We start from the raw sequence: 144,179 nt of genomic DNA on the forward strand, positions 1-144,179 counted from the left end.
TACGTATCATAAGATCGTGGTCGTATTGATCTCGTATATCGGGCTCGGTTTGAAGACCAATACCGACTAAAAAACCGCCTCTTCTTCTATCTACCTAGTCTCCATGGAATCGCCGCTAGGCATTTCTTCACGGGGGGAGAATTAGCTTTTGCTACCTCCAACTAAACAAACTTTAAGTTTACTGCAGCGGCTTTTCTTGCCCTCTCTAACCTACGCAAATCTTTTAATATTTCTGCAGCGTATGCACTGGTTGCATTCCAGGCTACTACAGAAGTAAGCATTATGCTGATAAGGTTATCAGGTGTAATGCTTGTACCTAGTGTCTTCTCCCATTTGTCCCGAGCGGTTATGTATCGATGGCATTTAAAAAATACATGATTCGCAACTTCAGGTGCGTCTGTGCAGTTTGGGCAATCTGGGGAGTCCTCGTGCTTAAATCTGTGGAGGTACTGTCTATAACATCCGTGGCCAGAGATCATCTGGGTCAGGTAATAGATAACCTCCCCATGCTTGCGGTTAACCCATGGTGCAATTTAGGGTATCAGCGGGTAGGTCCAACGTCCCTTACTCGAAGCACTCCAGCGTTCTTGCCATCGTTGCAAACTCCTCTGTTTTTGTTTGCTTTTGAGTTCAGCTGGCGACATTGAGGTTTCCGTCTTCCTTTGATAAAACATCGCTCTACGTTCTTCAGCCAGTATGTCTGGAGGTAGGGTTCCAGCTATGACAAATGCAGCTTCACCCGAGACTGTACGGAAAGCGCTCGCTACGCGGAGAGCACTCAGTCTGTAAACTGGTGTTATTTTGCGTTGTACCTCTTGTTTTGCTAGTCCTTATGACCAGGTGGCTACTCCGTACATCAGTATTGACGTGACAACCGATGCACCCTTCGAATAACCCTTCTTCTTTTTTGTTTTGGACCTCCTACATTTGGCATGAGCCTGGCTAGTTTTGGCACCACCGCAGTCGCTTTGTCTGCAGCATACTCCGCCTGCTACTTATAATTTAGATGTGTGTCTATCATCAACCCGAGGTATCGTATGAAAGGTTGAGAGGTGATCTCGTGGTTTCCTACTTTTAACGATACTGTTTCTATCCTTTTCCTGCTGGTGATGAGGACGGCTTCAGTTTTGTGCTCTGCGAGTTTAAGGCCTACTTTGTCCATCCATCTACGCACTACAGCAAAGGTCTCATCAAATCTCCAATTAATTTCTTCAATGTATTTTGATACGATGACAATTGCCAAGTCATCTTCAAAGGCAACAAGTTCTGTACCGAGTGGAAGATCCTGTTTTAATAGCCTATCGTACATGATGTTCCAAAAGAGCGGGCCCAACACAGAGCCTTGGGGGACACCATTTGTCATGGAGGAATGTAAGCCTTTTATAAGTATTGAACGGCTCGACCGATTTCATTACGGTTGGCGCCATTCGGAAGGGCTTGACTAAACTTAGATTTTGAATTCAATTCAAACTGATTCGGACCCGTAGATTTTAAGAAATCTCAAAATACAACCTGATCTACTGAAACAAAAATAAAATAATATAGTAAATACCGAATAAGTAACGTACTGCCTTTACTCTTTAGTAACTTCACTGTTTTGAGTACACTAAGCATTATTTTAATAGCTAATATTACTGTGTTATTGTTCTCATAACTGGGATTCTGATTTCGAGTAAAGGGCTTCAATTAATGTGTTTAGAACGGTAAGTATAAAATGCTAATAATTCGCAGACAGATAGAAGGTTCCATATTAAAGAGTGATTGTGCAATATACAAGTTAAGTACTATTTGATCCGCGGTTGAACAACCATCATGAATAAGTCATTAAACATATTGATGTGCTGAACCCGCGACCTATGTCTTCACAGCGCACTTGCCAATACAATACTATCGGTACCCGATGCATGGGGGGCTATTCTCAAAATTCAGTTATTGTAAAACTGATTGTTATACCATTATGGTAATAGTAATCAACATTCTCTCTTCAATTTTTTTTACTACATTCAAGTTCATTTTAATAAAAATAGTATAATATTATAAAATAATATAAAAATATATAGATATTGTCACCATTCAATTCCTAAGTAAGCACTTTTATTCATTTTTATATTCAGTTATTTCATTTTCACTCCTTTTAAAATGAAAATAACCTTAAAAAAATTAAATTACTTAAGTTGATCTCATAACCATTATTGTTATTTAGTTATATGTTTTTGGAATTAGTTTTTACTTATGAACCAAACTGAGTGATTATAGTCATGTGTATCAGTATTTGTTCTTTTATAAAGTGAGACTCATTGTTTGTTAAATATAACATGATGTTGATGTTCCATAATAAAAATAATAATAAATAATACAATAAAATCTTTTAATTTTATTTAAAAGTTAATAATACTTTTTAAATAAATATATGAGTAGTAGACATTATTTTCTTCTATTTTACGCGTGATTTTCAGTTTTAAAAACTGTTATATTTTTGAATAATAAAATAACATCAAATGTACTAAATGACTATAGAACTCTCTTCTTCTATTGTAAGCTTCTATGATTACATTTAATTAAAACAATCATACGGGGAAGTGTACCAAAAATACTGGCTGCATTTCCGTGTTCGATAGCTATGCTGATCCGTAGACTGAAATAGCTATATGGCAGCTGCCAGCGCTTAGGTTTACAGTAGCCCTATCGAGGCGCGTAGTACTTTGTACCTTTTTACGCGCCTCTGGGCCCCACGGACCATGTCACAAAACGGTACAAAGATGTAAGACTCACTGAGATCTACATATAAGTGACGTTTGCTGTCCTCGCTATTCAAAGCAGCAGCCCCTGCACCAACTGAAGTAGCTTGGACATTAGAAGGAGTCACAATGTCGATGCAATTCGCATCCCACAACAGCAGATTCATTTTGTTTTCAGTGAAACCGCGAAAGATTAATGTAATTCAATATTATCGTGGCAAAGTTTCCGCGACGGTCTGCATAATGTTATTTGATAGATTATCAACAACCTACAATAATGGTATGTAATAAAATGAAAAAATAACTGTTCAAATATACAGTTCGATAAATTATTGTAAATTTATCAATAGAACTATGGTCTAAGCCATATGAATATGATTTTATAACATTTAAACTGTTTTAACGCTATTTATTATCATAAACTTAACACCATCGTTGATAGTATCGATAAAGAAAGAACATTATCTCATTTTAATAATAAAACAATATATAAACAAGAATTTAAGATTAATGCCTTCTACAGACTCGTAGCATAAAAATAGTAAAGGCTAACACTAGAAATGGTCTTACAAAAAATATGTGTAAGACACCGAATAGTAAGTGATACAATCTGTCCATCATAGTGCGGTTCTGCACAGGATACTTGACAACCCATATTTACATAAGCCCACATACACTAACAATATATAAAATCATATGTAAAGTTCTGCCCAGTCATTTATTTCACTAGCTACGGGACCCTTCAGTAATAGAATGAGTGCCTCCGCACTACTGCTTAGCGAAGAAACGGACATGGCTAACAATAAAATATAAAGTCAGGGTACTATCCGTCTATTAACACCTTGTAATCAATCCTTGGAACGAGATGTCTCTGACAATGATGTGACTCTACAATGGAATAAGATACAGAGTAGTTCATATGGTAACCCTGCGGCGGATGAACTGGTAAGGTGAAGCTAAGTGACTAAGGCTCTATGCCACTCATGCCACTGCCCTACAGCCAAATTCATGTATTCGCTCCTAACGAACAAACTATAGATTGCCCGAAAATCTCAGAAACTGGACTGGAACATTGACTCGTCAGATATTCATACGTATTACGGAGGGGAAATACACCAGGACACAATATACCACCAAGCATACCCTTAGGGATAGCCCTAAGTGCAAAGGATGTCTGTCAAAATTAAAAGGTTCCTCATGTAATCCTATCCTAGAATATACAGGAGCCATCTAATACCCTCTATAATATAGTTCTGAACTTCTGGAAGGAGCTGATTGTGGAGGCCTATATACCAACCAAATCAAAATCACCTTATTTATTAAGGTCCAGGAAATGACAGTTATGAAAGTATTTTTTGTCACTTGTCGTCAGAAAGATACTTCTGTCGCGATAGCTATTTCCTTCGTTCCCCGTTCTTATCTTCAACGCAAGATTGGAAATTAACGAAATATCGGTATAGTTATTTTTTTTATTTTATTTATTGTTCAAAATGTACGAGAAACAAACTACTAAATAATTTAAGCCATCCTCATGAAACTTAAGTGTTTATGGGAGGAATAGCGAGTTAACTTATTCAAAACTTAAAATATTTAAATAGTCTGCTAACTTTTTAGCATTGCTAATTCTCACTCTGTCTTCTTCTATTGACCTAAGTCAGAATGAGAAAAAACACTCCTTAGCGGCTGTTTTAAGTTAGCGGACCATAATGAATAAGGTGGTAAATAGTTATCATTCTAAAAATATCCAATTAAAGTCGAAAATAAAATAAAACCTATAGTAAATTTATAATTTTTAAATTACGACATAATGTTGAATTTCTGTTACTGCGAAGGGGCACGGATGATAGAAATGACATCTTATTGATGCGTTTCGAGATTTTTACAGTAGTTTGAGAATAAGCGCCTTGCTCTATAATATCGTTAACCTGTTCATGATCTTTTAGGATGGCACATTAGGTCGTAGGTTGCCATAATAGGTACAGAGCACAGGCACAGGGGGGAATGGTAGTGGGACCCTCTAACCGGAGCAGAACTTCGTGCACGCTCCATTGTCGCAACGATCAATAATTCCTGTTTCACTGTTATTGCTTACATCGACTGATGCTGTTTAGACATTATCAGTGCTAGTCATGCATCATAAGTAGCTTATATTTTTAAATTCCTTAAAATATAAGGCCATAAATTCTGTTCAAATGAAAAACGTGACGTAATGTTATCTTAATAAACTTGTATATATATTTCTTTATTGAAGATCTACACACAGTTGCTATGAAATATTTAAACAGTGCTTGTTCTAGAGACTTCTTAAGCGACTCGATTTCGGCGTGTCACGTAGAGTAGACCATTTCTTCTAAGACTCAACATATATTGTAGTCCATGGGGCTCAGACCTGGTCTAGACGGGGCTTAGTCTTCAGCTTTGATAAAGTCCACAACTTTAACTTCCAGCTCGAGCTTCGTTGAAATCATTCTCTACCTGAGTTTCAAGAAACATTTGTATGTCATTACAAAAATCATATTAATTCTGTTGATAATCATAATATTTCCCAAAGCTGACACTTATTATTTATTTGCTCACAAATGGTATTTATATTCCATCCTCATGAAGCTTAACTTAGAAATTCCACTGGGCATCTATTCTATCCGAGCATCAAAAATTTTTATCAAGATCAGATTACCGTTGAAACTAATTTATACAACTTATATAGGGTAAGATCAAGATTATCATCATGAAAACGGAGGTGGCAGGTAAACGGAGTTACTTTTTATTAATTACTGTTTATTGATATTAATTAAATTTAATGATAGTTGTTAATTTATATCTACTTTGATGATTCCTGGGATATAAATAATTTCACTAATTTAATGAATTTGTTTCTATTCCGTATTTCTGCCATGAAGCAGTAATGTGTAAACATTATTGTGTTTCGATCTGAAGTTCGCCGTAGCTTGTGAAATTACTGGGCAAATGAGACTTAACATCTTATGTCTCAAGGTGACGAGCGCAATTGTAGCGCCGCTCCAAATTTTTGGGGTTTTTCAAGAATCGTGAGCGGCACTGCATTGTAATGGGCAGGGCCTACCAATTACCATCAGCTGAACATCCTGCTCGTCTAGTACATTATTTTCATAAAAAAATACCAAATTAATTTTTATAAATTATTACTTAAAAGATGTTCTAACAATGATTTCACCGAAGCTTAGCTGGAAGTTCCGGACTTTATCAGAACTGAAGACTGAGCTCCGTCTAGACCAGGTCTGAACCCCATGGGCTACAAACTAAGAGAGAGTAACTAGAGTCTTAGAAGAAATGGTTTGCTTTACGTGACACGTCGAAATCGAGTCGCTTAAGAAGTTTCTAGAACAAGCACTTTTTAAATATTTCATATCAACTGTGTGTAGATCTTCAATAAAGAAATATATACAAGTTTATTAAGATTACATTGCGTCACGTATTTTATTTGTAACAGAATTTATGAAATATTATAGAAAATATTATAGAAAACAGTAGCTATATAATAAATATTATTCCAGACATATAAGTGAAAACTTCAATAAGCGAGCTCCAAGTCTCCTTTAGTCCACTCGAGCCTATATTAGCCGAACGACCGTCATATATCCGAGCTGCTGGCCAAAGGCCACTCCCAAAATCTCTCGATGATCGGTCCTGCGCTGCCCTCATCCAACCTATTTGACCAGATCGTCGGTCCATCTTGTGAGAGGCCTAACAACACTGCGTCTTCCGGTACGTGGTTTTCATTCGAGGACTTTACTGCCCCAACGGCCATCTCTCCGTCGAGCTATGTGCCCTGCCCACTGCCACTTAAGTTTCGCAATCATCTGGGCTGGGTCGCACAAACTCCGAGCATAACCCTCTCCAATGCCCTCTGAGGGACCATGAGCTTCCTCATAAGTCCCATAGTGAGCCACTACTTCTGCGTTCCGTATGTAATCTAGTAACAAACCAGTGTGGTAAAAACTTTTATCTTCAGACATTGTGGTATTTGGGATGAGAAGATTTTAGGGAGGTTATCGAACGAACGCTCAGTAACAGCTCAGTCTCGTTCAGGGCTCACAAAATGAAATGCCCAACACACCCAAATAATTTTTCAATTATGTTAAAAAGTGTTTGTCCCAACACACCCAAATAATTTTTCAATTATGTTAAAAAGTGTTTGTCAGCTACGCGAAACGGTCAACCAATGTTAATTACCAACTAGGAGGCTTTCTTATATTATTGATTATTAAGTTGTATTTTTTTTTATTTCACATGATATAGAAGCTTAGTAAAAATTTAGTTTTTATTATTTATTACCACATTCTGTTCATTGAAATGTCAACTGTTGTTTGCTTAATCGAAGAACAACGAATCGCATCAAAAATCCCGTTTATTATTAAAGAATCATAAAACGCTTTATCGACAAACGGCATAAAATCAAAACCGTAAAAACAGGTCCGAGTGAATGAATGAAACACAAACTCGCGACCGATGACTAATACTACAAATAAAAATATTTTTTTATAATTTATTGCCGAGATAACGGAAGATTAAACCGACGGTGTTCGATTCGTAAAGTCACCAATTAACAATAATAACGCACGGATAATGTTCCGGCCGGTTTTATTTGAATAATTTGGAAAGTGTATCAGGTAACGTGACACGCGGCCATTTTGTGAAATGATAATGACACTAACTGCTGACTGGCAATAATATTTATTAATAATGGCGCAGTGGACGATAATCTTAGCACTTGTTTAAGTTCTTGATGGGTTTTTATCTTTGTAATGACATTAACTTAATTTATTTAATGTTTACATTGGAATACATTTCAGTGCATATATGAAATTTTTTTGCTGATTATTATTAAATAAATTAGAATATTTATACGTCTAGATAGACTATTAGGTAACACATGACAACAGGCCAGGTTTATTACTTTAGTATGTATGATATTTTACAATTAGTCACTTTGTTTTGGTGTGCGTGCGTAGCTGATAATAGAGGCTTACAGTTTGCCTTTTTTTTCGACGTATCCTTCATACTACTCAGTGAGATGTATTGCTAAAGAAAGATGTCACACATATCATAGTCCAGCAGGGGACAAAAAAAATCAACGCTAACTTGATTCAACGCTCAACAAATTCATCTCCACTCATCCCCGAGAGGATCTTGACGGACAGACCGACACCAAAGTGATCCTATAAAACTTCTCTTTCTCAGGAGATATATCTCTGAAATATACGTATATATACTAAACTTGTCACTATTTTGGTCTAAACAGGAATTTTCATTGTTACGACACTAGAAACTATCTTGTTACTATCACAATAATTATATAGTAGCCATTAACGTAAACAGTTAATGTTAATAATACTATTATAAAATAGCATTGTGAACTGAATCCCTCAGACCTGAGATGATCGGATGCAAGAAACTTAGCGTTCTTCTTGTTTTTGATAAAATAAATATTTTTTTAAAGCCTGACTGCGGCCGCTCCTTTTCCAATCTGTGGTATCATTAAGAATGTAATTTATGTTATATTCATAACCTTTGCCACATGAACGTCTTTTAACAATCACTTAATTAATCAAGGTCAAGGAAATGATATATATATTCTTTTCTTCTTTAAAATAACCTATTAAAGCAAATATTGTTTAACTTTGATAAAATCATGTTTATTTACTCGGCTGGGCTTGCCTGGGCAGCCAAATGACCATTAAGTTGTCTATAAAAAGATTCATGTCACCAGAACCGTTGTACTAATTATCATATTAATAATGTGCTAATTTTATGTCTATCGATTATATTTTAATTCATTTAAATAATTGATGGATAGCGATCGCCAGTTAACATGTGGTAACAATAAAGAATACAAATTTATTTAGTTTTTCTTTTACAAAGTATAAATATTTATTAATTTAAACATTTTTATTATAAATATTTTTATTAATTCAACAAAACGTTCATTATACGTGTTAAATACATAATAATAAAAATATAACTATTACGCAAAAACATAATGTAATGCAATAATGTAAGTATACAGCTACAAATACACGCGTTTTAATCCTTTGAACAGTACCAGTCTTATCGTAAGGATTTTTTATAAAAAAAAAGAAGAAGCCCGCTTGGTTTGTTATACCTTTCTTTTATGATAATAAGGGACGAGACGAGCATGACGTTCATCTGATGGTAATTGATACGCCATTACAATGCAGTGCCGCTCAGGATTCTCAAAAAACCCAAAAATTCTGAGCGGCACTACAATTGCGCTCGTCACCTTGAGACATAAAATGTTAAGCCTCATTTGCCCAGTAATTTCACTAGCCATGGCGCCCTTCAGACCGAAACACAGTAATGCTTACACATTACTGCTTCACGGCAGAAATAGGCGCCGTTGTGGTACCCATAATCTAGCCGGCTTCCTGTGCAAAGGAGCCTCCCACTGGTTTGTTATACCTGTTCTTCTCGGGTCTAAGGCGTCAAATCCTATTTTGTAATCCAAGTTCAAATCCTATCTTGAATAAAACAATTTGAATTTGAATTAGCCCTATGAAAAATATCCATATTACCTCCATATTAAAATAGTTTGATGTCATTATAAGAACTCATTAGTCTGTTTAAACGAAAGTTTTTAATATGTGATTGTTGTTAGGTTAGGTTAGGATACAACAATCGTGCATTGATGATTGATTGAAAGAGCTTTAGAATGCTGTGTTTTCTTTTAAAAGTAAACAAGTGGGACTTCTAAGATTTCTCCTTGTATTATGATTTTGATTTGATAGCTAACAATTTCAACCAGCAATAGCTAATAATCTCAACCAGCAATAGCTAAAAATCTCAACCAGATATAGCTAACATCTCAACCAGCAATAGCTTTCTTTTAAAAGTAAACAAGTGTGACTTCTAAGATGTCTTCTTGTGTTATGATTTTGATTTGATAGCTAACAATTTCAACCAGCAATAGCTAATAATCTCAACCAGCAATAGCTAAAAATCTCAACCAGATATAGCTAACAATCTCACACCGCAATATCTAACAATGTCAACTAGAAATAGCTAACATCTCAACCAGCAATAGCTTTCTTTTAAAAGTAAACAAGTGTGACTTCTAAGATGTCTCCTTGTGTTATGATTTTGATTTGTTTTTTTGATTTCACATTAATGATTATAAAATAAATGGAAAGAACAATTTAGAATTTTTCTTTCACTCGCACAAGCAACTCTCGTTCATGTGCATGACGCACGGACCAGTCATCGTTTCGTACGCTATATTTTAGGGACGAAAACGACCTGCCCCATACCCTACTCTAAGCAATGCCACTTAAGCGCTTTTCCTACAAAATGTTCCTATTTAAAACTTGAAAGCCCGTATAGTTTTTATAAGGTTAGACTAAGAAACTGAATGCTGTATAATAAGTTGTAAATTTTGCCTTAAAGTAAGTACCTATATAACCTGCTCTTGATATTTTGGGTCTTGACAAACAGACCCACATGATATTAATCAGTATAGGATTTTATTTTTAGGATGCTCTACCTGACGACAAGTTAACCCCTAACCACCCTTTTCTTAAAGCCCGTTATTTAGAATCTAAATAAATTATACCAATTTTCTCATTACATCACTATCTTTTGTTTCTTCTACAAAAATATCTAAAAAGCACGCAGTGTTATCTCTCTATGTCTATGGAAACCTTTCACATGCGACTCGCAATTAACCATAGAATGGGTAAAACGAAACCCTTCAAAGAAGAAGAAGTTTTCTATGAAGACAATCACCGTACGGTCCAATATATTAATCGCTGCCCAAGATATAACTGAGCCTCTACCATAAGGGGTTATTTCTTGAAAGCAAACTTATTATACAGGCTGGACGGCGACTGCATATATACTCCTCCTGACAATCCGTAAACTTGTTTGTACACCTCTTACCTCCTCTAGTGTCTTTTTGAGGTCGACATAAGAAGATATCTTTTATTAGCATATCGTTCTATCAACCATTTTAGAGAACGCTAAATATTGGTATCAAGACTTATAAGTATCAAGGAAATAGGACTATCCGACAATAATTATCTAAAAATGATTTAGAGTTAATACAAACTATCAATGATTCTTGCCACGATACGCAATTTAAATTTGGAATATTTTTTATGCACCACAACAGTTCATAAATGTGTCAGTATAATTCTCAAATCATTAAAATCTCTTTTGGTATTGTATTTTCTAAAAAATTAAAACCCCCCATTTTTTTTGCAAATGAGTTTATATATGATGGTAAATTATATAAAATATCTAATGCAGTAGCTATCGCTTCGTTGTGAGCAGAAGTTGTTGTCTGGCATCATGCTTATCAGTTCTCAATATCTTCAAATGAAACATAAACTATAATTTAATTGAAAGAATATGATACTGTGAACAACTGTTGTGTTTGCACACTCCGGCCACCCCACGATGCGTGAAGATATACTATTTCATTTATCTATGTATATAACATATATTATGATTGTTATCATAAAAATGTCGCGATTATAAATGTGCCGCGAATATGAACCAGCTAAACAGGCAGCCATTATCCTTGCAGCAAGTAAAACCTTTTTACACTAATATATATCAACTTTTTGCGGCAATATTGCTGTTATAAGTGCGCTATGTTTTAAAAATAATGAGTGCGTCCTGCGCGTGCGCAGCGGGGGTCTGAATTATGTTGACGTCGCGCGTACATCATGCCGCGAAATTGTGCTTAGTTTTCCACAGTCTGAATTTAAGGATAGCGGGGCTGCATCTATTCCCTTAAGGGGAACACGGTACATTATTACTGCGTTAATCTTTGCAAAAAATATATTTTGTATTCGTAGTGCTACACTCATGATGTAGTAGTCGTTGTCGTTACTTCCTGCCTTACAATTCTTCGCCACTTTTCGCATACCGCTGCTTTCCTAGTACATACACATTAGTATAGTGGTTCGCCCAATACTGTTTTGACTTGGTCAAATTTTCTCATGGGTAATGTGCTTGCTGATAGTGCGCCGTCCACGCTTCCGTATACTACAAGGCATTGGATGGATATTTCTTCATGACATCAAACGTACCCAAAAAATTTGAGGTTACGAAACAATACAGTGGATGACAAACGCTGCTTGATAACGAGTTCTAAGAGTTCGAGCCGATACGGAACTAATCAAACTCATTGCTTTCTCGTATATTCTAGGTCCCTACGGCGTATAGGATCAAATATTTTGAATTACAAATGAATGGAAATTTTTAATGTTTGAGAAACGGAGATGCTTCTACTTTTTATGTTTTATTATAGTACACTACCATTAAATGTTATTGGGCTACTATTTATTTCATTTTATAAAATAACTAACGGCTAGTTTTGCTGGGCAAATTTTAAAAGGAAATAAAATAAATTTTATTCATCTTATTACAAATACAATAAAAATTTAAGTAGCCGTCAACCATTTAGGATAAATTTCACATCGGATGGTGGTAGTTTCATGTCGATACGATCAGTGGTTTAGACTCGAAAGAGCCTCAAATAAAAACCATTTTCATTATATATTTACACACACACACACACACACACACACACACACACACACACACACAAAGGAACCTTCCCAAGAACATGGAAAGCACAAAGACTAGTGCTTCTCTATAAAAGACACAAGCCAAAAATTGAGCCATCATCATACCGGCCACTATGCATGCTAGATACCGCCGGAAAAGTACTGGAGCGTATCATACAAAGACGCATAGAAAGCGCTGTAGAACCGCAACTTGCTGAGAACTAGTATGGATTCCGAAAGGGCCGATCTACCCTAGATGCAATAGACCTGGTGATCAGTACTGCACAGCGGTCTATTTCTGGAGCCAGATGGAAAAGAGGCACAAAAGAGTACTGTCTGGTTGCAACGCTAGATATCAAAAATGCCTTCAATTCAGCCAAATGGGATGTGATTATGGAAGCATTAGCCCAGTTCAATGTACCTACCTATCTGCGGAATATAGTAGCGAGCTACTTCTCGGACTGCGTTCTTAAGTATGACACTGACATTGGACCTAAAGAGTACAGAGTAAATGGAGGCGTACCGCAAGAGTCAGTGTTGGGCCCTCTGCTTTGGAACATCATGTATGACGCATTACTGAAACAAGACTTTCCAGCCAAAACACGACTTGTTGCTATCGCGGACGATGTGGCTATCGTAATAGTTGCTAAATACATCGATCAGATCAACTGGGCTTTCGACCAAACATATGAAGTCATTAGAAACTGGATGCAGCAGGTCGGGCTACACCTTGCAGATCACAAAACGGAAGCCGTCCTCATCACAAGCAGGAAACAGACAGAAACAATGCTACTCAGAGTCGGAAATATTACACTTACGACACAGCCTTTTATTAGGTATCTTGGAGTACTGATTGACGCCCGTCTTAATTTCAAGAAACATGTTGAAAGCATAACAACAAAGTCAACAGCAGTGGTGGCCAATCTGTCACGACTAATGCCAAATGTCGGAGGACCAAAACAGAAAAGGCGACTCTTGCTGACCTCAGAAGCTACATCAGTGCTGATGTATGGCGCTCCTATCTGGTCAAATGCACTAACTAATCAGGAATCTCGGCGTAAAGCTGCATCTGTGTACAGACTAAGTGCATTGCGGGTAGCAAGTGCGTTCCGAACTGTCTCCGAGGACGCAGTGTGTATCATCGCTGGTATGTTACCTCTACAAATACTCGCCGAAGAACGAAGGTCTCTTTGCTACCTCAGAAGAGATACCTCAGTTCGGTTGGAAAGAAAAATTAGCCTGGATCATTGGCAGGCTCACTGGGACGCCTCAAGTAAAGGTAGATGGACTCATCGGCTCATACCAAAAGTAGAAGTATGGTTAAACCGCAAACACGGAGAAGTTGGGTACTATCTCACACAAATGCTTTCAGGACATGGTTGCTTTCGCGAATACCTCTACGGTTTAAGCATGACGACTCTCCGGAATGCCCTACGTGCACTGGGACCAATGAAAACGCGGAGCACGTATTCTTTGTCTGTCCACGATTTGAAGCTGCCCGAAGTAAATGGGAAGAGGCGATAAAAAGCACAATCAGGATTCAGCCAGAAAATATTTTAACCATGCTGCTGGAATCACAGGAAGCTTGGGATGCTACAAACGGCTATGCAACCGAAGTGCTAGAGGAGCTACGCACCCAAGAGAGGGAAAGGTCCCAAATAAGTCAAGCATCGAGTGGAAGTAGCTGCTAACAGCTAAGTCCCTCCCCGTGAAGAAATGCTTGACGGCAATCCCGCGGGGAACAACGAGGTCGGTATAGGTCACCAGACCGAGTCCGACATAAGGGGTCCCTGGCATCCTGACCCCACGATACGTAATAGTATTTTTCCCCTCAGAAAAAAAAAAAACATACACACACACACTTCCATTCGAACATAAAATACAAAAAAGTGGCTGTGACAGACAGAGAGACAGACATAACGAATCTATAAGGGTATCTATTTTTTGCCATTTGGCTACGGAAACCTAAAAACATCCCTTACGTCATATAAATGGCAATAATATTTTTTGTTTAGCTAACAAAATTTGGCTTTAGAATTATTTGAAATTTTTTTATGTGGCATCTCTAATGAAACGTCAAGGACAATTTGACAAACAAGATGGTGACTATTTTGTGCTTTGTTGTGATTTATTTTCGGGTTTGCGATCTTATCTAAAAATTAATTAATCTTAAAGAATGGCGTTTTGCATGATTGAAAAGGTCAAAAAAGTAGCCGTTATCCTCTTCCTATCCTAATGCCCTGTTTATCAACACTTACACGCTTTCTATAGTCGGAAATATAATTCGAGATCAAAAATGTAAACAATGGTGTTGCCAACAATAAATAATAAAAATTTTAAATGAGCGTGTTGAAATATAATAAAATATCATTTTAAAATTATAAGTGTAGTCTATGTACATATATATAATTAAATATTGCACAACGCTTTCTATTTGTAATATATTTATTATGTAATATATATATATACATATATATATATTATATATATATTATATATATATATATATTATATATATTAATAGCATAAAATTTATCCAACAATTAAAATGTAAATTTATTGTGCAAACTTTGCTTTGACACTGGCAATAAGATAGAAGCTCTAAACATTTGGCTCATCTACAGAAGAAATACGTTAGTAATGTTACAAAAAATCTTGGTCGTAGAGACAGGTATGCCTGGTTGCCATATTGTTTTGTTCATTCGGTTTCTGGCGATCATCGGGAATTTTACTCTTCCTGCTTTTCGTTTCTATATTAAAGTATATTTAATATGTTTATATAATAAATATGGGTCAATGAAGGTGTGTTTTAATAAGGTATACCTATACTTTATACATGTTTATGTAGCGGTATATTTGCAAAAAAGTGGAAAGTGAATATTTTGCTTTCATACAATATAAAGATTTATTATTAAAGTTAATAATAGTAAATACTTTAACAGGTCACGCAACATTGAAAATGTGGTTAGATACTTAAATTAAAACTCCTAAATAAGCCTTCTTACCACAGAGGACGGTTTTGTAGATGGAGCATTATTAATGTTCGAATCTCATTATAAAAAGTGGTTAAAGGACAAACTGCCAAAGTTAAAAACTAATTCGGTATTTGATTTTATTGATCCTTACCACTCCCGAAGGTAAGAATCGAACCCCACAACTGCCTGACGGAAAAGGCAAATTATTGAATAGCTCATATCCAAAAATATATATAATGAAAAAAATATGATAAAAGCTCAGTTACTTACGTTATAGTTAATCGAAAAAAGAGAAAAATTTTACTATTCTTTTGCTGGGGACAAGTTGGCTGCGGAAAATAAAATTTATAATAAAAGTAACCAATTCCGATTCGTTGACATCAAGCTTTTCAGAACCCGAATCAAAGAGCGAATATGGAAATAATTTATTTTATGTTTGTTAACCTTTATCAAATAAAGACATTTGTAAATATTTTATATAATATATACTAGCTGACCCAGCAAACGATGTATTGCCGATATTAAAATCGCGATATAAAAGTAACTGTTGATTGTAGATGGTTGAAAATTTGAAGTTGTATATATTTTTTAATGTTGACTCATAATCAAATAAATTAAAAAAAATGTCAAAAAATAAAAAAATAAAATCGTGTGGACCACCCTTAACATTTAGGGGGATGAAACATAGATGTTGTCCGATTCTCAGACCTACCCAATATGCACTTAAAATTTCATGAGAATCGGTCTACCCGTTTCGGAGGAGTTCAAAGTTTGACACCATGACACGAGAATTTTATATATTAAGGTTTATGTATTATTTATCAAAGTAAGTTTATTATTAAACTACCTAGAAAAATGTTGATAATCTCTGAATTGTCATTTTGACAATGACATTTCTTTGTAATTTAAAAAAAAATACTTTTATAAATATGTTTTTATCAAAACTACACCTGTAAATGATGAGAGCGTCATTATTTATTTCACAAGTATATTTTGACACTTGTATTTTATGATTATTGTCCAGTAAATTTTTTTTGTGTGGACAACTGACTCAAGCGATGATGAAAATATTAGAATAATGGAACCAAGAATTGACTATGGTCATATCGAGACGACCTACGAATTTAACGGCTGCAAACTGTAAAATTGGAACAATTAATTAACATAGCCATTTAGAATAAAATACAAAAACAACCCACACATCTCAACTTAATCAATAACATTATATAAAGAATAATAAATTAGATTATTAGCAATTATTTTTTTACTTTTTAGTGCATATTATATTTATTTTTTTAAGCTTAACAACCATCCGAGCAAGCAAACTATTTATAATATTGTTACTAACTACTGATTAACTAAAACTTACATTTAACATTCAAATATATTTATATAATTTACTATCAAGCTTAGATCATTTATAAGTCTAGATAGACTTTGACAGCTGTGAGTACGTCGAAAAAAAATAAGTTTAGAACTATCCTCTATTTTGAGCAATGCACTAACACAAAGTGTCATAAAAATACCGATTGTAAAACGTAGCTTGGCACGCCCACTAAACTAATAGTACTGGCCTGTTTTAATCGGTTGTCCAACAGCAAGTTACTTTATCTAGATGTATAATTTATATAAGCTATCAAGTTAGTGTTGCTACACTAGCAATATTTAAATTTGCCGCCCTTTTTCAGTGCTTACTTTAGCAGCCAGAACGTCTGAAAAGGCTGATACAAAAAAAATATTAGAGGGATTTCAACTTTACTAAACACTGGTAGAATGAAAAGTCTGTGTCGAGTCCCGTATTTGCATGGCACAATTAGCAAGTAATTTAATTTGCAATTCAGATTTGACTTCTATAAGTATATTTTATAAATAAGTCTACAATAGTAGACTATTAAGCGGGCAATAGCCCGCTTATAATTAATAAAGCCTTGTGGAGGCTCCCTTGCATAGGATGCCGGCAAGATTGTGGGTACCACAATGGTGCCTATTTCTGCTGTGAAGCATTAATGTATAAACATTATGTAATGTATAAACATTATTGTATTTCAGTCTGAAGGGCGCCGTAGCTAACTGAAATTACTGAGCAAATGAGACATAGCATCTTATGTCTCAATGAGACGAGCGCAATTGTAGTGCCGGTCAGAATTTTTGGGGTTTTTCAAGTATGTTTATTAAGAGTATCAATTGAACATCATCAGCTGAACGTCCTACACGTTTCGTCCCTTATTTTCATTAAAAAAGCCTGTGTTGAATGAGGACTTGATGGAACGGATCTAAATAGTAAAATTTGAATTGACACGAATGTAACATAAGCTGTTGTTGAATACGGAAAAGATTAATAGTGTTTGAGTTAGAGTATCGTCATTCAATTAAGTTCTATTAAGGTCAAGCCGTTATTATTTATTACATGCTATCAAACAGATAATGCAAATAATTTGTGGGCCTATACGGCAATATAAGACGAGTAGGGGGGTTGGGTGGAGGGTGAGGGGGGAGGGTTGGTCTCCTAATTACGTATTCAATACAAAATGACCTATAACATGGCACTGTTGTTGTGACTTTACTACTGTTACACAATTCGCTTTAGCTTGTGGTATATTGCTACGTAGATGTAAATTCACTGAATGTGGCTTGTGACACAATTCTACGAGTCGTACCGCAAAATACATTCTTTATTATTTTTGTAACGAAAAATGTTAACTTATGAAACAGAGAATAAATATGAAAAATATTTTGACTTATTATTTCTCAAAATTAATATTTCTGGCAAGATTAAAAAAATTGCTACCACTTCAAATCGATAAAAATCGAAGAAATAATAAGCTATCTCAGATGAAACTAGAGACTAGCATTGTTTTTTGTAAATGAAAATGGCTACTGCTTTTTCAAAATACCTACATTCTAACTTATACTTGAGTACTATATTTTTTGGCTTACACAAATATACTGGATGGTTTGCACACTCGAGAGTATGTTACGTACAATTTTTTTGTTAATTATTTATAATTATATAAATTTGATAATTAGTTAAGAGATTTCAAAGAATAACATAAATCAATAATAAACATTTACAAGTCAACATATACGTTTAATGACCACTTTCGCCTTACATAAATATTGATAAAATTATAATAGGTCTTTTGTTGATGATCATATTGGCAAAAGCGCTTTACACACCCCGTGTTATATGTTTATTTGAGGCTTGACAGTAAATTTTAGTAATTTCAATGTCGATTGATAGTGTAACTTGATCTCTAGGAGATATGAGATGGAGCTATTAAGAAAGCGACTTTAATATATGAAACTACGAAACTTTTGATGAGTACTAACTCTGCAACTCTGCACAATAAGCGTATCTCTCAAATTTCGTAACTTTTCAATTTAATTTACTTTCGTTTTTGTTTTCTTTCCCAACAAACTAAAATTAATCAAAATGGAGTTGGTGAGAATAAGCTTGTTACATAAAATAAAATTAGTGTTAAATGGCGAACACTTCCAGTATTTTTATTCAATGTTTGAAGACGTTTCAAGTCGGGTCAAGGTGCGGCCGCTCACAAGCACACTCTCGGTAAATGCATGCACTGCCTATTATTTCGACAACACTACAAAAAAATTTGGAAGGACATGAGCTAACCTTAAATGAAAAATAAAAACGACGTGTGCTGAATGTGGCCGTAGCCCGAAGTGAAAACTTCATCAAAAGATGCTTTTTAATACATAATGCAACTATCATTTTGTGCTGTATTCATTAATAAATAACAATTTATATAATTATAATTGCTTTTTCTCTGGCTCATCGCACCTGAGTCGACTTTATTCGAACACGCGTTACAAAGTCCAGCGTGACAGCATAATCTCATTCAATAAAGAAGTTAACACTTAAAAATCACTCCAATGAAATAGGTACCGTGCTACGTTCTTAAATACACAATATATGCAAGACCACGCTTTCCCTGGTGCCTTTTATCTATTAGCCTGGGGCCATTGATAATAAGTAATAACTTACTTACTTTTGGGCGACCCGAATTGGCACTTGGCCTCCGACATGAGAATCATCCAATTATTTCGGTTCTGTGCGGTTTTACGCCAATTTGTGACTTTCATCTCGCACACGTCAGCGTACACCCGGCTGGGTGAAAGGTGAAAAGGCTTTTTCACCTGTACCTAAAGCGACCTGCTGGGCATCGGCATCTATCCGCGATCCTCTCCCATGCGTTCTACGTGGCCGAGATAGCTAAGACGGTGGGCCTAACTTATCCAATAATCTTGGGCTCAACCACGCGGTCTTAATCTACCGAGATTCTTGCGGACTCTCCATTCCGAATTTTTCAGACAGGGTGGGGCCCGGGATCTAGCTAGCTCTACTCCTTTTGCGTAAGTGTCCAGGCTTCAAAACCATAGATTAATGTTGGTCTTATGATGGTTTTATAGATTCGGTTTCTTGTCATTCTACTGAGGTGCAATCTAGGTATTTAAATTTGGATACCTCTTTGTAGTTTGTGTCACACACATGTAGATACCCACAAGTACGCAACGCGATTATTCTTGTATCGTTTCATGTGGAGATACTTGGTTTTATCCTGGTTAATCTTGAGTTCCACCTTCTCTGCTTCCTTCTTAACGATTCTAGCGGCTTCAACGACTTCTTCTCTATTTTCCCCTAATACAGACAGTTCATCTTCATACCCGACCTAATGCTTTCCACTAATCTCTAATCCTGAGTCCAGTGCCATTACTTTTTTTAACACATGCTCCAGTACTCGATTGAACTAGACTGACATCATCCTGCTTCGGTCCGGTAATCATCATCTTAACATCAAAGTCATTGGTTAGATCGCCGTCAACTCGAAAAAGCATCTTACTGACTCCAGTGGCCACCTCAATCATATTAACAAGTTTATCCGGGATCGAAAGCCCTCTTAGAAACGTTTAAAAGGCCCCCATATCTATGCTATCATATGCTTTTTGAAAATCGACAAAAAGGGCGTGGCGGTTCTGCGCGTACGTTAAACGGTTGCCTCCCAACTTTCAATATATCTGTAATGAACTCGTAAAGCTTACGTTGAACCCGTTCTCCACCGTTTTTCCACAGCTCTGATATATTCCAACAATGTCCAGAGCTTTAATGTTTTTGAGTGTTCTAATAGCTTTTTTGTACTCCTTCGAAATTGGGCATAGATTCCTTTTTATTCCTGATATTATTTAATTAATGCCATCTTTTACGTAGAACAACGATTAAGTATCACATTTTTTACCCTAAACAAAAACTTTATACCAAAAAAAATAAAACCGTCGCAAAAAACTGAAAAGTAAAAAAATATTAACTCTTTTTATTTAATCTTAATAACAAAGATCTTAACACTAATGTAAGTATTACGTAAATTAGTAAGTATTTACGTCATTAATTAATTTGCTTGTATGGCTTCAACTAAAAACAACTTAGGAATTAGTTTAAGAAGTTAATGAAATGAAATATGAAATATATCTTTATTGCACACCACAAAATAATTAAACAAAACATAAATCGAGACTACAAAAAATAATACGCGGCCTTATCGCTTAAGAGCGATTTCTACCAGGCAATCTGTAATGAAAAGTCGAAAAGATAACAGAAGGTGGTGTTATCAGAAGTTAGTTAATAAAGTTAAATAAAAGAAGTTTATTATTTTTTGCTTTTCAGTTTTCAGCTCAAAAAGAAGACTTATTATAGACAGGTAATTTTGTAATACCATACTTTTGTAATTTATAAAAAAATTCAAAAATGTCGTCCACGCCTAATAAAATAAGTAAAGTTACAATCCAGTAAATATAATATTTGAAAAGTTACATTTGAGCTTAAATTTCAGATCATTTGAATTTCAAACGTTGCACGACTCGGCTTTGAACTTGGGACCTCTACGTCGAGAGGTGTTATAAATGGACTACAAGAATGTTTTACCTAGAGCCAATATTGTTGGAAACGGACCTGCTTCTGGTCGTGGTTCAAGTCGTGAATTCGATTCACATTTCGTATTTAAAATCATAATAAAAAATAGAGAATTTCTTTTAAAAAAGTTAAAAATTTTATTTGAAAAATACTAGCTGTAAAATATAGCTAGTAGTACAGTATTATGGATAAAAGCCACGTTGCAATGAAAATCTTCTCTTTATTCTAATAATAGTAATATTCACAAGAGAATCTTTATGAGATATGAAGAAATTTAGAAGACTAAAATACACTCAAGCAGTTCGGAATTGGATCCTCCACGGACCTTCGCGAACCACCTTTCATTAGCATAGAGACAATTTTCAATTACGGTCGAGAAATTATAGAAAATGATTGAATTTGTGTTATTTTGCGGATATACATTATTATCCAAAAGTAATAACATAACCAATTAATGTTTCGCCTCTACACGAGGTATCAAGGTTTATAACAATGTATTATGGCCAATGGAGATATTTTTGAATAAGTTTTTTGTACGAAAATAAGGGACGAGACCAGCCGGTCATTCAGCTGATGGTAATCGATACGCCCTGCCCGTTCTAATGCAGTGCCGCTCAGGATCCTTGAAATACCCTAAATAATCTAAACGGCACTATAACTGCGCTTGTCACCTTGAGTCATAAGATATTAAACATTTGCCCAGTAATTTCACTAGCTTCGGCGCCCATCAGATTAAAACACATTACTGCTTCACGGCAAAAATAGGCGCCTTTGTGGTACCCATAATCTAGCTGGCATCCTGTGCAGAGAAGTCTCCCATTGATAAAAGAATTGCGTGGCACTCAATAGATTTTATCTTCCCAAGATTGCTTAGCGGCCGTGTAAATCGCGTGTATGTGTGCGTGCGACGATTCCGGCTCTCTAGTATGAAGTTAAAGTACCTACTGTTCTATTACTGTGTTGTGCTTTGAAGGTGGAGGAATAGTTATGAGTAATGACCACATATTATCAGCTTCACAAGATTGCCCTCTTAACTTCACATTTATATACTTAGTCTGGCCATAATCACTGTTACAATTGAAAATAAACAAAATATTACATTTGAATTTGGAATCTGTCATTTTTATATGATTGTTCATTGATTATTCTCATTTTGGCGCCAATACATTATACAATATTTTGCGATTTTAACTGACTGACTAACTGAGCCATACTTCTGTGAAAAAGGTATCAAACATCGGCACCTGTGTATCAAGATACCATTCTTGAAAAGGTAGTGAAGCCCCTTAATAACACCACGTTCAATAACCAAGAATGGTACTTCCAGCAAAACTCGGCGCCGGGTCATAAAGCTCGGTCTACGCAGTCTTGGTTGGAAACGAACGTTTCGAACTTCATCAGAGCTGAAGACTGGCCGTCGTCTAGTCCCGATCTTAATCCGCTGGATTATGATTTATGGTCAGTCTTAGAGAGTACGGCTTGCTCTAAAAGCCATGATAACAATAAAAATGGAGTAACTAAAACAATCCGTACGATTGGCAGTGAAGATTTTCCCTTGAAAAGAGTGCGTGCTTCTATTGATAACTGGCCCAACGTTTAAAGGACTGGACACTTCGAATAAACTTTTTATATTTTAAATTGTTTTTATTTATGTATTAAATTAACACACTGGAAAAGTAATATATGTTATTTGCAAAGAAAATTTCTTTTTCTTTGTTTCAACAAAATAATATGATTGATAAAAGCCTGGGTAGCAATTTTTGGACCAAAAACTCTTAAGGCGAGCTGAGTATAGTAAGCGCGAGCTGACTAAGATAATTCGAGACGTGTCTACTTCTGCCAATTATTTTATCATTTTAAGATTTTTAGTAAGGTGGCCGTACTACCGATACTCGGTTGCATGATAAACATGACAGTGTTAATAGTGTATCTATATGGAGTGTTCCGAAGAGCTGTTTCATCTGATTCCTGCCACCGAATTCCACTTTCACACGACACGCCACAAATTAGCATATCATCCCACCATTAAGTCAGGGAGGATGTCTGTTCTCGACGCCTGAGTTTTCTTGAAGGACAGGACCTATCCACTATCTGGCTGCGTGTAGACTGCGATGACCATCCGCAAATCTACGCATGCCTGTATAGGTCCCATAGCGGTAACGCAGAGACTGACCGGCTGCTCGAACACATCCAAATGGCTACAGATTCCGTGTTGGAGCAGATCCCCACTGCAGAGATCGTGTTTCTTGGCGATTTTAACTCCCACCACGCCGAAGGCTAGGCTTACGTACCACCGATCATGCAGGGAGATCTGTTCACGACTTCGCCTTAGCATATGGTCTGACGCAACTAGTTTTTGCGCCAACGCGAATCCCAGATGTGGAAGATCATACACGTTCACGCGGATGTGACGCATGTACACACAGTGCGGTTTTCAAGTAACATTCTTCCATGTACAACAAAGCTGTGGAATTATAATATTGTAAAATATGTGTAAAACTTTAGGATTTTTAATACGATGTTTATTCACACACTTTTGCACAAATCATCTTGCCCCAAACTAGGCTTAGCCTGTGCTATGGATTGGAAGACAATGATAATATATTTATTAAGTTATTCAAATTAATTACTTCAAAAAAGTGCTTACACCTTCCTTAAAGGCCGGCAACGCTACTAAGATTCCTCCGGTGTTTCGAGAGTATGTGGGCGGCGGTAATCACTTAACATCAGATACCCGTACGGTAGTTTATCCTCCTTTTCCATCAAAAAAAGGCGATACCCTTGACTAGCAATTTAAGTATATTACTTATTAATAATAATTTAATTGACAACCCAAATGCACAAGATAAAGTCCAGTGGTTAGTGACCCTGTATACTGAGCTAGAGGTCCCGGGTTCGAATCCCGGTAGGTGCCAACTTTTATATGATGAATATGGTTGTTTCCGAGTCAAGGATGTTTATTTGTATTTATGTAACAGATAACTTCCCCGTAACGATAGTTTTATTTTAATGTAATCATAGTATTGTAAATATAGTTATAAGATTTCTTTGACCAGATATTGAATTATATTTATGAATATATATCTTAATAAATATATCATCGTCTTCCAATCCATAGCACAGGCTAAGCCTAGTTAGGGGCAAGATGATTTGTGCAAAAGTGTGTGAATAAACATCGTATTAAAAATCCTAAAGTTTTACACATATTTTACAATATAGTATTTCTTATGAAAATTTTTATGAAAATAAGGGACGAGACGAGCAGGACGTTCAGCTGATGGTAATTGATACGCCATGCCCAATACAGTGTTGCTCAAGATTATTGAAAAACTCAAAAATTCTGAGCGGCACTAAACTGCGCTCGTCACCTTGAGACATAAGATGTTTAGTCTCGTTTGCCCAGTAATTTCACTAGCTACGGCGCCCTTCAGACCGAAACACGGTAATGCTTACATATTACTGCTTCACGGCAGAAATAGGCGCCGTTGTGGTACCCATAACCTAGCTGGCATCCTGTGCCATTCGTATAGTATTTTATTTTTGTTTTAAGTTTTCACTTCTAAGTATAGGCAGTCGCTCTTGTAATTTCATTGATTTTGTTTGAAATTTTTTTTAATGTTCTTAAACCATTAATTGTATAGTATTCAAATAAAACAATAAAATCGAGTGCAAGATCATTTTATTTTGTACGTTCTCTGTATTAATTACTCCTAACTACAATATTTACAAAAACCTTTAAAAATACACGAAACTATGAGTATGTGCGCCTGTGACTACCTCACATCTGAGTAAATAGAAAACAATGATGCTTTGAGCAAATACATAGCAATGCTACCTTTACGAATCAACGTAGCAATAACTAAACAAGCTTGGTACATGGACTTACAATATACTAGCCTATAGACAAAGAACTCGTGAAGAGAAGAAGCTCTTTAATGGAGATACAGGAGGAAAAGAGAATATATTGTTGCTGTAACTGATTTGATTAACAAGTCCTAAGAAAATTTATACGTCTAGATAGAGTCTTTTGCTGTTAGACAATTGTGCGTGACAAGCTACGTCTTACAATTTGTGTGACACTTTGTGTTAGTGTTCCAAATAGAGGTTAACTCAATTTCTTTCGACGTTTTCACAGCTGTTATAGTCTATCTAGACGTATTAATGATGTAAGAACAAGTCTTAAGTCGTCTGCCACTCTTGGCATAAGCTTCGTAGTATATTGAATTTTAAACTAGCTAACACACACATTGGCAAATCAAAATTTGTCACACATTATTGGGCTTTCAGGTCGTCTTTACGCTAGTATATATTTAATATTTTCTAAGTCTATGCTTGCCACTATAACAAAATACAAATCAAAGCACCCGACACTGGTTAATTTGTCGACAATTCGATTCTACTAAATGTAATAAATAATTTCGATACAAAACAATAAGGTTCAAATACAATACGGAATGTTGCTACAATTAGAACTGGCTAACTACACTAATACTTATAATACAATAATTTATTATTTACACACAATTTGTACATCCTTTACCGGGTCATTACCAATATTGATTTCAACTAAACTACTTAAGTTACGTATTTGGATAGACTCTTAAATCAATCGATAACAATTCAAACAAAACTTATCCGCGACTAATCTTGTCCTACTTATATTAATCACAATCCGATTTACTGGCCTTCAGCGTTTCGCAAAGTCTATAGAAAGAGCGCTCGGGAAGTCCGCTGGGTTAGGACTCACAAATGATAGAATTTTCTAAATATTTTCCTATGCCTCGATCAAGACAATTTAGTTCAAAAATAAAATGATATAGTTCACATTTATTGTAATGCACTATTTACTAACAAAAAAGTGAGCGAAATAAATATTTTAAATATTTATGCAACATTTCATCGACATCAAACTAAACACGCATGAATTTGAAAAAGTACATGTACAACAAATTCTAAGAATGGCAGTACCTTTACACACGTTGATTGTTTCAAATTGTTGAATTGAATTCATGGAAAATTTATCGAAAACTTTATGTTAACTGACCCTAATTGTCATGCGACGACGACACTGCTATTGAAGTCGCACTGATAGCACTTAAATTTGAGAAAAACTTCATCCTCACTAGTTTTCTTTTCGTGGCCTTCAGCGCCGTTCCACAGAATTTATGGAAACTGCACCTGGTGTTGATAAATATGGCGTCACACTTTGGTTGTTAAGTCAAGCGGGTGAAGCTTGATCCGCTTTATTTGGGAGTATGAGATGTCTTCTTCTTCGCTGACAGATACTCGGTCGCTCGCTGATTCCGGATCGTCATTATCCGGAGTAATCACTTCACTATCCTCGGACCGCCGTCGGGCAGAACTCGATCTACCATCTGATTTTACAGACAAGTCCATTGGGTTTTCTTGCAGAGGTGACTCAGAAGTTCTTCTTTCGGCTGGAGGTGTTGGCACAAACTCAGCTTCAGGTATGGCTTCTTCCTGTACTGGTGGAGCAGAACGCTGCTGCTTGAGTATTTCATCCAAGAAGAATCGTTTTGATGTCTCCGTATTATGGTCATCTATCCTAACGTCGTTGTTATTCTCAGCGGCTTGCCTCATTGCCGCGTGGTCTAACAAATGTCGGGAATATATCGGATGAAAACCCGGTGGAAATAGCAGTGGATGGTTTGGTGCAAAAGGGCTAAAAGGTGGTGGCGGTAGAAATGGCGAATGGTGAAAATGATGCAAAGGCATATTGGCTAGGGGGAGATGAACAAATGTATCTCTAGGCGGAGTGAGTGGTCTATCCATTTGGCGGGAGTGCGTGATTCGTGCTTTCTCGTCCAGTTTTGGAGACGAATCACTGCGGTGAGAATCCGGTGAGCCGGAGCAAGGCTTATAGTCGTCCAGCCCCAACAGAGTCAGTTCTTCTTTAGTTCGAGGTCTTCCCAATCCAGGAAATAGGTGAGGGGGAAAAGGCGATGCTAACGGATGTGATGATGGTGGAACTCTCGGTGGTGACTGCGATTGAGCAGCTTGTTGCTGCTCTTGGAGTAAACAGTGGATTTTGAACCAGTTAGATCTTCGGCCATATCTTGAGCCAGATTTGGACATTCCGACCATCAGACATTTACGTAGACGGCATGCCTTGCACGCCGTTCTGTTCTTCTTATTAATAACGCATTCGCCATTATTCTTGCATTCCGTGATGGAGTTCAGATTATTGTAGGATCGGCCGAAGAAAGACTGAAACAGAAAGAAAAGCTACCATTAGATACGACTAGAACATAACACTAAAAACGCTATAGTTGAAATATAATCCGTAAAAATGTTAATAATACTAATAAAATTAATGAATTAACTGCATTTAATATGCCCGTCTTTGATTAAGCACTCGATGTTGTTATAATAAATTCTATTTCGTGTTTGCCTTGTAAATAGATAAGCGTTTAATTGTATATAATTATACGTTTATGTTAAGCTGCGTTTACACGGGCGGCTGCGCACGCGCCGAGTGAGTCTGAAAGTGAAAACCCTGCCTTAGTAATGCCTTGTTTATGGTTGTAGACGTCATTTCCTTTGGATATAGGCCACAGGTTCAGTTCCAGTCGGTTACGCTCGTTTATACACGGTTTCGTTTTTTCGACCTTGACTTTTCGTTTTATTATGTAAGGTTCCATTGTTCAACTTTTGGATTAGTGGAAATAATTTCAGCTTTTGAAATAACTTTGAAACCTAAATAAGTAACTATACTTATTAACTTATAGCAGGTACTAACCAGTGGGAGGCTCTTTTGCACAGGATGCCGGCTAGATTATGGGTACCACAACGGCGCCTATTTCTGCCGTGAAGCAGTAATGTGTAAGCATTACTGTGTTTCGGTCTGAAGGGCGCCGTAGCTAGTGAAATTTCGGACTTTCGAATTCAATAGGTAAAACCAATGACTCTCACCACAATGCCCCCGGTTTTCAAATTCCTATGTAAGTTTATTCGACGCTTTATAAGGTCTTGTGATTCCGCTGGTGTTACAAGAGAGTAAAGACCGTGTCTTGACTCACAAGAGACTCATAAGGTAACCCATGTGCTCGTTTCTTCCATAAAAAAACAGAAGTTGGCTGGCGATCTTTCAGTTGTACGAGGGATTTGTAAGTGATGAAATAAATGGAAGATATCTACATTCAAAGTTGAAAAGGAAAAGGCATTTAAGTAAAGAAATACTGCTTGGTGCTATGACTGTTGAAAGCATAGTCTTTTACCTTTTCCTGAAGAACTGATTCTATACAAATGAGATCGCATTTCGATATAAATAGCTTCGACTGCCGAAAACAGCAAGCGTCGCAAATATGTCGGTCTTAGATAGTCATACATCTTTTTGCCGTTTGGTGTTGAGACACTTGACCCGTGGGCCCCAGAGGCGCGGAAAATGTTCAAAGTACTATCTTCACGCCTCAATAAGGCTTCCGGACACCCAAGCGAAGGCAGCTATTTCGGTCAACGGATGAGCCTTGCTATCCAACGCGGTAATGCTGCCAGTATTCTTGGTACGCTTCCACGTAATGATAGTTTTAATTTTATGTAGTCGTAGTATTGTAAATATAAGTATAAGATTTGTTTTGTTTGAATAAATATAATAAGTGAATATAAGGACATTTATTGGAACACTGCGGTAGGTAGGTAGGGTGCGCTATACGCGGGGTGTCGTAACATTTTATAGTTTACGATAAACTAATGGTGTTTCAGAATTTACTCACATTTATGATGCCTTACATTGTTGTATTTATGCGAGTTTTAATGACCAGTACTGGTACTCTATGTACAATTATTTATCAGCTGAATGATATACGTCATTCCGGTTTGCTTGTAAATTGGGTGATAAACTGTTACTTAACAGAGGCTTAGCCGCCGTAAATTGTTATGGATGGCTCATTGCTTTCATCTCGCCCGACCTGAAAGGAGTGGTACCCGCTTGAAATACGTTAAGAAAATAAAACATAGATGATTTTGGATATTTTGTTTTCAATCACGAAAGAAACTGAAAATAGTAAACTTGTATAATTACCAATTTAGACTTTTAATAAGTCTGAATGCTAAAGACTTGAATGCTAAAGTCTTTACAGATAAGTATCTTCTCCTACTCTACAATAATTAAAACATGTTGTGTCAAATAAATGAATTCACTGAACGCACGTCAGAGAACATGGGTATTCCATATAATAACAAAATATTTAATAAAGAATACAATACCACCATATTTGAGACACTTAAAACAATACAAGTTTTAATTATTCTAAGAGTTATTAAAAGTGTCTTATGATGCAAGTGAGTAAATATATAGTTTTTATGTGATTTATATCTCATTCATTTTCTTCTAAGTAATCGAAGTAAAAATCTGATTTATTTATTTATTTTTAATGAGTTATTAACGCTTTGTTACAATATGTTTGTTTTGCTAAGAATTATGGATTATTTACTCGTAAAGAATCAGTACCTATGTGACACAACGACGATGAAGCGAAGAACAACATTCCAAATCATAAAATATAAAGCCATTATATTGCAGTAATTATTGGTACTGGCTGTTTGAGATAAAACAAACTAGATGGCGCTGCTTTGTTTTATAACAGTTTTACAGTATACAGAATTAAGTTGTAATATCAAGTCATCTTAAAACCTTCCTGATCATCCTTCCTATGTCCTAATCATATAGCAGCTTCAGTATAATATCCCAGTGGACCCTCCTAAGGGAGTGCCGCTTGCGCCTCTCTCTCCCCAAGAGGAAGAGAGGTTGCCGCAGATGAATGCTTAGCGGGCACATGCGCAAAGCCAACCTCTGGTGGTGTCTGGTGGGTAGACACGTAGGCAATCACGGTTTTCACACAAGTGGTCACACATTATTAACGCAGCCGACGATGGTATGCATGAGCATTCACCAAAAAGGTTAGACACAGACAATCGCGACTGCTGAAGCTAATGAATATAATAGTTCCATATAAGTATAAATTACATCAATAACAATTATTATTAGCACAACACTCAAGTTTACTCCTAACGTACGAGAGCGTGACGCAATTGTGACATTAAAAACCTTTGGCGTAAGCGTCAAATTTATGTGAATTTAAACGCAGGCCATTTAACGTAACTGTATTCTTTGGATTCACTTTTGCAAGTGAAAAGAGGTATTACAAAACAGAGATGGTCAGGTCAGAGGTGACGGGTGAACTAGCCTTGCCGCCCGAACCCTCTCGCTTGCCTCACCGTTAGTATTTATGCACATACTGCAGAGCTGGTAATGGCGAGCACAAAACGCGTTATTGTATTCAACGACAGCTATTACAAGTATTTTTTTCTGAATGCTTTGTTAGTAATAAGAAATTTTAATAATAATAGTCATTATTATAATAATTATAATCATAATTTATAATAAATAATAGAAAATACAATATTGGTTAAAAATGTAGAGTGAATATGTATAAGCATGCCTTTTTTCTAAAGAATAGCAATATTAAAGTATTCAACAGATAAGAAATGTGTTGAGATAGTTCGCTCACACACACACACACACCTAGCAAGTACAAGATCTCAGCATAAGTTTAGAAAAATGAAACTAAGGTCGTAAACGCCTAAAAATTTTGACAGCAAAGTGTACATTGTACTGTTTAATATCTATTTTCTGTGGGTATAATCTTTTTATTTAAAGTCTCTATTCTAAATGTACAATTGCTGAACATCAATGTGCAATATCTGTAAAATGAATGTAGATGTCAACTTGATATTATCAATAAGAAAACATGTCTTCTACAAAAAATGTAGTTTATAAGTATTTAGTAATTCGTACATAGTATAGTAAGTTAGCGATCCTACCTACTAAGCTAGAGGTCCCGGGTTCGAATCCCGGTAGGTGCAAGCATTTATATGATGAATATCGATGTTTGTTTCCGAGTCATGGATATGTATATATGTATTTACGTATGTTTAAGTAAGTATTTTGTATTAAATATATCGTTGTCTTGCAACCCATAACACAGGCTATGCCTATTTGGGTCAAGATAATTTGTGTAAAAGTGTGTCAATATTATTATATTATAGTAATATCTGAGTAATAAATAAATCAATAATATATTTTGTCAGCGAGTGTACTCCGTGTAAGGTTGCACAGTGTAGGTACAGAGCGCATCCTCAGTCCACTCTATTAATTATTATATCTAGTTGACAATCGGCGTTTATAAGCTTCACGCGGGACCGGTTCGCCGCTGATTAAGTGCGCCTGTTATTTAACTCAACATGCCACAACACTCGTAACTAGATATACATAATTCTTGCGCTATTTATTATGCGATTATACCGGGCTTTCAGTTCCGGTAACCACGACAACCCTGCTTGTTACAGAAACAAGGAGTTCCTTGCTAGAATACATCGTAAAGTAAACGACTAGCTTCTTACAGCGCTGCTTTACATAGAAATATCGAAAGCCTTACTCTATGCGATAAAAATGATTTTTGCATTAATAGAAACAGATTGATGTACACGTTAACTTCAAGAAATATAATTACGAAAGCCAACAAATCAGAAAATGACGTCACCTAAAAACACCAGACAATTCGATCATTTTATGGATTATTAATTTCAAGGAATGGGAGAACATTATACGCGGCAGGATCTATCAACGGCAAATTATATAGCAATATTTTAGCTTAAATCATTTAAATGTCTAGGTAGACTATGACAGCTGTGAAAATGTCGAATTAAATTTAGTTTAGAACTAACCTCTATTTTGAGGAATGCACGCACACTGACACAAAGTGTCATACAAATCGCGATTGTAAGACGTAGCACGTCATGCACACTAAACTAATATTCCTCGCCTGTTTTTATGGGTTATCTAACAACAAGAGACTACTAGACGTATTAAATAACTAAGTATTTTCTATATTTTACTGAATGCCTATACTTTTATGCACTTATTTTCGAACAGTGTCGAAAACACTTTATTTCAGGTAACTCCCGTGAAAATAAGCGTAATACAAAAAGTTGAAACTATGATACCAAAAAATGTTATTTTAATCTAAAACACAACATTATAACTCATCAATATGTTACTAAAGTCACAATTAAACGAAATTTTGTTACACAAATTCGAGGTGTGTGTTCGTTCGTCTTTTGGAAAGACACCACACACTTAACAATATAAATCTGCAAAGAATGACAAATTAAAGCAGCTCATTATTATTACTATCACAATTAAAACAATTGCAGTGATTGACACCACAGATAGCTAAGGACACCGTAGGGCATTCAAACAAAACATATTTTCGTTATATCCATATGTAGCGGGTATCACCTTGCCGGCTCACTATCTATAATCTAATCTCGATTATTAGAGATTCCTGTCTCGTGGCGGGTTTAAGGTTGTATTGTTTGAACATTCCACAAGTGTGACGTGACGGTACAATGCATCTGATTGCTATTCGTGCGACGTGGAACATTTTGGCAACGTATTGTGGATTATAATTGATTGCTGCTTGTTTGTTCTGTATGGAAGTGATGTTCGAAAGATTATCGTTCGTGTAGGCACTACATGTCTTTTATATAAGAAGTGGCAAACAGGCAAGAGTCTCACGTGATGGAAAGTGTTGAGGCAACCGTCCATGGACATTCACAACACCAGGGGTCAAGAGATGCGTTGAAGGTCCCTGAGTAGGTAGGTAGGTAATGTGTGGTTGTGGAATGCGAGACTTGAACATGATGCGGGTGAAACTTTGCATTTTGACATGATGTCCAGTGGTAGAATTTGGCTATTGGTATTAACCCTAACAACTCCTCTAAATACTCCACGTGTACGGTAGAAGATGCAGAGAGAACTCACATCTCTACGCAACGCCAAAGAATCGAGCCGATCGGAGACGATTTGATCGTCGAAGACTCGGGCCGCTCTTCGTTCTAGTTAAATATCTCAACGTCTATTGGGTGAAGTTGATTGCAACTGCCAATATTTTATTGACAAAACTATAAAGTTCATATCAATAAAGCTCAGTGAAAGATGGCTGCTCCATAGCATAATAATAATTTAATAGCTTCGGGAATCACACATGAATGCAGATTTGTCCTTAAAGTAATAAATATCTGATTCGTATTGTATAGCGTACAAGCGCCTGATAGCCGCGTCATATCAATGATTACTTTTAAACAAGTCATCATCGAATTGCTTCACCTGCACTGCGGTCCATCATTCGCCAACATAATCACGATCATACGACCGTGAGAATCCCATACATCTGCGAACTCTGACCTGATATCGTAACAAACTTTCGGCAACGCTGAGTCTTGGGTTGTAAAACGGATCATATGATGTGGGGTGAAAGGTTGATATTGTGTTGTGTGTGGTGTTGTGAAGAATGCGTGCGCGTCAGTCTGACTTTGCGTTCGGAAGCAGTGACCTGAACACTTTCGATGTTTTGATTGCGGCTGACATTACGATACGATCGATTGTTACTTTAATATGAATCGATGCTTTATCGATACGCCGAGTGACCAATGAGAGAGTTTATTGCAACTGCGCCTCTTTTATTAAGTTTTTGAGCATGTGGTCCTAACAGTTACAAGACCTTTGGCGTGATTACGAATCACGTTAATGACTAAAGATAGAAGCACAGAATTAAAACACAGGAATTATAAGCAATTACAGAATAAATTGTGGAAAACATTATCTTCTCTATGTAGTACACTACACTACAGTAAACTTAATCGCTGAAAATTTGGTTATAGTATGAATCTTTAATCTAAACTTTAATTTCTGTTTTTATTCATTGTATTTTTTTTTCATTTTTTTATGACAATAAGAGACGAGATGAGCGGGACTTGGTAATGACAGCTGTTGGTAATGGATACTCCCTGCCATAACAATGCAGTGCCGCTCAGGATTGTGAAAATCCCAAGAATTCTGAAAAATACTACAACTGCGCTCGTCACCCTGAGACATAAGATGTTAAGTCTCATTTGCCCAGTAAAATATCTAGCTATGGCCCTTCAGACCAAAATACAATAATGCATACACATTCCTGCTTCACGGCAGAAAAAGCCGCAGGAGCCTCCTACTGGTAAATGCCCTGCCCTTAGTTTTACAACACCCTTGGGTCTGAGACTTCCCTATTATTTTTATGCCCCGAAGAAGCACAGGGAATGGCACTTCTTAAGTACATCTTTATACAGTTGAATGTACTACACATCTCAACCAATGTATAGGTAAAGGTGGTGGTACTACCATATGAGCAACTCCTATACATACATCAAGATGGTATTGTGCTGAAAATGAAAAGATGTTAAATTATCTCTGTCATACACTACAGGAATATTTTTACTGTACAACTGTTGAAAATTTTTATGGCAGATTTTTAGCCATTCTTAAATGTAGCTGCGATTAAGTATCCAATTGATTATGGATCACAAAACAGCAGACACAGTTACATGACGCTTCTCTGACACAAAAGGGCGCAACATAACATACAACTCGTGCCGTGAATTAGAATTATCGCCGCGCTCCAATAAGTCGATCCGTGTGCCAACCGCTTGCGTCCGTTGACAATTTCATAACGACCTCCATAAAACAATGACACTCATTAGCAATCCAACAAACTATTTTAAACTCTAGCCACTCCGCCATTTGAGTCAATTCGTTCTGCACTTAGCTGTATGGGATAAACAAAATGAGTGCAAATTGTTATCGACCGCGCGACACAATCGAAACGAATCAATTTAAACTGTAATATTGCAATGTCGTTATCATTTCAAACGGACCTGTCGGATCCAAATAATGGCTAATTAGATCCAAGCCCAATAAAGGTGATAATTACATTTTATCTAATTAATCTTCATGCTGAAGATGTTATGACAGGCTGTAAAACGGCTACGCCCGCGTGTAATCCGAGCGAGGTGTTACAGACCGCAATAAAACCGCAAAGTTAAAGCCGACTCCAATTAAGTATAAAGTAACAATCCGATTAATTCAGCCGAGTCGGAGGCCATTAATGGTCTTGCTTTTGTTTTCTTTGAGTCGGAAACTAATGCGAGTGACAAATTACGGAGCGCGCGGTGTCTTTGACTACCGAGGATCGCGAGCGCACAATGGAGGCGCCACAAATTGTCCCGGCTGGCTCACAATACGATCGCGCTCACGGATAATCGTAAAACCTTTAAAAACAAATTAGTAGTCGTGATTTATTGCGCTCGGTTACGAAACGAGACCTCTCGACGTTGGCTCGGAACGTTTTCCGTTGAGCGTTTTCCGTTCGCGTGCGTAACTGCAATTTGAATGTGCTCTAAATTGGAATATAATTCGCGTCGCTTGACGGTCGTGAGGTGAGCATGCGACGAGAGTAGCACTCGCGGTTGCGCGAGTCTCGTCCCGATATCTCTTGGGGATTTACTAACCCCAGCTCGTTCGTTTAATGAGCTTAAGAATACAATGTTGACTCTCGGGTTAACTACTTCTGGAATCATATAAATTGAGCAGGACAAAACGGATAAAGTACTCGGCTCCAAGATTGGGCAGACAAACGACGACACTGCTTACTTTATACATTTTGTTTTTCTCAATTACCTCTGTTTCTATTGAGCGAAGATGTCTTTGTGATTTTTTATTTTGCACAGTGGGTTAGATGTATATCCGGGTGTATCGCTTTATGATAAATGAATATAAAACCTTAACATTTCAAATAAAATCGAGTAAGATTATCGAGATATTTTTTATCGAAACATTTTGAATCATACTGACATAATAACTTGAAGGCAATTAATTGGATGGCTGATAAATATTCAGATACTTTATAATATCTCCGTTGGGAAAGGTTATGTGGGCAAGGTTAGAGCATTTACGATGTCTGTCTGTCCGATTTGTTATGGATCGCGTCGACACCTCGCTAAACTTAGCGATTAGCAATTCTATATATACTTATGTAATAAGGATATATACCGCCTATGTATAATTTGGTAGGTATTGATTATATTGGTATTTTTTGAGACAACCCCGTGGCCTAGTAGTAAGAATGTACCATTAACCTCTCAGCTAAAGAAACCGGTTTTTTTTCTACGATTATAATATTATTATTTATTTTCGAGTCATTCATGTTTTTATGTATGTTTTAAGTATGTAAATATAATATATATATATATATATATATATATATAGTTACAGGCTATAGTTACCTGTAAAATGTATACTTAAATAATATGCGGTAAGAAAATTTTTGTGTAAGTATGTCTGTTATTATTCTTGCTCGTTTGTTAATGGCAATGAGTTTCTTGCCACTTCTTCTCATTAAAGCTCAACCTTTTACGAAGTGTCCAAGTCACAAGGGTCATTCCATCAGGACGATTGCCATCGCGGCGAGTAATAATAACCAATCGAAGCTACTTTTGTATTCATTGCCTTATTTTATTGTTTCATCTTATTAATTTTATTTTTCTCTTCTTGCTACCGGATTTTATATTGTTCTAGTCTTAGATGTCAAAGGATTAATAGTTAAACTAATGCTTAGAGGTTTATTTTAATATTAACTCAGTTGGTATATACATGCTAATTTCTTCAAAAGATATTTTTCATTCGAATGTTCTGACACTTCAAATTTTATTCAAAATATATGATAAATATATCGTTGAAAATATTACAGTTTTTATCATATTTATATCATTAGTACAATTCACCCAATGATATATTTGTTGTTTTAGTAGTAATGATACTTGATGTTGTTTTAAGCAATGTCACAAGTACCCTCATTTCACGGCAAATGAGCGCTCTATTGGTTTCTCAACTGGAAGCAAACACCATGACCAACCTTCCTGTTATTTGCATCAACTGCCAACTTCCACTAATACAAGTCAAAGAAGTGATTTTTTACACTTATACAGATATATTTTTGACAGATAGATTCAGCATCATACAATGGACCAAGGATTTGACTTAGGCGTATATGGTATAAATTTTGAGTTTGAGGAAAGTAGAATGTGCAATTCTATGACCTTTTTAAGGGAAAGGGAACAAGAAAATCTCGATAAAGCTGCAATGATAACAATTTTTTTGTTATTCATGATTTTCTACTACTACTGACTACAATAATTAGATTATTATAATACGCTCAAACTAGATAATATATTCAAACAAAACAAATCTTATAACTAGTTTCCAGTAGCCTTATTGAGGCGCGAAGATAGTATTTTGAACATTCTATGCGCCTCTGGGTTCCCAAAAAAAAACTAGTATCTAATATAATTGATAGCTGTTGGCTTCTTAATTTGCTTCTTAAGTACTAAGCTCATATGTCAAGGAACATTTAAAAATATCTACGAATTTTGATGATTGAACCGAACGATATTAATTGCGTACGGTCAAGTGGAGTTATACGTGCCTAACAGGCAAATGTTTCTGGCTTCCAACCTAGCTATATTTAGATGTAAGTATTTTTTTTTTATAATACTAGAGGGAGCAAAACGGTCTCACTTGATGTAAAGTGAAAACGAGCAGCCCATGGACATCCAGAATAATCAGTCAAGATATGATTTGCTGGCTTTTGAACAGGAACTTAGCTTCAATACCTTGCTAATTGAGTGGTTTCCTTCAAATAGGGTCGTAAGTGGTTGCATGATTTGGCCTCAGTTGGTGAATCTTCGTGAGATATAAATAATATAAAATACTGAAATGGCGGCAATGAGTTTCTTGCCACCTTTTTCATCAAAGCTCAACTTATCCGTAGTGGTAGTAAAATTAAAACAGAAAAACATTCATTCATTCCCATTGCTCTAAAATGATGATCGTAACGTTACCTGCGATCCAGCGAGCCCCACATTCATCCGTTGATGACTGACATAAAAAAGTATACAATTTCGTAGTGCGTCTGATTAGTACATTATCAACTATCATAGAATTAATTTAATAAGCAAGCGTTTTCATTAATTTTAAGCAAGAGTTTTCGTAACATCTGTCAATATACAGGACGTAACAGCTCTGTCGGATTTCTAAGTCCTAACAGACGACATTACCGCACTTTACGCAAACCCATTGTTGTTCTGTTCCACTTGTTGCGACTTATGTTGCCTTGGTACTTAAACGAGTGATCTATATTGACCGCAGAAACCATAAATAAGCCTTACGAATAAATGGAGAGCTGATTTTTTTTGTTCGGTTACACTGCGAAAACTAACTGGTAAAATACTATTACCATAAGATGCAGCGTGTTTCAGAGATGGTTTTAGTGTTCGAAGTAAATCCATCGAACAGCATTATATTACAAATATTGCTTAGTAGATAAAATTAATTGTAAGAAAACCAGGTGTTGCCTTTAGTAAGGCAGTACGCGGGTGACCATTGATCGGGCCGGTCCTAGTTACCATTAACCATTTGTCTATAACCATTACAGGACTGGTCCGAGTAACCATTTTAACCAATTAATAGTAGAGATCCGCGTACTTACAAATAGAACCATTAGCTATAGTTATTTACCAAGTGTCATAGATTAATTTAGTATCTTAAGTAAATAAATACTTTTACCATAAAACCAATATATATATCTACCCCTAAGTGCACCCCTTTTCATTTAGTATAATATGATATGTAGGTAGGTGATTACTTATCCGAGACTTATATGTTTTTGACTTTGAAATACCTATATATTCGCAATAATTATATTTCAGTCAAGCAACTTTATTTATATGACAAAACATCGTTTGCCGGGTCAGCTAATATTATTATAATTTATAAATAATATCAAAATAAATAAGCCTACTATTTCACGTATCATTAATAATGATTTTGTATATTGTTTATATATTGGGTTTTATTCTTAAATCTTCACTGCGAACATTAACTTTTTTTGAAAGAAAATAAATCTCATATTATTCACTAGTAATTTATCTATAGGTGAAAGATTTTTAAAAATCTGTTAGTTCCTGTGTTTATCCATTACAAAGAAATATACAATGATCAAGTTTTTTACGGAAGAGGATGACATAGGGTCATCTGATGATAAAGGGTCAACTGATGGTATGTGGTCATCCCGGCTCATTCGCTGTTGTAACACCATAGGTAGCACAGGGGCGTTGCCGACCTTTTAAAACCTTATATTATTACCTTCTCTTCAAAAAACTCAAATTTATTTATTCATTAAATTTATTGGCAAAGTATAATTGTACATATGTATGTTTCCTGATGGAATGACGCTGGTGGCTTGGGCACGGGGCAGGGCGCTGGTGTGGGACGCTACTTGCGTCGACACTCTGGCTCCTTCTCATGTCCAAGTTACGTCAGTTGGTGCTGGAGCTGCTGCTTCGACTGCCGAAGACAGCAAGCGTCGCAAATATGTTGGTCTCAGTGAGTCATACATCTTTGTGCCGTTTGGTGTCGAGACACTTGGCCCGTGGGGCCCAGAGGCGCGGAGAATGTTCAAAATACTATCTTCGCGCCTCAATAAGGCTACTGGAAACCCAAGCGCTGGCAGCTATTTCGGTCAACGGATCAGCCTTGCTATCCAACGCGGTAATGCTGCCAGTATTCTTGGTACGCTTCCACGTAATGATAGTTTTAATTGTATGTAGTCGTAGTATTGTAAATACAGTTATAAGATTTGTTTTGATTAAATAAATATATTTTAATATATGTATTATATCTTCGAACATTTATTTATACGTTTAGATAATATAGACTATGACAACAATGAAAAAAAATAAGATTAGAGTTAACCTCTATTTGGAGCATAACACGCACACTTACACAAAGTGTCAAACAAAGACGTAGCCTATAACGCACACTAAATTATTAAACCTGGCCTGTTTTTATCTGTTGTCTAACAGCAAGAGACTATATAAGAGTGTTATATAATTGAAACGTAAAAGAATATTCATAATGCATTTTATAATAATTAACAAATAGTTTTTGATTGGATGAATAATTTATGAATGCATTTTACATAATTTTATTTGTTATGGCACTGTTACAGGTCACATATTTAATTTTATTTATTCATTCATTAGTCATTTTTAATATTATATTATAAGATTGAGCGAGTCCTCTAATGATTATGATAAAAGCATTTCATAATAATAATATTGACACACTTTTTACACAAAATATCTTGCCCCAAGTTAAGCATATATAGCCTGTGTTATGGATTACAAGACAATGGTATATTTAATAAAATATACTTACTTAAACATACATATATTCATATAAACATACATACATAAATTTAAACATCCATGACTCGGAAACAAACATCTATATTCATCATATAAATGCTTGCACCTACCGGGATTCGAACCCGGGACCTCTAGCTTAGTAGGTAGGTTCGCTAACCACTCGGCTATACAGGTTGTCATTTGGACAAATATCCTTAATACAAAATAAAATAAATAATAAGTATAATTCCATTGATTGAAGCTTTACTTACACAAGACGACAAAATTTTTATCACCGTTTTAGCAATTGTGTACGTTTTTTTCTTAAATTAGCCTAGGCTGAGATCTGAGCAAAGTCTAAGTACGCACTATAGTGCTTAGCTGGGTCTAAGCTAAGCAGAAAGGTTCATTTCGTTTGTAGTCATTTGACAGCTAGTCATTTAAAATTATGCTGAGCTTAAGTAAGACAGTCCAATGGAAAAGTCAAGTACGCGTTTTATCAATAAATATCTCAACAAAGAAAGCCTCAGATCTTAGCCAAAGAATATTTTTATGTTTAAAAATTTGCATGAACTAAAACTGACCTACTAAAACTAGTGACGTAAAACCAAGCGGCGAGAAATCTACTAATACACATTATTACGGAGCAGAAAAAACTATAACGGATATATTGCGTGTTATATTTATCCACGTATATCTCCCGGACATTTCACTACAAACGATTATATTTGCTATTCTAAGTTATTTTATAACAACATGATCTATATTTGCATGTAGACTTAGAAGTGACGACAGGATGAATCGGTTTTGAATCCGAATCGGAACGATTAAAACAATTATCGAGCGGAAATCAAATCGAACATTGCAATTGTTTTGTTTTTATACAATGTTATTAGCAAATACGGATTACGCGATATTAGTTGCGAAGGAAAATGGAATACAGATTTATTTTTAATGACATAAGAATTAGGACAGCAGGACGTTTAGCTAATGGTAATTGATACGCTCTGCCCATTACAAAGCAGTTCCGCTCTGGATTATTGAAAACACCAAAAATTCTGAGCGGCACTACAAATGCGCTTGTCACCTTGTTACATAAGATGTTAAGTCTCATTTGCCAAGTAATTCCACTAGCTACGGCACTTTCAAACCGAAACTCAATAATGTTTACACATTACTGCTTCACGGCATAAAAAGGCGCCGATGTGGTACCCATAATCAAGCCGGCATCTTCCCACTTGTAAGATAGAACAAAGCCTAGAATCTTGTTGTGATTGGATTCATGTCATCAACTACCATAATTATACAAGTGACTATAATACGGTAATAATCGTATCGATACCTCAGTTCCAGACAGTAACAATTCAGAAAAGGCGATAAGTTTTTGTTTATTTTATAATTATTAATAATATTTTTTCATAGAAGATATCCTCGTTACATTTTGAGGTAATGAACGTAACCCATTAAACAGATTTAGCAATGATTCATAATCAATTGACCTTGATACAATTACCTAAATTTAATTAAGTTTCTATTTATATAATTATCCAATCTATTGGAATCAATTATATTCTTGTCTATTTGGCTTGATTTCTGAAAAGACATTTGATTAAGCTAGATTTCCTATTAGTTGTATAAATTAATATGTATTGTAATGTACCGTTTATATTAAAGGTTATGTAGGGTTATATTTTTATCAATATTTTTGTATTGTTAAAATATTCTTGTTATGGGAAAAAGAAGAGACGAGCAAGATGGAAAATGATATTCATCGCTACTCAATTCTTGAACAGTAAATTCCGAATGTCTCACTATTCACGAATAAGATACATATACATATTGTATAGCCTTATTGGCTCAGTAAGTTCACTAGCTACGGCGCCCTTTAAACTAAAACACAATAATGCTTGCACCCATATGACAGGTGTCACTTGTGGTACCTACCTATCAGGTGGCGGTACCAGGTATCGTGTGCAAAAAAGCCTCCCACTGGTATAAATATATACATAAGCACAACTGTAAGATATATTTTGAAAAATATATTATAGTACTATATTTAACGATTAATTAGTAAAGTTGGAAAAATAATACACTTTTTGAAACAAAAAGGCTCAGAGTTTACTTAAGTAAAACTTAGCTGAGTGTGATAAAATTAATTAAATTTATTAATAAAACTTAAGGAAATACTTTCAGCTGTCAAATGACTTTAAAAAAGAAATTGAACATTATGCTAAGCTTAGCATCAGTTAAGTTGTGCGTCAGTAAAGTCTGAGCAAAGTCTAAGTACGCTCTATAGATCTCAGCCTACATCAAGGACAAGTAGACATTTTGTATTTTTTTATCTATCTTGACTTTTCAAGTACATACCACCCTTACTGAACCCGGGCAATTATAATTCTAAGAAAATGTAATGTAATTAAAGAGGGTAGTTATGAAAGCCGATAGTGGAAACGCTTCATATTGTGATCATGTTTTTCAATTTTTTTTTTATTATGGAATAGGAGGGCAAACGAGCGTACGGAGCGCGAGCGTACCTCGTGGTAAGTGAACACCGCCACTCACATTCTTTTGCAACACCAGAGGAATCACAGGAGTGTAGCTGGCCTTTAAGTAATTTGTGATCGTTATATGGAAGTGTGGTGATGATATTTACCTTACAGCCTTCGCAGGTGAACGCGCCGAAGTGAAAACCTGCCGCCGGCTCCCCGCATACTTTGCACTTTTGGTTCATCTGAAACACAATACAAAATAGTTAATAAAAATTTTAATTTATGTGATTTTTCTGTCGTCATATAAATTTAGGGATGGTTTTAATCAGATTATAACACTAAAATGATTGGTTTTACTTTTTTTTGCCGCGTTAGGAAAATATTCTCAAAGTGAATTTTTACGAAGCGCGCGCACATCAAAACTGAATTTCGACACCCTGACGTTAGTTCAAATAGACCATTTGTATTCATACAAAATTAACAAAATTGCGGTATAGTAACATTTTCATTGGCTGTACTTGACATTTTTATTACATTATCTTATATCTTTAAGCGAGCTATTCTTGTATATATATATATATATATATATATATATAATCTGAATCTCGGAAACGGCTCCAACGATTTTAATGAAATTTAGTATACAGGTAGTTTCGGGGGCCAGAAATTGATCAAGCTAGGTTTCAATTTTAAAAAATGTAGTTTTATCCGTGTTTTAATGAGAAACTGCTACAATAACATTAGAATACAATGGTAGATTTCGCCACCATATACAATACTATAATAGTTCAGATGGGACATTGGGTGATCCGGAAAACAGAAGACCCCGGTTCGAATCCAGATGTCCTATTAGTTTTTTTTTGTAACTTCATAAAAACCCGAGCAAGGCTCGGTCGTCCAGATATTAGTTCTTTGTACGAAAACATTACGAGAAATGAATTTATTAAAGGATTTTTGTTTTTTTACGCCAAAGTATAACTTCTTGTGTCTATACATAAGTAAACACATTTTTTAGTTAAATAATCGTGATCGCGCTTTGACAAGGATGTCAAGTTGAAAACGTGCAGTTTCCATAGGTTCAGACGGTGTCTTAATACATAATCTATTATCAAATGTGTTTTGTCAGAACTAAGAAGAGACAAAAATACTTTATACACCCCTTCGTGTCTTTAGTCTCAAAAAAGTAACCCCGTGCGTTGTTACAGGATTCTTGTCATATTGACGTCTGCGTCAGATTGCAAACGATACTTCTGATTGGTGGTTAAGTGTATCCTTAGGAAGTTGACGTCACGTCATTTATTACGCGAGATTGTGGTGTTTTGAAATTTTTAATATTATATGTTTACCGGTGATGTATCATTTTGTATGATTTTTCTCATTGTAAAATAAATTGTTTAGTCAGTACGAACATATGAAAAATTATCAAAAATGATCATGAATGAAAATGTACGCTGCCAAGAAAGGAAAACCTAGGCTTCTATTATTTTTATTAATTTGACAATAGTAAAGCAAATTGCATAGTATGAGGTCATCTATAGCTCTACAATACCTTGCCTAGCGTTAATATAGATACTGAAGTGTTTGAAAGAAGATAGAGAAGTTTGTAAGACGGTTGGTGTTTTCTCCTATCTGCCTTCCCCGTCAGGGCGAGTTAACTGAATACTTAACAATGTATAAAAATAAATTAAGATAGGAAGCCACTATCTGTTATAACATAAAAATCTAACTAACAAAAAAACAATATTAAATATGCATCACAAGGTGATGGATACATATTTCTTCTATTTTGGGTCATAACGTGGGTGACTTATAATTTTGACAGGTGACGCGTGATCTGGCAAGAAATGGTAAAGAATAAGCAATTCAAAGGCAACCGCAATGCAGTTTACTATTTTTAATATATTGCGGTTTAGTTATTTATTCAGTAGTAAGATTATATTTTAGTTTGTTTGAATATATACAATTTTGTCTTAATTAATAAATATGTAACTTTACCAGTAGAAGGCTCCTTTGCACAGGATGCCGGCAAGATTATGAGTACCACAATGGCGCCTTTTTCTGCCGTGAAGCAGTAATGTGTAAGCATTATTGTATTTCAGTCTGAGAGGCGCCGTAGCTAGTGAAATTACTGGGCAAATGAGACTCAACATCTTATGTCTCGAGGTGAAGAGAGCTATTGTATTGCCGCTCAGAATTTTTGTGTTTTTCAAGAATCCTAAGCGGCACTGCATTGTAATGGGCAGGGCGTATCAAATACCGTCTCGTCCCTCAATTACTTATAAAAAAGATTTCAGAAAAAGTAATTGTAATTATGTATAACTAAAATTGAAATGAAATGAAAAATTACCAGGAGATTAGAAACAGTGTAGAGTTCGCAGCAATATGTTTGTTATCGATTGCTCGTCGATGCTCGAAGTGTATTGCGAGTGCCACACAAACCCAATTCACTGTTAATATGCCGTGACGAGATCAGCATTTTCCAATCACAGACTGTTGTTAATTTCGAGGACCACGGCGCATGTTATTAGATGATCATAATAAAACTGCTACTGTTCATGTTTTCTTATTGATTGTAGAGAACAAGATTATTTTTTTTACATTATTTTTATTTCAATTAAAATTAACATTTGTTGTAGATTTAATGGTTATTTGGGGAAGTTAACTAATAACTGTGAAGTACTTAAAAAAATTGGTTGTTTTATTTTTAGCTATAATATTATAGTTATTATCTGAATATAAAGCTGTTTTTGTATGATACTTGCCGTAGTCGATATATCAGATATGACAACGTCAATAGTGACGTTGTCATATCTTTATATCAATAAATTACAAAAACAACTATATTTTCTTTATAGGATCACTCAGGTCGCATATGCGAACCAATCGTCCGTATTACTTATTCTCGCCTATGCGGCTTCTGGCTGATACCTACTACAATATTTTTAACCAGATTGATTTATTTTGCATCAGACATACAGCTTTCAAAAAGTTGGCCTTGGATAACCTTGATTCAGCATTGACGAATGTTACTTGATACAAATTTAGGTTAATATCCTAATATGTAATATGTTTAGCTCTCGATCAGCTTGTAAATATAATATTATAGTTAATTAATAATATTTAATTATGTAATTGTACTATATCATGTTATAGTATAGGCTGTTTTCCCAATAAATTAAAAAAAAAGTCTATAACTTCGTGTTTTGTGAGGAATTTCTTGCCTCACACAGCCACTTTGTGGAGTCAATTACCGGTTGTAGTATGTAGGCTTTAGTTAAACTTAGTGACCTTTGAGCCTAGAGCATATTCCCAAATTAAAGGCCGGCAACGCATCTCCTATCCCCTGGTGTTGACGCTGTCCATAGGCCGTTAGAGAGATTGAGCCACTGCTGTTTGCCCTTTCTTATATAAAAAAAACACCGTTATTTGATTTCTATTTAGAATATATAATATTTGTTCGCTTATCCCACGAAATTTAAGATATCGTAACAATGTGAAAACACAAATTTGACTTCTACACTATAATATAATTTATTTATATTTTCTTTTTTTTTATAATCATTTTTTCTTTATAATCATATCTATAATTATCTGTTTTTTATAGGCTTTAGCTGGTTGTTCGAAAGTACAGTGACCTGACCAACAAATATGAATAAGAATTACTCAAGTGTGTGTAGGTACATCATAACTATGTAAACTTATTGTAACAGTAAACGTAGACAAAAGGAAATAAGTTTCTGTAAATGTACCATAAACTAGATAATATACTCTTTTTATAGGAACGGAGCGCTAGTAGCTGTGACTTTTATGACTCCTCAAACACAAATCTTGTATGTAGGATACATCTACGTTAGAATTTTCCTACTGTACAATTACAATAATAGCACATTAGGAAAGTTTTAATGTTTGTTAGTTTGCAGACAATAATTTTATTTAAAATTTGTATTTCACATGCGTAGGATAATTAATGTTTTATTCAAAGTATTTTTTTATACCAGGTAGACTTCTTTGCACACCCTGCAAACCTTTTTTACTTATATTGTAACAGAATTTATTTAGTTGCAAAATTTTAAGTGAATAAATAATTTTAATAAATTATTAATGATTTTTATGCGTTTTATTTCATACAAGAGATTTTTCAATTAGGTATGTTTTGTTTAGTGGCTCCTAGATGCGCGTTTTAATACCAACAGGTTATTATTATTTTGGTCAAATAACATAGAGGTTGCTATTTTAATAAATTTACATACTTCAGTAAATATTGAAAGAAGCTTGTCAGGCCTTAAAATAAAATAAACATTGAAATAAAATCACGATTAATAATTAATCTTATTATACAAACCTTGAATTAGTCAAGATATTAATTGAATTATTCGATGTCTTAATGTTTTGTCATTTATTTATTACGGCTTTTTGGATAAGACAATTTACGCAATCATATAATATTAACATATACATTTCAAAATTGCAACTATGTTTAGTTGACAAATAAGGAATTATTAACCTCTGACCAGCAATTTTTCAAGCTTCTCACATAAAACAGTTTACAGCACGCACTCGATCACAAGTCGCTAATCGGAAACATCTCGACTGTCGTCGGATGGCTTCGCTTCGAGTAAATCACGCAGCGTGATGCCGACCCGCTGCGCTTATCGCTCCGCTAATCAGCCCGCTCTAAATTAGACCGAACACGATACACGCCTTGTACCGACTGTGTAATGATTTGTCGTTTTTATGATAACCTTTTTTGTGACGAGCTCCCTCGCGATATCGATATGGTGGAGCGTGCGGCTTCGAGCGTATTTCAACAATTTTATTGAAGCAATTTTATTTGACATGAAAATGATATGCTGAAGTATAAATGTAAGGTTGCTTTTAAATATTTCAGACTATTTTTTAAGTGTTAATGTAGCTATAATGCTTTTTTATGTACTATCATTGATACAAGTGTTCAGTACATTTATATATTAATAGAACAAAGTACAACTAACGCAACTGTAAATACAACGCCACATTTTATATATTATCTACGTATATTACCACAACGGCGCCTATTTCTGCCGTGAAGCAGTAATGTGTATGTTACATTACTGTGTTTCGGTCTGAAGGGCGCTAGTAAAATTACGGAGCAAATGAGACTTAAGATCTTATATCTCAAGGGGACGAGCGCAATTGTAGTGCCGCTCTTTTCGGGTTTTACGAGATTTCCGTGCGGCACTGCAATGTAATGGGCGTATCAATAACCATCAAAGCCATGCTCGTCTCGTCCCTTACTATCATAAAAAAAAATAAGTTTATTGTATTATTTTTTGTGGTTAATGATGTGATCACTAAGTTTGCGTCAAATTGGATTAAAATTATTCGTAAAGTATTTATTATGGTAGATTATTGATAACTTAAGTTACACGCTTACCTCTTTCAAGTATGTAAATAATAAGGTGATAAATTATATATTTAAAATGTAATTTTTGATACAGCCTGAGATTATAACAAGAACATGATGGTAAATGACGCAAAAATGGGTTAAAGAAGGTCTTTTTTTGGAAAGTCTAAAGTAGACACTTTATTATAAGATGGCGCAGCTAATAATCATTTTAACTGCATCCATTAAATTCACACTTCACAATCAAAATCTGAGTGAACACGTCCAGAATAGTTTTAATTAAATAAAAACTCGTTGTCATGTCAAGTCATGTACCTGATTAACGAAATTCACACCTCCAGTAATAATTAGCCGCGAATTAAAAACAAAAAGCATTCAATCTGCACGTCAACGAAACTCAAAGTAATTCATATGATAATTGCATGTCTAGATTTTACTCAAGATAAACTTTAACCAAATGACATTCCCTGCGGTTTGGTTGAAACAGAGCTTGTTTGTTGGTTTCCAGTAATAATTATTATAAACAGCAAATTGAAACTCTAATCCAAAGCACAGAGAGTTCAAATTCGAGTGGTAACAATTGTTCGTAGTGCCAAAAATCGTGAATGCAACTGACAAATTAATTAAATGTACGAGTAAGGGAATCGATATGTGAGATCGAGTTATATGCTCGAATACACTATGATTCGAATCGAATGCATCGAGGCGAGCGATTATGCACATTTTGTTCGCAAGGCCGATGACCTGGTTTGTCAATTTTGACCGAAAATAAAAGAAAAAGATGAATTGTGTTCATGGCGTTAAATTGAGTTGTGAATGCTGATAATTGTTTTTGCATCAAGCTTTAACATGAAATAATTAATCAAATCCTAAAAGAAAAAAAATAGTTTAATAGAGGTGAATATGTTGTTGCGAGCAATTCAGTTATTTAATAATTAAAAACATTTAAAGGATTGAAACGCGTGTAATTATAACTGTGTTTTTACATTAGATTTTTGCGTAAAATTTTGCCATAACCGTCTCTCTACAGCAAATACCACCTCCGAGGCAATAAATGGCGCTAAGCTTAATAATGACAACTATGACAAATACTATCTCAGCTTATTTTATCTGCATTCCCCCTGAAAACGAGATCTGGAAAGGTCTTAAAACGTCGGGTTAACTTAAATAATCATAAAAATTTAACTTTGACGCAAAAATCTACTGTAAAAACACAGCTACAATTATTACACGCGTTTTCATCCTTTAAAAGTGTTTTATTTAAATATAATAAACATATTCGCGTTACTCAAAGACCACACCATTTCAATGAAGTATGAAGTTCATCAAGCAAGAGTATTTAGTATTTCGCCTTAAGGCGACACTAAATGCCAGCGACCTTGAGCGATATGAGTTCACGGCTGTCTGCCCGCCATCTATGTAACAAAGCCAATATTTTCAAAATTCTTGGGTGGAAAACAGTTTATATGCTTACAATCCTCGTTATTCACTACTAATCTGAATAAAAGAACCTACACAAAAAAGTACAAGCTATAAGAATAACTTTTCTGAGAGAAGTACCAAAAAAATGCGTCACGCCATGCCAAAAAACTTGTTTAACTTCAAAGAAAAGTGGTAGTTCAAAAGGCCTCGGCAGTGTTAACTATAACCAACAGCAAGCATTAGCAACCTACAAATAAGACTTAAGGATATGTGTCACAGGATTAAGTAGTGTTCAAAGCTCGAAATGCTATACTTTCACCAGAAAACTTGTCTAAAAACACCATGTTTGCGTGTTTTCTGCTTACTCTTCGCCTTAAACCTGTGCAATATGCGTTTTGAAGTTACATTCCAATAAGAATTTACACTTTAGAACAAACCAAAAGGGTTCACACACATTTCTACGCTAAAATTACTCCCTGCACGCACCTCACCCGCTGCTCAGAATAAACTTTTAGTCAAAAATGGTAATTCCAAAAAAAAAATTATATTTTATACTAATTATAATGTTTCATTGTTTAACGATTACATTATTTTAATATCAACAACAGCTTAGTATAAAGTGTTCCAAAACTAAAGAGATATGGTGTCGGAAGTGATAGATTCCCACAGTCCAGGTAATGACGGGTGCCGCAAATGACAGAGCAGGGTGATTCACACGACCATCACCGAAGCCCACGATCGCGGTGCTCGAGTACCAGTCAACTGTACCGTTCCTAATGCTCGTCCGTCATTATCCTATCATTGGGTCACCTTTATATTAATAATGCTCTCGTGTTTACACTCTCTTGTGGACAAGTGCGTATCGGATTGTGATATACTGTCATTTAACTCTAATATACTTCAGGAATCTAAAACATACCAAGCAATTTTATGTTATTATAAGATTTAAAAGATGGTCTGTGAGTTTCTTATCTAGTTTTCTCCCCATTGAAAATCCCCTGAAAAAAACGGATGTACTCTCTCTAACTCATTACGTTTACTAAGTGTTGTTGCAATATGTACCATTATTACCATTACATATTACCAGTGGGAGGCTCCTTTCTTTCGGTCTGAAGGGTGCCGTAGCTAGTGAAATTACTGGGCAATTGTTATGTCTCAGTGGACGAGTGCAATTGTAGTGCCGCTCAGAATTTTTGGGTTTTTCCAGAGTCCTGAGCGGCACTGCATTGCAATGGGCTTGGCGTATCAATTATCATCAGCTGAACGTCCTGCTCTCATTTTCATTAAAATCTCTTATTTTCATTAAAAAAAATGTTATGTTATTTGCACTCCGTATGGTAAATAATGGTTAATATTTTAATTCTATTTCAATGAAAACACCAGGGTGAATGCTATTAGAAGTCACGATGAAATTCATTAATGTGAAATTACTACTGCACAGAAAGTTAATATTGCTCTAATTTCTAAGAATAAAATAAGATAACCCGACTTTTATACGTATTCACTTTTGTGTTTTAGTGAATAAAAAAAATATGAAGAATTGGCCATGTAATAATCGCTACTGCAGATTTATCATAGACTTAATGATGAATATAAGAGTGTATAGACGTTGTGACAGATAATGTTTAGTTTAATACTCAAAATACTAACGAGCTAAATTCCAAGCGTGGCTGACTATTTACGACTTGTCAGTCAAAATAGGTGACGGTAACTATGTATTCGCTTTCCTTTTCTATGTTGTTGCATCTCTGTTAGAGATGTGCTTCTCTTTCGTACGCTTTGTTTGTCTATTAGCTAGTATTTTGAATGTCTATGGGATTTATATGTGTACCTTATGTGGTATTTGAAGACGTTCGTCCGTAATTATGGGTTTACGGGTTATAGTGTTATAGTTTACGGTTATAGTTTATATGTTAGGTGGCTAAAGTTAAAAAGTGTGCCAAATTTTTGGCGTAAGTGAGAATTGAAATTCGTTAGCACATTTATTTACAAAATACCATACGTGCTCTGTTTACAGACCTTGCACGCAACATTATTGAATACAAAACATATTAGAATATATTCTACATTGCTAAACTTCTTCCTTTGTGATTGTCCATGACCCTACTCACAAACAAGATTTAGAATCGTCTGAAAGATGTCCCATAGTAGACCACAACCTATAATATTTAAAAAAAAAATGTTATTGTGAATTGTGATAATGAATGGCAAAATACTTTTTCCGCGCGACACATTTGCGCCAGTATATCCCAGAAGGGATAGAGAGAGGTGTATGACACTCACGTTTCGAGGGTTACCTTATATATCCCCATAAAATGGGGGCTCAATTCTAGACTCTATTCTGTTACTGAGATTTAGTAACAGAAAACCCCAAAACATTTTTAGTACTTAGTCACTTCAGAAACTAGTTTAGATAACTGACATTTTTGCATTCATAGACGTTTTAAAAAATTCGATAAGAGAATTTAAACTACCAGTAAATTCCTAATCCTAAATCCTAAATAGGACAGCGGCGCCTTTTTATGCTGTCAAGCAGCAATGTGTTAGCACTATTTATGTTAACTAGTGAAATTGCAAGGCTATTAAGACTTTACATCTTATTACTCAAGCCTATTTCTCATTTATTATTAAAATTAAAAATACTAGACAGTAAAAGTTTTATATTTACGTAGGTAAATATTCTAGAATCTTAAGCAGTACTGTAATGTAAAAGACAGGGCGTATCATTCACCATCAGGCGTTGTTGATCTCGTCATTACTTTTTTTTAAATAATAATATTGACATTTGACACACTTTTAAACATCCACGACTCGGAAACAAGCATCCATCCGAATCCGGGACCTAGTACGCAGGATCACAAACCACTAGGCTATATGGGTCTCATTTTAAAAAAAACGAAACTGCATCTTATTGGAAAAGTAGCTACATGTCATTTATATAAATTATGCTACATGGCCGTGACAAAAGTTGTAGTTATGTTATTCATTCATCTCTTTAACTTTCATGTAGGTACAAAAGAAATGCACATTATATGTATCGTAACTAATATCGATAACTAACATTTACAATACTGTAATTTATATTTAAAGACCGTTTCGAGCATAACACTAGGAATAAAAGCTTCTCTTGGTTCTCACAAAATAACAGCGAGTATCGTAAGTGAGCGCGTCTAATGTCTAATGGCGGGAACTTGAGCGCCATAGACTATATTTTATACTTTTTAATTTATAGACAACTCGGGCATAGGTTCAAAAATACATTTATTTCCTGAATGAATGCAATTCAATAAGAGTTCGTTTACTTTATTTATCATAACTTTTTTAAAGCACTGCTCTCTCACAAGCCAAATCATGTCTCAATATTAATAATTATAAATTTGTAGATCAACAATATACTGTTTGATTGTGAGAGAAAAAATATAGATTTTTTTATTTACTAACTTATTTCTATATTTCCAGTACAGCACAATTTTATTTTTAAATTAAATAATTTGAAATAACATTTGCGTATCATCAAAATATAACTTTAATTAATCTATATATAAGCGTTACTGCACTAACTGCGAAACTACTTACACGTATATTTTTTATTTAAATTATGTAAAATGTTTTTTTTTTATAACTAAATAAAAATTTTAATAACAACAGGGCTATTATTTAAATATTATCCCATGGCATACTAGAAGCATAATATAATTTTGTGAATTATTTAATACGCCATATACATCGTATTAACAACACCTCCTTTGCTGTCCGCTGTAGTGACCTCTTGATATCATTTTGATAGGTGTTAATTTGACATGCTCTGCTACTCTGTGTTCATAGCCATATTAGACACAAGCTTTTTGCTAATAATATGATTTATTTATTGTTATTATGGATTCATTACACTGTACTTTTTTGTTTTGTTCCAAGTTTATGGCATAGTTAGGGTTGCCGTCTTTTCTCAGAGAAACAGAGTATATCTGATTTAAAAGGAGGTAAATAAAAAGTTCGACCTTTCAAAAAAGAGTATCATTTATATTTTCAAAACGAATTTTTGTTAACATATTAACAGTAAATAGTCCACTGTTTTGGTTATGATAATGGGTTTGCATAATATATAACATGACATTTTTTTTATTATGAAAATAAAGGATATAACGAGCAGGACGTTCAGCTGATGATAATTAATACGCCCTGCCCATAAAAATGAAGTGCCGTTCAGTATTCTTGAAGAACCCCAAAAATTCTGAATGGCGCTACAACTACGCTCGTCACCTTCAGACATAAGACGTTAAGTCTCATTTGCCCAGTTATTTCACTAGCTACGGCGCCCTTGCGACCGCTACACAGTAATGCTTCCACCCATAATCTAGCCGGCATCCTGTGCAAAGGAGCCTCTAACTGGTGACTGGCACTGGTGTAGTCATAGATAATAGAGTACGCCTACATTATATAGAGTACAATACTCTTTTTAAGAGTACGGTTGGCAATCTTAGGCATAGTACTTATACTTTGTAAATTTACTAAGTTTTTAACTTTCACAGGTAAAAACCGAAGCAACTAAAAATGTGCAACAAAATTCTTAGTCCATTTATTTTATTTTGGATATCATTTATAACCCAAATTTATCGTGGGCACCTTTAAAATATAACAATTACTCATTCAAATGTTTGACATCCAGAAAGGGCTGGCCTTTGATCTTATAAAGTATACCTTTATCGAATATTGATAATATGATTAATTGCGTAATCGATATATTTGTCCCCCGGGTCGCGCGTGACACGTCACTATGACAAGCAAATTTTCTGACAGCCCGTGACAAATTGATATGACTAAATATTTCAACAGTTGCGTAAAACGATTCGGATCAACCCTCGTACGAATCTTTACACAAATTACCTTTATGCTATCCTCATATTGTGGACTTTACATCAATAATAATAAGACTTAATTTCACATAATAAAGAAATTTGCATATGAAATGAGACGCAGGTCACGAAATGACGCAGCATTCCGAATTTCTACATTTGAATGAATGAATTCACATAAAGATATGAATGAATCGAACGTGAGTGATTTGTTGAATGACTCTGCGAATGAATATCAAAAAAGGATATATTATAGTATTCATAATAATACTTATTACATCTTATAACATCTGCTGCATGGGTACGTTTTTGGATACATATATAGATTATTAAGTATCATTTACTTTTATGAAAGATATGTACAGATAATGTAATATGCAAATGTCTAGTCGAATCATTAGTAATTATCATACCGACCAACTTATATCGAGCCTTATAGCCTAAACACATGATCGTATGTGGTACGGCTGAACCATCGGACGCAGTCTGGTAACGGATCATATTCGATGATATGTCGCATTATCCATTGCACAAAATTTATCTAATAGTATTGATCTATAAAACTCATCAACGTTATTAGCGTGCGAAGCGCCCACCAGACCCTCCGATGGCCAGGCCGTACCAAATCCGATCATGTATTTAGGTTATTACATTTGTCAAATGATTTTGACATATTTCTCTGGCTTCTTCCACTAGCATCAAACCATTCATACTTGTTCTCTTTAGGTACTTGACTTGACCACTTTTAATACATCCCTGACCTGGCCGTGGGATATACGAATAAGTTGACATTTCCCAACAACTTTCCTCATTTACTCTGTAAACTTGTGCAGTCAAACAGAGGATGACCATACCTTACCAATAACTATCGGTATTATTTTACATTGCTCTCTTAATATACACCAATGAATCACTATACATCAAGAATTAAATTAAATTACTGAATATATAATTTGTTCTGAAAAGCAAAGGCGCGGTAGAGGAACAAACGAGAAACTCACTGACCGTTCTTTATAAGCAAAAAAGTTTAGTACAATAATAATTGATATATCATGGACCTTATGTAATGTAACTAATTAAAAATAAATAGGCTTAAAGTAAGCATGTTTGTACTGTCATTATATTCTTCATTTAATATCAATTCATATACTGAATACACTATAAGATTTGAAAACAAGAGCCCGGGAGAAGAATTTACGATAACCGTTCTTCATAACAGAAAAGTTTAGTACAATAATTGATATATCATAGATCGAAAAGCGATGTTAAGTTAAAGCATTAAACAATTCAAACTCAAACGAAAATAGTCTCTGTTATAGTTAAATTAAGCACGTTTGAATGACCAAAACGTTATCAATTTAATTAACTGAATACATCAATTGGCCAGAAAACAAGAGCCCAGGAGAAGAACATTCGAGAAACTGACTGACCGTTAATTTTAAGCAAAAAATTTTGTACATTTGTTCTTTATTTCATTCATTCACATTCATATAGAAAATAAATGAATTGAACTAATTCCAACCAAAGCTGACAGATATTAAACATTGCAAATTATAAAATAGTATTTTAGTGCAAATCATTATTCATAGTAAAACACTCAATGTAAACTTTGAAAAGAGAATACCATGGATTAGAAATAATAGACAATGCTAGAGCTTTCTACGTCCACATTGATACATACTCGTAGATTACACCGAGTCGATGTCGGCTTGATCTCTGACCCAGTAATCAAATCGATGACTGGTCAATAAACCCGCATCACTTAGATATATCACAATTTCGTTTTTAATAGATCTATTGTCTGTCGGATATGACGCGGTTCCATCGGAAAGTAAAGGATTCAATGCAGTGTTGATTGAAACTCATTAAACCTGGGTATTGTGAACACATTCATTTAGTTCTTAGTGCTAGCTGAGCTTCAATCAGATTTTTAAGTTATGTACGAGATTTTTAATGTCAGTTAGTTATTGACGGAGCTGTGTATCACTCATTATACAAAATACGAGTATAATAATGATTTTTGCGCGCAAGGGAGGGCTGTATCTGTTACAAATAAGCAATTTAATGTTTTCGTTTTATGTCATAAAATTAAGTACATGAAATAGCCAATTTTAAATAAGTGAGTAACTTGCTAAAATTTAATTACAAGAATATAAGAAAAATTAATGGAAGAGCTTCATTCAAGGAATTACGTAGAGCAGTCTTTTTGTCAAATGTCAAATTGTGTCAAGTTTTTACTTGTGATTATACTTTTAAAAGGATCAATGACCTTAGGTTAATTGACATTAGACACGAAAACGATGTCGTTTCAACCACAATAACTAATAATTCAGTTGAACCGTAAAAACCCATATTATTGGTGGCCAGATATATTAATATTACTTTATATGCTTTCTACTAAAATGTCCTTAGATTAAGTTTACCTTACATAGATACTGTTTATTCTCAGTCAAATTAAATGAGTGACGAGTAAGCTTTTAATGTGTTCAGTTATTTACTTGCAAAAACCAAATACTGTCGCTTCGAGCATTAAAACCTGACAATAAAACACGCATGCGCTCTTCATAATTTAAATATAACAGTTTTACACCGATCGAAAATATATAAATGGTATTTATTGCCATCAACAGATACTCAGACATATTGAAAATATTTTACGATGATACGACACCAATATGAGCTCATAAAATCTCCAATAAACTCTCTGGAAACTGGCAATCAGTCCCAGTGACAATTATGAGCTTTTTATCAAACGCCATCATCAATACCGTTTGATGAGTTTTATAGATCGATACTATTAGATTTTATAGATATTTCTCGAGCAAGCAGATATAATTTATGACCCAGACGCGGCGGTCCGGGTGATTCGACATTTTTCTCATTTGTCGTAGATTAATGTTGCCTGTTAATATGATAAGATTAACGCCCACATATGATTTTAATAACTGGTTACGAAATTATTGCTTATTCATAATTTGTGCTCGTATAAGCATCTTGTGCCTATCATATTATTTAATTTCTCGAAGAGACCACATAAACGCACTTTTACTTGAATGCCCGCAACAAACGTCGCTTCATTGTTTGTCTACTTCCACGTCTATCACGAGGAGTGTTCCGAAGACCTACTTGCCACGATTCCTGCTACTGTATTCCACCTTCGCACGACCCGCAACAAATTAGAATATCATCCCCACCATCTGGATGTTTGGCGTTCCTCCACAGTGCGGTTTTCAATGAACTTTCTTCCACGTAAAACCAAGCTGTGGACAGACCTTCCTAGTGCGGTGTTTCACGCACACTAACACAAAGTGACATACAAATCCCGAGTGTAAGACGTAGCTTGTCACACACACTAAAGTAATAAACATGGCCTGTTTTCATCAGTTGTCTAGCAGCAAGAGGATCTATCTAGACGTATAACTTATGTAAGAGTTAGATGATATACGAAATTATGCTAAATATATGCTTTTGAATAACTATCATCAGTAAAACAAATAAATAATAAGAATATGTTATGGATATACTATATCTATATAATAAGTCGCAATATTATTTTGATATATAACAAGAAACATACACAATATGACCGACCACATTAGCATAACATTGTTTAACTGATTCTCAATAAATGTTACAGTAAAATCAAAGCAAACAGTACTTTAACGATTGCATAAGTAATATAAAACAATAAAATTAACTGGTTAGTACAACATTGCAATAAACTTGCGAATAGTTACAGCTTATTGCTTAAAAAAGATAAAAATGTGGAGCGGCAATATGAAAGGCAGAGGAAAGGTCTGCCGCTGTGCCGAAACAAAAGCACTGTTACTGCCATTCGAGGAAAAGAAATTTGCACAACACGAGGGTTATGTTTATACATTCAGAATAGCCGTGGCAACAACACAGGAAGTATAAGGTAGAAAGGTCTATCGTATAGTTATTAGTTAAGTTGTTAGAGTTTTAGCACATTGTGCAATAAACCATTTATGATCAAATTCCTGACAGGGATCTTAACGTGGCGGTAGAAACTATGCAATTTATACGTAGGTACTAACTAATTGATCACAGTTCATTTTATACCTTTATTTGAAAATTTAATATAACTGCTGGAAAAATATTGAATAGTGTTGAATTTTAAGTTTAAAGTTTTCCAATCCGCTTTTATTAAACAAAAAAGTGTTTAGAAATCGTAGAATTAATGCATCCGTTTAATTTGTACAAAATCGGAGTACCATGACAGACCTGAACCCGTACAAAGTTCGCGGGTAACTATACATTATGATGAAATTCATTTATAGTTACATTGCTTAGCTTTTTACATTAGACACATAATGGAAAGTTAAAAAGAAGGAATGAATACCCACAATAACACAGGTGAAGAAATGCTCTGCCGAACTTTAAAACCTAAGTCGTTACTGGTAACAAGTGCAGACATAATAAATATTATTTACTTCCTTATGTAATCTTTTTACTTATAATGGAATTAGAAGTCAAACTAGCTTTCGGATTCTTCTAGAAGTCGTAACATATTCACAGATATTATAATTATACTCATAATATGCATTTTATGGAACAGACAGATAAACGAGCTTTCGAATCACCTACTGGTAAGTGATCACTGCTGCATTATTAACTTAGAGTGTTGCATCAAGTGCGTTTTTTCACTGTCTTTAAAACTGGTTAAAAGAGATAAAGTACCTATACTTGTAACACGTATTACGTATCGAGATGTCGTCTAGAATACAGACCTTTAGTGAATTTACTTGCATTTTTGGGGTTCCACGTATGACCAAACTATGGAATGAGTTTCCTTGAGTGGTGATCCAGGATGATATGACATGGGTACTCTCAAAGAAAGGGCATGCTTTTCTATAAAGCCGGCAACGCTTCTGTGATTCCTCTGATGTTACAAGAGATGATGAACGCCGATGATTACTTAACATCATTTTAAGTACGCTCGTTTGGCCTTCTTTTCCATGAAAATAGTTATTTCAATGTTCTATTGAAGGTAACACAAACTAACATTTTGTTTGTACAAGGTGAAAATCAATTATAATTATACGGTTTTAAAAATATGTGTGACACTAGCTTGTGAGGTTACAATAGGTATTTAAATTTGAATGCGACACGTAAACGAGTCGCGTTGATTGGTCGATATAGCCCCGCCTCGTGTTGCGTGCTTATGTAGATCAAACACCACTTAACAAAATGTAGAGAGAGCACGCGCTGATACTGTGGTGAATATTCGTAACATCTGCGGTATCTACATTAAGAAATACTTCATTAAGATTAAGAATCTATCTATATTCGGATATGCGGACTATCTGATGTTAATTAATTTCCCGTTACATTAATTATATATCAAGTTTGTGATTTCTTTTCATTTAAACAATTTGTTATGTTTGTGTTTAAGTGATAACCCTCACTTCTAGGATTAATACACAAATAAAATTTGAATAACAATAAAATTTTATGAACGATGCGAGACTCGAACCCACGACACACCTGAGAGGTGAACAAAGCGTATAGGATTTTATAGCGAGACGTCACTCGAACGGTTCGCTCAGTCGGTTAGAGCACTGGCACGGAATGCCGGAGATCGTTGGTTCGAGTGCCGCATCGTTCTTTTCATTTAGTTTATTAAACGCGCATTTACATTAACTTTATCAGTATACATTTATCACTTATTATACCAGTGGGAGGCTCTTTTGCATAGGATGCCGGCTAGATTGTGGGTACCACAACGGTGCCTATTTGTGCCATGAAGCAGTAATGTCTAAGCATTACTGTGTTTCGGTCTAAAGGGCGCCGTAGCTAGTGAAATTCCTGGGCAAATGAGACTTAACTTATGTCTCAGGGTGACGAGCGTAGTTGTAGTGCCCCTCAGAATTTTTGGATATTTCAAGAATTCTCAGAGACACTGCATTGTAATGGTCAGGGCGTATCAATTACCATCAGCTGAACGTCCTGTTCGTCTCGCCCCTTATTGTCATAAAAATACTTTAATTATTTTGACATTTTAATGTTGAATATTTGTAACGGATATAATTATGTTAAAAATTCTTTGCACATATCAAGGACGACACTTAGCAAATTTACTTAAAGCAAATTTTTTGTGTTCTTGTTTTTATTATTTAGAAAAAAAAAAGTTTAACCAAATGAGTCGCCACGCGTGAGTAATGTTATTTGAAAGCATTAATTTTCATACAATGGATTGTTTTGGAGTTCTTCTACATGTTAAGCACTATTACTGCTGCTTCGGAAATAAATGGTGCTCTGAGAGAGAAGAAACGGCGCAAGCACATTTTTTATAGTATAGTTTTGTTGCACTCTCTTAAAAACATAATATGTCTTACTATTTGTCATTACTTTTCTCATGAACTAGTCGCAGGGTATCCGATCATTAATATGTTCTAAAGTTGATTTACGTAAGTTACATTAGCAAGATTTACTGCAGAGCCTATTTTAAAAGACCCTTCATATTTATATGGGAATAATAATGTCTATTAATGTGATGATTATGTGCACGTATTATGTCAAACTATAAATTTAAACTTCACCTAATATTTATTTCCGCTTTACAGAATCACAGTAAATAAATCAGATATAAAGTGGTGTAGATCGTTATCTGTGGTCAGCCGGCGTGTGCGCACCGTTTGACACATGAATGCGCATGCGCAACTCATCCATATTGATATGGCCGCGAACGTCCACGCATTGGTCCAATGATCCGTTGCGCCGGCGCTGTCTCATCTAGAGCGACTAATTTCTTAGTTAACTACTGATTCTCATGAATTTTATATCGGGTGAAGCTTTTTCTGTTGCAAATGTATGTTACATGTTCTCCACTTAGGGTAAAGGTGAATACAAGTTAAAACAATAATAATGATCTTTTGTCGCTATTATTAATAACAGAGTTATAAAGTAAATGTAACGATATATACTATAGATAAATGAAAAAGACGTGTGGCACTCGGGGACTGCCGCGGTAAAGCTATTGCATAGCATTTTTTATCAACTTATGCAATTATAATTATTTATTTATTTTATTTATGCAGTATTTTTTTTTGATAAAATTAATTTTAAAAAAAGCAAACGGAATGTGAGTAAAATTTAACTTGCAAGATTTGATTACAGACAGACAACGGGACAGGTGAAACTAAATAAAAATGCTTGTCATAATAACAAAAATTAAATAAAAAACGTGACGAAAAAAATCAAGATGTACCCCAGGCTTGAACCTGGGACCTTCTGCACAAAAAGCATACGTGATAACCGCTGTTCCACGGCAACTGTAATGACCGTGCCGAAATATCTATATACATCTAGTAAGTAAGTGTTAGGTTATTTTCGTTACGGAATTTCTGGATTCAGTCTCCACGCTGAAGGCCCGCGATAGAACCTATGCAATAGCTTAATAATAATTAGGCATATATGGCAAAAAGTTGGCTGCTTCACAATTTTACTTCTTTGAATAATTAATATGAGAAAAAAATTTTTTCGAATTCAGCAAACCATCTGATGATTTTTAAGCTTTCAATTATTCCAATCAGTGTAATAGAGCACAGCAGAGCTTGGTTATAGACAGTTAAATTAAAACATAAATATTTATTTTTGACCCCTGGTGTTGCGGTCCATATGCGTTTGCCTCACCACTCCCCATTACATGAACCTTAAGCCCGTTTGCCCCTCTTTTATAACATTAAAACATACGTATAAGGTATACTGTGTACAAAAATAGCTGCAAACAAAAATATACCTATTTTTCTAAACTGCAGTTGCATTAGACCGCCAGTTTAACATAAACATGTACTCACTAAATAACCATTTCATTGCAACACATGAAATGTATATCTATTATATTTTGAACATAATATTTTGCAATAAATCTTCGTCAAAATATTTAAATTAACAATATTAACTACATGTAATGCGCATAAAAACAAGGCTGTCAAGTTAGGACATATCGAAAACAGGTCACAAACGCTTGGCCTTTAAGTACAGCTTAGATTGTACCATCCCTCGCGACCTTCACCAGCTAATCGCCCATCATCAAATGCATATTACCGCCCGCAAGGCCTGTTACGTATCAGAATACTATTTAAGTGATCTCGGTTTCACATTGGTCAACTAACTGAGGTAGCAAGCAAAATGATTCCAGGCCTTCTGCAATTTGCATTGGTGCAACTACTGCTTCTATAAAGTCTTTACATATATTTTGTTTTTTTTTTTTTTTTTTATGAATTGTCAATAATATTCATAGCCTCAAGAATTATTTCGTAAAATATGCTCCCTGTTGTGATAATGAAATAATTGTTTCAGGGCAGAACTGTCAAACCGTGCGTCAATAAATTTTCTCATAGAAAATATGTCCATCCAAAACAAATATTGAAAGTAAAAATAATTATGGGTCCCAAATCGAAATAAAAACTATACTGTCTCTCAAGTTGGACCAAACTGCACTCCATAAAGTAATCCCTTTTATATTTTCATTAGTTTAGGAGTCCATCGCGGACAAACAACGTGTCACGTAATTTATATATATTAACATATAATGTCTGGCAACGAAGATACAATATGATGATGAAAAGCCGGTGGCATGGTCAGGATCCTCGTGGATGATAATTTTTTTGTGGGCATTGCACACGACATCCAATAAAACATAGTCATATAAACGTAACAATCTTAATCATAGTTACACTTCAAACAGCTTGATTATGTAATAAGAACGTGGTGGAGTTGACCATAACTCTAAATAATTTCTACGTATATCAGTGTTACCACTTATCGAGATTTGAGCATGGATTCGCTAGTGGCTTGACAATTATCGGCGAGAGGTCAATGATGATGTCCCTAATCAGTGTCAATAATTTTAATTATCATTATCAGTAAATTTTATTTAAATTCATTTGAACTGTCATTTTATTTTTTTACACTACCATAGATACGAAAAGGTTTATGTTGAAAATAATCTGCAAGAAAATCAACATAATATATAATAAAAATAGCTAAACTAATATCGAATAATTATAAATAAATTTTTCATGCAATGTTCCTATGATAGTATTATTAAAAGTAAAAACCATTAGAATAAAATGAGCATCAGTGGGCAGTACAGCGGACATGAGGTAAGTGGTAAGCGGATGGTGACGGTCAGACCACATCTATGTCAATATCATAAGTACATTGTGCTGTTCTACCTACTGTGATATTCCTTACTGAGTGAGGGGTTATCTTTAGCAACACTTCGGCACGGAAACTTAAAATTGAGCTGAATAAATATTTTAACATGGCATCTTGAATTCGTTAGAATTTAAAAATGTTACATACAAAGAGAATATATTTTTGTTGTGAGTTTATGAATTATGGTTTTAAAAGATTTTGAACATAAAATAGTTCAGATATAGCACGAAAAAGCACTTTCCAACTGTAGTGGAGTATTATGTCTCTTGGATTGAAGAGTGCTGTAGCCTGTGACATATAGATAATTTTATATGTTACTAGCTGACCCGACAGACGTTGTTCTGTATATAATAAATAGAATAATGTTTTTATATAAATTTGTCAATAATATATCATAACATCAAGAATTACTTCGTAAAATATGCACCCTGCTGTCGTAATGAATTGTTTCACAGCAGAACTGTCAAAACGTGCGTCAATAAATTCTCTCATAGAAATTATGTATGTACACATCAAAGGAAAAACAAATTTGTTGTTTTTATTTAATTCCGAACACTTTCATATTTATTCACCTTTTAAACCTTCCCTGGACTTCCAAAATTAGCCAAATCGGTCCAGCGGTTCTCGAGTTTTACCGAGACTAACGAACATCATATAATTTTTATATATATACATAATAAAATTATCCAATTAAGTGTCAAGCCATGTTGAAAAATTTTGATCAGTATGTCAACTAACAGAGCTGTCAAATTGACTGCCCCATTGCAATATAAGGCAGGAGGTCAATTACCAAAATCGGAAGCCGAAGTTTTTGTCCGAAACGAATGAACGACGAAATACGAATTAAATCCAAAGTAATTCGGATCCGAATAGTGCGGACGGATTTCATTTCGGAGTCATAGACTCAAAATTTGGGAATAAGGTAAACGATAGACAAAATGTCTAATCGCGAACTTCGTATCAATCTTCGAATCCGAAACATTTTCGTAATAGGCAAATGTACGATCCGTCAACCGAAACTTCGTATTTCGATTTAGGTAATGGGGCTCCTGGGATCTATAGAGCGCACTTAGACGTTGCTCAGACTTTACTTACGTAAAACAAAGCTGCGTATAAGATTAGCATAATCTTTGATTTCGTTTTTATAGTCATTTGACAGCTGAAATTATGATGACCTCAAGCTAAGACAGCCCAATGCAAAAGTCAAGTTCGCGTTTTATCACACTCAGCTAAGTTTTACTTAAGTAAATTCTGAGCAAAGTCTATGTACGCTCTATAGATCTCGGCCGTATATCGAAGTGATGAGCGTAATTGTGATACCGCATACAATTTTGGGTTCATGCACGATTTATCCGGTACTACATTGTAATGGGCAGGGCGTAATTTGACTAGACGCGTCTTTCTCGTCTAGTCAATAATTCTCATTAAAAAAAAATAGTTTATTGTCTCCGGTAGACAATCAATAATATCCAATACCAAGTAATAGTGCAAATCAAAAATAAACTTATTCAAAAGTCATCTTAGGGTTAAACAAGTCAGACTTTCTAGTTTGAATGTACTTTAACAAAACCTTAATACGACAACGTAAGACCTAAAACTCTTTGGCACTTTCGATTAATATCTCGAAACTAGATGAAGTTAGACTTAAAAGTGATACAAATAGGGTTTAAATTAGATTCGGTGAAATGTTTTAAAGGTTTTGAAGGCACTTTCTGTGCGGGTCGCGGGATGAGCACAACCTTTCACGCGTGCATCCACAATGGGTGCGGTTATCGGTCTTTGCGAATACATTGTATTAGTGAATACGGAGTTTACTTTGATGACTCGATACAATATGTTATTTCAAAACTTCAATAGCCTTTACCCTGGTAATACTCCGTATCCAGATTTAATAATAATGTCGCAAAGACCAACACACAAATTCTCACAACTTGTGCAATTATTACAATTTGTTTACTTTGTGTTTACAGTAAATAAGTAACTCGTTAAGGAGTATATTTCAAAGAACTATATTATTTAATATCGATACGTATAAATAAAATTTTATTATTACCTATTTGTGTAACCAAAACAGAAGCATTTTACTCAAAGAAAATGTATGTTTACATGGTGCCCATAAATAATCAATTAAATTTTAAATAAAAAACAAGTTAAATTTTATTTACCTTCAAAACGGCTGGGCCGTAAGAACAAATACGCTTTTTGTTATTAGAGCTATAGGAAATAAAATCTATAAATACGGAGGGTATGTATAAATAAATATGAAAATCAGAGACACCATGCAATAATTAATTATTATTTCGATGGCCTTCGAGGACTAAATGAGTCGAAATCACACCAAATTAAAAGTACCATACATACATTTCAACTTAGAATAATTATAAATTTAAACACTTTCACATCAACCATGCATAACTATTACAAATCGTAGCAAATTACTTTATGAATATATTACCAAAGAGCTCATATTATAAGAAGATAATCTTCTCATTTATAACATTTTTCACCGGCGTAAGAACAAATACGCTTTTTGTTATTAGAGCTATAGGAAATAAAATCTATAAATACGGAGGGTATGTATAAATAAATATGAAAATCAGAGACACCATGCAATAATTAATTATTATTTCGATGGCCTTCGAGGACTAAATGAGTCGAAATCACACCAAATTAAAAGTACCATACATACATTTCAACTTAGAATAATTATAAATTTAAACACTTTCACATCAACCATGCATAACTATTACAAATCGTAGCAAATTACTTTATGAATATATTACCAAAGAGCTCATATTATAAGAAGATAATCTTCTCATTTATAACATTTTTCACCGGCGCGACGGCCGCGGCAGGGCGAAGGTTGTATGTGTAACGAATGTCGACACGGAGCGGCCCATAAGTCGCGGAATAATTGACCGCAGGATTTACAATAAGTACCTGCGGACTGCGTTCGATAGCCCTTACGACCGGCCTATGCTAATTCAGATATATATCATATTTGTGTTGACTTCTTTATTATGTTATTGGTTTTTTATTTGGACATATACAACTGCGACCCTTTGTTTATTATATAAAAACTTATAATGAGATAGTAGGGATCAGTATCAAATAACTTTTTTTGGAGTTACAGTTAATGTTAAAAATTAATTATTTTTATATGCAAAATTCAATTCACGAATTTAAACAAGTTGATATTGAATATAAGTATTGTAATTCATTAAACGGTGTGCAATCGCGTTGATGTCTTTTGTAAGTCAGAACTAAGGTTTGGATGATTTGTTGTTTTTATGTCAGCTGATTTTGCCTTTCAAGTGAACATGGTCCTGCCACTTACTCGAAAATCAAAACCCATTTATCTCATACTTGCTTTATCGCTGTTTACATGTTATCGTCGAACGGTGATATAATATACGAACGTCAGTATAACTTTTTATGGGATGGTGAACGGTTTCATAACGTAACGCGTTACGGCGCCTGTCTGTCTGGCATCCCTTTTTTCTCACGTATACAGTTGCAGTAGGGAGGCTCCTCCCCTATCACTCTATACTAGTAACATATTTAAGAATTGTAACTAAGATTAAAAAATATTTTATATTCAATAAAAGAATTTATTAATAGATAACCTTTTCTTACATTATCATATTAATATACATAAAATTTAAGCAATAACCTAAGCTTTCCTTAAATAATTGCAATATTAAATATTACAACTTAGATTACTTTAAGTTATCACTTTTGTTAGGCATCCCGAGGCGCACACGTTTTGCAAAGCTTATGCCTTGTAAGTTCTATCACTGAACTATATTTACAAATAATATAATTTAATCATGTGTTAACTGCTTCGTAAGGCCCTTTAAATTCAAAATAGAAAATCACAAAGTTTCACGCCGATTATACTTGTGATATTCACGATAATAACAGACAGGTCTGACCTTGAAGCAATCAACGTATATTAGTTTGACAAGAGTAGGTACGACCGTCATTGAAGTGCGGCTGTCATTACAAAAAAGACGAATTTCGCAACGTTAATTTGACGGGGTCAGGCAGACTTCCTCACAATCACTGCTAAATAATAACCTGGCTGTGACATCAATTGACAGACCGACATTGAGTAAACCCTATAAGTATGTGTACAAGTTATGCAAGCACCTATAACTAACAAGTTAAGTAGTTTTATGTAGTTGAAAGTTTAGCAATTATTTGCATCATGGTATTTATAAATATAATATGATAATTATGATGTATCAACTCATTTAGTTGTCCGTATGACAAACATAATTGGATTCCCAAAACTGACGTTGAGAATTCAATTGAAAATGGAAAGGTCTAATGCTTGCAAGGTGTAATATACAAATATGAGAAGAAATATTTTTTTAATTACTATAATTAGTCGTAGTATGAAAACTCATCTAATTTAAGCTTTAATTTAAAAATTTGGCTTCCATATACATTTAATTTGTAATTATAACAAATTTGTTTCGATTTTAAATTCAATTATAAATGATTTAGTACCACTTTGATGGCAACTTAATAAAAACAAAATGCCGGCGCTAGAAATGTGTTAAAGTGGTCCTAAAGTTACCCGTAATAGGTTCGTAGATAAGTGAACAGCAATCTAAACACCTACATTTAATAAGCACCATCTGAATGTGAGTAAAGAACACTTATCGAAGCACTAACCCTTTATGTATCGTCACAGAAACTCGCAGCTGTATCATAAAGCTTGTCATAAATACTATTTATACTAACCGACCCTACCATCTTACATATCAAAGTTATTTTTATTTGTATCATCGCGATATTATTACGTTTACGCGATAACTATCTCGAGATTTTAATTTTTGACATTTTTATTCCAATTTATGCGATTCTGTAGTATTCAACAAAATTATAATACGTGTAAATCAATGCTGCTGTGTCTTTTATGTCTGCGACATAAGGTTTATATTTATGTAATTTCAGTTTATAGAGTTGATATAAAAAGTTTGTAAAAGTGACTTCGTGTGATCGCTCTAAGATTTTATTATTTTAAAAATTGATATTTTGTTCTTCATATTGTCTTGCTAACGCACGCAGCGGGTGGGATTATTCATTCATTGGAAATGAATATTTGTTGCGTTTAAATAGAGTTCTATTTTGTCTGTTAAGGGCTCTATGACCTACTGAAGGGTTCTGAGGAATCGCGGGTCGCGTTTAGTTAGTTAGACGACACAGTTGGACACTTCGATACGATCAACGGATTCACTAATAGTTATTGTGACGATTTATCGGGATGAGTTTCAGTATTATGGTATGTAACGACATTTGTACACGGCTTCTTATGAACAAGGTAGTATATTATGTTATGTGATCTTACAAACGTAAATTTTTTTTTGGAATCCATTTGAAAATTATGAATAAAAATATATGATTAATGAACGTTTAATGTGGATTTACGTACAATTAATTTATTTGTATAACCAAAAAAGGACTTAAAAGATCTTTAGAAATTTATTTTTTATGTTTGTATAAAGAATTTCATCACACACACATCATCACACATACACACCCACACTTAATTAGTGTTGTAGTAGAGTTAGGTACCTACCTAATACTTGTACGGAATAGATATGGAAGAGCAGGATCTTCTGACAAAGGTTTTTTCACCTATAAGATGGTCCAAACCAATTATCATGTAATAGTTTGGATACCAATAAGGTTTGAATTTTTAAATTTTTTCTTCGGTCACTCATGGATTCACCTGAATTATTTAACTTAAATTTATATTTATATCTTATTTAAAAATTACTTTATTCAATGTAATAAGGATGTCTATAAACAGCGGAAAGTTTTTTACATTTTAAAATTTTCTTACATTTTTCTAGAATTTTCCACGTCGACACTGTACGAATATTCAAAAATTGCGCACTCTACAAAGGAGCATAGGTTCCAAAGTCAAAGTCAAATATACTTTATTCAATTAGGCTAAACTTACCATATGTTCGTAAAAAGTTGAGCTCGTGAGAACAACATACAAGAAACACAACGGCCACTCTTTTCAATCAAATAGAGTATTTAACAATGGCTGAAATATACTACATAAATAACAAATTAGTTTGTAAGAAGCTGCATTCAATATATGACTCGTGCTTAAATAACATAAATTATAGATAGCTTGGCACTTAAAATCATGTAACTACAAATTCAGATCTGCAAAATAAAAAGTAATTTAATTTCGGAGTACTTAAACCCGTTCCTCATTTATAGTGTAAAGTGTATAGAGTTTATTTCTCAAACGATAATTAATTTTGTTTATCTCTTTCATTACTATATTAGTTTACTTTCAAATAAATCCGCTTATGTAAATCAAAGTACATTTATTTACGTTTTATATAAATCAGATGGTTAGCTTCTTTAATCTGTTAGATCTCTAAACATTATTTTGTGCTTACGGGAACGTAAGCTAATTCATTATTCCATACTTGTATCAATTAACAGGTGAATAAATAATACATAAGGGCTTGAAGAATATTGCAAATATTGCAATAAATTAATAATATTACTTTACTATTATTAAAACATAACTAAATTAAGTTTATCTCAAAAAAAAAATAAAGACTTATATTTTCAACCATATATAGAAATGTTTAACTATTAAATTCTGATTGACCGTTTTGGCTTCGTATTATTAAGCTAAGGAAGGGGAGGCGACATTGATTTAAAAAATATACTTGTTTATAACTAGATCAACTATGTTTTAGTTGTATGTCAAAATACATGTATAGGAATAATAAAGCACTTTTTATTTTATTTTTATTTATTTTTTTATCAAGCGAAGTCAGTTAAGAGTTACTATACTTTCATACATATACAAACATAACAAAACAAAAACGAGCATTAGCAAACAGTTACTTGAAGACACGTAAACGCTTCCAGAAGTTACAATTAGGATTCCCATAGAGCTTAGCCGCGTTATTAGAGGGGCCACGAAACGCTGCGAGCTAACTCAATCTTCCCACTGCACAAGCCAGTCGAGACTCTATGGCATTTCTGTAATGATGGACACTGCCTTCAAATCATTCTATGTATTGGTGTTAGTATCGCTTACACTTTGTCACCAAAATATAGCGTATCCACATTTTCCTATAGCGTCTTTCATATACTGTAGTCAATGAAATATGTTTGTAGAGTAATATCCAAATAATGTCTTCTAATAATTATTTAAAAATGTCTTACAATATAAATTAAAATTAAATTATCAAGGTAGCATATTGACCGACAATAACATTGATTTTTAATTCAAACAAAAAATATTATCGTTATTATAAAAAGATATCTGTAGATATATAATGCTATTTAGAGAAATATCCAAGTTTCGCTTCGAAGTTAGTAACTATTCAGAGCAATTCTTACTTGCAGTATTGTAACGTCATTTATTATTTCTATGCTTTAGATAATTACAAATCTATTTCGGTTTAATGTCTGTCTTAAAAAATGACCAATAAAAAGTAATAGATGGAAAGGTTGCATGCGAAAGTTTCACTATATTATATCGCGGTCATAACTCGGCAACCTCTCGTTTTAATTACACACCGTTTAACTGTGATATCTGTATGTTTATATTAAATGTTATCTTGAAATATCATCTGTCGTCTACCGCAGTTTAGATAGCAGGCTAAGGCGCGCTGGAGGCTAATGTACAATTAATACTCGGCTGTTAGTAGACATAAGTAAAAATATGTTTCAAGATTGCCAATGTCGTTAAACAGTAGCGCTGGGGCTATTTAAGGCTTTAAATAGAAACAGTTTTTATTCCAACATGTTAAAGAAGTAAAAGGTTAACATTTAATAAACGTTATTTAATCGTGAGGCAAACTTGGGGACTTCTATTAAATTTGTGCTTGACATAGTCAAAGTTAAAAATTTATATTGCCATTTAATGAAACAGATAACTCCTTAACGTCAATCATTAAAATACAATTAAAATGAACATATGAAACAATATATAGACAATGTACTAATTTAAAAGTAATACAATCAAGAAACATAATAACAAGGTTAAGCTTCTAAAACCAATAAAAAGTAATAATTATATTTCTGTGTTCTCTGATTTAATTCCATATTATAATTGTAGTTTACGTAATTATTAATATTGTAATTATCAAGTCTACGCTTAAAGAGCTTGCTTAAAGAGTTGAGGATGGAAAATATATTGTCTTCTTGTTAATTAATCCATTTCATGTTCTAACCACATCTATTCCCAAAATTTATATTTATTATGGTTGTAGTTGCAAAAGAATCAAATAATTTTTGTTTACACATATTGTTCCAATGTTCTCATACCACCTTTATTTATTTACAGTATTCATACTACTGTACTCTTTTGAGGTCTTCTTTAAATTAAAAACTTTTTTAATTACTTCAAAAAGTGGAAGTGAGATTTATGTCTCTTCTCATTAAAACTTGACGGACTTGTCCATTTACAAATGTTACCAAAATAAATAAATTATATTCGATCAATACCAACTATGAATAAAAATATTATTATCATTAAAATATAAGTCCTGTACCTAGACTTATTAAATCAAATATCTATATAATTATGCTGTTGGTCTTTTCAATAAATAAATAAATAAAATCAAATATCAATAACGTCCCCAAATATTAGCAAATTATTGGTTATTTTTCTTTAATTTTAGTTAAATCTGATAATTTATATATCTTATTTTTTTTATAACTAATACGTTCATATTACACAATATATTGTAATTTAACAGCTTTAGTATTTGTATAAGTGCCTATAACAGAATATGAATCTGTTACGTTGAATGTAGAGTCGGTGTTGAACATTCTAGTTCCGTGTCCCGAGGTGAGAATGTGAATTATTCACTAATTGATATCTTCATTATTTATTTGAACGTAAATCTGAATGCAATATGCGAGTTTGTTGCAATAACAGTTGCGACTTAATTAATAAAGTTCACATAGTATTTTGCTTCCTTCAAAATGCTAATATTATTAATTTACTTGAATTATATAAGAACCTATAGGACATTAAGAACCTATAGACTATCTGTATAAAATGCAGTCACAATATTAACTTCTCTTTTTGAATCGTTAAGAGTTTGTTGAATAAGTTATAGTAGTACTATGTGTTTGAATAGATAAGTTTCAGACTTAGGCTGTGGTAGAAGATGGTAAAACACAAAAAAAATACATACCTCGAAATATTTTCTATGCTTTTAGCGTGGATTGTGATACCACAATACAAATGGGCTGAAATAAGAAACTAATGATGTAATACTGATGAATTGGCAGTTCTGAGTAAAATACCAGAGCCAATGCTATTAGCTTTACATTTAGTTGATGAGTGATATAAAAATACTGATGCTTCGGTGGTTATGTGTAGAATAGTAGAGCTTATCTTATGAGCTTTACATGCTGGTGATGAGTGATGTAAAAATATGATTACACCGTCACTTTTGTGTAAAATAATAGAGCCTATCTTATGAGCTTTGCATTTATAGAAGTGATGAATGTAAAATATACTGATGAAAGGGTAGTTTTATTTAAATAGTAGAGACTATCTTATGAGCTCTATGTTCAAATGATAGGTGATGTAAGAATACTGATGTACCCGTAGTTCTGTGTTAAATAGTAGAGCCCATCTTATTAACTCTATATTCAGCTGATGAGTGTTATAAAAATACTGTTAAACTGGTAGTTCTGTGTAAAATACTAAAGACTATCTTATTTCAGTCAGTTTATGGTTGATTTGAGAAAAAACTAAAGAGATATAAAAAAAATTATATACCGATAGTAAGTATTATATAATGTAGCTTATCATATTATATTTACAGGCAGCTTACTAAGTAATAATGTTACGTTGAACCTTCTGGATACAGAACCCTTCAATTGAACATGTTAGATCTAAAGTGGGCGCGAAAACCATGATTGCAGATTCAATTTAGTTTTTGTGTATAAATTATGAATCAGCGGGTAGATACGAGGTCTGTAGCGCGTGGGCGTCACAGCCGTGGGAACTGATCTCATGGCGTTTATAATATTATTCTTATTATTTATTTGAAGGACTCCTTGATATATCTATATAGTTCAACAACTCCTGGTGCACTTTCTTCCACTGTTTCTAAGAGTGATGTTGTTTCCGAAGCGATGGCGGTAACTAACGTATTCTTTATAAGTTATTTGGCTTTTAGAGTGGCAAATATTTTGTTTTTATTTGTACTTTTAATGCTTATCCTTTTATTCTGCTTAGTAAGTTACAATAACTTTGTTATATTCGATTATTTAATTATATTGAAAAACATTTAAAAGATAAAAAAGTTATTTAATATAATTTGATTACACGATCATTTACTTTGTATTCATAATATTGCACGTGAACTCAAATTTAAATAAAAGTAATGATGTAGTTTTAAATTAAAAATGCACATGCATAATCGAGTATAAATAACGAAATGTCCGTGAACAGCTGACTAAAGATTACTAATCAAATAATATCGATGTATTGATAAAAATGATATCAGTAATTTGAATATAATGTGCGTACGAAGGTGAGAGATAGGTGGTGTAACAATGGAGGATATGGATCGTGGGTCACGTGTGGGCGGTGGCGTTCACACGATGTAGATTTACAACCAACACTTGTTGTGACCCACGAGATTGTCTGTCTGGTGTTATCATTGACATAACTCGGCCTCTACACTACTCGGGGAGTTGAGAAAAGTGAATAGTGTAGTGGAGTATTGGGGTTAAAAAGCTGACAACTACTGAAAATCGCCCGAGCCTTTTATAAACTGCTACTGTCATTACATACAGTTTTCGAATTTCTCATGAAGCGATGGAAACGTGATTAACCTATATTGAAATAATTATTAATAAGTAGTAGTTATTTATATTACAAGTAATTGTTATATTAATAAGCATTTACCCAATGCTAATATATCATCGTTTTTATGTTTGAGTGGGCAAACAGACAAATAGCCCAAACCTGCAATACCAGTTGACATAAAGATACCACAAAACAAGTTATGGAAGAGTAGCTTAACTCAGCAGACTACTTGAAAATATCAACGACCGGTCGGAGCGCGAGGGTTGGTACATACAAAAAGATTGATGAGGCGCACGGCGCAACGCATCTAATTTAACTCGAACAGCGACCAGTCTCGGCGGCATACGGCGTGGCACTCAATAATTTTGTCACCCCAAGATTGCTTAGCTGCCATGTAAATTGTGTGTATGTGAGCGTGTGTCGATGCGCTCTAGAATGAAGTTAAGTTACTGATCTATTGCTGTGTTGTGAAGACACGTTGCCAACCTTTGAGCGAGAGTATGCTGTAAGGTCCTAAGGTTGTATTGGCTCGGGGAGACTGTAGACATTGAAAACCCAGCTGAATTTAACTATCTCGTTTCTGTAATTCAAATTAATTTGCATCTTTGTGAACAGTGGTTTGTTTCCATCATATTATGAAGAGAAATTTACTGTTTCTATATTTTAGTTAAATAAATAATAGTCTGTTATCGCACCACGGTATTAAAACTGTTTATGAACATGCAAATTATTTGTATATTAGTGAAGGTACTGAACGTAATAAGTAGCATCATTTATCACAGATTTAATAGCATGTATCACAACAGTTTAGTGAGCGGGTAATTAAGTAATGGCTCAAGCTCACTTTATAACGTTGCATCTCTTTGAATGGAGAGCAAATAGAATGTAGCCGGAAGCGCTTCTCTGACATTGATAGAGATATCAAATGATTAAATATGGACAAGGAATTACGAAAATATTTGAGTGCGGTATATTATTAGTTTTTACAGGCATGGGTGTAATATATTATTGATATATTTTGCCCCAAACTTTGGCTAGCCTTTACTATGGGTGCAAAACTACGATGTATTCAATACTATACACATACATAAACATCCATGACTCGGAAAAAACATGCGGAAAAGTCCGATTCTCAGACCTACCCAATATGCACTCAAAATTTCATGAGACTCGGTCAAGCCGTTTCGGAGAAGTTCGGTCCCGCACACGTCCGTGACACGAGAATCTTATATAAAAGATATAAAACTATTTCCATAATGGGGCAATAGTGTTAACAAAAACATCATTCTAAATATATAAGTCTATTTTTAAAAGTAGCAATGAAGTCTTTCTGTTTATAAAATTAAATTGTATTACATAGAGCACAGGTTGCAGTGATCACTTATAATTAGATTACGAGTACAATTGTGTCTACTTATTACCTACAAAAAAAATCAAATGCAATCCCGGAACGACTAAAATAGTAAAGTGCCATATCCATGATTTATTAAAAAAGAAAAAACACGGAGTATACCATGCATAAGGTTAAATTCACATACCGCTGGCGTTTAGAACAATTCCATACAATTATTGTTTAACGTTTATTTAATTATAATTACACTGTTTGGTAACGCACCGTTTAGATTTCTGGCCTGCTGAGTCCGCATTGATATTTGCTCGTAAGTACATAATAATTGTACTAAACGTCTGCATCATACTACCATTTGGTAATAATATTAACTGTTATTTTTAATATGGCTAATGGTTATAAAAAAATATGAACGCTGTAAACACTGAAACTAATATTAATATTATATTTAGTAAAAAGTAAGTAAAGCGTGTCTAAAGATGAATTCAAACAAACTATAATCATTAAAAAAAAAAATACAAAAATCTTCAGATCGTTATCATTATTTATTATTAATATTTTAAGGTTTCCTTTAAATTTAGGTTTATTGTATTATAAGCGTATTTTTAAAACATACTAACTTAAACTTAAAAATTAAATATATCTGATTTATGAACTATCGGAACTAATATAATGAATATAACCTATAAATACACATATCACATATTTATGACTTCATTATTGAGTTACAAAATTTGTCACAATAATTTAAGCAATTCGTCGAGGATATTCAATAGACATAATAATCTAAATTAGATTTTGTTTTTTCAATTAGCCAATTTTTGGTGCATATAAAACAGGTTAATAAATTAAATATTATTTATGTGCTGTATAATTATTGCTTAATGATTTATGTGTGTTTTGATATTCACAATAACGAGTAATAATATCTCTATTTAAAATTAATGCTTGCAGCTTTTAATTGTTATATAAAACGTTAGTTTATTAAACGATAAGTTATGATAGTTATTTAACGGATACATGTGCTAACGATCTTCGGCGAAATATTCAGTATGCCAACCGTTATTTTGCTTATGAAAATCGATCACACGAAATAGTATATTGTTACTAGAAATTTTCCACATAACAGTACCCTTTCATGGTTCCCAATCTCTCGACATTAGAATTAGACAATTGAGGCATATTTCTATACTTCGCCCGGGCACGAGTGACCTTACGACCTGACTGTACGAATAGAAACCCACACATGCCATTATAAAATTCAACCTTATTTAGCGCACCAAAGCCCTATTTTCATTTGGAAAGGGTCCGTCTAGATTTTGAAGATGCATTCTCGTAGAGTATTATTCTAAGAATTCTCAGTTAATGTTTTCTATAGAAATATTTTAACGTGCGTGAATGCGAAACTCCATGATTTTATTTTACTTACGGTTTGGTCAGTAATATTGCAGCAATCTTTTATACTTATTATGTGTTTTCAAGTCTGTACCTGTGAAAAAAAAACAAATATTAGTGCTTCTCAACATAGCTTTCATATGACAAAGAGATTGATTGTAGATTTTAAGATTTATTTGCTTTTTCATTTAAAAGAACAAAAGGTGTGTACCTTTCTCTCTAAAAATGTTATTAATCTACTTAAAAATAAATAATTATTGAAATTTGTTTAGTAAAGATATAAAAAAAAAATTGTAGAAAGAGAAATCTTTAACAAAGAAACTTTGTATTAACTGCTTCATTTCGTAAAATATTTTAGAGATTATCCAAATAAGCTGGGCAACAGACCTTTGTAAATAATAATTAAAAGATAATATGTTGACTATACAAAAATAATACTATAACCAAACACACAATAAGGAAACAATACGTTCAAACAATAAAAAACTTACACTTCCATATCACAAACCAGTTCCAGTTAACAAAAACTAACTGTAAGTTAAACCACAGAGATCACGTCTTAATTCCAACCCAAATAGTTGAGGGATGATTTATGATCCTAAACACTTCCTGCCGTAGTCCTGGAGGGGTAGCGATTAGTAATGACAGGATTTGTGTCCCATTGTTTCGTAGAAATAGAAGTGAATGCAAAATTCCCAGTGCAATGAAACAGATTATCATAATGAATAAACATTTGTGTAGTTTTTATGTGGTTTGGAGCTGTTTGGGTTATATATATATTGTTAGTTTGCACGCGAACAAGTGACTTTTGTGAAAACAACAAAAAAGACGGGCAGTATAATATTTGAACCGGTTTAAGCTTTCTTATAGATTTGTAAATAATTCACCAGTTTTTTTACACGCTTTTTATTAGCTTCACTTGTGTATTTGTAACCGACTCATTTGGGCGCGATTTTGTCTCGTCTGATTTTGATCGAGGACCGATGACAATACATTAATTTGATAAAATTATTCCATTTTTCAATTTGCAAAATAAATTGGCGGAATTAACTCTAAAGACAACTCAAATCATTTGTATAGTTATGGATTTCCGCAAAGTAACACCTCCTTCAATATTTTTTTTAATTTTTTTTTTATATAATATTATTTTCAACTATCATCGATAAGGCGGGCTGCTATAATTGCTAATAATTGCTGTTCATTTTAAATTTCAACTATTATCTTTTCAAGCAAAGTTTTTAAACTTTTACGCCAGAATTTCTATAGATCGTTTAATTCATCTTTTGTCACTTTAGCCTCAGTTTTATTATTCAAATAGTATAACAATTTTGATATTTATCCCACAATTTAGTTAGTTATTATGCCTACAACAAGAAGTGTTTCAGAGTTATATAACAGAAGAACAGCTGTTGTCCTTTTTAAAATTTATGTGCTAACTTTACTTTAGTTATTTTGTTGAGAAAGAGTGACTAGATAAGGAGGACGACCTGATGGTTAGTATTACGCGCTGTCCATTACCCAGTGCAGCTCAGGGTTCTCGATTTTACCCAAAATCTGTGAGGGCCTGGAATTATGCTCGTCACTTTGAGACATATAGTAAGATGTTACGTTTCATTAGCCCAGTAATTTCACCAGCCACAACGCCCTTCATACCGAAACACAATAATTCAAATTAAATTTTTATTCAAAATAGGAATTGATATCTACTACCACCTATTCGGAAAAGTATGCCTCAGACCTGGGAAGAACGGGTGCAGGAAAGCGGGCTTCTCATTTTCTCATAAAAATATTGTAACATTATTATATCGTACAATAAACTTTCTTATTTAGTAGTCTGAGAACGGTCGCTCCATTCCCAATCTGTGGTATCATTAAGAAAGTCATTTATATAATAGAAATATTTACCACACAAAGGTTTCTTAGCAATTCTTTTGAATATTGTAATACATTTGTTTTTAACATTTTCTGGGATACATGCTGGCACATTCAACATGACAGCAGAAAAAGCCATAAACGAAACCCAGCTGAAAAGCCTCCCACAGATAAAGTAAAGTTACTTTGCCATGGCAATAAATTCGGTCAATGTTAAAAATCCAACACAGAGAGCTCAACATCTCTCAAAAAACCTTAAAAAACATTATTCCTCGTGCTATTTTACGTTTGTAGAAAAAAAACAATATTGTAATAAAGAAGGTATTAAATACCACTAATGAAAATATTATTATACCGCATCATCTAGTTAAATATATATATATAGATACAATTAAAATTATTATTCTACAAATTAGAGATTAATACTTTTTTATTATACAACTTATTAACTAGTTAATTAAAATAAAATTTATTTAATGCTCGTCCATTGGTTGTGGTTTCGTAGACATATGAGTTACAAGAAGCTTGGTACCTGAAGTATGATACAAATGGTCTAGTTGACCAGCTAACGTCAGGGTGTCGAATTTGCGTGACGGTGTACACGCGCATCATAAAAACACTCTGACATCGCGCCAAAAGAATTATAACTTGAAAAATATTGATAGCTTCAGTATAAATGAATCTGAGATAGCACTTAGCAGATTGCTCTATCAAAAACCAGTATCACAGTTAATACACACGGATTTAGTAACACAATTGACATATCGCATCGAAGGCAGGCCACACCTAGATGAAGGCTCTAACAACTTAAGTGCTGTGTTAATGAAGAGGAACGTAAGCGGCAGCACACAGCCTGCACAGTAACGTTAATATACTGCTTCGGAAATTATTTTTATTGCGGCAATTTATGTTGAGTAACAGGTGACTGCCGTGTGACTTGTAAGGAGATATTCTATTCTGTTTGTGTGTGGTTTTTGTGGACATAAATGCGACCTTTTTGCTATACATACAATAAAATTGTAAGCATTCCGCATCTATACACTAAATATTTAATAAAAAATATTATATGCATTGCACTTACGTAATAAGTCACCTTAGCTTCTAAGGCTATAGTGACTAGATTATGGTTGTTACTTCTTCTCTCTTGCATGCTTTGTGTGTATATATTGTTATATTAATTATATATGTATATGTAATGTTATTCAATAGAATAAATTATGTTTTATATTTCAGCTCAGAAGTGAGCTTGGGTACAAATTTCAACTCACACTTTACAAACTTATTGTATCTAACTTCAATTTATGCATGACCATATTAAGTCATTTTTTTTTATTGAGAATGATGGTAAGGATAGTTGATTGAACCAAAAATTCTGAGCGTCATCGCAATTTCTCTCGTCACTTTGAGACACAAAATATACGACTAAAACTCATTAATTTCAAATCTACGGCTACAACACAATAAGGCTTACATCTTACTGCTTCACGGCTTCGCGTCGGTACCCAATGGTCGGTACCCTTGGTACCCAATTAGCCAGCTAGCGTAGTCTAGTCCTAAAGATGCATAAGTGACATTTGAAGGGACAATGTCCTCTGAGGCTGATTGTCCTTTAGTAGTTTTACTACAGATGTAATTCATCTCACGTACTCTATATCTGAATAGCGGGGAGAGACAGAAGATGTTATCGATAATGATCGCTCAAACAGCGACGGGAAAGTCGCGTTTCTAAATTAGCACTTGAGCTGAAGCCACTTGGATTGATAGCGGACGAATTAGCGGGTTTTGTCGGTCGCCACACGCCACACGCCATTCACGCCATTACACCACACTCGCGGACATTAGGGTGACAAACATTAACGGAACTTCAAACTCAAATTCAAATATTTCTTTTCAAAATAGGATATACTACTGAGAAGAACGGGCACAAGAAACTCAGAGGCTGCAACGACTTTAAACAATTTTTCTAAAGATTTTAATGAATTTGATTTGAACGTTTTCTGAGATAATGTTGTAAATGCATATACAGCATAAATCGCCTGACAAAATACCTTTACAGACATTGATCATGGATAATGGTCACAGTTGAACTGTCCTCTAAAAATAATAATAATTGACGTATTTTCACACAAATAACGTTATACCTACGCCTAAATTGGGACAATACTGTCGAAAAATGACAACTTTAAAATTTATATACTCTAAATATTCATAAATAGAGACATATATATATCCGTAACTCGGAAACAAACGCTGGACCAAAATTTGGTGTTATTGTGACGAGACGGGGATCGTTTCTTATTATGCTACGTAGTAGATCGTTTTGTGATGCATCATGACTCGAGTCATTTTTTGCAATTGAGAGATATAAAATCTGAGATTTTAACACGGGAAGGAAGATGCTCTTCAATGGTCTTATCCTCTGTCAAAGAGTCTTGTCACTCGATCAGTATGTCAAATGTTTCATTTTGTATCGAACTGATGGTAAACCTACTGAGGACCACTTAGCAGTTCATATTACCCAGTGGTCAGAACGATTGTATTAGCACCTACGTATTGCCCGATTTAACTCATGTAGGCTGTGTTCACACTGGACTGTCTCATTTATAGGACAGCGCAGTAATGCGTTCAATTAGAGTTAAAAATTTTACTCAAAATACGAAGGGTTTCTTACAATCGTACAACATAGTGTTATATGTTACTGTGTACTTTTTTAATACTTTTGTCAACTATTTTTTTTTATGCAGACCATTTTGGAAATTTTGTTTGTTGAAATAGGTTTAGCCGCATACTGCTTCAAAATTTAGGTTGTGTCTAAAAATTGATGTGTATTACAGAACCCTTGTATGATCTCGGAAGTGGCCCGCTTAGCAAACGGGTTTGTCATTTTACATAATATATAACATTTTGTAGGTAGTTTCAGTAAGACTATTTGTATATTCAGACAGTGTTTTCCACTGCTGCTGTTTTCATCAATTTGGCCAGCAAAATATTGATGCACTGAAGAAAAATCATTGACCTTAGACGACTAAAAAAGGACGAATTGTTTTTAAAACACATATGTGATGTAAATTCACAGTAACCATTAGCGATAGCTCATGATATGTTGTGATCATTAACTAACCAATGAGAGTTCAGTATCCCGGACCCGCTCACCTCAGTTGGTTGACTGAATTGTCTGCATTTATTCTTATGAAAGATTTAGGCAAACGATCGTATTAGCCACTTGATGTCAAGTGATCACTGGGGTATAGATTCTCTTGCAACACCAGAGGAATAACAGGAGTGTTGTCGGCCATTTCTAAATAGAAAAGTGTACGCATTTTTACCCATTTTTGTACCCGTGTCGTCCCGTACTGAAAACACTCCATAAGCAAGGAATCTCATTACATAGTTTGTTGTACATTTTTGAATAAATTGTGCCATCATTGTATATATATAATAGCTAGGAGTTTAATTCCAGACCAGATCGAGGAATCAGATGTTTTTATTTTACTTAACCCGAACTAAAATAAAAATATAACTTTTACGCAAAAATCATATGTAAAAACACAGTTACAATTACACGCGTTTTAATACTTTGAAAGTGTTTTATTTAAAAGCTTACTGTATTACAAAAGGTCGATAATTCTTAACTTAAGGTGAGTAGTTCAGAGTATTGTAATCTAGGTTGCATTGCATTACGTTGTATTGCAGTATGCGTCAATAATAGTAAATTATTTTATTATTTTTATACACACATAACGTGATGAATAAAAAAATGTAATGAAATATAATAGTACAGTTAAGTCATTGCAAATATGTTTCGTGTGAAGGGTCCTTAAGTGACAAATGTGGTCACAATCACTTAAAGTTATTTATTTACTATAAATGAGAACTCGTCCAAGTGAGAGTCCAATTGTATATAATAAGTTTTGCACACTGCGCGTTAACTTTTACTTTTCGTGTATAGAAGTATAATAGAAATACGAGCAGGTGATAATACACCACGACAATGGTTAGATACGTTTCGTTATATTTTTTTATTTAATATTTTGTTGTGTGTATTTTATGTAACGTTCGCAAGCCCAAGCATTCCCAAATCTAATACTTAGTTACGTTTTTTATTTTAGTATAGATTTTTGAGGTGAAAACTTCTAAAAAAAGCGGCGTTGAGTACTTTTCTTGGGATGGGTATAAAATGTTAAACTGGCGTCAGGGCACGTGACCTGATCGCAAATTTGTAAGACAGTCGTTGAAATTATGGATGATTGGTTGATTTTTCTGAGATTTCAAATGTTAATTTTTTTATGTTTTTATGTAAAATAAATTGTCATTCTTGTGTATGATAGCGCAATAGATGAATATTGTATTTAACCACAAAAATGCTAGTACTTTTATACAGAAAAATAAAGCAATTGCGAAATTATTCCCTAAACATTCAAAAAACTGCACAACGTAAACGTTCAAGATTTTAATATTAGTTACAGTAGTAGTAGTAAAATCATATATTTTTGTAAATTGTATTTTGACTTAACTAATCTTAAATAAAAAATTCGTTATAAAATAGGAAGTAGGTTCCTAAATTCTTGTTGTCCAACGGCACGTGTCAAGTACTCAAATACTCTCAAACACTTTAACATTCCATTCAAACCCGAGTTGATTTGAAAATGGAACGCGTATATCGAAGCATTTTATCTAGTGCTTTCAGATAAATTCTCCTTACTATATCTAATACACAGAATCTCTCTAGATCTATAAAAGATAATCTAATAACTTAAGGATAATACGGAATTGAATACATTTTAATGCAGTTATTTAGATTTGTATAAAGCTATGGCTTCAGAATGATTGATTTTGAATTAGAAATTCATTTGAATGAAAAGTCCGTGAATGGTCTGAGTTATTGGTGAAATGTGGACTTATATTACCTGCAGATGGCGTCTGTCGATGGCTTATTGAACGCGGTTTCATATTTTGTTCATGTTATTGATTTAGACAGAACTGAACTGACGTTCGAGTTTTAAATACATACATTATATTTAACTTAGATAATTTATACGTCTAGATGGAGTCTCTTACTGTTAGTCAACCGATAAAAACAGGCCACGAATATTAGTTTACTGTGCGTGATAAGCTACGTCTTACACTCGCGATTTGTATGAAACTTTGTGTTAGTGTGCGCGTATTGCTCAAAATAGAGATTAACTGTCAACCTCAATTTTTTTAAACATTATCTATCTAGACGTATAAATGATCTAAGCTATTAACACTATTGTCTGCTTTAGCTTCACTGTTTACGAGATTTACGTAATTTTAAGAAATTTAATTCAGTTAAATAAAACTTCCACTCATTTGATCATTATAAGTTTTTAAATGCAATATTTATTATTTTTTTTATTTAGTAATAGCAGAGAAAAATGATATCTAAACAATTTGTTGTTTTTAAATTGATACCATGTGAAATGGGAATTGAACAAGGCAGACCAAGATTTACGTTCGATGCGTCTTTCGGACAGTTGGCTCAGTTGGTAAGAGCGCTCGGATGGATCGAGTCCCGCATCGTACATAAATTTTGGATACTAATTTAATTTGTATAAAAACTACATCTTAAATTGTGAACTGAACTATGTCATCTGTAATTTATCTCACATACAGACGCTTGTTTGACATTGTTTAATAAAACGTTAGCAATGATTGAAGTATATAATTTAATTTATAACACGAGATAGTATGTTATACGTTTCAGCTTTCTGTACTTCTTGTCTATGAAAACTTTCCCACTATGCCAAATTTTAAATTACCCCGCGCCCCGCGTGTTCTTAAATCAGGCGTTTTTTTTTTGCTGTCCATAATTTCCTAGGTTTTATGAATTATCTTATGTGTAAATTCATCTAAGATTTGTTAGTCTACATGCAGAATGAACCCAAAACTCGCAAGGCTTTGAGTCAGGGATTATACGCGTCCTTCACCGAAGAATCGCCCCCACTGAACCCAAGACCGATAGAGAATAATCATGATAATGCCAAAATTAAAATTTTCATAAAAAAGCTATTTGATTGGCGACACTGGTAGTGACGTAACCACCAACTAGAAATGTCGATGGATATTTCGAGTATATAGTCGACCGATCTTAGATCAAATAAATAAAGAGGAAACAAAACGAATCCCATTTGTTGTACCGATAGTAATCGAGAAATCAACACCGGATAGATAATTCATAATTTAATTCTATAAATCATCGAATTCGTTATCAACTCGATATAATATAAAAAGAGATCTCGATTCGATTGTGGTCTCGCGTTTCACAGCGACTTGGACCAAATGGTTATTGTGCGGAGATTAATGCCAGTTGATAAGCCACACTTCGGCCGCGGCTCGGTGAGGCCTGTGTAAATATGTGTTTTAATTTATAATTTCTAAGCTCTAGTATCGGGGGTCATCTGGTTTTGAGATCCTGTAGGGACAACAAGTTAACCGAGAGAATATAATATATTTATTTATTTAATCTAAGCTTCCGCCTTAACATCGTCATGGTTGACTTCAAAATAATTTATATGAAACTATCTGTGCTGTAAGTTTGTTTCACTATAAGCATTAATTAAAAATCCATTGAAATGAACACTCAATAATACCTCATACTTACTAGAATAGTTATTACATCAGTGACAATAGTATCCAAATTATTCAATCCATAACTGAGATCGGGCTCTGACATACAAAAAGAATTTATAATACGGTTATACTATATATATTATACGTATTAGCTGTTACTTCGTCCGCATTTACCAGTGTGGCCATATTAGTTGGTGTTAAAATGCTTCCACATTCATATAATTTTTAAAATAATGATATTATATCTCTCATCGTTAAGGCAGCGTTCGGAAGAAACATTTCTGTTCGACCTTTTTCTCTTCGACTTACTTTGTAAAACCAACTACAACAAAAAGACTTCATGTTTTGGATTAATAGATAGTCTATGACAATCACAAATAATGTGGCTTTCTATTGGTAACAGAATTTTCAATATCAGTTCAGTAGATCCAGGGATTACCCCCTACTAACTTCTCTTTACCTCTGTAAAATAAAAGTACATATAGATTAAATAGTTCTGATTATTTTAATAAAAGAACTTCATAACAATTATTCTTAAAACCGATGACATTTAAAACAAGGAAAATCGTTGTTCCGATTCCCATTGAACAGGTATCAATTAAGTTTATAACACAATCAAACAATACAAATATAATTAACCATAAAATTTTTAAATAAACATCTTTCGTAATGTTTCTGGAACGAAGCGATCGAGACAAATTATTTGACTTGAGATGTGATTTAAATAATTGTTTATCATGGTTTGATTTTTATGCCGTCGGTACACGCGATATCGCCTCGATTGTAAAGTGTTCTTTTCAAAGGGTCAAGCTTCGTGCTCATATTTCAACGATAGTTTATTTAAATAATAATTATTGGCATTATGGGTGTAATGCAATCACTTTGGCGTTGAAACATCGATAGCTATATATAGTATAGCTACTATGTAGGACCTACTTTAGTAGGCCAATGTTATCTCAATATAACTATTAACATAAAGTTTTTCGCCGATTCATTGATTCGCTAAATCCAATTCAGTTATTTTTATTTAATATAGGATTTAATATCACTTATTGAAAGTCGACAACAACAACAAAAACAAACAAAGATCACAAGATTTCGGGTTGCCGCTTAAATAGGCGGGAAATGTATTGTATAAACATATTGCACTTATCTATGGTTTCATTTTCCCTTGAAGGCACAGAAAATAAAGAACACAATTTTCCGGTTAGATTATGGGTACCACAACGACGTCTATTTCCGCCGTGAAGCAGTAATGTGTTAGGGTTATTGTGTTTCGGCCTGAAGGGCGCCGTTGCTAGTGAAATTACTGGGCAAATGAGACTTGACATCTTATGTCTCAAGGTGACGAGCGCAGTTGTACTGCCGCTCAGAATTTTAGAGTTTTTTAATAATTCTGAGCGGCACTGCATTGTAATGGGCAGGGCGTATCAATTACCATCAGCTGAACTCCCTGCTCGTCTCGTCCCTTATTTTCATAATCAAATATACAGGAACATTAACACTTACAAGATATACCTAGCAGAATCTTGACAAATTATAATATTAACAAGTTTTTTCTTAAGTTGACATTAAAATGTTTAGTCTAATGATATAAACATGAAAATATTATCTTTTAAAAATAGTGTGTACTACGTATGACCTAATTTTTAAAACACCTGTGCGTTTTTGACGACATTATAGTACGGTATACAATGCTTCTTAAGGCCATAGAGAATAGACTTTTTCATAGTCTCAATAAAGTATGTACATATATTACTGATCGTGGCTGTATAAATAACAGATAAAAGTAGAGGAGTAAAAAAAAATATTAACAATTTGCTAAGATTAGATAGAGCGACATCTCAAGTCATTCAACGAATATGCAATTATTGGGTATGAATAGGCTTTGCAATTGTTATGTAGATGGAGCCACAACTGAAGACTTGAATAAATAAATCAAGATATATGAATCAAAGTGGATGTAAATACTACGTAATAAGAACCGAGACTGCCTAAATAAAAATTGAATTTAGTTCAGTATGAAACGTGCAGTGATTTGACATAAGTTTGAAATAGTAGTAATTACAGTATGGCGATTGCCTACGAAGTATAATCCGGCTAAGTTTGAAAGCGAACAGTTTCCTAAAACGCAGTAGATTTCGGCTATCTCCGTTTTTACAAGATTATATACGATATCTGTCAATCTATCAATGACTGCACGTTTCATACAATAGAGATAATCGCTTTTTGCTTAGAGAGTTAGGCTAGGCTGTTATGAATGTTGTAGCATCGGACGCTAGGCTTAGGGATTTAGGAGCGCCATAGGGGATCTTCGGCGGACATAATCCATAAAATAATATTTAGAGAAAAGTAAAAAAAAGACCTTATTTTAACTATCTACAAGATGTTGAAAAATATCATCTTAAGCTAGACTAAAATGCGAAAAAGTTGCATACCGTACCGTTGCATATATCCGGCGACATTCACTTGAAAAAGTAATTGATTCTAATGAAAAATGTTGTCATGTTTGTGTTAGGTGTAACGGGCTAATCGTGTTCCCAAACGATCCGGGTGGGATAACTCCATCGGGTATTGTGATAATGAGTGATGTACGGACGCTGCCATGCCGGTGGCTCACTAATTGCTGCGCCTGCGCATGTTAGCACCGCGCTAGGTGCGTGATTCCGATGTGATAATTATCATGTTTGAAAGGTAATTCTTATTTAATTCTTGTATGTTTTATAGTTTACTATATACAGATACATAATTTCCTCAAACTAACCAAAAAACTCACACAGTAAAGTCACTTATATTTGTCAGCCGAAACAATGTAATATGTATGCATTAGGTAGGATTTGGTTCTAGACAAATTTATAGTTAAATAACTATATTATGATAATTTCAAAAATCATTTACAAACCCTCTTAATTCAAAAGTATGAAGTGATAATGTATTTAGTTTTTATATTAGGTTCAGATCAAGCTCACATTGATTTGACTAAATGTGATAAAAGACAATAATGATGCTTTGAATTTTATGTTATAAGCATCACCACAAAAACAATTTAGTAGGCTTTAAATAAATGCATCTATTTTCAAATGTATGTAACTATTGCTATCAATTTTAATATATTATAAAGTAAATATTTAATATAAGTATATAACATTGATTTATGACTATTGCTATACACAGATCCTATCAATGTCATATTTACAATTTAAGAACGATAATTGCGTAAATCAAAACCAGTTGGTATTATTTTAAGAAACAGTGTTATGTCTATAAAGGCTACACACGATTTTAGTCTTAATCGATGCCAATATTTGCATTGGTACTTAGTTGATAATGTTGTTTCGTAATGAAACAGTTAGCGTGTGTTTTGTGCCGAGAACATCGTTTATTAGCTCATTATACGTTCGGTTATCTGCCGGAATCTTATTGGTATTTCATGAGCATTGCCTAATGATGTTAATAGCTTAAATACAAAACTGTTAACTTGTCGATGCTTGTCTGTGAGGTCGATATCTCGATATAAGTCAATCTATCTAAGTATACTTGAAAACAACATACATTTAAACCGTTAGCAGAAATTTTAACCAGTGGGCGGCTCCTTAGGATGCCGGCCAGATTATGGGTACCACAACGGCGCCTTTTACTGCCGTGAAGCAGTAATGTGTAAGCATAATAATTGTGTTTCGGTCTGAAGGACTTAACATCTTATCTCCCAAGGTGAGTGGTATTGCATTGTAATGGGCAGTTTGTATCAATTACCACCAGCTGAACGTCCTGCTCGTCTCACCCCTTAATTGTCATTTTAAAAAAAAGGCACATGAGGTTAAGTGATCACCGCCGCCCAAATTCTCCTGCAGCACCAGATAAATCACAAGGGCGTTGCAAGCCCTTTAGAAAGATTTTCGTGCTTTTTTTGGTACTCACGAGGTATCGGAGAGGAAAGTATGAATGTAATTAAAATAGAGATTTTTTGAGAAAATTTTAATACTATAAATTAAAGAATATTAGAAAATATTAATACAGTTTTCACGAGTATGTTGAATGAGTAAAAATATTATAAGTGTTTTGGTAAAAATCTCTGTTTTGAAGTATTTTGCATGCCGTGATAGTAATAATAATAAAATATATTTAATTGAGGGTCATTACTTAGCTATAGATATTGTATTGATTAGAATTTTATTGGGAAAATCACAAATTAAAATCAAAACTTGATAATCAGTGTAGTCAGGACACATAAAAGTTAGGAGGCAACAGATAGATACAGCTACAACAGATAGATAGATGTAATATTATTTGTAGGCGATGATTACTAAATAAGCATAATGTTTATCAGACCAGTTATGTGATATGACGGTATGTAAAATAAAACGTAATAAGAAAAGTGAAGTTCGCGCTCCAGTTCCCACGGACCTATTATGTGGTGGTACAAGGTATAAGATAATAGCTTTCAGATGTAAAATTTATTTTATAAGAGATAAATTTAAAATATCAATAAACTGTGTAAGACATTTACAATATATATTACGATATTTTTATGTGAGTATAAAAATCACACACATTTACATATAATTATATATAAACACTACTTAGTAATTGAAGTAATAAAGTTATTGAGGCATTAAATAAAAAAGTATCTTACAAAGGGACGACGCCGTAGTGTTTTAATAATAATAAACCCTTTTATTCCCTTAACTTACATAATATAAATATCAAGATATATATTTATAAATATATTCACATAGTTAAGGTACCTGGTAGCCTCCGCCGTAGAGTGATAATTGAGTAAAAAAATGACAGCAAAGTTATAATTTTTAACATGGTTGACTACGTCATAGTATTATTATCTTATTTTGTCTAGCTTCCTTCAACAAACTATACCTATATCACAAAATTAAATTTTCATAACTGGTGTTCATCCACAGTGACGTTCTCGGAACTTTTTTTGGAACAAACTTCTGCGAGGTCAGTTGTGCCAACAAAAAAATATTACCAACACTATTTAACAACACATTGTGACTTAAACAGTATCTCCTATCATGTCTCAACATAAACTCTAAATTTTTCCTTAGTAACGTCTAACAAAGTGAATACCGAAATGGTGAATTCAATATATGTTTAAATATAGACAAACGTTTTTTTTTGTAATTGTTTGACCAATAACAAATAAAAGAAGCTCGTTAAAAATCGCTTCAGCACATAAACTAGAGTAGCGACAACCTTGATCTTGGATACGCATAATTATCCACGGCACCGGCGCACGCGCCGCGTTCGCTGCAGTTTCTTCACGAAAATATACACAATATCGAACTTCCAAAACTATTATTAATAGTATTCCACAAAAATCATTACCAATATCAATCAAGAAATGTGTTTACGCGTACATTGAGTATTTCGAGCAGAAATTTTATATGAAAACTATTTCTCATGTCTTTTTTAAATTTATAATTAATTAAACGTTATTAGTATTATGCAAGGAAAGAATAATGGCTTGTTAAAATTTATTTTGTCATTTACCGAGTTCGATATTAAATTGACTCCATGACTTTTATTATGCTTATATATTACCAAAATAGGTGGTATATTTCTAAGTACTCAATATTCGAATATTATAAATAAATTTCGTTTTTTTCAAAGATTACATATACATTTTTAGTGGTTGAGACTTCCCAGTAAGTTGTCTTAGGACATTGCCAATGACTTTCTCGTCACGTTTTTTATTAAAACTCATAGCCTTGCTAACTTGTGATAAGAATAAAAAAGTATTTTCTTTTATTAACGCGAGTGTTACACATTTAAATGTGTTTACATTCTCAAGTGGCGTTTTTGACCTAAACGAGTAAATTATGTTCGGGTTTAGCAATTTACATTTTATCATAATATATTTATATACATTTTATATTTATTTTTCTAATTTATAGATATCAACTGCAGTAATTACCAATATCCAAGTTATTATTGAGTTAGTGACAACATGATTTTTAAATAAGTATAATTTTGATTAAAACGATTTATGGTGAAAGTATTAATATTTACAATATCGTAAAGCAAATTACTTGATAAATAGAAGCAGATTATTGGTCCTCACAACAAAGCACCTTGATCTTGCCCGGTAATTGATCGTATCGTATCCGTCGCGTCGCGTGTCACTAATGACCGTATTGTTCTATTGATTACTGCTCTATTTTGTTGCATTATTACTTAATAACTATGCAACGCTGTAGCTGTAACAAATCAGGTATAGAATATAATTTACCCTGCCGATATGATGATAGGGTCGTTTTTTAAGTTTATTATACAAACTCCTGAGATAGTTTGTCATGATAGTTGACATGTCGAGAGAATGAATGTAGAACGATTGATGAAGAAAGTGTGTAAGGCCAGTGTGAATGCAAGTGTTGGAAGGGGTATACCTAGGCGGATGTTTCGAGATCAAATCAGGGACGTCTTGAAAAAAGGCCAGATCCAGAGTAGCCGGAAAGCATGTATGAAAGGAATAATGAAAGTGGACGAAGCGAAACAAGTATGTAAGGATTGCAAGTGGAAAGAAGTGGTCTCTGCCTACCCCTACGGGAAAGTATGTATGTATGTAAATATAAAAGAGAATTTATATCTAAAAATAGTTTGTATGTTTCTTTTTAAAGTGAAAACTTCTTTAGCATCGTTGTGATTTGAAAGTCAATGAAACGAAATAGCGCGACAGTAAAAAGAGACAGACACATAAATTCATAAGATTTTAGGAGAAAATGAGATAGTATGAATCATTATACAGTGTTTTGGTACCAGGCGATCATAGTTGAAGAAGAGTAATGCGCACGACGTTTTGCTACATCGACAATATCATATTAAAAAACATAAAATATGGTAGCGGTGATAGTAATGTCTTTCATAGCGGTAGCATGAAATCATGTGTCGCCCATGTACCAAGACTTCATATGCGGTTTAGAGATTCATGCACAATGCAGGTTTCACTTCTGACATATTACGTACTTTGTACGCACGCAATTCTATTTTAAATTTTTAATCACTTATTGTTACATTCGCAAGTGGTCGTTCTAAATAATTAGAATCTGTGAATTGAATACTGCGTGAATAAAGTAAAGTGTATTAACATGAAATTGATTTTTCTTTCCGCCATAAAATAAAAATACATCGAAGTAGTAAAATAGAATCATTTCGTTGGACTGCTAACTAAAACATATTAATATAAGACTTCTTGTTGAATACTTTCCTGATATTATTGTTTATTAACGTTTACTGTAACGCTGTTGATTACCAATATATAATATAATAATAAATAAATAAATATTGTACCAAAAATACAAATATATTTATGCAGACCCGTATTATGCAATTTCGATTGAGTATTTAATACTTTACTTAATTTTATGCAAGCATTATTTTATCGTCTTAAATTCGTCCATATTCTTGACTGAATTTCATGTCGATATCATGAACATCGACCGAAATTATTGTCTTCATATTAAAAAAACTTAGTCAATCAATTAACATCCATTCTCTCATTATATAACAATAATTATTTTCCTATTAAGAAAGGGATTTATGCTTATGGAATAAGAAACGAATAATTTTAATTTAAATCAGATTTTACTGTTAAATTCTTGTCAAATGTCAACTATGTATGACGGCAAAGAGATTTAAGTACATAGAGCACTCATTGGATTTTTTTAATATAAAATATTAAAAGTGTTTTTCGTTCTAAGTTATATATTACATACTTTATTAAGACTTTAATCTTCTAATGTGCCTAAAGAAGTTTTTATTTAAAAATAACGCCGAGATTTAATTTCTACTTCTTTTGGTGCATTATGAAAAAATATGGGAATGAAATTTTAAGATGCTCGCGCATCACTGTAACACTAAAGTAGCTGGGTGAAGTTGATTCCTAAAATTTTCTGACGTTTGTGACTCTCGTTATTTTTTTTTTTTCGGTTTCTGCGTCCATTATTAGGATAAGCAAAAGATTCAAGCCCGTACAACTGTATTCGTAATTTAATAATTAATTGCAAGATTTTTACAATATTGTTCTTTCTACTAAAGTAGAATAGCACGAGGAATAAATAATTTTAAGTATTTTTGCTTTGTTAGGCAGTAGAAGTATAACTTCTTGCGTGCATACATAAGTACACACACACACTTTTTTTTAAATGTGTTTTTGTTTGATTATTTTTACTTTAGAATCCGGATACTTAAGGTTACCTTTGAATGAAATTCTACTAGCTTATGTTACATGTTGTACAAAGTTTTTCAAACGAAGCAGTTTTTTAGAGCTAATCCTAATGTAACACAGGTTCGGAATGTGGTTCCTACTGAGATGTGCAAGAACGCAGTACTTAGCTCATTAAGTCTAGTTAACCATAAACCGTATGCTAAATAACTTATTTACTTATGTTGCTGTTTATAATTATGTAAATCCATTTCACGCTATTTCCTTGATAAACTTTTTATTACCAAATTTTATTTATACTTGATTTATTATTTTTACAAGATATTTATTTATGATCGGATGATTTTGAAATGACTACTGTGTGACAATAAGTAAACTAATAACATAGTTGGGAAAATAGTTTACATTTTTGTTTGTTTTTCTACGTAAGATGAAAATAGAAAAATAATAAAATTACTATTGACAAAAAGAGCACTTTTATTAAAATTTTCTCCGATATTTGTTAACAACCGTTACTCATAATATTGTTTTTGTTAGCAATTTAGCACCAGTCGTCTAGATAAGGATGTTTTTAAAAAAGACATTTAAAGTAACCGATTCTCAATTCGATATTTTTACATCTGATTACTTACATGCATATTTGTTTTCGCTTCAGGGCCGTTAAAATAATTATTTAAAATAAAATAAAAGTTGTAAATGTCGTCTGGACTGAAAAATTAATTGTCAAATTCTATATGGTTCTTATAAAATAAATATACAACGATATATATAAATTGTAATGAACTTAGACAACAACATATGACAGGAACATTGTCTGCTTTCTAGGTATATACTAAATATATTTATATTTAAAGAATATACTAGGTATATACTAAATATATTTTATAGCCATAGATTAAATTATTTAAAAATATGTAACGAAAGTACAATTCTCTAATAATTATGATTTATACTGTTTTGTTTTTTAAGGTAAATAATTAATAACATTTTTAGTTTAAATCTTAGATTAAGGATTGATCTCCGCTGCGCTGCAACTAGGTACCGCACTATTTTATTACGGCAACTATTAGATGCTTGTGTGTGTGCCATCTTGACACTCAATGGTATCTTTGAATTTTTCTAACGAACGCATCGTGTTATTTTACATTGAAATTAATAAAATACAAAATACTTGCTGATGGTATGTGATCCCAGTGACTTTCTTATTTCTTGTAGTATTATTTTTACAAAATTTTACTACGCAACCCAGCATTTTAGTTTTAATTATAAGCTAAGTTTAACAGAACATGTGGCACGTCAACGTCTTACATTGTTCGAGACTGGCTCGAGTACGCTCTCTTGGGCGTAGTATTAGTTGCCGCACTTTGCGACTGCGCCTGCTGTATCTAATTGGAGCGCAGCGAAGACCAACCGTTAATCTATGCTTCAAATATTTTAAATAAGATAATCGTATCGTAATCGTGCGATACGATATAGTGTCGTAGCCTTAAAAGTCACCACACGTAATAAGTAGCAATAAGGCGAGTGACATTTAGTTAGAATTTTTATTTTACGAGTGCCGCGTTGTCCGAAGCGTGATTGATTTTCACAAAATAACACCCGAACATATTGTACTGTCAAACTGTTGTGATTATGCCTGTGTTCCCAGCGAGGTGATTTCTATTTTGTACATCTGTTTATTGGTTGTGAAATTTGTGAGTTGTTGCATTTCATAACTGTTTCGTAATAAATTGTAATTTGTCGAAAGGGTTGAGGCTATCGCTAGGCTATATATTATGTATTTTAAATACTGACAAGAACATTGCTTCATTAAGCGGACATTGTAATAGTCATTATATATCATTTACCATCAGGTGAATTTGTGCTTGTCTCGTCACTTATTGTAAGAGAAAAAAAAAACAAATCAACCATATTATATATATATAATAAGGGTTTATCCCGACGTCTAAGAAACAACAACAATTCAGCCGTTCTTTGTAAAAGGATTATAAACTTTAATACATTCTCGATAATTCTACACTATTCATATGTATGTTGTAAATTATAACACGAAGACATAGCTGCATAGCAACAATGTCGAAGATCTTTTCCGAACATGCACGACTTCGTCCGAATCGTCTTGTAGTGTTTTGGCTTAACATTTTACATGAAACATTCCATCTTGAGCCCGAAACACTTATATTATTAAATCTAGTATATGTATTGTACAGGCGACATTTAAGTATCGACCGTGCTGGTATGTATTTATGTAAGTAACTACGCATAAATACGATGTTACTCTTAACTAAAAACAATATCTTAAAGATTTTTTATTAAAATTAAAAATTAAGGTATTAATTAGTATTGCATAGATGTAGCAGTTTTGTTTGAATGTGATTAAATTAATGAGTTAATTTTTGATGGGAAACTATAAACTTAATTTAATATTAATTATAGATTAAATGATCACCTATTAAAAAAACTAAAGCAGCTGTTATGACAATATTAATGAAACTGCTATGTCATATACATTTATTCGTTTTAAAACTAACAATATTATCACTGTTAATTAATAGCTTAGAACTTGCTATTATATATATATATTTTATATTAATTAAGACTAACAATATTTTCACTGTTTTGTAAATTAATTAATAGATTATGTTATAACGTATTATTAGATAATTTTTAGCATTAATTGTTAACCTTTTTGGTTTTTATTAGATGCTAAGTTACCTAGTTTTGTATATACTGAAAATTATAATATTAAAAATAACTAAAAATATAAAACAAATCCTGTCTTTAATACGAATAATTCCTTTTGTACACATAGCAAAGTCTAATTTTAAGAACTTATGCGCAGGCAAACCTGCGTATTATTTAAGCAATTTGTATTGTTTTCTAATAAATAATCATTGAAACCATCGACGACAAAATAAATGTATTATATATCCATAGTTCAATTATTAACTAATAATTACCTGGATACGAAAAAGACCTCAAATAAAATATCTGAAAAAGTCTTCCCAAATTAAATTTTAATTTTAAGTATAACAATAAGACTATGGCAATTAAGTTTATCCTCTACGAAGGCTATATAATATGTTCAGTATTAAAGCAATTATCTCTTGGCCACGAAATATATAAAATAAAAACTTACATTATAGTTTTAATCATTTAATTAAACTGTGAATTGTTTCGTTTAAATCCAAATTAATTCTTATTTATTGGCTTGATTTGTACAATTTATAACGCCTTAATTTTTAATTACACTAAAGATTAAGAATTTAAGTGCAATCTGAAGTGTAAATAAAAGATCTGGTCTAATTTATAATCTAATTAAGTTTACATTTGCTTAACTTATGCGAATGCTTCCGTTTTTGCTTCGGCGTTTAATCTAATTAATGAGATTTATTTACCGTATATGGTATCGTTGAAGTAGATCGGTACGAAATCCTAGCTCAAGACATTGAAATGCTTTTTTATATGGCTTTTAAATGGAATACTTTTTTCCCGAACGCGTACGCTTGTACGTTTAAATACCTTCAATTTATAAAGTAGATTTCTTTTCCTGTTACATTTTAAAATGATAAGTGTAGAGCCTTTTTCCCTTGATAATGGGCTCCCATTTCATACAGAGAAAATTGTTTTTTTTTTTAAATAATAGATCCTTATAAAAATTGTTTCTAAATAATTAACTTACATGTTTTTTCATTTAGTTATACTTGTATTTTTTTTTTTGAATTTTGTCTGATTATTTGGTCATGCTTACCTTAAAAACGGCTAAGCCGATTCGAATGCAGTTTTACTTAAATATTGTGAAAAGCTCTTCGGTTATTTCATTTCAGTCGGTAAAAAAGAAAAAATTAACCAAGAAAACAAAGAACCGAGCACACGCTTGCTACATAATAATTAAAATTCATTTAAAGCCACTGACGTAATATTGCGACAAGGAGGCTTCGAAATAATGAGGCTTTGAAGAACTCTCGATGATTTGGAAAAGTTCGGGCAATTAGGAGTGTGAATGGTGTGTAAGTGACGTTAAAGATGATGGATAGAGTGCTAAGTGTAGAAAGTGATTTGGTGAGGTTACATCGCTGATGTGTCACCTGTCACCTTGACGCGTGTCGAGTGCACTTATTTAACGATCTCTTTGCCAACATAAAAATGGAAGAGGTGAATTTAAATATACAGACGATAACATTCAAATTCAAATTATTTTATTTAAAACCATTTATTGAAGTTCAAAAAACTACCACCTATTCGAAATAGTATGCCGCAGACCTGAGGAGAATGAGCGCAAGAAACTCGGCGGACGTTTTTTTTCATTTCAGTTATAAATTGTTTGATTCTACATAAGCTCATTCTATGTTTTATTGTTGTTTAAAGGTTGAAAGTCTAGAAATTTTACCTGTGATAGAAAGCCCCAAACTTCGACAAGAATGAAATAGTTTAAATACAATTACTCATCAAAAAAAATGTTTTTATAAAAGTTCAATTTATGGCTTCGCAAATGTAAGGGCTGAGAAGTGCGATATTACATTTTGGCCTCGGGTTTTAGATCTCAACACTCTTAAGTTAAAATATAAACTCCATTGGCGATGCAAGCTTATCCGTTGATATTAATATATCTATTTGTAAGTAGATGTGCGCAATTGTGTTGGTAGCCACACAACAGAAAAAACCTTTTTTCTGTTCCGTGTTGGTAGCGATTGAATAACATATTTTTTATTTTTTTTCGACATGGTGACTGATTAATCATCTCAAAAGTATATTGCATATGTATCGTAATAACATTTTTTTTTTATAAACTATAACAAATATTATATATTTTATATTTTAACATAATGTTAGATAATTTATATGTCTAGATTGAGTCTCTTGCTGTTAGACAAAACCACGCAAGGAATATTAGGTTAGTGTGCGTGACAATCTAGTTTTACACTCGCGATTTGTATGACATTTTGTGTTAGTGTGCGTGAATTGCTAAAAATAGAGGTTAGTTCTAAACTCTATTTTTTAGACGTTTTCACAGATGTCATAGTCTATCTAGACGTATAAATGAACAAAGAACATAATATAAAAGTTAAGTTAAACCTTCTTTCAACATTTCTCTTTAAGCGCCATCTAGTGATCGTGTCGTAAAGTAATACTAGTAGCAACATAAAGTATAGAGTTGAGTTTAACTTTCGTTTCCGGCTGAAACTTAGTGAATTATGTTACGATAAAAGGTAAGTTAAAACGTCCCTGCTTCGATTGTCACTGCAAAATGCTTGGTTCTTCGTGAAGGTAGTAGTAACATTTGAGAGAGGCTCCTCGGATCTTCTATCGAATAGTAGTTTCCGGATTCCAACCCGTACCTTTCTATCCAAACATATAACCTTTTTCTTTGAGAAAGTAAGAACCCCATGCATAATGTGTGAGCAGTACAATTATTAGTTTTTCATATTTAGACATTTTTCACATTAAAACAGCAGAATGCAAGTATAATTTTCTTAAATGTTTTAAGTTATACTTTTCTCTTAAACGTTTAGGATACGTATAAAATTTTGACATGCCTTGTATTAATTGTTAATTTAGACCTGTTGTCTTTAATAAAAAAGTATGATTTGCTCTCAAAGCCGCATCAATAACTGCATCTATGCTTCTACAGCAGAAGAGGGCTGTCAGCCACATAAATGAAATGGCGTTAATGGGCTAAGGCCGAGATCTATATAAAGCATATTTATACTTTGCTCAGATTTTACTAACGTAAAACTTAAATAAGTGTAAGGTTAGCATAATCTTTGATTTCGTTTTTATAGTCACTTGACAGATGAAATTATGCTGGGCATAGACTAAGGCAGTTCAATGTAAAAGTCAAATTTTTGTTTTATCACACTCAGCTAAGTTTTCCGTAAGTAGAATCTGAGCAAAGTCTACGTACGTTTTATAGATCTGAACCTAACAGATAATTTCAACGGGATGAATATACTTTTTACTCTCAATATTATATTTGGTAAATTTTAAAATATAGCAACCGTCACAATTTAAATTTTAGAAATAAGGATAAATTCAAAGTGCCCGTAAACTATGCTTCATCAAATAAGTAATTCATTTGTTGGCATATTTTTTTATTGAAAATAATGGACGAGACGAGCAGGACGTTCATGGTAATTGATACGCCCTGCCCATTACAATGCATTGCCGCTTAGGATTCTTGAAAAACCCTAAAAATTCTGAGTGCTTTGCGCTCGGCACCATGAGACATAAGATGTTAAGTCTCATTTGCCCAGTAATTTCACTAGCTACGGTGCCTACATACAGAAACACAGTAATGCTTACACATTTCTGCTAATCAGCGATTTTGAGTCTTATCCTTAATCAAATATATTATGTCTCTCTGTATATATCATCCGAAAAAAATGATGCAGTTTCATCTGAGCTGAGTCACGATTGCATCTAAGCATGTTTATTGAAAGTGACTTCATTGACATAGTAAATAAATTTTGAATTTAGATTTTTTTAAATTCTAAACGTAAATTTTTTTTTGGTTATCTAGGCTCATAAGACACAATCAAGTCATTGTTAAGCCTCCACTAAAGCCTAGTCTGTACGACAGTTTTTGTAGAGTCAAGCCGTGGGAACTGTTCCCACAAGATTATTATACCTACAATAATACTTTTATTTTCATTGTTTTTCTTGTAAGCCGCAATATTACGGACATAATGGATAATTGTTCAATTGAACCTGCAAAGGAGGTCGGGTCGATACATTTGGATGTCCTTCTGTGATGTTTGAATTAAATTATTGTAAATAATAATAACGTTTATAACGTTTAATTTTGATTCAAGCAAAGTGGTCGTTAATTATGAATTTTGCGCATTTCTTACAAGATTGACTCGTTATTGGAAACCGCAATATTAATAAAAATTCTATTTTTATTTAGAATTTCCTATGAAAATTCATAGAAGTATGATCTTCCGTTAAAATATCATATACTCATTTTAATGATTGCCTTTTGTTGGTCCGACGGAATAAATCACTGCGAGGTATGTTTGTACTTTTTATAGAAACTATATACAAAAGCTATTTATTCCTTATGTTAATAAAATATATAATAATATTAATTAGCTATTACATAAGCAAATATACTTATCTAATAAAACTAGATTAAGGTTCACACCATATCCAAAGGCTAAACAGAGCCTCTTAATGATAAATAAATATACAATGATATAGTTGGTTAAAATGAAAGAATTTTTAAATCGATTGAAAATGTTAAGATTTTACACGTAAACTTATCAATTTAAATATTGAGCGAAATATTTATGCTATTCTGTTTAATCCCGAATGTGGTTTGGCATAGTTTCAAAACAAGAAAATACGTAGAAGTAATGTATCTATGACTTACTCGTTCTTCAGGCGTGCACGTTACATAGTTATTGAATTGTTTCTGAGACGACCTGCGGGCTAACGTGTCCCACAACATTCCTATATACTGCTATATCACATTTTGAGTATTACTGTTTCTCGTTCTCTACATTTTAATATGTCATATATACCATGAACGATTGGTAATATTGTTAGCCACATAAACGTAAAGACTGTTAGACGGAAGAGGTAAAGATACATTTAAATATCTAATTATTATATAAGAGAATATGCTCTAGTGTTTAGAAGTATAATAAACCATACGGATAAAGGAATGAATGTTACTTATCATGGATAGACATCTATAGTCGGTTGATATACATATTATACGGGTGAGTTTGACAGTCACCTTGCATGAATATGGTATTTAAATATATCTTTTATTACGTCAATAATATCTTTAGAAAAATTAAGTTATAAAGGGATAAAATTAATGATAATATCTTGGTTGTATCCGTGTAATATTAAAACGTGTAACGTTAAAATGTTAAAATAACTGTTCAAACTGGCTATATAATGAATTGAACTGTTATTTCGTGATTTATAAGTAATAACTGAATAATAATAAATAGGTTCGCTATTTTAAATGTAGCAATCCGGATTCATACAAACCCATGAACGTTTGTAACTGGAACCAGGTTGTGTTTGAAAAATTTGAATAGTGATTATTCAGTCTTTTAAAACTATTAACTATTAAACAGCAACCATTTACTTTTAAATTTTAATTAAAATATGGAATAAGTGAATGCGCTATCTCCATATAAAACATAATTTTTAATAACATAAAGTAACCTTAGGTACGGGAGAGGATGGAAATGGAACTGTTTTTTTTATGCCAACCCAATAATTTACTTCGCATGTAATTCAAAATACAAAGTTAATATTACCCGCTTTAAATATTTTTTTCGATAATTCCTCAGTTCCTGAAATTATAAGTTTTTGTGATAGTCGACCTTGCGTCGTATAAATTATATTCGGTTTTTGTGTGGATTCACGCTGCGTTAGTCTTATACGAGCTCATTAATTTAACTTACTTGCTACTATTTTTTTAAACCATAGAGTTATCGTCTTCATATTAAGCTGTTTAATTACCTTGGTTATAATTTTGTTTGAGTTTTGATGTGAACATTATAACCTTCGTTGGGTTATTTATCGATAGAGACTTCCAAGGAGTTTATGTCATACTTTTATGATTGAGATAATTTAAAAGGACGGCAACTGGTCACTTGCTGTGAAATACTACCAACACTTTATTTGTCAACATCGCTAGAACATACTTTTATATGATTTCAAAAATAATAATTAAATCGTTTCGAATGCGATAATCTTTGATAACATTAAAAGAGTTTAATCGCTACTTAAACTTAAGAGTCATCAACAATATTAAAAGTTTAACAACTCTATAATTTTCTTTACAACAGCTGCGCGTTTTCAATTACTTTAGAAAACTGAATTTACTGAAAACGTTTAAGTTGTAGATTCTTGGTGTTGTACATGTGAATTGAGTTTATCATTAACAACTTTTGAGTCGTAATTGTTATTAAATGAACTATTTGGGATAATAAATAAAAATTGGACAGAAATATTAAACATAAGAATTGATTCTATAACATGTCTCCAGCTGTATACATTTTAAATGAAGATTAAGGAAGAAACATTTTTGTTCTAAGGGTTTTTGTTAATAGAGATAATTCTTCAAATTTATATTTAGCCTCTCAAATTAGTACAGATTCTTACTAATAAGCCCCTATTGTAATGAACATTATACATTCTAAACAGAAGCGTTAAGATGATTAAAATAAGGCGATGGGATTATATAGAACTTTCGTAGAAAACCCAGACTCCCGTTGAAGTCTTTTGTACCAGAGCAGATTATGTGTTAATATGTTATTATGAGCTTTCGTAGTTATGGGAATAATGAGATTAGGGAGTTGATAATAATAAATAAAGATAGATTTAAGAGGTAGGTACAAGAACTGTCTTTAAAATAAGATTTAAAATATAAGATATATAGTGACGTCATAAATATAAGGCTGAACTAAAATGTATTTTAAAGTGATTTTTATTTATCAAAACATTCTTTGTATTAGTAACTTGATCTGTTTTATGTAAGGATTTATGTATGACGAATTTTATTCACAGAGTTTTATTAGGAATGTAACATTAATATCTATCATAAGTTTTTTGTATGTCTTTTATTTGTTCTTCAAAAATAAATATTCGATATATACTTTTGTCGGGTTTTCTGTTTATCGTGACAAAAGGCGTGTTGTTTCAATAAATTATCGAGAGATTGCATTGAATGTTGGAGTATCCAGCTTTAAACTTCCAAAAGTGTTGACACAGCGTTTAGCGCGCCTTTCGCATAAATATCGGTCATGTTTACATATTTATACAATTTATCATTTGAACACGTTTCGTATTTTAAATATTTAAAATTATAAACAAAGATTTGTTTCATATATTATTTTTTATACTATAACAGTAGGTTTGTAATTAATGAGTGGTTTTATTGGAAATAAATTTTGCTGCGCTTATATTTTAAGAGTCAAATAAAAATACATAATAGCCAGATATGTATTAGATGAGTCATTTATGTTTGTTGTATGTTTTAACAAATTGTATTTTTTTTTAAATAAAATAATTACCTTAATATCTTTGGTGACGGTTGCTGGACCAACAAATCCAAACTTCACTTTGAATTATGTATCAGTCACTGTAGGCTTGACATATCACAGTACCAGTTATGTATCTACGTATGTTCACAGTCTAAGTAAATCAATCAGTCACTAAGTAAGGGTCACAAGTCACAGCACTTCCCGAGCCATCAACACAACATCGCGATGTTTCCACGATCGATCGACGCTATACGTGCTTCTTCTTCGGCGCGCGCGCACAAATGCCTCCGGAGGTGTTCACTTTAACTTGATCTTTTCGTGGGCGTGGCTAACGCAAGTCTATGAACAATTCCGTCTTGTTCCCACTCGTGTACTAGCTATATTGCCGTCTCGGCGTCTAAGTCTGGTGCGATACCGTAAGGCAGCTAGGTGGGGTATGAACTTTGCCATCGTAGAGATTAATGGAATGATTTGATCGCAATGATTGTAGCTAAATTTAATAGCGATGCGACGCGCTTTATGTCCTGTTGAAAGTGAAAAATTGTATGACATAGCATTGTGAATTTTAATTAATGTTAGGTTTTAAACTCAACTGAGTTTGTATAGTCACCTGAAAAGTTATCACCTATGTACTGTATTTAAATATCTTTAGGTATATAAACCTAAACGGTAACGGGTTTGAGTGCCGCATCGTTCATAAATTTTAGCTACAAATTTAATTTGTATAATATTAATTCCAGAGGTGAGTAATCACATTAAAAATAATGAATTGCTTATAAACCATCAATACAAAATATTTTATTTAAATATATTGTGACAGAAATACTTATGTTTAACTTATATTTAAAGTTGAAGAGTTTCTTATTTGTTTGAACTTGATTATTTTTAGAGCTACCAAGTCGGTTTGAATAGCTCCGACTAAAGAAAAAGTAGGAGGCCCGCCGTGTGGTGAAATATAACTAAATTTAAAATTAACTTAGTAGGTATTTACCCTAAATATAGGGTATATTACCCTATATAATAGGTTGTACCCTAAATAAATACAAAATAGTAAACTGTTAAGATAAATGAATTAAATATACTCTTACCCTGTGTAACCACCTAATCAATTTATTTAGTATACTGGTAACACTTTCATAGCAAATTTTGTTATGATTGGCTCTCATTTGACAATTCAATCGGTAAGGCCACTTGATATAATATAGTTAGTTTTTAAAAACACTTAAATTTTACAAGTAAAGTAAGCCATCTGTTACGCCAAGTACATGATTTGTCAATAAAAACATATCTTTGTCTAAATCGTATCTATATATATCTATATAAATAAAATGATAAATTTGTGCACATATTATGGAAAAGCTACTGTATAAATTTCAACAGTAGTACAAATAAAATTTGAAAAACAAAATATTTATTGAACGCTGCGGGATTCGAACCCACGACCTCCGGCGTTCCGTGCGGGTGCTGTAACCAACTGAGCTAACCGTTCAACAGTAGTAGTTGTAAGTCTTCAAAGTTTTATTTCTTAGACAATTCTAATTTCTATCAATACAATGCAAAAGAATCACCATTATAAAAATTCTGCGATAATAGAAAATTCAGAAGGTATATAATAAATTATGTATATACATATATAATAATGACTACATAATATCTTCGTTAATGAATGTATAAAAATTCTAACATTTCCTTATTAAATAAAAAAATAAAAAAATCAAAATATTTAAAATTTTTCTTCTCATTTTGCATAATAAACTCAATAAAAGTATAGGAACATACAGAAAGAAAAAAATTATTATAAATATTATTACTTTTGCCAAACTAACTTGATTGAAAAATCGCGAAACTTATTTTAAATCCAAAGAAAATCCAAAAAAAAATTTGCTTTTTTTACTAAACCATCATATTTTTTTAAATTACTATAATTATCGTCTTACGTAACAGATTCATCAATCAATATTTTAATTCTTGTTAAACATTTTTTATACAATATTCTTCAGAGTAGCAAGGCTCGTATAATGGCATTTGAAAACCTTTACCCGTCGACTTCATTAATAGAAAGAGCCCAATAATTTAAATTAATGTATCTTTTGAATATATCCTTTGCATTTCCGTTTATATTTTTATATTAGCCTAATATTAAGAAGTGAGTTGTTTTATGAAAATAAGGGACGAGATGAGTAGGACGTTCAGCTGATGGTAATTGATACGCCCTACCCATTACAATGTAGTGCTGCTTAGGATTCCTAAAAAACCTAAAAATTCTGAGCGGCACTACAATTGCTCTCGTCACTTTGAGACATAAGATGTTTCAATCATAACATAGGTACATAGCTTTAAGGGTAAATTTATACATTTATATATTGTCAAAGCCACTTTCAGGCATTATCTATAAATAAATTTAAATGTTTTATCAAAAAATGGCTCTGTTGTAAATCCTACTACTTCACAGCTGAATATCTAAGTGATCGGGCAGCCTGGGACTGGATTTTGATTCTATAACAATAACTATGACAGTTTAGTATTGTATATTTTATTAAAAAGAGCGCAAAAAATGAATGCTGGGAGAGTTTCTTGCACCGCTTCTTCTCTCTTACAGATCCATTAATTTCCGAAGCGGTAGCACTATTAGAAATTACATCGAAGAGAATTCTATAAGAATCAATTTTTAGAAAATAAATGCCATTTATGCCTTTTAATATCGTAACGCTGTTTTTAATCTGTAACACGCCACACTTATTTTCAACATACGACAGGTAAATAATACTGTTATAATGATTACTAATGTCATGTAGCTACAAACAGATAAACGATTTAACAAAATAATATTGTATATTTTACAATTTAAAATGAAACCAACATAAGCACGCTGACTTAACTTACCATTTTTTATTACCTAACTCATTATACTATTATAGTAAAACGAATACTCAATTGCTTAAACTAAGATTATATAAAATACATTGATAACCAGTTAGATATCAACCTTGACAGTGAAATAACGGAATAGTTTAATTCGATTGATGAAAGCAGTATCAAAATCTGCCAGACATTTTAGGCTTCAGAGCACAAAAAAAGAATACATATAGACACAAACACAAACACACACTCAAATCTTTAATACTTTATTTTCAATTAATGTGAAAGACAAATTTGTTTTTATTACGTACTAATCTGTGAATTTGATAAACTGTACATTTTTAGAATCTGAAAGACACTGGGTTGTAACGTCTGATATGGAAACTTTGAGTTCTAACATATTATAGACTTTGGTTTAATTTAGGTTTCTCGATTATTTCATAAGAGTGAAACTTGCGTTGTGATTTTCCATTAAGTAATTTTGTTAGGATAATAAAATCTTTATTTTCTATTACTTACATACACATAGACCGATAAACACATTATCCTCATTTGCGTCTCAGACTCAGCTAAAAGTTATCGATTTATATATATCAATATAAGTCGGAACTGTACGGTAAAATACGTTCAAAACTAAAACGACACTAAAACGTAATGACATCTTAATTTAAAAAACGGAACGGTTTTGCAAACTTGTGAGCTAAAGAAACAATTACAATGCTTAAACTCAATCACAAGTTTAGCAATTAGCTGATTCGCAACAATATGTAACAAAAACGTAAATTATTCCCATAAAAAGTCGCAAAGGTTGCCGACTCGCAAAAAACGTGTTTCGTAGAAAAGAAATTTGCGCAATACAGTTGAGTAAAAGTTATCGGGGGTGCAGTAATGAGATTGTTTTATGACACTACCCTTGCGATACAACGGGACTCGTAGCGGACCTGTGACGTAGGCTGATCCAATTGTGACTCGGACAACGGTAAACCTTTTTTTTGTACGTTTGTAGATTACGACATTAATTTTTACTAATATTTATTTTGTGTTAATAATATTTTACAAGCCGGTGATTTGGAAGAGAGAAGGGATATACAAACGGATTTGTGACTAGACAATTTTATTTTACTTATTTGAGTTCATATTACTATCAGCATTAGTAATAATAAGTAATTAAATCTAAACTAGGCATAAATTGTACATGTGACAATAGACAATACTTACTTATATTTACATACACATAAACAAGTGCAAGAATGTAAATTTAAACATTCGTGAGTCAGAAGTAAAGATATATATTCACATTACAAAAGTTGAACTTACCAGGATTCAAACCCGAGATCCTTAGCTACAAATAACTGACTTGACTAAGCTTAATTACAAAAATTAAGCCAATTCACTATGGACGGTATCTCAGAAGGTCATTGCTTAAGTTATAGTAAGAATAACTTCGATTAACATCCCATTCTAGATTAAGAAATGATTCTTATTTACTTTTCTTATTTAATTTGACTTAAAAAATATGCATCTATACACTTTGCTTGACTTTCTATGAAAGATTTGTATTAAAATATAATTTTTCATATTTTTACAAGTTTTTTTTTATGAAAAAAGTGACGAGCTGAGCTAGATGTTCAATTATTGGGGTTGAGCAGATTAACAACTGTAAAGTAGGTCCTGTAGAAGAAGCCACAACCTGAGAGTAGAACAATATATATCAAAATTTATGACCCATGCGTACTCGAACGGTTGGCTTAGTTGGAAATATTACTCAGACTGAACCCCCGAGGTTGCGGGTTTGAGTCCTGAATCAAAATTTAATTTGTAAAATTAATCCCAGAAGTGAGGGATATCACTTAAAAATAACAAATTGTTTTAGATTTGAAAGAGCGACATCTCAAGTCAATTGCATTGTGCAATTATTGGGGTTGAGCAGATAAACAACTGTAAATTAGATCCTGTAGATGAAGCCACAACCTGAGAGGAGAACAAGATATAACCTGAGAGGAGAACAAGAAAGAGCGAGAACCCGAGAGGTCACGGGTTCGAGTCCCGCATCGTTCATAAATTTTGGTTACAAATTTAATTTGTATTTCGCTCCTTTCAAACCGTTACACAATAATGTTTGCATATTACTTACTGCTTCACTCAGACAAAAGCGTCGAAATAATATCAACGTAGCCGAGATCCTGTCCATAGAACTCACACTGGTAAAAGTTGCAGTAGAAAGGTAATTGTTGTTTCATCATTGTATGTATGGATCTTTACCAGTGGGAGGCTCCTTTGCACTGAATGCCAGCTAGATTATGGTTACCACAACGGCGCCGTTTTCGGCCGTTAAGCAGTAATGTGTAAGCATTAATGTATTTCGGTTTGAAGGGCGCCGTAGCTAGTGAAATTACTGGGCAAATGAGACTTAACATCTTATGTCTCAAGGTGACGAGCGCAAGAAGTGCCGCTCATAGTTTTTAGGTTTTTCAATAATCCTAAGCGGCACTTAATTGTAACGGGCAGGGCGTATCAGTTACCATCAGCTGAAGGTCCTGCTCGTTTCGTCCCTTATTGTACTAAAAAACATTGAGGATAAGCTGAATTGTAATAACTAGAACACACAATTGTAATACCTATCTAGATCTAAAAATTACTGAAACAATTAAATTACAGGCACATCTATTATTTCATTCTGTACATAAAACCAAACAACGGTATTCAGATTCCAACATCTATATTTTCTCTAAACATAAATTTCAAAATAATTTTAACACAACAAAACATTCCAGTATCCATAATATGATATCCATTATCACTTTATACACTGCGCTGCATAAAAAAGACATACTTAACTACATCTGGGTGACATTTTTTAAATAAATCTATTTGGTAAATAAATCACATGGTAGAGATTAGATCGCGCTATACATCTCAATTTTAATAAATTTATCGTAGTGGAGTGTACCGCCGCTATTTATCGCTGACTGTACCGAAATACGTCGCTACAAGTTTCGGGTAGTGTATTCAATAACGGGAACATTATATTTATTAGTTTGGATTTACTTGTATTGTCTTTGTTACCGTGGTTCCGTAGTATTTATATGTGGGTCTAACGCCTTTTTGCAGTTTAAAAGTCATTGAAACATTAACGCCCTTACAAATAAACTGGGCATAAAGTTATACTCGATAATAACCCAAGAATATGCAAAATATTAACAAATAGATATTGTGCTTATGATTGGTTTATTCGGACGTATAACGTTTCTCGCGTTTATTTGCAAGGCTGCTTGACATTTGGAAAACTTCAGAATTATCCTTGGATTAAGGGTTAACAATAGCTTCTTTTTTGCGGCAACTATTAGATGCTTGTGTGCGTGACATCTTGACACTCAATGGCATCTATCAAATTTTGTAACATACGCTTCGTGGTATTTTACATGAAATACAAAATACTTACTGATGATATGTGATTTCAGTGTCTTTCTTATTGGTCACCTTTAAGTGTTTCCACATTTTTTGAAGCTATCCATGTCGTTTCATCTTGGTAACACCGCGCAAGGAAAGTCAATAGCCACCATAAGAATTGTATTCTAGTATTCGTTGATTCATAGTGTGAAAGAACTGCATTATATGAAGACTGGTATGTCAATTAGAGGGACAGGCATTGTTGCTCTTCAGATAGTACTTTAACAGAAGGCTGAGGGATAAAGCCGGTAATAGAGTTATTCCTCTCATAATTATAACCGGTATATTATAAGCGTATACGCTACAGGTAATATACCAGCAGTCAAAAGTTAAGACTGAAAAACAAGGGCGTATTAAATTAGATATTTTATTTAAATCCTTGGATCATGTGCACGTCTAGATAGAACCTCTAGACAACGCATGACAATAGGTCAAGTTTATTACTTTAGTGTGCGAGGCATTAGTCACTTTGTTTTAGTGAACGTGCGTTGTGAAAATAGAGGCTTTCAGTTACTGTAGAGTCTGTCTGAGTAAAAGGGTACCAATTATTTTAATCCGTCTTTGTGTCAGCGGGCTGTTACAGTAATGGAAATAGTTATACAGTCACCTTTTAAAATTTTTATATTACTATGCAATGCAAATTAAAAGTGTTTTTTTTCTTGCTGGAGTGTTAAACCCTTTCGGTGCCAGTCTAGCTCTCACTTGACCATTTTAATTTGTTTTCTTTGAAACAAACAGTCCAAGATATCCGGATTGACTATTTAACTGTTGAGCCAGATAATTATGACGTTTGTGGTAATGAAGCACATTTGAGTGCTAAATCTTGTTGAAATGTACCTTTGTGTGTATAAGATACGCTAAATCTTAATATTTATATTTCTTTTGTGCGTCTGTTGTAACTGAACTCCTCCTTAACGGCTGGACCGATTTTAATGAAACTTTCTGTGTCTCTTCAAGTGGATTCAAGAATGGTTTAGATTCACAATTGAAATACCTCCTAAACGGCTGGACCAATTTTGATGATTTTTTGTGTGTTCCAGTGAATTTGAGATTGGATTAGATTCTCAATTCTGTCCATATTATATAATACTTCTGCTCATGTGTATGTTCGTGAACTCCTCCTAACGGCTGGACCGATCAAATTTAAGACGTGTGTACAGAACAACGTGCTGTCGGGTCCACTAGTTTAATTATATTTTTTCAATTAGAACCATGACGATGCGTTCTCGCAGACACAACTGCTTACTTAGTTGAAAACATTGAATAATTATAAATGTCATAGAATATGTCGCTATGAGGGAAATATATATTTACAAAGGAAATTGAGTTTTTTTTAATCATTGTTAGACTCCGATTGATTCAAGAAAAATATGCGCATCGAATGGTCATAATCCCATCCCGATATATTGTAGTTTTTGAGTAAATATGCCTCAAATAAGATCATCTTAGTACGTATAGATAAGTCATTATGATGCCTATCTATAACATGTTTTTGTTGTTTTCATCCAGATTCAAAGTCTTATTTAATCACAACATATAAATTATACAAATAAAAATCATGGAACCCTAGGAAGAGAGTCGTAACATTGAATTAACACGTAGCACGATATCATTTGTCCGACGTTCAGAGCCCGTTCATCTGATACTGGAATACTTTAGGAAGCTCCGCGAGATTTATGTGCGCCTAGTACTTTGATTAATTTAACATGGCTCACAATTTCTTTCATCTTAAATTTAATTGATTTTTTTTAAATAGCTAAGCGGCCACATTTAAATTACCTCACACTTTAAGGGGAGGGGGCAGGACAGATAATATATGACATTATGTACCAAGGGAGTGGGGGGATTAAAAGCTGTGTGACGTCACATGGTAAAATCTAAAGTACTACTCGAAGTTATAACTTCTTAAGTATGTAAGCCAAAAACTTAAAAATATTAAGGGTTTATGCACGCTTATCATTTATATGATGAATATGGATGTTTGCTTCCGAGTCATGGATGTTTATACATATTTTTGTATATTTAAGTAAGTATACCTAATATTTCATTGTCTTGTACCTATAGGCTGTACCTAGATTGGGGGCAAGATAATTTGTGTAAAAGTGTGTCAATTAATCCCCCCTCTGGTACCCCTATCTACAGCAGCGCCTTTTTCTCCCTTGAAACAGTAATATGCAAGCATTATTATGTCTCAGTTTTAAAGGCATCATGTTCATGTTGTGTCAAATATCACGATTGCGACACGATTGGGTTCGGCGGCGGGTTTGGCAGCGGCGCTGCACTGTAACGAGCAGGGCGTATAACTTATTATCAGGTGAACATTCTACTCGTCTCGTCAAAACACTTTCACTTTTTCTCAAAAAAAAAAAACAGGTAGAGTCAAATTGGAATTTATTTTAATATGTTATTCGTGATTTATTTCTGTTACTCGTGGCTGTGAGGGAGTTGAATAATACTTGTATTTTTTAGCTATTATCATTAATTAATAACCTCGGAATACTATTTTATTTTAATAAGTTACTTTCCACAATTTACGCTATCAATAAAGTAAATTTAAATAAGGAAGATTAAAATATTAACTTTCACTGAAAGTCTTGGAAAATACATAACTTTACTTAAATTATAACTTATTTAATTATTCAATCAACTTATTTTCTATGTAAACGGATTGTCGTGAACCGAACAATAAAGATTACGAGGATCTTGCCAAAATATCTTTTATAAAAATCGGCTTATGTTTTTCTGAGATAAGCCTTCACAAACACACTGACAAACCGACAACTAGACATCTTAAAAAGACCATGTTTGTGGCCTTGGTAAATAAATAGAACGTGCATAACATTTTAGTTTTATATTTAAGTATTTTCTGATTAACGCGAGGGTTGTACAGGAAAAGCAAATAATTATTAAATAAACTGTTTGTGATTTGTATACAAATACAGATTTTAATAGCCTATAGGCTATTGGAAATCGTCGTTGCTCAGTGTCAAAGTAGGCATTTAATCAATGTGTATGTGAAAGCAATGTGCAATAAATTATTCAATACTCAAGGGAGATTATCAAGTTACCCAAAATACATTTAGATATATAGGCCGTGATCGTAGTGCCTATAATATGCCGGACTCAAATTTTAATACAGTATAGACTCAAATCTCTATGCTGCTCAAAAGCTGTTACAGCAAAGCTGAGCGGTATTCGTGGAGGCTATATACGAGTATATTCGTCCTTAGATCGCTTCTATTCCTAGTCCAAACTGTCAGCAACAAAAACCATGTGGTTTGGCTTACTAAGCTAAAGAAAAGGCACAATATATTATAAGTTCAATCCGCCACCGAAGTTTCGTACTGGTTTTAATCTTTACAAATAGTTGCCAAGAAAATGGGATTAAATTTAATATCTATTTAGTTTTGCTTTGTCTCTTAAAATAGTAAGGATTGACAGGAATTAGTTATTAGCTCTACTTATGCATAAAACATTCGAATTTCAATATAAATCAGAATTTTGTTGAATATGAAAAGAATTATGATATTCTTTATATAGTATAAAACAACGTGCTTACCCCTGTTTTTCTGTATATCTGCTAACCATCTTTCAAGGTGAGATAGGAGATAGTCGAAATTTAGATAATATTTCACGGAAGTTTTTTACATGTTCTAAAACATTATAAGGTTTATATCTAAGTAGGAATTACAATTCCTACCACGACGCCGAAGAAGAATTAAAAACTGCGTTACTTACGACGTTACTACGAGATATTTTTATTCAGTATAAAACCTTATCCATTTTTGGACATTCCTATATTTATTATAATTTTAATTAACAGTACATTCAATTTTATACAATGAATATCAAAGTTTAGTTTCAAAAAATGTTAAACTTTTCAGCATTTACTTTGTTGAGCTTTAACATTCACTGTCTTAAATCTATATTAACATCTTTGTCATTTTGGAAACTATTTTTATACAATCTATGCAAATTTATGTAACAATATACTCAAAAGTTTCAAATTATTTTAAGTCAGTGAAAAATAAAGAGAGTTATGGATGCATCAATTGGCATACACTGTAAATACATAGAGGAATTTTTACATTTTATAAACATTTGAACTATTAAAAGATTATTGTAACTATAATTTAATTTAACAACTAGCCGGGTTCTGGATGAGAAAATCATCCAACTACGAGAATGCTCGAGGGAATGGGCACTTCCCATTCCCTCGAGCATTTTTTAGGAAACGATGAAGCATGCCGAAAGTCAAACAAACCAGACATGACACCAATTTCACACAACAAACGGTAAGTATATGAGATATTATTTATGGATACAACTTTGCTATTTGCTATCAATTTATGTAAAATAACATAAATAAATATTATAAAATTGCCCAATCTCTCGCTTTATGGATATTATATAAAGAAACATATGCTGTGTGAAAATAATCTTATGTTAGCACTTTTTTGAAGACAATTTTTTATCGAACGAATGTACAAATAAAATTGCAAGTAGTAAGCATTCAATATATAAATTATTATATTTATTAAAATAATGCTAATTAATAATGATGAAATGTAAGAAATACCGTAGTATATAATAAAAAATGTTAAAAAGCAGGAATATCTTCGCGTATATACAGAGCGCATACTTAAATTTACATTTCAAATGTAAGCGTTTTGAAATCATAAGAATAAATAAATGTAGCTGTGTATTTTTTTTAAAGTAGACATTTCAAACAATTTTGGAAAGAATCACTTAAATGCAAGTTCTCGTATCAACTAAACTCTTCATTTGCTACTTCATTTATCTTTAAAATTCATTAAGTAAAATGTGGACGTATAATCCAAGCCGACTAAAAAGATCACAATATATCAGGCATCCCATATCCCCATTAGTATCCATTGAGCTACTAATTCGACTTAACAATAATTGCCTCTATCAGCATATTACAGGCTTACAATTTAGTCCGCGCACCATAACAGGAATGCACTGACAATACCAAAAACTAATTGACTAGGAACGGTGCTTGACCCGGCGACCCGGGACTTGCTCGAGGATAGTTATTACATTATTATGATTAAAGGTGCAATCCTCTAACAGTTATTGCTGAATTATTCAATTAGAATATGTTTGCCGTTAGTTGCGGTGTCATTAATATATTGTGGAGATGGGATTGTAGATTATTGATGTGAAAATTTCTTTAGGCGCGTTGGGCACTTTTTAGTGGGGGAAAGTTTGTGTCACCCACATGCTCATGACTCGATAAATAAATAATTAAAAGAACATATATATAGTTTGACACTTTTTGTATGGATGAAATCTCGTGAGTTCGCGTCACCGAAATGTTTATAGCAGTTTATCTGTAGCTGTACAGCTGACGTATTGTATAACATTAGGGCTCTGCATATCTTATAAGTTAAATTGAATGCATTTAGTGAAAAGTTCAATGCGTATATACTTTGCATTGTAGAAATGGTGTTTTAATATAATAATAATAAATAATATAATAATTGAAAATAAATTGAAATTAATAGTTTGATTGTTTTTAAACATGATGGAATTTGAAATTTTAATACTAAAAGTTCACAGATTTAACTTCTATCGACAGTGCCAACAACTACCAATTTTTAATTTTCGCATATTTTGATGGAAGGAAGATGTTTATAATAATGGCATATATTAAATAATAGGCCGCTCGGGACATCGTCCTCTGGCAGTCATGTTATGTCTGAATCTAGCGTCATAAAATGAACCCTTTATTTTGTCCCGACGTCTTGTGAAGATTCATACAAAATTTTAATCACATCTATTCATTTTACCAGTGGGAGGCTCCTTTGCACCGGATGCCGGCTAGATTATGGGTACCGCAAAGACGCCTAGTTCTGCCGTGAAGCAGTAATGTGTAAGCATTACTATGTTTCGGTCTGAAGGGCGCCATAGCTAGTGAAATTACTGGGCAAATAAGACTTGAGAACTTTAGTCTCAAGGTGACAACCGCAGTTGTAGCGCCGTTCAGAATTTTTGGGTTTTTCAATTATCCTGAGCTGCACTGCATTGTAATGGGCAGCGTGTGTCAATTACCATCAGCTGAACGTCCTGCTCATCTCGTCCCTTATTTTCATAAAAAAATATTCATAATGAATTACAGACAAACAGATTAATAAACAGACAAGAACTCTAAAAGGTATCTCCCACGCTGTTTCTTCTGCATATCAATGATATTTTGGACAGACGACAGCACTGGTGATGCCGTATACACGGGCCATGCAGGTCTCTCTTGGGAAACCGTCGGCCAGTGCCGGGAGAAACTATCGAGTCCTCTCTTGAGAAGGTCGCGGAATGGGGTAAATTGAACCTTGTCAAATTCAACCCCCAGAAGACTCAAGTTTGCGCGTTTACCACTAAAAAAGCCCCAGTTGTCGGATCACCGCTTTTCGACAACACTTCCCTTAGAGCCTCGCCTAGTATCGGAATACTGGGTCTCGAAATCTCGAGCGATTGCCAATTTCGTGGCCAACTGGAGAGCAAAGCCAAATTGGCTTCGTAGAAACTGAGCGTCATTAATAGAGCACGGCAATACTTCAAGCCGGCCCACATTCTAGCGCTCTACAAAGCACAGCTCCGGTCACACATGGAGTTGAACGCGTACAACGTAGAGCAGCTCGATCGTCGGGGACCCAGTTCTCTGTGGACGGCTGGATCACTTGGCGTTGCGTAGAGATGTCGCTTCATTGTGTGTCTTCTACCGCTTTTATCACGGGGAGTGTTCCAAATAGCTGTTTAACCTGATTCCTGCCGCCGAATTCCACCTTCACACGACACACCACAAGTTAGGATATCTTCCCCACCATCTGGATGTGTGGCGGTCCTCTACAGTGAAGTTTTCAAGGAGCTTTCTTCCACGTACTACAAAGTTGTGGAATGAGCTTCCTTGTGCGAAGTTTCCGGGACGATACGACATGGGCACCTTCAAAAAAATGCGCGTACACCTTCATCAAAGGCCGGCTGTGATTCCTCTGGTGTTGCAAGAGAATGTGGGCGGTGGTGATCACTTCACAACAGGTGACCCGTTCGCTCGTTTCTCCTCCAATTCCAAAAAAAAGCACTTATTTGGATTTAGTATTGTTAGTAAAATACATAAAGTATTCTTTGATAAACTATTCAATGTAGAGTTTTTACTTAATTACGTTTTATTATATTATATTGTTTAGATAATAAATAGTCTTTTATATTGACACACTTTTATAAAAACTATTCTGTAGTATTCCCCAAACTAGCCCTTAATACAATATCCGTACTTGAAAATACATAATATATACAACAACGACTCGGAAGCCCTCACCCCTGTTCATTTTATAAAATTTTGCACAGTAAAAATTTAAATTCTTTTTTGAGGACAATTAATGAGCATAAATTTTTATGTACTGTAATGAAATTTTATTTAAAAAAAAAATAAGCCCACTGAGTTTCATGCGCCCGTTATTCTCAGACCTGGGGCATACATTTTGGAATGGGTGGTTTTTGGTCGTTCAATAAACGATTTTCAATCATATTTTGTAAAAATGTTGGAGTTTGAATTATGTATCAATGTGAATAGTGCAATTGCCACGTCACTCAGAATGTAGGGCGGCACTACATTATAATGGTTAGGGCGTATCACTAAGCGTAAGGTCTTACTCGTATAGTTACTTTTTCTCATAAAAAAATTAAAGATGCACCAAAATCCAGTTTACTAATGATACTATAATGTAGCTCTATTTATTAATAACAATTATTGTTGAGAGTACATACAAAATACTAATAGATTTTTTGTATAATAGTTGTAAAATCGTACTTCTTTCATAATTTTATACATAATTATTTTGTACATAAGGCCTTGAAGGGCGTCACATATTATCTACCCTTGCATTGAACCTTTTTGTTTTATGGGACCTAAAATAAGACATAAAAAACTGACTCTCTTGGATATATTGGTCGGATTTCCAAAATAGAATTTTCCTTAACGACTATTATATATATATATATATATACTAGCTGCCCCGACAGACATTGTTCTGAAGATAATAAAAAAAAACTTTTTTGTAGGAATTTGCAAATAATATTTCAAAAAATCAAGAATTATTTCTTAAAAATGCTCCCTGTTGTTGCATAATGAAATTGTTTCACACCGGTCCTGTCAAACCGTGCGTCACTAAATTCTCTCATCGAAAATATGTTCATACAAAATAAATATTGAAAATAAAAATAATTATGGGTCCCAAATTGAAATAAAAACTATCCTATCTCTCAAGTTGGACCAAACTGCACTCCATAAAGAAATCCCCATTAAAATCCGTTCATTAGTTTAGGAGTCTATCGCGGACGAACAACGTGTCACGTAATTTATATATATTAAGATATATTATATATTAAGATATATTATATATTAAACGAAAACTCAAATGTAAAGATTTAAAAAAATCAAATATCCGACACACTGATCGAATTTCCGAACTAGAAATATTCTAAGCTACCACCACACTCATATTAAAAAGAAAACTAGAATTGAGTTATAGGCGATATGACGCTGATCTCGATCAAGTTAATATTATGATACAATCACCTCTAGATAAATGTCATCTATTTATCAAGTGACAACTTTGTGAATGCCTATTGCTTCTTCGGATGTTTACTCACTGTGCGATCCATTTTTAAGCATTTTCAAAAGTACAGATAATATATTTTGTAGTGTAAGTAAACATGGAGACGAATGAAATGTATTTTATAAGCTACAATTTTAAATGTTTATGCTCACTACTCACAATTTTTTAAATACATTTAATAATGACTATTTAGGTAACTAAAAGTATTGATTTCGTTACACGTTTAAAAATACGTTCACTGTTTCAATCAGCGTTCGAAATCCAAAACTGAGCTGAAAAATCAAATTTGGCTTCTTTACTATAATGATTGTTGGTGACAAATAGTTAAAATTGTGTATCGTTCCTTGTCATTTACGGTTGAATTAAACTAGTGTAGGGAGTTTTTTCAAGACACATAATATATTTCTTTAAAACTGTATGATAAAATAAAAATAATAAAAATAATAATAATAAAACTCATACTATGTAGTCGTAGTATTGTAAATATAGTTATAAGATTTGTTTTATTTAATATAAGAATTAGTACATTAAACTATTTAAAACTTATGTAATTATTTTTAAAAATATTAAATTACTTATTCTATTAATTTGTTCCCGCAAGAGTATCCTTGTGTTTTCGTATTTGATAAAATAGTATTCTCAATGAGCATCGTGTACTTAATTAAATCAGAAAGAAGACAATGCCCAATAAAATCATACAATGATACAATTAACGTAGAATTGGTACAGTCAGTTATAATAATATCGCCGATTTCACACAGTCAGTAAGCATTTCCGTCTTCACCGTTTCCCGAGATAATCAATGCTGATATATCTATTATTTTTTTCTATTGACTGGAATGGTTAAGTCGATGGAGTAATGGTGGCGTATTTATCACAGATTATGACTTAATCCCAGCCTATGTGAACAATTCTAACGGTCCCTTAACTCGAACCGTATTCACTTAATCTTAAGTAGTGAACATAATAGGACATATTACTGTGTTTTGCGAGAGATATAATGATGATTTATTTAATTTTAAACGACCACTTTTGATTGTCTGATAAAGATAAGAAAGCTAGGATTCAATTTTACATTTATTAACCCTGATATTATGCATGTCGTAAATTAAGAATAATTATTACAAAAAGATTATGATTATGCTCAAGTAGCCGATTGATTCAGTATAGAAAGAAGATGAGAAAAATAATGATTGTTAGATATCGCTGTGTTAGTTTCTACGTTTCATACAAAGAATTCTTTTTTTTCAGATACTACAAAATAAATTTCCCTTAAAAAAAGTTTGAATGTACTTTTTTTATAACAAGAAGTGACGATACGACAGGACATTTACGGGTTGATAATTGATATGCCCGGCCCATTACAATGCAGTTTAGGTCTTGATACATATCTCACAAATGTCTATGTCAAAAATTAATATTAAAAAAAAAAATTGAAAAATTAACAGAAGTTATAACATTAAGAAATATGCAGTAGTTTCTCAAAGTAAGTAACTTCAAATTAGAAATAATCATTGCTATGCAGATGACAACACAGGGTATGATTAGTATGATTCTTATACCGACCGTGGATAGCCTCCCGGGATAGCGTCGACGAGAATCGGAACAAACTTGCATCTAAAATCGGGACTATCCTCTGGCAAGTCCCTAAACTTTAGTCCAAAGATACGAGTTTTTGCATTCACCGCTAAAAAGTCTACCTTTGTCATTGATTCGAACTGCCAAACCTGTCGAAAAACTAGTTGTCGTTACATCGAGAGACGTCCAGTTCATTGGACCAGTGGAAGGAGGTCCAAAGAAGGGCAAAGCTTACTTCTGCAACTTTATACAGTGCAAATACAGAGTCATATAAAGTACTGCTCCTACCTCTGGGTGGGCGCTCCCCAGTACCAGCTTCTAACATTTCACCACATACAACATATACGAATCATCGACGATCAAGTCATATCCGGTCGGCTTAATTCTTTAGCGATGTATAGAGATATGGGTTGGCTGTTTAGTTCGGTTTAGCAGCCGAATTACCCATCACGCCACTTACAATTTACCACCGGACATAACATCAAAATTGGACATTCAGCCAAAATGGCCACGGTTTACCCATCTAGGAATTATTATATGCTAGAGAGTTTCCCTCCTTTGCAGGCTGGGCTTTGCGATTTCTCTAGTGTTTTCTCCAAGCAGCAGAGCCGGTATTATTCATCATAATGTAAGCAGTCAATTGTCCCTCAATTCGACATAAGAAAATAATCCATTCTATTATTAACGCATTGGCGGATATAGCAGAAGATTTATCCCTTCCTTATTTGAACTCCACTAGTCTGAAAGATTCTCAGCCGTTGAACAAACAAACAGATTCTAGCTCGGTAATTTTATCATCCTCTGTAACTAAAGCTTCTGATCAAGGTAAGGTAAATATTATACTTTAATGTCTAATAAAATATTTAATTAAGCATTCCCACAGTTTCAATAAACTAAATGAATACTCTTTTGATAAACCGCATTGAACGAACAAATTGGTAATTAAAGATCGCATGCATTAATACTTTCGTGTACGAACATTTATAGTTATTTAATGTTAAGCTAGGTTTATAGACCATATTTTATTGTAACTAGCCGTCGTATATAATGTTCAACTTGAATAGCATTTAATTATGACGATAACGTTGCACTTACCGGAATGCCGCTTTATTTGTCTAAAGCACCTTGTAGAACATACAAATGAAAGTAATAATATAGTAGTTGGTTGTAACGTCAGTCATATATTTTTAATGGAATTTCAGTGCAAACGAGTCTTCCGTGGCGCTTCTCAGAAAAATTATAATATTTAAGTTGTACTCACTTTTAGGATGGTAGACTCGAAATTACGCTCAAAAATTATCTGAAGCAAAGCTCAGCCTACGCGTCTATTAGGCAGAGGTTTTTTTTCAGTTGTGTTTCGACCGCGCTTTGAATACAACGCCACGCAATGACAAAGTGTTCAGTGAAAAACGTTCCAAACAACAGAATATTTTATATACAAAACTAATAGAAAAAGTAAGTGCTCCTATAAATTAACAAAATTGTGTAACTAACTTCACGTTTTTAATCATTTTGTTAAATAATTACATTTCAATTGCTAACACAAAATGTTCTTGCCTCGTGTTCGCGCCGAGGCTTCTAATGAACGTACACAAAAGACTTTAAACATTACTGCCACGAAATAAGGAGTTAGTTTGAATGAATGTTGTTATTTGTTAGTTGTTTATTATACGCCAATGTGAGACACACAGTTACAGTTGAAGGAAGTTTGATTGGTGTTTGAAGGACCTAAGTTTTTTGAGGTCCGCTATGTAGATTAATGCCACTTAATTTCTGTTATTTGTATCTTCAAAATATAACAATGAGAGGCGGTGGATTTTTCACATTAATCATTGGTGGTGTAAAATAAAGTCTCTTTCCGCCGTCTGTCTGTATATCGGCTAACTCCTTCTAGTCCACGCAATGGATTTTGTTGCGATTTTCGATATCAGTTAGATGATTTTTCATGCAAGGTTTTTTTAAATAACAAAACCTAATTAATTTTCACGTATGCAAAAAGTACGAGATGCACTCCGGGAGTGCCGGCAGAAGTGAAAACTTGAACATTAACGTTGTGCATTTTTGAATATTTAGGAATGGTTAGGGAATATTTTCCCACGAATTACTTTATTTATCAGTATAAAACTACAAGCATTTATATGGTTAAATACAATATTCATTTATTGCGCTATCGTACACAAAAATGCCAATTTATATTAAATAAAAAATTTAACACTTCGAAACTATTGCAATTATTTACATTTAAAAGTTTATGTCTCAGAAAAATCAACTTTCATCTATAATTTCAACGACTGTCTTACGAATTTTCGATCAGGTCACGTGTCCTGACATGAGCGTAACATTTCAAAACCATCCCGAAAGTGCTCAACGCCGCTAAGGAAATTTTCACTTAAAAAAAACAATATCTTGCAACCAAGACTCGAAAATTACATTTACTAGGCCTTACAATTTTTTGACTTATCCTTATGTGTTCTAGCGAGATTCGGGTGTTCTATCATTCTTACGGGTACTTTAAAGATATCATAATTTAAAACCACTTAGTCTTTCAACGTTTTAGATTTAAAACTACGAGTTAAGCGAGAAATTCTAACCTTCTCATTTTTTTTGTTTTTATTTTTTTATTCTGTTTTTAGCCTTTCCTTAGCGGCAACAGAAATACATCATTTGTGAAAATTTCAACTGTCTAACTATCACAGTTCACGAGATACAGCGTGGTGACAGTCGGACGGACAGCAAAAGTAATAGGGTTCCATTATTGCCCTTTAGGTACGGCACGGTAAAAACTAGCTCTGAGAGGCAAATGACATTCAAATATAACCTCAAATTACCCTTGCACTAGATACACAATATATGTGATTATATGATTACCGTGAATTATGTCACAAAACAATGATTCTCACGACTTCGCTCGCATTGTCTCCGCTCGCTTTTGTCTACAAACCTTGAATTTACTTGATAATTCGTTTTTTATGTGGATCTTAATTTAATACAGGTTTTTTGAAACTAATTTATGAAGCAATAATTCGCAAGGATATGTCCATCATATTATGTTTTGGTCTTGATGTATCAATCTATATGCTATGAGTTAGCATATGTGTAAATTATGTGAAGAGAGGGCAAACGAGCGTACGGATCACCTGTTGTTAAGTGATCACCTCCACCCACATTCTCTTGCAACACCAGAGGAACCACAGGAGCATTTCCGGCCATTTAGAACAGTATACGCGCTTTTTTTGAAGCATCGTATCGTCCTGGCACCGCACAAAGAAGCTCATTTCACAGCTTGGTCGTACGTGGAAGAAGGTTCCTTGAAAATCGCACTGTGGAGGGACGCCGCACATCCAGATGGTGGGGATGATATTCTTATAGGGGTGTGTCGTGCGAAGGTGGAATTCAGTGGCAGGAATTAGATCAAACAGCTCTCGTGTAGTTGCAGCCTATCTTGCATTGAGATATGATATGTTTCTTTAATGTTATGTTAATTACTCTACACCGTTTGGTTGGGCTTTAGGTGCGTTTTGGATGAAGACTAATAAATCTTAGTTGAATTTACTTTAATAGGTACACACAACCGAATTACAACAAATACAATATATAAAAATATGACAATAAGGAACGAGACGAGCAGGACGTTCAGCTGATGTTAATTGATACGCTCTGCCCTATTATACAGTGCCACTCAGGACCCTGAAAAACCCCAGAATTCTGAGCGGCATTACAATTGCGCTTGTCACCTTGAGACATAAGATGTTAAGTATAATTAGCCCAATAATTTCACTAGCTACGGCGCCCTTCAGACAGAAACTTAATAATGCTTACACATTACTGACGACCTGTATAGCCGAGTGGTTAGCGATCCTACCTACTAAGCTAGAAGTCCCGGGTTCGAATCCCGGTAGGTGCAAGCATTTATATGATGAATATGGATTTTTGTTTCCAAGTCATGTATGTTTATATGAATTTATGTATGTTTAAGTAAGTATATTGTATTAAATATATCATTGTCTTGTAACCCATAACACAGGCTATATATGCTTAACTTGGGGCAAGATAATTTGTGTAAAAAGTGTGTCAATATTATTATTTAATATTATATTATTACTGCTTCACGACAGAAAAAAGCCTTGTCGTGGTATTACCCATAATCTAGCCGGTATCCTGTGTAAAAGAGCTTCTCTAAGCCGTTGAGATGGGCTTTTATATGGGCTTCTGCAAAGCCCGCCTAATTTTTCGCCTAATTCAATTAAATTTCTTGTTATATTCTACCAGGCTCACCAATCTCAATTATTTTAAAAACAATGGCACCGTATATTTGTCATAAATTTTATTTCTTGTTCAGGTTTCAATTTACATTCATTTAATACTGGGATTATTTATCGAGGCTTTCGGCTTCGCCTTGTGCCTACATACAACACTCTTGCAGTAAGTACTGATGTAGTCTTGTGGTGTATTACTTTCTGTACTTGACTTGTATACTGTTAAATAGAATACATTAATGTTATTGGTTGTTTTTAGGTGCATTTTAATTACACACGTATAAATATAACTCAAATGATTTACATCAAACAGAATCCACGAAGCGTGAATTCATTGTCTCGAGTATTAAGAGAATTTAAGTCATGCACACTCTGAATACCCTTTAGAGTCATTATATAAAAAAACATTTACGGGCGGATAATTTTGTGGTACTTGAACAAATGCAAATTTACCACGTTTTGACTAATTTAATAATTAATTTTGTGTAATTAAGACAAATTTTGTGGGTTCATTGAATTATTTATGGGCGTATTAAAATCTGTGCTTATGTGATCGTGAACTGACTTTGACACTAAACAATCTTATTTAATATAATATTGTATTACTTGTGGGATACTTTGTATTTTAATAAAAAAAAAATGTGTCATGAGATGGCCATGTTAATCTATTTATTTGAAACATAAAAGATTTTTAATATGAAAGCAGAATTTTATGAACGGTGCGGGACTCGAACCTGCTAACCGTTCGGGTGACGTAGCTCAGTTGGCAGAGCACTCGCACGGACGCGAAACGCACGCAGGTCGTGGGTTCGAGTCCCGCATCGTTCATAAAATTTGAAAACAAAATTTTATGAACGATGCGGGACTATTACTAAAATTTTGTTTTCAAATTTTATTTCTGTATTAATCCTAGATATTTAATATTGATTGCTTTTTGCTTAAACGCTTCAAACATATCTGTTGATATGGTCACTATAAGATGTTGTCAGGTTAGCTAATTAGGGAATAACTTAAGACAGTAGGACCCTTAAGTATCCTCTGAATAAATGCACCGATTTGATGTTACATGGATCTCGCAACGTTTTATGGTAGAAGAACTGAGCTTGTTTTTGATGGCATGTTGATAAGTTGAGTTTTGAAGGTTTTTATTTCATTTGTATTCAAATGACAGTTTATTGGGTGAGGTTGGTGATTGGTAGGGACCGTCTCCATATGGACTTTCCATATGGACTGGAGAGGAAGATTAACGAGCTAGAGGGTCACATTGTCTTTCAACACCAGACACATTACAGGAACATTACCGTCTTTATAGGAACGCCTCACATCCAGTTTGTGTACCTACATGATCAAATCAAACAAATCTTCTGTTTTTTGTAATGATACTAAGGGACGAGACGACCAGGATGTTCAGCTGATGGTAATTGAGACGCCCTGCCTATTACAACGCAGTACCGCTCAGGATTCTTGAGAAACTCAAAAATTCTGAGTGGCACTACAATTGCGCTTGTCATTGAGACATACGATGTTCAGTCTCATTTGCCCAGTAATTTCACTAGCTACCCGCCCTTCAGACCGAAACACAATAATACTTATGAATTACTGCTTCACGGCAGAAATAGGCGCCATCGTGGTACCTCTAAAGTAGCCGGCATCCTGTGCAAAGGAGCCTCCCATTGGTAAATGCCTTTACTCGTCTCTTACGACACCCTTGGGCCTGGGACTTCCCTATTCTTAGTAAGCCCGGGGAAGCACAGGGCATTTTTTTAATTTGAGCATTAATTAACATTGTTTCCATCCCTTATTGTCATGAATAAAATTATGGTTAACATTGTTCAATTTGAAAAAAATTGAATTAAGAAAAAATCAGCGGTGTTTTTATTTCTATTAACGTTAAAACGTTTTAATAATTAAAAAAAAAAAAACCACCATTATGCAGCACCAATCTTGCACTAAATTTGACGACCATATAGCCCAGTTATTAGTGACCCTGCCTACTGAGCTGGCGGTCTCGGGTTCGAATCCCGGTAGGTGCAAATATTTATATGATGAATTTGGATGTTTATTAATTATGTCCGAGTCATGGTTGTTTATATTTATTTATGTATGTTTATGTTTATTGTATTAAATATATCGTTGTCTTGTACCCATAGTACAGGCTATGCCTAGTATGGGGTAACATAATTTGTATAAAAGTGTGTCAATACTTTAAAAAAAATCGAGTACCTTTGGTAAATATAGAAAAGATAAAATGTTGATAAGTCTTAACATATTCATTTGATGTTTGCAACACAAAGGATTAACCCGACCTGTCAAGTTTCTACATTGAATTAAAAAATAAAACTCATTTGAAAACAAGCTCGTAAATTAACCGCCATAATTATAGTGCATTCGATAAAAACATAACTCGTAAGAAACATCGCGGCAAATTTCAATAATTTTGCCGGAAATAAATAATAAGTGAAATATGTGTATGGATATAGTCTTGTTTCTTCTAGTATACCTTCAGCTTTTATATACTTGAGTAATAGAGTAAAATTGCTCAGTGGTTAGTGACCTTACCTACTGAGCTAGAGGTCCCGGGTTCGAATCCCGGTAGGTGCAAACATTTATATGATAAATAAGGATGATTTTTTGGAGTCTTGGATGTTTATTTGTATATATGTAAGTTAAATAAAGTATATTGTATTAAATGTTGTTAGGAGAACCAAAGTTATCGACATAGTCCAAATGATTGCGAAACTGAAGTGGCACTGGGCAGGGCACATAGTTCGACGGACAGAATATGGCCGTTGGGGCAGTAAAGTCCTCGAATAGCGACTAAGTACCGGAAGACGCAGTGTTGGTAGGCCCAAGATGGACCGACGATCTGGTAAAGCTGTATCGCCGGAATACGCTGGATGAGGGCAGCGCAGATCGTCGTGGAAATCTTTGGGGGAGGCCTTTGTTCAGCAGTGGATGTCTTCCAGCTGTTGATGATGAAATTCTGTAAGCCTGTCAATATTATTATACGATAATATATCATATTTTTAATATAGTAACCTATATACTTAAGTATGTATACACAGTAAGTCAGGTATAGTTTGGGGCAAGAAAATTTGTGTAAAAAAAGTGTGTCAATATGAAAATGTAAATATGTATAAATAAATATATACAGACAATATTATTTCATAAGATTTGACGTAGTGCGGAATATGAACTATCATTTTATCACTCTAGATAATTTAAAACATGCAGAATTCAGTCTGGGTTCAGAGGTAGAACTTAGCTCTACTAGAGATAGGCAGATGGTATTCCTGACGTTTTAAGGGTGCCGTACCTCAACAGGAAGAAACGGAACTGTTATAGGATCACTTTATTGTCTCTGTCAAGACCCTTATTTCTGAAACGCGAGGAAGTATCGATTTGAATTTAAAACGATATACTCAGGTCTACAGTCTCTTGAAGCTGTGAAATCAAACTTCTAAGTTCACGTAAAAATATACGGCTATTTATTCCGCAAAAATCGTATATTTCGTCCCTCTGAAGGGAATCAAATTTATAGGGTGGTTTATGTTTACATAGAACTATGAACTTTGGCAAGTAATACCGTCATATACTACAAGTGTAAAATACTTGTAATGTCTATTAATTATTATAATAATATCCGGACGATCGAGGCCTGCTCGGATTTTTAATAATGTACAAAACTTGAACAAAAAAAAACTAATACGACATCTGGATTCGAACCGGGTTCTTCAGCTTTCCGGATCACCCAATGTCCCAACGGAGCTTAACAAATCACGGATAAAACTACATTGTTTTAAATTGAAACAAATCCCCAATATTTTATGAAAAACGTTGGAGCCGTTTCCGAGATTCAGATTATATATATATATATACAGGAATTGCTCGTTTAAAGATATAAGATTTGCTGACCGAAGTATACTTTTGTCTTACAGAGTAGAACTTTCACATATTCTCACACAATGAATTTTAAATTCGCAATACTAAGCCCCAGTACGTCAAATTGATAAATAAACATGCATAGTTTGATCTAGCGTAAATCCTTTCACGCATAGACCGGATCAAAATGATCGATCGACCATGCGCAGGCGCGAAACTAAATAGATTCAATTTTGACAGCGCAAATAAATTTCGTAACATATCTTTATGACGTATTTAGAATTGAAAAGGTTTATCTTGAATAGAAATGTATGAGTTAATCGAATTATGTGTTTGAGGTTTTTTATAATATTCATATATTATAAAAAACCTCCAACAGATGGAAGGCGTGATGAAAGCTCGTAATCTTTTTCGTTATGTTTGATTTACGTATACATATAGCTACGGGTATGTATTAACAATCTTAAAAAATAATTAAATCCAATCCAATTAGCGAAATATATTTAGAGAGTTAGGAACGTAGAAACAAAAAGAAATATTCATAAAAAAACTCTACATTCATTTGTGACAACAGAAAAACGCAAAAGAGGAAAAGAAAAAGAACAAAAGACGCAAAGAGATAACCTACTATTATTAATACTATTACCAACATTATGCTAAAATGTGGTTTACTAAATGTGTAGGTATGTCTTTTTAAAAAAACATGTTAATTATTATTAATACTGTGATTATAAAAATCATAATAATGAATAAATAAATGAGGATACTAAAATTAATTTAAATTGCATGCAGTATACAGAAAAGGGTAGGAAAAGACATACAATGAGCGGGCACGGGGCTCTTAAATTATATTGCGAAAGAAAGCTTGCCGGGTCCAGTACTTGTATATAATATAATGGTAAAACTATTTATGTGAATGCTTTTAGTCGAAGGAAAACCTTAACCTTATTTAATTCTGATGTATGATACAAAATATGGTCTATTTGATCAACAAACGTCATCTTTGGTATAGAATACATAGTATATATCTACTTACATATACTAGTTAGGAGCGGATAGATTTAATGAGTGATTACAAACATTTTCATGAAAACACACGGGCCTGATCTATGACCAGCTCCGCTGATAACAAAACATCACTTATTAATTTCAACATAAAGAAATTAGCAATAAATGTGCCCGCTCCTTTAGACTACTTATTACCTCAGAGACTCCTAGAAACAAGGAAGCAAGCATCTATCGGCTTCGCAGGAAAAATAGGTATGTTTGAAAAGTTATGTGGATTTATTCTAAATCAATGTTAATTGAATGACTCCAAAAGTTTAATGTGTTAATGTGGAAAGCATTGGCAATGTCCGGAGATTGCATTTTTTTGTGAATTTTATATCATACTCATAGTTTTGCTAGAACAATAATTTCTATAGCCAATATATCATCAATATTAACAATATGAATTTGATATCTAACTGACTATAAGAACATAGAAACTAACTTAATAACCACACCATTCATTCTTTTATATATATATTATCTGATACCTTAAAAGCAGTATGCACCCGTGTATTTACACAAACCGCGTTACGCTTTACACAAAAACTGTTCACATCTCTATCCCATAACACAAGGTTCTCGTGTAAGCATCTCTAATTGGTTTAAATCAAACACAAATCAAGCAGCATTCATCCATTACAAACCATTATAACCTGATACTTTAATTCCCGAGCACCTATCAGAATAGCGTTTCTTATTCTATTTATGTAGCGAATTGGCGGTTCTTGTTTGTCTGGTCGGACTTTGTTATACAATTTTTTCTTTTATTACTAGGCCGCGTTGAAAATTGAAACGTCATAGAGAAATATTAAGCTGTGGAAATAAGCATTGGTGCGGCGTGATGAAAGCTCGTAATCTTGTTCGTTATGTTTGGTGTACGTACACATATAGCTACGGGAATATTAACAATCTTAAAAAATAAGCTAATCCAATCCAATTAGCGAAATATATTGAGATAGTTAAGTTGATAACGTAGAAACGAAAAAAAGTAAAGAAAATGTTCATTTATTTGGGACAACAGTAAAGACCCAAAGAGATAAAGGCTAGATGTAGGACTATTAGCAACATTTTGCTAAAATGTGATTTATTAAATTTGCAGATATGTACGTGTTTGAAAACAAATATAAAATATTTTTATTCAAGTAGGTTTATAAAAACGCTTTTAAATCGTTAATTAAATTTTTTCAGTGTCACCGATCAGTTAATCTGTTTTTGTTGAGAAGAAACGTTGGGATATTTAACAATTGCTGTCTTAAAATCATTACAATATGTAATACAAATAGCCAAATCATTACATAAATATTATCTGACGTGTCCTGGAAAGTATTTAAGAAATACTGACTTCTTACTTTATATAATTGTTCTTTTTTTTTTAATTCTCATACTAAATAATCCATATTAAGAGGGTAACGTAATATGAACTCGTACCTACAATACAGTAGCAAGCGATGCAGATCATTTATTCATATCGAAAACATTATACAACAATATTGTTAATAAGATTTTGTCGTACAAATTTTAGGCACTATAAAATAAATATTCTGTTGTATTCATAGGGCTATAAAAATAATTATTAAAAAGGGGTAATAGAACTCCGACTTCTACTACTTTTTTATAATAGGGGTCGACAGTGTCTTTGCAATCCCATAGTCATCTCTATCACCCATTTTTGTTGTAAAAACATATTGCTGCTAACCAGTGCTCCTTTGCACAGGATGCCGGCTAGATTATTGGTACCACCTATTTCTGCCTTCACGGCAGAAATTATATTATGTATACTGTTTCGGTCAGAAAGGCGCCGTAGCTAGTGAAATTACTGAACAAATAAGACTTAACATCTCATGTCTCAAGGTGTCGAGGGCAATTGTAGTGCTGCTCAGAATTTTTGGGGTTTTGTAAGAATCCTGAGCGGCACTTCCTTGTAATGGGCAGGGCGTACCAATTACCATCAGCTGAATGTTCAGCTCGTCTGGTTCCTTATTTTCATAAAAAAAATGCTGATGGTTTTTTTAGCCCATAAAGATGTAACTTGGTCTTATATCTATTTCTCTCTTGAAAAGGAATAATAAATTTTGTTTATCTCAGATTGGCACGTTCACACTCATTTGTCCTATTTTCGCCTTTCCAATCAAAGTGTAGGTCCTGTCATTTCGAGTGAGTGACTGTTAGGCCACCTGAAAGCCAAAGCCGTAATGGCTTTCAAGGACACTGTTTATTTTTGGTCTGGTGATCTCCAGTATCTGTACGCACATTTGACTGCTGCCAAATTCTAGCATCGCATCAGGCGCTACAACTAAACAAACTTTGACTCAGTGATTTGTGTGAAGCATGGCCAGGTTTGGCAGAGTCACTATTATAATATATAGTATAAGAATCAGCTCAAGTGAAGTATGGCACAGTCGCTATATATATATATATATATATATATATATATATATACACTGGCCTGCAAAAGTAAGTATCACACTTTTCAAATTATTTTTTTTTCTTAACTATAGAAGGTAGAGATTTAAGATTAAAAACGTTTTGTTGCAAATTTTATAGGCTTTAATTCTTAGAAACTAAAATTATACATTAGTAACATTTTTAACTTAAAAAAGATAAAACAATGAAAATAGACATTTTTAGTTCAGTGTAAAAAAATTCAACTAAAATGTATTACATGTTATTTAATTTTTAATAACTGGTATTGCCTACTCGAGCTCTGATTACAGCTTAGAGCTGGTTTGGCATACTGAACACTTGGTTTCGGAGCCGATGTTGGGGAATATTCTCCTATTCTTCTACCAGGGCCTGCTTTAGTGCCCTGAGGGTAGTAGGTGGTGGTCTGCGATTTCTGACTAGCCTCCCAAGCTCATCCCAGGTGTGTTCAATCGGGTTGAGATCAGGACTTCTTGATGGCCAAGCCATAACGCTGATACCGACCTCATGAATATACTCTTGTACGATATGAGCCGTGTGGCCGGGCATTATCATGCATCAGCATCGATCCATCACCCACATTTGCTAAATACGGCCCTGCATACTCATTGAGAATCTCTTGAGCATATCTTTGCCCAGTGAGGGTGCCATTTTCTATGGCTACCAGCTCTGTGCGACCTTCTGAAGATATGCCAGCCCATACATGTACACTGCCTCCACCGTATTGGACTCTTCCTGAGATGCAGGCTTGAAGGTATCGCTCACCAGGTCGCCTGTAAACACTTCGCCTTCCATCAGAAGTGTAAAGGGAGAATCGAGACTCATCTGCAAACAAAATTCTTGACCATTCTTCTTCATCCCACTGCATGTGTTCACGGGCGTATAAGCAGTCTCGCTACTCGATGCTGTATCTCGAGTTTTGGGCCACTCGCTGGTCTTCGGGGTTTCAAATTTGCTGAAAGTCTTCTTCTCACTGTACTGTCACTAATGTAGTCCCTCCGGGTCTGAAGTAGCTGTTGCTGGACTTCAAATGCATTTTGGTGGCGATTTCTTAACACAGTGGAAATAATATAACGATCTTCTCGGGCACTGGTACACTTGGGTCTGCCACTACAAGGTCTCCTCAGATGGTGTCCAGTCTCTTCGTACCTTCGCTTTACCTTCTGGACCGTTCGTACCGGCACACCCACCATTCTTGCAGTGCGACGCATACTGATGCCTAGTTCCAGAAAAGCCATGATCCTAGCACATTCTTCAATTGAAAGAGGCATGATAAATAAATGTTATCTGCTTTTTACCATAAATTTTTAAAACAAGACCCATCGATCTTGAAAAAAATTTAAAACAGAAAGAAAAATGTAATTCGGAAACGTCCACTCTGAAAAAGGAATGGTTTTGTTTTTGAAGTTTTTTTTTCAGCCAATTCTTAAAAGAAGGTTATAAAGTTAGACTATAAAGTTTTATTGTACAAAATTAAATTCTCTTTGGAGTCCTTTTTATTTCGAAAGTATATCTGGTGAACTTAAAACGTTAGCCCAATTTTAAAAGTGTGATACTTACTTTATATATATATATATTTCTCGTATCACAGTGTTTGTTGCCACACGCCTCCGAAACAGCTTGATCGAATTTTAAGAAATTCTATATGTATGTTTGGTAGGTCTGAGAATAGGCCGTTATTGATTTTTATACCCCAACATTTTTTTTTTATTATTTCATTAAATTTCAAATTCAGTTATAGTTAAGCGTGTCTTGTCAAAGAAACTGTGGAATAAACTTCCTTTGGTGGTGTTTTTAGGCCTATTTAATAATCGTTTGGTATGAATTATATAAAGTAATACATAATCTACTTATTAACACAAGAATTACACTCATCACGTCATGTTTAGTGTGATTCTATTAACGTATTGAGTTTAACGGTCTCTTTTTATTTTATTTTCGTATTATAATAAGCAAACAACAAATGCTTTGTAGAAACATTTGTATAATTGACATATTCTTAGCTATATTTAGATTTTTATTTCATTTGAGATGAAGAGGTTATAAGGCCTAAATGCACGCGGACATTGTAGTCGTTGGAATAATTCTAATTGTTTCCAGCCATGATAATTCAATAGATATCATCTCCGACAAAGAGGAGCGTAGATTTATTGATATTATAAGCTGTTTGAAGCAGCGTCACGAATGTCTTGTATACGACACCTTGGTCCGTGCCAAGTGGGAAATCCTATGAGCAAAAGGATGTACGTTAAGTTATGTGACACGATAAAGTATGGATGTCGTTACAATGTCACTCCTGACAGCGGTTTCCCTTATGGGTCGCCAATAGATGTCATTCCTCAGGAAATGATCAAGGCTATGGGTGATCTTTAAACTTGAGCATTGCAAAATATCATTATTATCATATCAGCCGAAAGACGCCCACTGCTGGACAAAGGCCTCTTCCAAAGATCTCCACGACCATCAGTCCTGAGCTGCCCTCATCTATCCAATTCTGGCGGTCTTGACCAGATCATATTGCGGGGGGTCTACTAACACTACGTTTTGGAGTCGTCGAGCTATGTGCCTTACCCACTGCCACTTCAGTTTCGCAATCGTTTGGGCTATGTCGGTGACCTTGGTTCTGTTTCCGTTTTCTCGCGTGTTTTTATCTACGGTTATTCAACTCCTTATAAGGTCGGTTACACTATTTTGATTCCTTTCCTTTATTACAAGAAAGTATGGACATGTTTGTTCCTCTTCTATAAAAAAACGTTTTTCTCGGACTCTGTTACAGAAACATGCTACGCCAAAAAAAAATACAAACTAATTCGAATTACCAACAAAATTAAAAAAACATATTGTTTAACAATTAATATGCATCGTTAGAAAAAATTATAAACAATATCTCTTTGATTTCTAAAAACTTACATAAAAATTTGTTCATTACAAAAAAATTCGTAGTTCGAAAGATAAAAGCTGTTATTTTTACCACCGATTCAATCGGTCTGCTTAACAACTGAAACAAAGAAAATAAAAAGCACACAAATGAAAAGAAATCCGTTACATCTCACATTAAATATCACCCCAAGTCGCGAACGAAATCGAACCCGCATCCGATTCATATCTGCTACTGAACATGTCGCTCGTGACGACGCATAGAATATTCGAATAATGTTTTATCTCCCTGGGCCCCTATTATATTGAATTCGTAAAATGTCGACGATTCAGAGCTTTCTCTACAACTTTTTGGAATCATTTTAACATTAGATAAACTTCAGCTTTAAAGGAATTTAATTGCAATGCTACCGTTGTGATTCGTTAAATTTCACAAATATGAGAAAATAAGTATATTATCTACATATTTTGCTAAATAGGTGATGAAAAATTAGGTCGGGTTGTTGATTGGGGTTGGTGTATTGTATGGTACTGGTAGAATAGTTACTCGTATAATTAGAGGCACATAGGCCACTATCGTGGGTTACGTGTACAGAATTGTATGATTGAATCACATTTATAATACATATATAATTATTCCAATTTTATATTAGATGGATAATCTGTTACTTACGTCACATTTAAAAAAATTGCGTGAGTACAAAGTGCACGTGTGAGAAGTAAAACTACTTTGGCAAATTAGTTTTCAAATCTCGTTTGTATTTATACTAATCTGTTCTCTAAATACTATTGTTTTGCCTACTTACTCGCTACAATGCTAGTAGGGAAGATGTTCTACTTACTGGCGGCCGCATGCTAAACCTGCACGACAGAATGCTAGCAGGGAAGAAATTCTACTTACTAACTGCGCTATGTGCTTCATGCTACGTTCGCTCCATCTCACTCTCTCTCAATCGTTCTCAATCGCTCTCTCCCTCTTCATAGACGAAAATGTCTCACATTTTCGTGTCACTTTATTGCGTTTCATCTATAATAAATTAGCTAACGCACACATTGAAAAACAAAATTGGTCACACATAATCGAACTGTAAGGTCCTCTATGTACTAGTTAGTATATTTTATGTCTGCGGCCAAAACCACATAGAAGAATAATGATACATAAAATATCTACTACACATACATAGGCCCCCATCAAGGTGCGAAACATCAAATAAATATGACAACCAGACAGTTACAGATTAGACGCAACCCCCATTTATTATAAACATATTAAGATATTATCAGCACAAAAACTCTTTAAGTTGTACTTAATCCTTTCAGAGTCAACTGACACGCGTGATACGCGATTAACGCCTTTATTCTATTACAATAACGATCTTTGTTAGACATAATAAAGACGTTTAGTAGAGGGTTCATCATTGAAGCATGTAATATTGAACTCTAAAACGTTATTAAGAAGAGGTAAATTTGTTTGAAGAAATTTAAAAGGATTTAAAAATCAGTTCTGTTGAAAGACATATAATATTCAGTTATAAGAACAATAGGAACAGTTTAACGAAGGGAGGTATCTGGAAGTATTTACCGTTTAAATCTGCATCTTGATAATGCAATAGTTTAAACCAAATGTGTTTTTTTAGTTCATGAGAAATAACAGAATTTTATGAGGTACTTAGTCTCTTTACGCTACGTACGGTGTAGTGCAGCCATAAGGTGTAGACATAAGTATTCCTGCCGCCGAATTCCACCTTCGCACGACACGCCACAAGTTAGGATATCATCCCCACCATCTGGATGTGTGGCGGTCCTCCACAGTGCGGTTTTCAAGGAGCTTTCTTCCACGTACTAAGAAGCTGTGGAATGAGCTTCCTTGTGCGGTGTTTCCGGGACGATACGACATGGGTACCTTCAAAAAAAGCGCGTACACCTTCCTTAAAGGCCGGCAACGCTCTTGTGATTCCTCTGGTGTTGCAAGAGAATGTTGGCGGCGGTGATCACTTAACACCAGGTGACCCATACGCTCGTTTGTCCTCCTATTCCATAAAAAAAAGGTAGTGTCAAAGCTCCTCAGTAGAAGGATAAAAATCTGAATATATAAAACTATCATAAGACTAATATTGATGAATGATTGTGAAGCCTAGACACTAACGCAAAAGGAGGAGACTAAACTACTTTTAGCAGAGCGAAAGATCTTACGTAGGATCCTGGGCCCACCCTGGATCCTAAATGAATAATGCCGAGTCCCAGCCACTGCTAAGGCATTATCTAGAAATCAAATTAAATGTTTTATTAAAAATGGCTCCGTCGTAAATCCTACTACTCCACAGCTGAATATCTAAGTGATCCGACAGCCTAGGGACTAGATTATGATTATTTTATAGCAATAGCAATGACAATACAATATTGTATATTTAATTAAAAAAATGCTGGGAGAGTTTCTTGCGCCGCTTCTTTTCTCTCAGGGCGCCATTTCTTTCCGAAGCGGTAGTAGTGTCTAGTATATTAGAAATGACATCAAAAATTATTCTAAAGAAAAAATAAAATGCCTTTTATGCCTTTAATATCTTATGTCTCAAGGCGACGAGCGCAAATATAGTGCCGTCACAATTTTTGGGTTTTTCAAGAAATAGGGAGGGCGTTTCAATAACCATCAGCTGAACGTCCTGCTCGTCTCGTCCCTTATTGCCATAAAAATAATAATTAAGTTGTTCCCACATGTAATCTAAAACAATATCGAAGTTATCAAGAACTGAATAAAACTGAACAAAAGAATAAAATTAAAACATCATATTGTGTCTTTGTGCTCACCGGATATGCAGTTTACTTCATTTCAATATGGCGGTCTTAATTATATTTGTTTTTCTTTGTCTTAATTATTATACCGTACAACTGCAAGAGCAATTACTCCTTTATATATAATGATTTTAAAATTTAAGTTTTGCGTGTATCGTGCAATAAAGTTTAGCCATTATTTATTAAAATTATTCTTTAGTTTAGTCTTTACTTATAAAACCTGTGCTTCCCCGGGGAATAAAAAAAAATTGGGAAGTCCCAGGCCCCGTGACGTAAATGGCGAGGGCATTTTCCAGTTGGAGGTTCGTTTACACAGGATGCCGGCTAGATTATGGGTACCACAACGGCGCCGTTTTCTGCCGTGAAGCAGTAATGTGTAAGCATATTATTGTTGTTCGGTCTGAATAGTGCCGTAACTAGTGAAATACTGGGAAAATGAGACTTAATAATAAAGCTGTACACGTAAATTTGTAATCTGTGACGAATATAATAGTAACACACACGTCAACGTCCCGCGACGCAGCCGCAGCCTTGTGCTCCTTACGCGAACAATGCACAGATAAGCCACAATTACTGAGCCAGGCACCGACGATTTGGCGTTAAATTCTTAACGCATTGACGTCCGCTTAAATGGATGCGGCATTATGGGTTTATGATTTATATAATATTTTTTATTTGTTAAAATTTCACAAAATTCTTGCTACCAAATTCAAATATTACTTCCACCCTCAATTAGCCCCTTTTAAAATCTGCTATCGGCTACCGTATTTTTTGACTTGACTTGGGACCTTTGAGCTCCCGGCATACAATTTTTGTCATTGGGCAGTCATATTTAGTTAACATTATATGATAGGCTTGTCATTTCACCTTCTAATAAAAATTTTTGGTATAAAGGAGAAAATGAGGATTTATTAAAATTAGTGACTTTTAACCATTGAAAGATATTGCATCAACCTGGAAGCACTATAAAAGGAAGTGTATTTCACAGTTCTACGTTCCAACGTAAATAAAAACTGTTGTGGGAATCAGCTGCTTTTAGAGGCTACAGTTCAATAAAGAACAATAATTAATTATTGAAGATAGATCAAGCCATTCATAAGTTTATACAGATAGATGGACAACAGCCTATTAATTTACATATCAGTAATATAATGAATCTGATAGGAAATAAGATATTTAAAAAAAATCAATTTTTTTTCCCTTTCATTCTAAGCACGTGTTCAATATTTTATGATACTTTGGAAGGTTGCTTACTACGTAGAATGTCAAAATAGATTGACTTATAAGGTTTTTTCAAGTTTCTAGCTTACCATCTTTAATTTTGTGGTTAAGCCCTAATGTAAAAATTGCCGCATCCATTAGTTATGTCAGCTAGAGGCGGAGGTCTAGGTGTTCTGCGATAGCATCTCGCGAGCGGGCGGAACCTACGGTCATCTCCGATCGTCGGATTCCATTCACGCAGAATTTAAGTCCGTGTTTGATTTAACACCAATTATGGGCTTCCTTGTTCCCAGATCTAATGTTTGTTTTTGCATTTCAATTACTTAACTTTTCTTCACATTTAGCTTTACTAACGTATTACGACAAAATGCTAACAAAATTTTGTAAAAACATATATATTGGTTAAATTTGTGATTATATCGGCTATCAATCATTAATAAATAACTACATTTGTAAATTTAATTAAAAACATACATCTTGTTATGCGTAATAATGCATTTTAATATATACATTACAAATAGTCTGGTATGGCATAGATAGCTCTGTAATAGACTATTTCCAAAAAGTGGCTGGTTAGCTTTTAGATTATAATTAAAGGTTTATATTCTGCCTATCGTTTTTTTTTTATGAAAATAAGGGATGAGACGAGCAGGACGTTCAGCTGGTGGTAATTGATACGCCCTGCCCATTACAATGCAGTGCCACTTAGGATTCTTGAAAAACCCCAAAAATTCTGAGCGGCACTACAACTACGCTTTTCACCTTGAGATGTTAAGTCTCATTTGCCCAGTAATTTCACTAGCTACGGCGCCCTTCAGACCGAAACACAGTAATGCTTACATATTACTGCTTCACGGCAGAAATAGGCGCAGTTGTGGTACCATTATCTAGCCGGTGTACTGTGCGAAGGAGGAGACTGGTATCGTGAAATGGTTTTAGTGTAATTTTTATGCCGGAGACAGAATTTATTGAATTTTTGTCTACGTTGTTACTAAAATTTTATTATTTGAATTTCGACGCGGCCAAAAATCTGAAATATGCTCATTTAGCGTCTGCTTATGAATCTCTCAAGTTTTTGAAGTAATTATCGACCTCATACCAAGTGCGTAACATTATAGTTGGAGTTGAGTTTGAGCAGGTTATAAACTGAAGTTGATCCTATATGTGCTAGATCCTAGATCGATGCGTCACACGGACGATTGAATTGGTAAAAGTGATCAAGCGGAACCCGAGAGCCTTGTTTCGATTCTCGCAACTTTGGTACATATTAAATTTGTATATTAAAAATCACTTAAATTAATAATATTATAATACGTATCTCTAATATCATTTTCTATTATTTTACCAGTGGGAGGCTACTTTGTACAGGATAGCTGCGTGAGTACCACAGCAGCGGAGCTTTTATGCTGTATAGCAGTAATGTTCAACCATGTTTCGGTTTAAAGTCGCTGTAACTAATCAAATAACTGGGCTAATGAGCTTACCTTGGCATCTTATAACTCAATTGACGAGCGCAATTTTGAAGCCGCTTACATTTTAGGTCTTTTCTATGTAAAAATCCTGCATTGTAATGGTTAGGGCATATTCTGACGACCATGGTTATGGTTTGTAAAGTGGCTTTGAACCAGTTCAGTTCAGCCCTGTTTCACTGCGACCAATGAGATCTATTGTGATAGCCACTGTTAACTATTGCTCACTGCTAACATTGATTCTTTTCACGAATCTTATTATGTCTTCTGCAGTGAGCTGATGTGTCTCAAATGGTTGAAGAATTGGACTTCCCAAAGAGATGCTACGTTTACGCATTAAAGGACCACATTCAGAGAGAATGTGTAGCGGGGTTCTATCTGCACTATTACAGAATCAACACGCTCTCCATAGTAAAGGCGTAACGCCTCCTTGTGGACATCCTTTTCTGGTCATTACATCAAGAGAGACTCCATGTAGCCTCAGTCTAACAATCCTACTTGAGAGCATCGACTCAACCCATTTGACCGTGGTAGAGTCGGCAATTTTATCGGCTAAATCCATAACTAATGCGTTTATGGGTGTTTTATCAAATGCTCCTTCAATGTCTAGGAAGGCGCAAAGCGCAATTTCTTTGTCCTCAAGTGCCCTTTCAACCCTGTCTACGAGTTGTAATAGGGCGGTTTCAGTAGATCTACCGCTACAATAGGCATATTGAGTACGGTGGATGGGGTTATTAGGTAAAACCTTATCTCTGATGTACCTGTCTATCACCTTCTCCCATACCTTTCAATAAGGATGAGGTAAGGCTTATCGATCGGAAGGACTTTGGAATTGCGTAGTCCTTTCTGCCAGTCTTGGGAATAAACAGTACCTTGACTTTAGTCCACTGTTCCGGGATGTGTCCACATGCAAAACTCGCACTGTAGATCCTGAGAGAATGAAGAAGGAGAATGTCAATTCCTTTCTGCAGCAAGACAGGAAGGATGCCATCCTCCCACTGGCCTTATAGGGTTGGAACGATTTAATTGCCCATTTCACCTGTGCCGGTCTTATTACTTTGGCGGACATACACCAGTCCTCCCTACGACTAAAGTTCTTCATCCTCAAGATTGAGCGCTCCAGGGAAATAGGTTGAGACTAGAATTTCCAAGGTTTCCTTCTCATCGGATGTGAAGATCCCATCTGGTCTTTTCAGAAGTCCCAGTTGGTTCGGACGTGTTTTCGGGAGCATTTTATGAAGTCTTGCACCTTGAGTCGTACTCATGACGTCCTCACATAGCTTCTTCCATGATGCTCTGCGGGCCCTCCTTATTTCTTTATTGTATTCCGTCAAGGCTTTTGTGTAAACTGACCACTTTTTGGTGTTTTATCCTTGTTGAATAATATTCGGGTTTTCTGGCCTGGCCTGTGTAAGAAGCCCAGAAACTTAGGTCCCGTGCCCTTTGTGGTCATTTTAGAAATGGTCAGGATTAGGGCTCGGTGGACAAGTTTCATCTGTTCCTCACTCATAGCGTCCAAATTATGGATCCCTAATCGTGTGGAACCTAATGTGTCCTTGTAACTGGTTTAATGACACCAGCTTGCTTGGTTTGAGGAATCAACCTACTCATTTTGCGAGGTTGCAACTTGGGAGAGTCTTCTTCAGAGCGTGCGCGCTTTAGCGCTTTCAACTCTGGGGTAGGCCTCGCCTTTAGGATTTGGTCCCAAGGCTTCCTGCATAGTGAGAGGGCCTCTTCGGCTCCTACCCCAGTGATCAGCTTTTTGTACCTCTTCCACTATTCCACTATTCCATCCTGGGAATATTCTTCCCAGGAGGAGATTAATGGGTTTAAGTGTTTTTGTTTGTTTTGGTCCATATAAGTCCCACGAGTAGCTAGGTAAAGGAAAGTCACGGACAGCAGAGCCCCGCAAGCCACCCGAAAGGCTGGGTACTACTCTGATTCGCCCTGGTTTCGGACAGGCACCGTTTCAGACTGAGCATCCCCGCAGCCACGCATCCATCGGCACGGTATGTATGACACCTTGGATTGGGTTTTTGAGAGATTCTTAGCCATCAGCTAGCGACAGACCATATTTCTACAGAAACTCTCTAACAGATACCCAGGATGCACCAGCCAGTAGTCTTCATTCTGGGAGAATAGAACATTTCACCTCGGATTGAAGGCCCTTTAGCACACGTGGAGGTAATCTCTCGTAGCACCCCAAACCATATGAACCTTACGACCATAGGAACGTCTTTCTCATCATGTCACTTTTTATTATAAAAAACATCATGGGGCGAGTTGTTCCATATCCTAAAATTATGGTTTAGTTTTATTAAAAAATATAATTAGGTACTTCGTACTATTTTGACACGTTGTAATCTATTTATAGTGTTTTTGGTATAGAGCACTATCCTTTCTTGTTTAAACTTACTCCAGGTTGTCGAAACTTGCATGTTTCAGTTGCATTACTTGCGCAGATTATTTAAAAATTGTAAAATGCTGAAACTGAATAGGTTAATTTAAAAGAATCGTTATAATTTTCTGGCCGCTTCTTTTTCGTATTGTTGTGTGACGGATATTGAAATTCTTTTATTTTAGTCGAGTATTAAAAATTGAAACATGATAAATTTAAATTAGAATTTAATGCTAGCGACAATAATTAACAATAGAGTCCCCACAGTGCTACCTTGAGGAACACCTATTTCCCAAATCAAAATACTCATTCACAAGAACAGGTAATCAATAAAATGCATAAGAACGATTATAATCGATTGTTTCGTCCACAGACACGCGTGAGGGCCGGGGCCGGCCATTGTCATGTTTTTTCCACATTTTCATAGTGAAGGGACTGTGTGAACTATGGTGCATCAAGGTTGACTGTATCAAACGCTGTACCGCGAACCGTGCTAAAAATGTTATGTTTTAGCCTTTCTGTAGTAGCATATAACATTTAATTGGAATTTTAAAACATTTCTTATTTTGTAAAATCAATGTTTAATTTTGACGACCAATATTGGCCAGGGTCTAGTGACCCTGCCTACTGAGCTAATGGTTCCTGGTTCGAATCCCCGTAGGTGCAATCATTTAAATGTTGAATATAGATGTTTGTTTCCGAGTCATGGATGATTTATTTGTTTTTATTTATGTATGTTTAAGTAAGTATACTGTGTTTAATAAACCGTTGTTTGGTACCCATAAAACAGGCTATGCCTAGTTTTGGACAAGACAATTTGTGTAAAAGTGTGTCAATAGTATGTCAATTCAAATTCTTGTGAAATGTTTTTTATATTTTTTTGGATTAAATTTTAAGTCATCTTAACTACTTGTGTCCTTTACTAGACTAGTACAGAATATGAATTTGGTAAAATTAGTTAATGAAGCTCAATGATGCGGCATTTTTTTAGTTCCAACCTTGACTTGATTCCTGCAGCTGAATTCCATCTTTGCAAGACGCGCCACATACTTGGAAATCAATCTCACCATCTAGAAGTTTACACTTAATCTACAGTGCGGTTTTCAAGGAATCTTCTTTATAACCACACTATGGGTTAAACCTTTTCCCCTAGTATTATCAGAACTATAAGATGAACCTTCAAAAAAAGTGGGTAAACTTTAGAGTTTGGCCACGATCCTGTGATTCCTCTGGTATTGGGAAATGTGTATGTGGGTGACGGCAATCACGATTATATAATTTAAATTTATGGAAATAAAATTGTAGCATTATTACAATTTTGTTATATACCCCTTCTACTCGGCTAAGTCGAGTTAGTAAGTCTTTTGTGAGGCGATGTATATGAT

At 34.0% G+C, this 144,179-nt stretch overlaps 1 protein-coding gene across 2 annotated transcripts; it reads right to left on the reverse strand.

Annotated features, from left to right (window-relative positions):
- Window positions 1-24,870: 24,870 nt before the first annotated feature.
- On the reverse strand, window positions 24,871-104,170 carry LOC126976618 (knirps-related protein-like). Of its 2 annotated transcripts, none has more exons than XM_050825092.1 (3): window positions 103,938-104,170; window positions 43,002-43,079; window positions 24,871-27,436 (listed from the first exon to the last, which is right to left on the reverse strand). In XM_050825092.1, exons 2-3 carry the CDS (start codon window positions 43,077-43,079, stop codon window positions 26,408-26,410), a joined length of 1,107 nt encoding a protein of 368 aa, XP_050681049.1. In that variant the 5' UTR covers window positions 103,938-104,170; the 3' UTR covers window positions 24,871-26,407. The 2 variants fall into 2 exon arrangements, with proteins under 2 accessions (XP_050681049.1, XP_050681050.1); XM_050825093.1 differs by lacking the exon at window positions 103,938-104,170 and adding an exon at window positions 45,185-45,254.
- Between the last annotated feature and the right edge of the window lie 40,009 nt (window positions 104,171-144,179).

The sequence above is a fragment of the Leptidea sinapis genome, chromosome 41, assembly GCF_905404315.1.
Source record: "Leptidea sinapis chromosome 41, ilLepSina1.1, whole genome shotgun sequence".
Lineage (NCBI taxonomy): Eukaryota > Metazoa > Arthropoda > Insecta > Lepidoptera > Pieridae > Leptidea > Leptidea sinapis.

Excerpts from the sequence above, each read along its gene's own strand:
- LOC126976618 (XM_050825092.1), bottom strand. The coding sequence starts at position 43,079 with ATGAACCAAAAGTGCAAAGTATGCGGGGAGCCGGCGGCAGGTTTTCAC. Across the intron at positions 27,437-43,001 it reads TCACCTGCGAAGGCTGTAAG|TCTTTCTTCGGCCGATCCTA; the intron begins GTAAATATCATC and ends TTTCTGTTTCAG.